Below are 121,896 nucleotides of genomic sequence, written 5' to 3' on the forward strand. Positions count from 1 at the left end.
TTATTTATTTACAATATCAGACTCAAGCTCGCTGGCTGGAAGATCAGAGCAGCCACTTTCAAAGCATTTCACACTAAACCACGCGTAGGCAAACTAAGGCCCGGGGGCCGGATGAGGCCCAATCACCTTCTAAACCAGTGTGTTTTAACATGAGTAGAATGTGTTCTTTTATTTAAAATGCATCTCTGGGTTATTTGTGGGGCATAGGAATTCGTTCATTCCCCCCCCCCAAAAAATATAGTCCGGCCCCCCCACAAGGTCTGAGGGACAGTGGACCGGCCCCCTGCTGGAAAAGTTTGCTGACCCCCGTACTAAACTGTTGACTGTGGACACTGACAGCTTTGGATTTTTGCACTCGGAGCTTCCCATCCTCATGAGGTTGGCCTTTGGCCTGATCTTCATATGTGGGGCCATGGAAAATGAGAGCAGGGTTTTCTCTGGGTCTTTACGGAGCTGGTGAGCAGGATGTGGCTGAGGTCTGAGTTGAAAAGAATATGGGCAAGATCCCCCTCTGAGTCCATCTCCTGGTGGAATTTGCTCACAAACTTTCTCCTGATTTGATTCCCAATATTCCCCATTAATGAAGCTGTTTTGGCGCGGGGGTGGGGGTGGGTGGGTGGATAATGAAAGTCCAACATCGTAGGTTCCAAATTCATTGAGATTATAATTTATCCTTGGTTTGGGCAAATAGCCTGAACACATTTCCTTTCCAAAGCTTGTTTGGTTCTGCTGTGTTATGAGTTCAGTGAATTTCAAACTCTGTTCTGGGAAGCCCTGGGGCATCCCTTGGAAGCTTGTCAGAGGCTCCGCGATGAGAAGATCAGTGTGAGCGACCAGGAATAAATGTCCCTGAAAGCCCCCCGTGACTCTTTCCTCCCTTATTCTGCTTTCTTCATGCCATGAATAATTTCATACACTTCTATCGCGTCAGCTCTTGGCTTGCCTGTTCAGTGGTTTCCATACTATTTTGGGCCACCAGCCCCTTGGCTCCAAAAACTCACCCCCCCCCAGTGCCCCCTACCCTACTCGGCAAAAAGCATTATTCAGAATAGCGGTTTGCAGGACCCACTAAGGAAGATAATACCACAATAAAATGCAAAACAGCGAAAACTGATTGCATATTCATTCAAAATCCATTTTAAACTATCCAGTTAAATTAATTCAACAAAACTGGTGAATTTGATCCAGTGGTATCAGTTTTTCAAAGCCCAATAGTCAGCTACATCTCCAGCCCACCTCCCCCTTCTGCTATCTGCTTGACACTTAGCACACACACACACCCTAGGTGATCCTGCCTTCCGGAGCAGTCCTGCCCCTTGGGGAACCCCTGCTCCAAACTAAAGAGCCCTTGGCTTTCCTCATAGGAGAGTTGCTCGATCCCTTTGCTCATTTTGATTACCCTTTCCTGAACCTTTTTCAGTACCCTTTTTGAGTTGAGGTAACCAGAACTATACACTGCATTCCAAGTGTGGTTACAGAACGGTGCAGCCATACCGAATGTTTTCAGTGCCTGCTAAAAACTTTATTTAAGGCAAGACTATCCAGGCATTAGGGATGCGGGTGGCGCTGTGGGTTAAACCCAATCAGAAGGTCGGTGGTTTGAATCCCTGCGATGGGGTGAGCTCCCGTTGCTCGGTCCCTGCTCCTGCCAACTTAGCAGTTTGAAAGCATGTCCAAGTGCAAGTAGATAAATAGGTACCGCTGCAGCGGGAAGGTAAACGGCATTTCCGTGTGCTGCTCTGGTTTGCCAGAAGCGAATTAGTCATGCTGGCCACATGACCCGGAAGCTGGATGCTGGCTCCCTCGGCCAATAAAGTGAGATGAGCGCCGCAACCCCAGAGTCAGCCACGACTGGACCTAATGGTCAGGGGTCCCTTTACCTTTTTATCCAGGCATTTGATTTTATAATGTACCTCTGCTTTAATACTGCTAATTTCATTTTGATACATGTTTACTTCTTTCTAATGCTGGATTTTATCAGTATTGTTTTAGGTACATTTCCCATTGTTTCATGCCAACTGCTTAGAAGCAGTATCGAAGTCTTCTTAGATAAAATGAGTCAATAGGAACAAACCTCGCTTGCTGTTTCAGTGGCCTTTTGCTTCTCACACCTTGATTGAATGCCCTTAAAACCCAGCTGCCTGTCTGCTTTCCTTCATCGCATCCCGGAGATCATCCTGGTTCTTTCTTAAAGCTCCCTCTGCCTATCGCCCCAGCCCAGATCACAGCTCCTGTGCTTGGTGTCTCACTGCGAGACATCGCACACCCAGGTGATTCGCCAGCGTCTGTGCAGTCACAGCATCCAAAGGCAGCCTTTGAAACTTGCAACAAGCTGTGAGTTTGCTGGGGAACCGGCATGAAATGTGCCTGCAAAATCTGCCTTCAGTAGCGTCTCTGATGAGCGAGTGGCCTTTGGTGCATGTTCCCCCTATTAAAGCGGATCCCTGAGGTTCCAGGAACGAGTCCCAGCATGGCTAGGCCCTGCCTCCGTCTTCTGCACTCGCAAAGGGTTTGGCTTCTTCACTCATTATCCCTGCAAGGTGGGGTGGAATCATTGCAAACAACCAGAAAAGTCTGGCAAGGGGAAATCGACTCTTTTAAACAGAAGATCAAGGCACCAGCAGGCAAGCAGGGAGCTTCTCCCAGTACTGGCTGCAAGGCTTGTAATTTACTGATTTATTTCCATTTGTTTGATCGCTTCCAATGTCTCAACGCAATTTAGCAGTGAAAACACCAGCTTTAATCAATAGATGATAAACAATATTCAATAGCCAGATAGATGGATTGTTGGTCTGTCTTGTTGCAAGGCATCTTCCTACGTTCCTGTCATGTTCATCGCCAGTGTTTTGCGTTGTTGGGAATTTTTCGTTCGTGAACATTTTTAGCATATTTGTTCCATTTTAATGCGTTTTGCACATAATTGCCCCTGTAAAGTCACTTTACAGTCACTCCAAGACTCCTCCTGGCAATGTGAAGCAAGATCTAATATATGATGACTTTAAATGTTGTCATGTTCACGTACTGTAATCAAATTGAGTTATTTGTTGGATTCCTCTGTTTCCCCCCCCCCCCAAATCATTTGCATTTTAGGATGATGCATAGATTTGCAGTTGCGTAGTTCCGCAGTGAGCTGCTTTGAGCGTATTTACATTGAAAAGCAGCATGAACAAATAGACAATAAATATAAACAGAATAGATTGGAAATTGGAGGGGGCAAGGTCATCTCTCACGTTCCTAACGCAACCCTTCTGTGGGTCAAGACTCAGGGACAATCACCCATGACTCTTTGCAGAAACAGGAAATATCTCTGGCCGAAACAAGAACATAAAAAGATCCCAATGGCCAGTGGTCCATCTACTGCAGTGTCCTGTTCTCACAGTGGCCGACCAGATGTCCCAAAGGGACTTTTCCTCCCAAAGCACCTCAAGTTTCGGGCTGTGGATGAATCCATTGGTTGGAGCAAAAGAAGATCATACGAGGAGAAGGGTATTGACCTTCCTCCCTGACAGGGAATATAATGTGGGCAATATTTGTCTTCTCAGATGAGAACTCTGCACCACGTGAGGCTGCTGTTGCCAGCACTTCACGGCGGGTGACGACTACCCATGAATCATATTAATGGCCCTTTTTATTAGACATTAGTCGCGTTTTTGACTGTACTGGGGGGACGTGGAAAGCTGTCGTGAAGGCAAGCGGTGCATGGCCGTACGGAGAGCAGAATCAAATAAAGATTAAACTGCGGAAACAGATCTTCCAGCGTCAAACATCACTCAAGGAAGGGCTTGTCATCTCCACGTTTCCTTTGAACGAGAGGAACGAAAATGCAACTTTCAAGCGGAAAAGTGCTCCAACGCTCTATTCAACTTAGCAGTGTTCACAGTGGATTCTAAAACACAGCCATCTTGCTTTCCATAAAATGGAGTCTCTCCTTCACTAGATTAGATACCTCCCGTGCGACCAATGTTAGCCAATCACATAAGGTCCACTAGAGAACTCTCTAGAATTCAGTTATGGGGTGGAGGGTACATCATGAAGTTTAGTGGTTAGAGTGTTGGACTAGGAATTGTTGGGTTCGAATTGCCACTCAGCCATGAAGAAGCCCACTGGGTTGGTCACTCCTAACCTACCTCACAGGGGTGTGGTTGGGATTAAATGAGGAGGGGGAGGACCATGCAGGTCACCTTGAGCTCCTTGGAGGAAAAGTTGGGATATGAATACAATCAACTAATAAATTCTCAAACCTTGCCTCAGGCTTTGGAATCCTTCTTACAGAATGTCTACTAGCCCAATATTAAAAACAAAGTGGAAAGGCGATCCACCTTCCAAGTCGGAAAATGGCCAAGAGGTTCATTGGACGAACCGTGATTTGCTGATACGCTAAAGGATATTAAAAGAACGAGGCACCTGCTCTGTTATGCACGGCACTGAGATCTCCACAACAAAGAAAATACTCTGATTAATTAAATGCTTCAATATGGGGCAGAAGCATATTCAAGATAAGAGGATTAAAGCAAGGGGTATGTTATAATTTCCAAGAGGAAGGGAGGGGTTTCAGATGTACCTGTCCTTGCCTGGTTTCCTGCCTGGTTTCCTGCCTTGACCCTGTCGAACTGACTCCCAGCGGAACCTTCAGATTCTGGACCAGTCCTGGACCAGAATTTCCCCGGGCCCAGCACAGGCATTGGTGGCCATCAGTGCCTCCTGTGGCAGGGAGTTCCCCAGGTTAACTCTGCACAGCATGAAGAAGGACTTTCCTTTATCTGTGCTGAATCTTCCAACCTTCGTCTTAACTGGAAGTCCGCAAGTTCTAGTAGAGAGAGTGAGAAACCCTTTTTCTATCCACTTTCTCTTTTACCGTGCGTAATTTTATAAACTTCTATCATGTCTCCTCTTGCTGTTATTTTCAGCTTGAAAATCAAAACTGAAGAATATTCAGGAGAACTGTGCTGTTTTCTCTGAATCTTCACCAAAAAACCCCACCATTTAAAAAACTATTTTATTTAATCTTATTGCGCCAATATAATTCATGAGGGGTTTTTCCCCCTAATCCTCTTTTAAAGCCATCCAAATGAGTTCCACAGTTTAACTATACTCTGTGTGAGAAAAGTGCTGTGTTTTATCTTTCCTGAATCTTCCAGCCTTCCGTTTAATTGGGTGTCCACAAATCCCAGTGCTAGTAGCGAGGGAGACGATCTTTTCTCTATCCCCTTTCTTCTTGCCATGAGTAGTTTCATAAACTTCTATCGTGTTTCCTCCTGCTGTTTGTTTCAACTTGAAAATCAAAACTGGAGAATATTCAACAGAACTTTGTTGATTTTCTCTTAATCTTCACCCCCCCCCAAATAACCTCTTTAAAAACTATTTTAGTTCATCTTATTGTGCCCATATAATTACCGTAATAGCGGAATGAGGATAGCAAAGCCCTTCCCCTTTCACGTACTATATAATTATTCCACCACAAATAAATTTGTCTGTAGTAGGAAAAGGAAGGCCATCATCTGAGAAACAGTCATTATTTCAGGTGAAGACGGAGAATCCTGCTGGGTTTTCGGTAGCTTTGCTAACTGGTATTCAGATTCAGAACATGTAGCAGAAAGCAGAAAGGGGGACTGGATGACGTTCTTCTCATTTCCTCTGTTCCTAATCACCCCCAATCCAACACCCCCAGGGAAATATGCTTGGAGAGGAATAAAGATGCATCAATTACTGATGAATTTGTGCTGATCAACCTAAGAAATTGCAAGAAACCAATTCAAACTGAAGAAGCCTGTTGAAGATTTTCAAACTACTGTAAAAACAATGGCCTTTTCTGTTTCATTTTCAAAGGAGTTGTTCTTTTGTCTTCCTTGAAAAGTTCTTAGCTTGGAGGTACACTCCCCCCCCCGGTGAACCCCCCATCCCCCCCCCACTGTGATGTTTTGGACTACAATTCCCACCAGCCCCAGCTTGACATTACCAGGTCGTGCTGGTTGGGGCTGGTGGGAATTGCAGCCCCCAGGGGCTAGGAGCCAACTACGCCATGTTGGCTACCCCTGCTAACCATTCCACTTTGAAGAAAAATAAGAAACGTTATTTGTGGAGCTTTGCCTGGTATGCCCTGCAGAGGACCTTAAGGTCCATAAATAGCAACACCCTAGAGGTCCTGGGCCCTAAGGAAGTCAGATTAGCCTCAACCAGAGCCAGGGCCTTTTCAACACTGGCTCCGACCTGGTGGAACGCTCTGTCTCATAAGACCAGGGCCCTGCGGGAACTGATTTCTTTCCGCAGGGCCTGTGTGATAGGAATTTTGAGGTCTTAGATATATGGAAATGTTCATAAATGTACTAACCAAGCATGTACATAGATCAGCACAGGAAGACCGACCTGGAACCATTTTGATTCCTAAACTGAGCAAATGTTTTCTCTGCAAGGTCAAAGTGGGAAACCTCCCCATTGTCTCTTTCCTCACAAATCCTGTCTTAAGGGCACATTTAAGATATGAATAGGGTGTGAGCCTGTGACATGGCCCAGGAACTAAGTACCGTATTTTTCGCCCCATAGGACGCACTTTTCCCCCTCCAAAAATGAAGGGGAAATGTGTGTGCGTCCTATGGGGCGAATGCAGGCTTTCGCTGAAGCCTGGTAAGCGAGAGGCATCGGTGCGCACCGGCCCCTCTCGCTCTCCAGGCTTCAGGAAGCTATCCGCAAGCCTTGCAAGCCCGGCGGGAGTTCCCGTGGGCTCACAAGGCTTGCGGGCAGCAGCCTGCAGCCCCGGTGAGTGTCCGCAAGTCTTGCGCGCCCGGCGGGAGGTCCTGCCGCCCGAAGCACGCGGAGCCCTCCGGAGGGCTCCCCGTGCTTCGGGCGAGTATCCGCAAGCCTCGCGCGCCCGGCGGGAAGTCCTGCTGGGCGCGTGAGGCTTGGGGTGGCAGCCGCGGCTGGGGAGTGAAATAATTTTTTTTTAATTCATTTCCCCCCCCGAAAAAAAAACCGAGGTGCGTCCTATGGGCCGGTGCACCCTATAGGACGAAAAATACGGTATTTATCATTATAAAAGACTGGCCAGGCTCCCCAGGCAATCCAATCAAGGTAACCTGCCAGACAGGAGATAAACAACGCACTCAAATTTCTGTTGTAGACCGCCTTTTCTGTGATGTAGGCATGATGTATCTGAGGGGTGGTCTTAGGTTACACCCCTTCTGTGATTTATGTATGATGTTTCTGGGGGTGGTCTTGATCTACAGGGTGGCAATTTCAAAAGTCCATATAAGGCCTTGCACGCCATTTTTCTGGGTTCCTCCTCTCTCCTGCGTGTGAGGGGAGCACCCTGTTGCAACAGATCAATAAAGAGCAGGCTTACTAGCTGCTTTGCTTCTCAATATTCCCTGGTTGGCCTCTGTTATTTTCGCCTACCAATAGGGAACCCACGTAAGGACTCTATATGGGCTCTTGGATACCCCATAAGGGAAAAGGGCAATTTTTGTTTACAACAGCTGTAAGACAGAGTTGTTCCGCCTGGCCTTTGGCTTGGAATCAACTTGATCCCCTCCCTCTCTTTCCTTTGTCCTTCTGCGATGGAACCCGTATTTGGGGACTTCCCTGGCTTTTCTGGCCCACGTAGGACCAGTCTAGATAGTTGGCCTTGGTGAAGATTTGACGTTTTCTCCCCCCAAACAGTTTTTGATCTGGGCTCCCACTAAAATGAGGCTGCATTTTAAGAAGTATTTTAATCTTGTTTTTATACCTGATGTTAGCCACCCTGAGCCCGATCTTGGCCAGGGAGGGCGGGGAATAGAATAGAATAGAATAGAATAGAATAGAATAGAATAGAATAGAATAGAATAGAATAGAATAGAATAAAATGTCTAGTCTAGTCTATGGCAGGAGAAGAGAACGTCAGGCCCCAGCACAGAATGTGACCCTTCCGTTTTCTCCAACTGGCCCCTAAAACTCTCTTCTTCTGCCTGGTTGGAACGCATCCTCTAATGTTAGTCAATGCCTTCTGCTTGCTTGGACGGAGGTCAGGGAGGGCTGTGCAAACATGTGCAGAAGCTAGCCTGCTCCACCCAAGCCATGTCATTGCCCAAATGCCCAGGGAGGCTGGAAGAATAAACATGTCTCCACCTGGCACCAGATGACAGTGTTGGCACCAGATCAGCTTCTCTGGGGAAAGCGTTCCACGGAGTGGGCAGGGGCGACTGCCACAGAGACCACTTGTGCCTCCAACGAGAGTGGTGGATCTTGATGTACCCCCAAGTTGGGGAGTGGGACCCCTCGAATCAGAACAGCCTGCTCCTTTACATATCTGGATGGAAAAACCACCAACTAACAGAGTCTCTTGCTTATCTGCATGGAGCTTCAGTTAGCACTTAATTGTACATTTATGAGCCTGTTGCAGGACTTGAAGTCCAGCCAGCCTAGAAGACTTGGAAGGAGGTGCTGGTGAGGACTCAGATGGGCAGTTTAAGGGCAAACAGAACAGCTTTCAGGAGCCATAGAATTATTTTTTTCAATTAAAAGAACGATTAAACCAAAGCAAGAGGCTCATTAAAAGACGCATTATGGAGGAGACCAGCCTGGCAATTTATGAGAATGCTTTTTCTAAATAATGTAGTTATTTCCTAAGTGAGAATGCTGTTTAGAAAAGTTGTTACGTAGCTGAACCACAGTTATTCAGACACTGAGAGGTGGCGTGTGTGCGATTGATTCAAATATCTGAAGGGATGCCACATGAAAGATGGAGCAAGGTTGCTGTCTGCTGCTCCAGAAGGTTGGGACTCAAACCAATGGATCCAAATTACCATAAAGGAGATTCTGACTTTACATTAGGAAGAACTTTCTGACAGTAGGAGCTGTTCAACAGTAGACCTCCCTCAAAAGGTCATGTATCAACAGCAGTAACCAGAGGAGGAATGACCACTGGGTGGAGCGCTGAGAGAAAAAACACCCTGGTGCATCCGCAGCAACACAACTGGACACCTTCATCTGCCCCAGCTGCAAGAAAACATGTTGCTGTTGTTGTTTAGTCGTTTAGTCGTGTCCGCCTCTTCGTGACCCCCTGGACCAGAGCACTCCAGGCACTCCTGTCTTCCATTGCCTCCCGCAGTTTGCTCAAACTCATGCTGGTAGCTTCGAGAACACTGTCCCACCATCTCGTCCTCTGTCGTCCCCTTCTCCTTGTGCCCTCCATCTTTCCCAACATCAGGGTCTTTTCCAGGGAGTCTTCTCTTCTCATGAGGTGGCCAAAGTCTTGGAGCCTCAGCTTCAGGATCTGTCCTTCCAGTGAGCACTCAGGGCTGATTTCCTTCAGAATGGAGAGGTTGGATCTTCTTGCAGTCCATGGGACTCTCAAGAGTCTCCTCCAGCACCAGAATTCAAAAGCATCAATTCTTCCCCCCAAGCCATGCATACTTTTACGAATTTCTATCGTGCCACCTCTTCCTTGACTTTTCTCTAAACTAAAAAGTCCCCAAACATTTCTTCATAGGGGAACCGCTAGGGGAACCTCAATCATTTCCGTACATTGCGTACGTTTCTGAGCACAATTCAAAGTGTTGGTGCTGACCTTTAAAGCCCTAAACGGCCTTGGTCCAGTATACCTGAAGGAGCATCTCCACCCCCATCGTCCAGCCCAGACACTGAGATCCAGCACCGAGGGCCTTCTGGTGGTTCCCTCCCTGCGGGAAGTGAGGTTACAGGGAACCAGACAGAGGGCCTTCTCGGTTGTGGCACCCACCCTGTAGAACGCCCTCCCAGCAGATGTCAAAGAGAAAAATAACTACCAAACTTTTAGAAGACATCTGAAGGCAGCCCTGTTTGGGGAAGCTTTTAATGTGTGACATTTTAATGTATTTTTAATCTTTGTTGGAAGCTGCCCAGAGTGGCTGGGGAAACCCAGCCAGATGGGTGGGGTACAAATAAATTATTATTATTATTATTATTATTATTATTATTATTATTATTATTACAGTGGTGCCCCACAAGACGAATGCCTCGCAAGACGAAAAACCCGCTAGACGAAAGGGTTTTCCGTTTTTCGAGGCGCTTTGCAAGACGAATTTCCCTATGAGTTTGCTTCGCAAGACGAAAACGTCTTGCGAGTCTTGCGAGTTTTTTCGCTCCCCCCCCTTTTTCTAAGCCGCTAAGCCGCTAATAGCCGCTTAGCCGCTAAGCCGCTAAGCCTTTAATAGCCGCTAAGCCGCTAATACCGCTAATCCGCTAAGCCGCTAATAGGGGTGCTTCGCAAGACGAAAAAACCACAAGACGAAGAGACTCGCAGAACGAATTAATTTCGTCTTGCGAGGCACCACTGTATTATTATTATTCTGTGATCACTGGAGGCTGCCACAGAACATCGCCAGGTGCTGCCTCTAGGCAGTGGCGTAGTGTGGGGGGTGCAGGGGGGGCCGGCCGCATCAGGCGCAACATCTGGGGGGGCGCGCTCGCCACCTCCGGAGTCGCCGAAGAGCCTGGGGCACAGGCTGTAGCAGAGCCCCATGTCTCGCGGAACTGACGAGCTGTGCGTGCGTCCGGGCTGAAGGCGTTCGGCAGGCAGCGGCTCTCAGCGCGGGCCGCGGAGGGCGCGCCAGGCAGCCCCTCCTCACAGTGCCGCCGTCGCTGCAGCTGCAGCTGCTGGGCCATGTTGCATTTTCCTCGCCTCTCTGCCCTCCTCCTCCCTCCGGGCAAGCGGCGTCGTTTGGGCGGCAGCGCCAGCGGCAACTCACCTCAGATCACCTGACATGGACCCGCCGCCGCCGCCATGGCTACCTTACCGTAAATACCCCAGCCCAGGCAGCAGCAAGAAGAAGCTGGCAGCGGCGGCAGGTTAGGGGTTAGGGGCGCAAATTACAACCCACGCTACGCCGCTGCCTCTAGGTCTGAGATTTGAACCCTGTAATCTCAGGGTTTGGGATGCTCCTGTCCTGTTCACCCTACGCCTCAGTCATGTGGCTATCTCCTCCTTGGTACCCTGAGGCCATAGGAATTGCTCTCTCTCTCTTCACCTTCCGACCTGGGCCAGCTGCCAGCTTGTCCTGTTCATTCTGTAACTCCGAAATTGGAAAGAGACGCACCGCGCCAAGGGTTGAGTGTTGAATGTCTTCACTAAGATTACAAAAGCACTGGCAGGAGAGACATCTGTTGTGCATAATTACCACTGATGTGTTTCTCCCGGCTGAGGGGGGGCTGGGGGCTGGCAGAGAATTGCCAAGTCTCAGAGAGATCGTTTTCAACGGTATGACGGGGCCTCCCCTGGCCCTGGCTTTATGGGCTAAATTAGCGCCTTGATATCCCTCTGCTATTTGGTTCTTCTCCCTCATTTCCGTCTGGGGGCTTACTTGGGTTTTTTTGCTCTTTTCATTTCCCCCAATGCTGCTCTAATTCTGTGCAGATTGCTTAAGCGCAATTAAAAGCCGATCGGCGGTGTGTAAGAACGGAGGGATGAATCGGCGGTGAAAAAGAGAGAGCCGGCAGGCTTGCGAGTTCTTTGGGGTTTTGACTGAGTCGTGGCAGGGGGACTCAGCTGCCTGCCCCCTCCTCCAGCCCAGTCCTGACTTGAATGCCAGCCAGAGCCAGGCCAATATGTTTCGCCGCCTGAGGCGAATCAGAAAATGGTGCCCCTTCCGGGAACCGTAATTTGCTAAGGGGGATTTTTTAATACCATATTTTTTGCTCTATAAGACACACCAGACCACAAGACGCACCTAGTTTTTGGAGGAGGAAAACAAGAAAAAATATATTCTGAATCTCAGAAGCCAGAGCAGCAAGAGGGATCGCTGCGCAGTGAAAGCAGCAATCCCTCTTGCTGTTCTGGCTTCTGGGATAGCTGCGCAGCCTGCATTCGCTCCATAAGACGCACACACATTTCCCCTTACTTTTTAGGAGAGAAAAAGTGAGTCTTATGGAGCAAAAAATATGGTATATGCGAAACACAGAAGAATCGCTTCCCTTCCCTTTCCTTGCAGCCCCACCAGCATCGAGCAGCAGCAGCGGCAGTGGCAGTGGCAGGCCAGCCCCTTGCCCAGCTCTGGGTGCGAATGACGCTGGGGACCGCTGCAGCCGTGCGAATCCTCCACTGGGAAGCTGCAGCCTGAGGCGACTGGAGGGAACCACTGGGCCCAGCTGACAGCCTTGTGTTTAATAATCATTTCTTCTCTTCCTCGCTTGCCTGCTCACTTGTTATTCCCATATCATGCATTGAGCGTAACGGTTTCTCCCCAGGTAGCTCTACAGAGGCAAGGCTTGGATGTGCTAATAAACCCCTTCATTATCTTTATTGGGCTCCTCTTCCTCCCTGATTACTTCTGTGGCACTTTTGCAATTGTTCCTAATGGGTTACCTAAAACGCGCCACTGAATTGGCCTGGTGGAATAAGCAGATGAACTTTCAGTTCCACAGAGTGATTAATTGTACAGTCTCCGTCACTTCCCACTCTGTGGAGTCAAAACATACACCGTCATGCGACTGACAAAAATCCCATGACTGCAATCACGGAGCAGGAATTCTAACACTCTCATGTTCTGTAGCGTCCGCCTTTCTGATATTTAGCCTGGAGAAAAGAACACTAAGGAGATATGATAGCCATCTGCAGTTGTCCCAAGGGCTGTCACGTCGAAGGGGAGCAAGCTTGTTTTCTCCTGCTCCAGAAGGGAGGACCTGGGCCAATGGATTCATAGAATTGTATACAGTGGTACCTTGGTTCTCGAACTTAATCCGTTCTGGGAGTCCGTTCGACTTCCAAAACAGTTCAAAAACCAAGGCGTGGCTTCCGATTGGCTGCAGGAGCTTCCTGCACTCAATCGGAAGCTGTGGAAGCTGTCTCGGACGTTCAGCTCCCCAAAAAGTTCGCAAACAGGAAAACTCACTTCAGGGTTTGCAGCGTTCGGGAGCCAATTTGTTCAGGAACCAAACCGTTCTAGTACCAAGGTACCACTGTAGTTTGAAGGGACTCCCAGAGTCATCTATTCCAACCCCCTGTAATACTGGAATCTCAGCTAAAGCATTCAAATGTCAAGAAAAGAAATTTCAACTAAACATTGGGAAGAACTTTCTGACAATAAGAGCCGTTTAAAAGCGGAACAGACTCCCTTGGGAAGTTGTAGGCTCTTCTTCCTTGGAGGTTTCTAAGCAGAGGTTGGGTTGCCATCTGTCAGGGATTCTTCAGCTTTCATTCCTGCATTGCAGGGGGTTGGAATAAATGATCATTGGGGTCCCTTCCAATTCTACAATTCTTTGATTCGATGAATCTATTGGTTCAGGAGAAAACAAGCTTGCTCCACCTTCCATGTGACAGCCTTTGGGATATCTGCAGATATAATAATAATAATAATAATAATAATAATAATAATAATAATAATAATTTATATCCTGCCTTCCCCAGCCGAAGCTGGGCTCAGAGCAGCTAACAACAATAAAGCATTCTAAAATCAATTCATTCTAAAATCAATTCAAAATCAAATTAATGGCAACCATTGGGCTAGAGTTCTATGAGGATTGCCAAAGGAGGGGGTCAGGCTGTGCCTTGGCCAAAGGCCTGGTGGAAGAGCTCTGTCTTGCAGGCCCTGCGGAAAGATGTCAAGTCCATCAGGGCCCTAGTCTCTTGTGATGGAGCATTCCACCAGATCGGGGCCACAGCCGAAAAAGCCCTGGCTCTGGTTGAGGCCAGCCTAACCTCCCTGTGGCCCGGGATCTCCAAGATGTTTTTGTTTGAAGACCGTAAGGTCCTCTGTGGGGCATACCAGGAGAGGCGGTCCCGTAGATATGAGGGTCCTAGGCCATATAGGGCTTTAAAGGTTAAAACCAGCACCTTAAACCTGATCCTGTACTCCACCGGGAGCCAGTGCAGCTGGTATAGCACCGGTTGAATGTGATCCCGCAGTGAGGACCCAGTAAGGAGCCTCACCATGGCATTCTGCACCCGATGGAGTTTCTGGGTCAGTCTCAAGGGCAGCCCCACGTAGAGTGAGGCTGGAGGTGACCGTCGCATGGATCACAGTGGCTAGGTCAGGGCGAGAGAGGTAAGGAGCCAACTGCTTTGCTATCATATCTACAACTCTACAGTTCCCTGGTGCTGCAGTGCTTTCATTTTCCTGCTTTGATTTCAAGACTTCCTTCCCCACAATTCACAACTCATGTGTGGGATTATTCCCCCACCCCACTCCAATTTGCACCGCCCCCATGCTTATTAACTTGTTGCCCTCTAACTGATGAAGTGCTACGGAGCAGTTTCACAGTAAATCATGTTCCGGTTTTATAAAACCAGACTTGTTCCTTTCTTTTTGGTGTTTATTTATTTAAAAGGCCAAAAACTTATAGTAAAGAGAGAGGAAAATAATATATGTTTTTTTCTGGCTCTCAGACAGCCTTTAACTATGAAAAGGCAATTTTCTCCGCTCACAGCCCAACAATTCTCTCTCTCCCATTGCCACCCTGCTATTGTGTCTCAAGGAAATCGCAGCCCCTTTAAGCTTCTGCTGAAGAAGTGGGCTGTGAAATTGACTAGGAGGAAAACCAAAACAGACCATGCCTACAAACCCAAGAGTACAAAACTGGGAATATGAAAGGCAAGGGGGGGGGAATGATGTGCCCTTGCCTTTCTTTAAAACTCTGCCTGCCATGGCTCATAAGCACGCACAGAGTGCTTCACATCAACACCCTCCAAGGGGGAAGAGCAGAGTCTACTCGCTGGTGCAAGTCTCCCCTTCTCTTCTCCGCTCCCCGATGGGCAGCTGCAGGGGGCTGATTTGGGGAAGTCAAAAGCTCCAGCTTTGCAAGCCACCCCAAGAGGTATTTTATTTATTTACTTCAGAAAATTCACACATCGCTTGATTGCAAAACTCACACACAGCCCTCCAAGCGATTTACAAAGAGAATAAAGCAATAAAATTTTAGTAAAACAAAAAACAAAAACCACACCAACTCTTCAAATTCAAATAACATTTAAATAAGAGCCAGTGTGGTGTAGTGGTTCAGAGTGTTGGATTTGGAGCTGGGGGAGCAGGGTTCGAATCCCCACTCAGTCATAAAACTCACTGGGTGACCTGGGGCCAGTCACCATCTATCAACCTAGCCTACCTCACAGGGTTGTTGTGAGGAGAAAATGAAGAGGAGGAAAACCATGTGCACACCTCGGGCTCCTTCGAAGAAAAGGTGCTCTGTGGATGTAATAAACACACATAAACACACACACAGACACACACAGGCTCTTACTAATACCTTTAAGAAATAATTTTTAAATAAAGTCTCGTTAATTGCGATGATTACTATGCCAAGGTTTTGGGTTTTTTTAAGCACATTTCACAGCATAGGGACGCGGGTGGCACTGTGTGTTAAACCACAGAGCCTAGGACTTGCTGATCAGAAGGTCGGCGGTTCGAATCCCCGCGACGGGGTGAGCTCCCGTTGCTCAGTCCCTGCTCCTGCCAACCTAGCAGTTCAAAAGCACATCCAAGTGCAAGTAGATAAATAGGTACCGCTCCAGCGGGAAGGTAAACAGCATTTCCGTGCACAGCTCTGGTTCGCCAGAAGCGGCTTAGTCCTGCTGGCCACATGACCCGGAAGCTGGATGCCGGCTTCCCTGGCCAGTAAAGCGAGATGAGCGCTGCAACCCCAGAATCGGTCACGACTGGACCTAACGGTCAGGGGTCCCTTTACCTTTTACTATGCCAAGGTTTGGGGTTTTTTAAGCACATTTCACAGCATAAGAAGAATAAATGCCACGGCAAAAGTCAAAAACACAAGACTTGCAGTAAAAAGGCATGAACTATATTACTGCATATATGAACCCCTTAAAAATACAAGGGAGAGTTTGGACCCTGAACACAGGGAGAAGTATGGTGGCACCATGAAGGCACAGGTGCTGTTGCACTGAACAAAATGTTTTTCAAAAAATCAAAACCACCTGATATAGTGCATTAATAGTCATTTTCCCATCCCATTTCCCCCTCCGCTTTGGCCTACTCTGCACCCATTGGCACATTTAAATGCAAAGTGCTCGTTCGGTTTCAGCAAACAAACATGGAAATCAGGAGGGTAACAAATGCAGGTTGAGGAGTGTTTGCTAGCAGCCGCTGGCTCTGAAAGAGGGTTGCCTTCCAGGAGATGGCATGCTCTGTCAAAATGTGCCCCCTGGTTCTGCAGGGCTGGAAATTATCATAAGGCAGATCCTCCGGGGGCACTTTCAGAGAAGAACAGAACAGCGTCTCTCCTCTCTGACTTCATGTAAGCAGAAGAGGGAAGTTTGGTAGAATATTAAAATGCTTCCCTGCCCCACCCCAGGGATGGCAATTAATATGAAGTTTGAAGAGATTTTTTATTTTATTTTATCCAGGGGGAGGGGAAGCAAGGAGCAGGCAAGCTCTGGCAGATTAATCGTGGCTTCAACTGTAGGTTAAAAGAGAGCCTTTTGTAAAGCCAAAAGAACTGAAACGATGATTATGGATGTGGTAGGTAAAGGTAAAGGGACCTCTGACCATCAGGTCCAGTCGTGACCGACTCTGGGGTTGCGGCACTCATCTCGCTTTATTGGCTGAGGGAGCCGGCATACAGCTTCCGGGTCATGTGGCCAGCATGACTAAGCCGGTTCTGGCAAACCACATGCACCTCTGCTCCTCCACATGCAGCTGCTGGGTGACCTTGGGCCAGTCCCACTTCTCTGAAGTCTCTCAGCCCCACTCACCTCGCAGAGTGTTTGTTGTGGGGGAGGAAGGGAAAGGAAATTGTTAGCCGCTTTGAGACTCCTTAAAGGGAGTGAAAGGCAGGATATCAAATCCAAACTCCCAGAGCAGCGCACGGAAACGCCGTTTACCTTCCCGCCGGAGTGGTACCTATTTATCTACTTGCACATTGACGTGCTTTCAAACTGCTAGGTTGGCAGGAGCAGGGACCGAGCAACAGGAGCTCACCCCATCGATGGGATTCGAACCGCCGACCTTCTGATCGTCCCTCCAGGGGTGTGGTAAAGCTGCATATATTATGGGTTGTAGTTATAGGACGATGAGATGTGGAGGTGATGACCCCTACTTTATATGGCTTTCTTTTTTCTTTTTTTAAAAAGGAGCGGACAAATTTGTAGAGGAAAAGTGCCTTATTAAGAGCTGTTGAATGGAGCTTCCCTGTTCAGAGGCACTCTACCTCAGAGCTCCAGCTGCAGGGACAATTGAAATACTTTATTGTACAACTTGTATACAGTGAGATTACACGAGCACCCGCCACTCAGCAATCTTAGTCTTAATTCCCCTCGTTTACTGACCCACACCCACCAAACCCGAAAGTCAGTTGCCCTGTTGTTATCTTTTCATTCAGCAGCCTAACAGCCCACGGATAGAAGCTGTTCTTTACCCTGTTGAGGCAACTAATCCTGCTTTTATATCTTCTGCCTGAGGGCAGGAGATCAAGAAAGTGCCGGCCAGGGTGTGGATAATCATCCCTGAGATTTTTCCTCACTCTCCTGAGGCAACATTCTTCCGCTATTTCATCCAGCGGATTCACGGGACAGCCCATAATATATTGTGCTGTATTCCCCACCCTCTGTAGGCACTTCCTATCAGTTGATGTCAAACCAGCGTACCACACCGTGATGCAGTATGAAAGGACACTTTCTATTGTGGACCGGTAGAAGAAGATCATCAAATGTTGATTGACATCGTTCTTTCGCAATACTCTGAGAAGATGGGGTCTCTGTTGGGCTTTCTTAACCACCTGGGTTGTATTGATTTTCCAAGTAAGGTCTTCACTGAGATAAACTCCTAGGAATTGAAAGGAAAAGACTCTCTCCACACAGCCCTCCCTGATGTACAGCGAGGATAGACAATCAGCTGATTAATAACAGGACTTAGGGTCTTAGTAGACCACAAGCTAAACATGAGTCTAAGGGACATGGGTGGCACTGTGGGTTAAACCACAGAGCCTAGGACTTGCCGATCAGAAGGTTGGTGGTTTGAATCCCCGCGACGGAGTGAGCTCCCATTGCTTGGTCCTTGCTCTTGCCAACCTAGCAGTTCAAAAGCACGTCAAAGTGCAAGTAGATAAATAGGTACCACTCCGGCAGGAAGGTAAACGGCGTTTCTGTGAGCTGCTCTGGTTCACCAGAAGCGGCTTAGTTATGCTGGCCACATGACCCGGAAGCCGTACGCCGGCTCCCTTGGCCAATAAAATGAGATGAGCGATGCAACCCCAGAGTCGGTCACAACTGGACCTAATGGTCAGGGGTCCCTTTACTTTTAAACATGAGTCCACAGTGTGATGCAGCAGCAAAGAAAGCAAATGCTATTCTAGGCTGCCTCAACAGAAACATACTGTGCAGATCAAGGGAAATAATAGAGCCCCACTCTTCTGCCTTGGTCAGACCATACCTGGAATACTGTGTCCAGTTCTGGACGTCAGAATTTTAGGAACATGTGCAGAGGGGAGTGACCAAGGTGATCAAGGGTCTGGAAACCCAGCCTGATAAGAAAGAGTTGAGGGAGTTGGGGATGTTTAGCCTGGAGAAGAGGAGACTGACGGGTGATCTGATAGCTGCCTTCAACCTCAGAAAGAACTTTCTGACAGTAAGAGACAGTGGAAAGGTCTCCCTCTGGAGGTTGTGGACTCTCCTTTCCTGGAGGTTTTTACGTGGAGGTTGGAAGGCTGTCTGTCATGGATGATTTAGTTGGGATTCTTGGATTGCAGGGGGTTGGGCTTAATAATAATAATAATAATAATAATAATAATAATAATAATACATTTTTATTTATACCCTGCCCTTCCTGATTCAGAAAACCGGACTCAGGGTGGCTAACAACAAATTTAAAACACTTAATTGATGCAACAAAAAACAGCATAAAAGACAGTATAAAATGTGAATAACAATAAATTCAGAATTCAAAAATTAATTTAGGGAGAAAATCCATCCAATAAACATTAGATGATCACCAGGGCTAGCTGGCTAAATTAGTCCTATTTGGGCCAGTGAGGAGACCAGGGGAAAATTAGCTGTGGGATCCCAGAGCGGGTAATCTTCATAAAAAGGGGAGGGGGAGGGAAGGAAGGGGAATAAAAGATCAGGCTGATTTCAAATTAAAGGCCAGGCGAAAGAGCTCTGTCTTACAGGCCCTGCGGAAGGAGGTTAAATCCTGCCGGGCCCTGGTCTCATGGGACAGAGCATTCCACCAGGTCGGAGCCTTCACTGAGAAGGCCCTGGCCCTGGTGGAGGAAAATCTGACTTTCTTAGGGCCCGGGACCTCTAAACTATGGTTATTCATGGACCTTAAGGTCCTCTGTGGGGCAGACCAGGAAAGGCGGTCCCGTAAATACCCTCAGAGTCCCACCCAACTCTACAATTCTATGAAAGCATAAAAAGATTGGTTTATTACACAGAAATGAAAGAAGGCAGAGCGTATGTGCGGTGCTTCGGACGGCAAAGTTATGCATATGCGGGCAGTGAACCATCACTAAGCATGCACACCTTAATGTTAATCCCATAAGCCTCAAGCTGCCATTTGCAACGGACTCCCAGGGAAAGGAGGAGAACAAGGGAGGGGTATACCAGATCTAATGGGACGCGGGTGGTGCTGTGGGTTAAACCACAGAGCCTAGGACTTGCCAATCAGAAGGTCGGTGGTTCAAATCCCCGCGACAGGGTGAGCTCCTGTTGCTCGGTCCCTGCTCCTGCCAACCTAGCAGTTCGAAAGCACGTCAAAGTGCAAGTAGATAAATAGATACCTGTTATGTACTGAAGTTCTCACCCTGGGCCAGCAGGGGGATACTGTAGATAGTTATGCAAATAAGGGATTGAAAGCGACGTTCAGTGATTGGATAGTTTTAGAAAATTGTTACAGTTACATTGTACTGGAGCTGTATATAAGCAGCCTGACTGAACCCTTCAGTTCAGTTCTGTCCTGGCCTGTGAATAAACAAGAGCTGCTAGTGTGATTTGTTGATTACAGTTGCTCTTCAAATAGATTAATGTGCTGAAGCATCTCCTCTATAAGAAATGTTTGCGACTTTCGGGGATTATTTAATTGGGGGCAAGAGGGGGCACGATTAGTGTTTATAAAAATTATGCATGCTTTGGAAAAAGTGGGTGCAGAAAGTTTTTCTCCTTCCTTCCTTCCTTCCTTCCTTCCTAATTACATTTCTCTCCCACCCTTCCTGCAAGCAGCTCAACGTACATGTTAAGTTGTAGGTGAACATATCAGACGACACAGCGATTCTTCAACAGTTCTTGTTTATTCACAGGCAGAACAGAACTGAACTGAAGGGTTCAGCCAGCCTGCTTATATAGAGCTCCAGTACAACGTAACTGTAACAACTTTCTGTAACTATCCAATCACTGAACGTCACTTTCGATCCCTTATTTGCATATGTGGACCTGAACTATCTACAGTATCCCCCTGCTGGCCCAGGGTGAGAACTTCAGTACATAACAGTATGTTTCATCCCTCCCCATCTCATCCAGACAACAACCTTGCGAAGTAGGTTGGGCTGAGAGACACTGACTACCCAAGGGCACCTCGTGAACTTCATTCCTGGGTAGTGAATTGAACTCAGGTCTCCCAGGCCCTACTCCAACCCTGCCTCCCACAGCCCACCAGGAAAGCCACGGCAAGGCTATTAATTACTGTGTTTATGTCTATTTAACAGTACTACTGCCAACAATGTCATCGGGCAAAAGTTAGGCCCCTGCCTCAGGGCGCATACAATCAAAAGAAGGCAGAGATTGGGCCGAGGAGGGAGAGGCATGGGTATCAAGCACACTAGGTGATCATCTACTTCCAGTGGTTTATAATTAATCTTCATTATCCTTTCCCAGAGACTAGTTGTTGATTTTGTAAGTCCACCAAATACATCTCCAATCCCCTGACTTCCAGAATTCAATTAATCTGGAACTTTTTCAAAGGCAGGCAAATGCGATACGCTCTGTATAATGATTCAATGAGCTTTCTAAAAAATAGTAATAATGGAGGAAGAGCCCATGAGAATTGCTGTTACTTTTTGCGCCTCCCCCTTTAAATCCCTGGTCTTCCTTCTGCTGAGAATGTTTCACCTCACAAAACTACCAATTGCCTTCCCTTGGTCCTTTTTCCAACAGAAGAGAATAAATCTTAGCCGACAGCCCTTTAATCTCCCCAAGGTTAATGTGAAATCTTCTCATTTGGTAATGGCCTGTAACAGCCTATTAAAAAGTAAAAAGGGGAACACAATCTGACTTCGACATCTTGAAGACCTGCAAGACCAACTCATATCACTTTTCAGCCCGGTCTCTTAACTTTCAGAAACCACCTTGAGTTTGTGGTCAAATTCCCAGTCTCAATGGTACTTTATAGGTGCAAACTGGTAACTCTCCTTTTATCATTCTTCAGCCTTGTATCATTCTGTACCCATTTCATGTGCAGAAGAACTGAGGCAGAGCTTCCATCCAAGTGTCTCAGGGCTGTGGCTAGGATCAAGTCTGTCTGTCTGTCTGTCTGGTTGGTTGGTTTGGTTGATAAAATTTATATACCGCTTGATTGTAGAAAGAACCTTGGAGCAGTTTCCAAAACGGATGAAACCAAAACATACTCACTGAATTTCATTTTTACAGCAATAATTTAAAACGTACAAAAAGTTAAAGCCACAATAGACGGAAAGAAATTAAAACTCACACCAGCTCTCTGTGTAGGCTTGTCTAAACCAGAATGTTTTTATCAGGTGCAGAAAAGAATACACTGAAGGCGCCTGATTGCTATCACGTGGCAGGGAGTTCCAAAGTGTAGCTGCTGTCACACTAAACAGTCAAGTTCCTACAAAGGTGGCATGGGTATTATGTGGCACCTGCAATATGGCAATTCTGCCAATCAAAGCAGTTGTGTTGGCATATGTGGAGTAAGACGGTCTCGTAGGTAAACTGGCCCCAAGTTGTTAAGGGCTTCATATACTAACACCTTGAACTCAGCGCAGTAGCAAATTTGCAACCAGTACAGATCTCTGAGCCACAGGTGTTCTATGCTGACAAAGCCCAGCTTTGCACACTGTCCCAGGGTACTGTTGGTTTCTGCTTTCTTCACTGTGCAGCGAAATGCTTGTCACAAGACAGTTGTTTACATTCCACAGTCAGAGTTGCTGTTGGGTTTCCCACGGGAATGGGAGACTGGATGTGACGTACACTGGTTTCCTGTTTTTCAGTTCTCTCGGTGGTTCTTTGTTTCCGAGAGGGCAGTTGCTTCTCTGCTCTCGCAGAGGCAAGATGCATGTTTGTAATCTCTCAGCATTGAAGTGTAAATAAAGTAAAGTAAAGTATGTGGCACGTACTCCTCATCCTTCCGCTGTGTAGAGGAGCCTGCAAACACAACAGGTACCACCTTCAGAGTGGCAAAAATAGCACACCAAAATGCAGTACAGTAGTGCCCCGCAAGACGAATGCCTCGCAAGACAAAAAACTCGCTAGACGAAAGGTTTTTTCGCCCGCGATTTGCCTCGCAAGACGAATTCCCCTATGGGCTTGCTTCGCAAAAAGAAAACGTCTCGCGACTTTGTTTCCTTTGTGTAAAAACCGTTAAAACCAAGGGTGCTTAGCTTGAGCAGCTGCAGTTGCGACTTGACTTCGAGGAGCAACTGTTAGCACGTGGTTTGGTAGCCTTTTCTCAGACTTTGCTCACTTTTGAAGATTTTCCAAAACTTTTCCAGAACTTTTCCAGAACTTCTCTTTCATCCATTTGGTAAGTTAAACTTTTAAAACTTTTTGGGGGGGTTTTGGATTTTGGGTTGGGGTGTTTGGGATTCAAGGACTTGGTGTTGGGAAGGGGTTTGCGATAATCTGGGGGCTTGTGGGCCTTTTTTGGGAATTTTTATGATTTTCTGTGACCACTGGGCCAGGTTGATTTTTTTTGAAAAATTTTCTGAGTTTGAATTTCTGAGTGCTGGCCATGTTGTTATTTTTTGAAATTTTTTTTTGTCTGGGTGGGGAAGCAGTTGGGGAGGGGTTTGCAGCAGTTGGGGAGGGGCTGGGGGAGCAGTTGGGGAGGGGTTTGCAATTTCTGTGTTGTGGGTGGGTTGGTGCGTGTCTGTGGGAGCAGTTGAGGTTTTTGAAGACATTGGTGATTTTTGAAGCTTTTCCTAAACTTATTTTGCAGCCATTTGAGGTTTCTGAGGACTTCGGTGGTTGATTGTTGAAGCTTTTCCAGAACTTCTCTTTCATCCATTTGGTAAGCTAAACTTTTAAAACTTTTTTGGGGGTTTTTGGATTTTGGATTTGGGGTTGGGGTGCTTGGGATTCAAGGCCTTGTGTGATGGCCTGGGATTCCGATTCAGAGGATGAACCAGAGGAATCCCAGCCTGCACAGGAGTCCCCGCCTCCAGGGCCGGCTGAACTGGGGCAAGGCCTAGATGCTGAAGAGCCTGCACCTGTGACAGAGCATCAGGAGCTGGCCCCAGGTGAAGCCCTTCTGGCCCCAGAGGGGCTTGACGACTCAGTGGCCACAGGTGAGCCTCCTCCAGGGCCCAGTAACCCTTCGGCCTCTCCTGATCTGCAGAGGCTTAGGGCAGAGAGGCGAAGGGAACTGGTTGCCCCCAGGAGGAGTGCTCACCTTAAGGCCAGAGGAGGCGGGGCTCCTGGGGGTCGGGACCGCCCCCGGCCTTAGAAGAGGATAAAAGCCCAGTCAGCCTGGCCCCAGGTTGCGGGAGCAACGTCATCGTTGGCTTTGGACCTTCCTGTGTTCCTGATCCCTGCTTGGCCTCCTGTTCCTGACCATCCGGTGCTCCTGTTCCCTGCTCGGCCTCCTGTTCCTGACTATCCGGTGTTCCAGTTCCCAGCTCGGCCTCCTGTTCCAGCGTACCTGTTCCCCGCCCGGCTCCCCGTCTTGGACCTCGCCCCTCTTCGTGTGGACTCTGCTTACACCCACGGTACCTTTCCCCGGGACCAGCACAGTTTGCTCCCGCCACACCCGCACTCCCCCTTCGTTGGGGTGCGTTCGGGAAGAGCCAGAGGCCATGGCTGACCAGGCGGCTGCGCTGGTGGCATTGGCCCAGGAAAACCAGGCCTTGACCCACACCGTTCAGCAGCTAAGCGATGTGGTTGCGGCGCTTCAGCAGCGGTTGGAAGCCTTTCCAGATCCTGGGGCCGACGCCCTAGCTCCAGGCAAGTACCCAGTGGCCTTGCCAGAGAAATTTGATGGGACCCAGGCCAGTTTTCCCATGTTCCTCGCCCAGGCCAAGTTGTACATTCAGGGGCGAGCCCGGAACTTCCCTGACGACCGCACCAAGGTGCATTTTTTAATCAGTTTGTTAAAGGACCAGGCGGCCAAGTGGGCTTTGCCACTGCTCCGGCAAGACTCTCTTTTGCTAACGGACTATGTGGGGTTTTGTAACCACTTAGAGACTGCGTTTGGTAACCCACTGAAGGAGAGCCAAGCCAATCGGGCGATTCGTCGGTTGAGACAGGACAAGTCCACAGCCGCCGCCTACGCCACAGAATTTCGGCTGTTGGCACAAGACTTGTCTTGGAATGACTCTGCACTACGGGACCAGTATCTTGAGGGACTGTCGGACGAGATACTGGACCAGTTGGCCATGATGGATCGTCCCACCACACTGGATACCCTCATTCAGCGGAGCCTGCAGATAGACGATCGGTTGGAGGACCGTCGCCAGACCCGGGACCGCCAGCACTCCCGACTCCTGGCGCCAGTCCTTCCCAGCAGGTCCACGCCCACAGCCGAGTTGCCAGTCAAGCCAACGCCGCTCGGGGCTGCGCGACCTCGGCTCTCCCCCTCGGAGAAGTCGCGGCGTCGGGAGGGGAACCTGTGCCTTTACTGCGGTGGGGGTGGACATTACGCCCGTTCCTGTCCCGAGAAGCTACCAGTCGCAGGGAAACCGCCAACCTCGGTAGCCGAAGGCCCTAGCAACGTGGGGTCCCAAACCATGCAAGAAGGGCCCTCACCAGTAGAATTGCGACATCTCATGGTACCGGTGCGTCTCTACCCTCCAGGTGGGCCCTGGATTCTTACCCACGCTTTGGTAGATTCGGGGGCAACCCGCTCCTATATGGACGCTGCCTTTGCCGCGCATCATCAGGTGCCACTTCAGAACAAACCAGAACCGGTACAGGTGGAGGCAATTGACGGACGGCTCCTGCGTTCGGGTGCCGTCACTCGGGAGACCCAGCCCTTGGTCCTGTGTCTCCAGCAGCACCGGGAGGTGCGAACCTTGGACATTGCCTCCATGCCCCGGTTCCCCCTGGTGCTCGGAATGGACTGGCTAGAGGCTCACAACGTTCAGATTGACTGGGTCAAACGGACCGTACACTTCCCAGATCCATGTTCCCATGCTCAGTCGCAGATGCTAGCGGCCGCACCCACGGAGGAGGCAGCACCCACGCTCCCAGCCGTGTACCGGGACTACCAAGACGTGTTCGAGGAACGGGGGGCAGACCAGCTGCCGCCGCATCGGTCTTTTGACTGCGGCATAGACCTCCAGCCCGGAGCGCCCCTACCGGTGAGTCGCTTATACTCTCTAACAGAGCCAGAGCGCGAGGCTTTGCAGGACTTCTTGCGCAAGAACCTGGAGCGTGGGTTCATTAGGCCTTCCACCTCGCCTACTGCGGCACCAGTGCTCTTTGTTAAGAAGAAATGTGGGGAACTCCGTCCTTGCCATGATTACCGAGCCCTGAACAAAATCACCATCCCAGACCGGTACCCCTTGCCCCTTATTTCGGAGTTGCTGGAGCGGGTGCAAGGGGCACAGGTGTTCACCAAGCTGGACCTCCGGGGGGCCTACAACTTGATTCGGATCCGAGCCGGGGATGAGTGGAAGACAGCGTTTGGGACCCGGTACGGGCAGTTCGAATACTTGGTTATGCCTTTTGGTTTATGCAACGCGCCTGCTGTGTTCCAACGCTACATCAACCACGTGTTCCAGGATTTGTTAGATAAGTACGTGGTGGTGTACTTGGATGACATACTGGTTTACTCCCGTGACCCGGCTCGCCATGAGGGACATGTCCGGACCGTGCTGCAGCGCTTGCGTGAGCACCGTTTGTACGCAAAGCTCAGCAAGTGCGAGTTCCATCAGCGGACTGTGGACTTCCTTGGTCACCGGCTCTCTCCAGATGGGGTGCAGATGGACCCTGGGAAGGTGGCAGCGGTTCGAGAATGGGCGGCACCCCGGAACCGCAAGGACCTACAGCGTTTCCTGGGGTTCGCCAACTACTACCGGACCTTCATCGCAGATTATGCTCATCGCACCACCCCGTTGACCCGGCTACTGCGCCCAAAGACGCCGTTTTCCTGGGACGAGGAGGCAGAGGAGGCGTTCCAGGGGTTGAAGGCCTGTTTCCAGAGGGCGCCGATCTTACAACATCCTGACCCCTCTCGACCCTTTGTGGTGGAGACCGACGCCTCCAGTACGGCTCTCGGTGCCGTCTTGTCTCAACAGAATGGACCTGAAGCGCCACTCTTGCCCTGTGCCTTCTATTCCCGCCAGCTCCTACCAGCGGAGCGTAACTATACTGTGTGGGAGCGGGAACTACTGGCCATCAAGGTGGCCTTTGAGGTCTGGCGCCACCATCTTGAGGGGGCACGACATCCGGTGGAGGTGAGAACCGACCACCGGAATCTGGAGTACCTCCAGACCACCCGCAAGCTGAACCAAAGACAGATCCGGTGGGCGTTGTTCTTTTCCCGGTTCCAGTTCCGGATCCGCTATATCCCTAGCTCTCAGAACCAGAAGGCAGATGCCCTGTCCCGGAAACCTGAAGACAACGCAGACACGGTACAGCAAGCAGAACCCACCACGATCCTACCTCCAGCTGCGTTCCTGGCCACCCAGGAGGCGGAACCACTGCAGGCTCGGGTGCGGGAACAGCAGCGGGTCGACGCTTGGGCCCAGGAACGACTCCGGGAGCTGGCTGAAGGGTCCAGCCCACAGTATCCGGGGCTGGTCCTGCATCAGGGCCTTCTGCTGCACCACGGCCGTCTGTACATCCCGCCAGGGCCACTGCGGCTGGAGGTTCTCCGGATGGCCCATGATGCCCCAGCAGCGGGGCACTTTGGACGGTATCGGACCACCCATCTGGTCAGTCGTGAGTTTTGGTGGCCCCGCCTGAAGGCCGACGTGGCTCGCTACGTTGCTGGTTGTGATGTCTGCCGGCGCGCCAAGGGTCCTACCGGGCGACCCCCCGGCCTACTTCAGCCATTGCCAGTTCCACCGCGCCCTTGGCACACGGTTTCGTTGGACTTTGTAGTGGACTTACCCCCGTCTCGTGGCTGTACCTGCCTTCTAGTGTTCTCCGACCATTTCACCAAGATGGTGCACTGCACCCCCTGCCCATCTGTACCCACAGCCAAGGAAACCGCTCAGCTGTACCTTCAGCATGTCTTCCGCCTGCATGGCCTACCAGAGCGCGTGGTGTCCGACCGGGGCGTTCAGTCCACATCCCGGTTCTGGCGAGCATTACACCAGACCCTCGGGACAGAGGTCTGCCTCTCGTCAGCCTACCACCCACAGACCGATGGCCAGACGGAACGGGCGAACGCGGTGCTGGAGCAGTACCTCCGGTGTTACTGCAGCTACCAGCAGGATGACTGGGTCGACCACCTGGCATTGGCGGAGTTCGCCTACAACAACGCGGTGAATGCATCCACCCAGCAAACCCCGTTCCAGGCCAGTTACGGTTATCATCCACGGCTGTTTCCAGATGTGCTGCCGGCATCCGCGGTCCCGGCGGTGACGGAGTGGCTTCAAGAGCTCCAGTCCCAGCAACAGCTTTTGGTGGAGCAACTGCACCAGGCCAAGGAAGCGTACAAAGCCCAGGCCGACCGCCACCGCCAGGTGGGGCCGGAACTTCGCGTCGGTGACCTGGTTTGGCTCTCCACTCGCCACCTCCACCCCTCTCGACCTTCGCGGAAGTTGGACGCCCGCTTCACCGGCCCGTTCCCTATCGTGGACCAAGTCTCTCCTGTAGCATTCCGTCTCCGGTTACCCGCAACCCTGAAGGTTCACCCGGTCTTCCACAGGTCCCTGCTGAGTCCGGTGGCCCCACCCGACGAGTTCCACCCGAACCGTCCCCGTCCGCAGCCAGTGTTGGTTCAGGGAGAGCCTGAGTATGAGGTGGAACGCATCCTGGACTCCCGATACCGCAGGGGAAAGCTGCAGTATCTCATTGACTGGAAGGGGTATGGACCGGAGGACCGTTCCTGGGAACCAGCGGCCAACGTCCACGCACCTGCCTGCCTCCGAGAGTTCCATGCGACGTACCCCGGCAAGCCGGGTCCGGACCCTCGGTTGAGGGGGGGGCCTGGGAGGGGGGATGGTGTGATGGCCTGGGATTCCGATTCAGAGGATGAACCAGAGGAATCCCAGCCTGCACAGGAGTCCCCGCCTCCAGGGCCGGCTGAACTGGGGCAAGGCCTAGATGCTGAAGAGCCTGCACCTGTGACAGAGCATCAGGAGCTGGCCCCAGGTGAAGCCCTTCTGGCCCCAGAGGGGCTTGACGACTCAGTGGCCACAGGTGAGCCTCCTCCAGGGCCCAGTAACCCTTCGGCCTCTCCTGATCTGCAGAGGCTTAGGGCAGAGAGGCGAAGGGAACTGGTTGCCCCCAGGAGGAGTGCTCGCCTTAAGGCCAGAGGAGGCGGGGCTCCTGGGGGTCGGGACCGCCCCCGGCCTTAGAAGAGGATAAAAGCCCAGTCAGCCTGGCCCCAGGTTGCGGGAGCAACGTCATTGTTGGCTTTGGACCTTCCTGTGTTCCTGATCCCTGCTTGGCCTCCTGTTCCTGACCATCCGGTGCTCCTGTTCCCTGCTCGGCCTCCTGTTCCTGACTATCCGGTGTTCCAGTTCCCAGCTCGGCCTCCTGTTCCAGCGTACCTGTTCCCCGCCCGGCTCCCCGTCTTGGACCTCGCCCCTCTTCGTGTGGACTCTGCTTACACCCACGGTACCTTTCCCCGGGACCAGCACACCTTGGTTCTGGGTTTTAATTTCTGTGTGGTGGGTGGCTGGCTGCTTTTGTATTTTTTGGGTTTGAAGCACATCACTGATTTTTTTTTTCTGTTTCTGAGTTTACGAAGGTAGGAGCTGTGCTGCCATGGGACCCAAGAAGACTGCTGCTGCGGTGGCCGGCGAGAGGAAGAAGGAGAAGGTGACGCTGGAAATGAAGAAGGAGATCATCTGGAAGCACGACGGCGGAATGTGTGTGACGGACATCGCCAGGGAGTACGGCAGGAACCCATCGACCATCGGGACCATCCTGAAGATGAGGGAGAAGATCCTGGCGACTGATGCAGCCAAGGGAGTCACCAGGATCGTGAAGAACCGCCCAGCTGTCCTGGAGGAGGTCGAGAAGTTGCTGCTCATCTGGATAGAAGAGAAGCAGCGTGCAGGGGACACAGTGTCTGAGGCCGTCATTTGTGAGAAGGCCAAGGCCTTGCACGCTGACCTCATCCGGGAAAAGCCAGGAACCTCAGCCGAGCCAGAAGTCTTCAAGGCTAGCAGAGGTTGGTTTGACCGGTTCAAGACAAGATCTGGCATCCACAGTGTGGTCAGGCATGGAGAGGCTGCCAGTTCTGATGTTCCTGCGGCTGAAGACTTTGCAGCGGAGTTCCTGGAGGTTGTGACGACGGAGGGCTACGTTCTGCAGGCAGAGACTGCGCAGGAGCAGGCCTCACTGGAAGAGGAGGAAGCAACTGAGGAACGGCTGTCCTCCGAAAGACTGAGGGACATTTGCCAGAAGTGGATGGAGGTGCAGACTTTTGCAGATCTACACCACCATGAGAAGCACGTGGCACATGACGCTGGGAACTTTTATGATACGAGGGTCATGTCGTCTTTCAGGGAGCTGCTGAAAAGGCGGATAAAGCAGCAGACTATGGACAGGTTCTTGACCAAGAAGCAAAGAGTGGAAGAGGAGCCTTCTTCGAGTGGTCCCCCAGAGTCTTAGAAAATGTACTGTACACTTTGTTGATTTTTAAATGTTTTTCTGTCATGTTTATAAAGTTAATTTATTTTCCCTTCAATTTTTGAACTGCTCTTTACAGTATGTGTGACTTTAAAGAGCAGTTAATAAACTGTTGTTGTACCAAATTTGGCTTTGTTTGGACTTTTTTTGACCATAGGAACGCATTAATTGATTTTCAATGCATTCCTATGGGATTTCGTGCTTCGCAAGACGAAAAATTCGCTAGACGACAAAAATTGCGGAACGAATTAATTTCGTCTTGCGGGGCACCACTGTAAATTAGGGAAATTTCCTTGAGAGAATGAGTATGTAAAGATAAATTTGCTCTAAAATGCTGGTTAATTATCTTCCCTTTTCAAATTGCAAACAGATGTTGCAAACTGAACAGAGAGGGAGTGCAAAATGGGCAGATCCATGCACCCATGGTGTAAGCAGAAAATTTATAGAACCCAATGACAGCAACACTCATAAAGTTTAGCATTATTCATGCCTGACTTTACCTTTGTGGAAACAGAAATAGAGACATGTAATGAATGGGGAACGGAATTCATAACACAGTGAAGCAGATGAAAAAAAAGCATTTTCTAAAGGGAGGTTAGAAAATACTCCCCCACCCCCCAGGTCAGATGAGAACATTAGTCCAACATCCTCTTTTCACAGTGGCCAACTAGATGCTTACAAGAAACCTGCAGCCAGGATCTGAGCGCATACAGAAACACACAACATTTGACTGCAGAGGGAGCCCAACATACGTTTCAATTGGATGTATTGCCATTGTGTTTCACTAGTTAATCCATACTTTACTTGCAAAGTCTTCTATTCCACAAATTTGTAATTTTCATCAATTAAGGGATTTAATGTCAAAATACCTTTTTTCATCCAATTTTGCCAAATTATTACTTGATTTCCATTTTTTTAATTTTGGGTTGGCCCATATTGTTAATTTCTCGTGCTGATAGGGGTCATCCTTATTATTTTTATTTATATGTTCATCCAAATTTTTATAGGTGCTTTAATAGTCTCCGGGATAATAGGATATTTCATAAAATTGGAGCCGAGTTTAGTCCACCCTACAAGAGGTTCAAAGAAACTATATTGGAGAGTAGCCCAATTGGGATTCCTGTTAACTCTCCAAAAATTAGTATTACTCAGCAGGTAGGCCTGGTGATATGGTTCCAGATTTGGGAGACCAAAACGACCTTTCTGGCTTTGTACACCACAGGCATGATCTAAATAGCTGATTTATTTTTTGGAAGTAAAATTTGGGAATATGTATTGGTAATCCTCTAAGAATGTATAAAAGCTTTGGAACGACATTCATTTTGAGGACATTAACCTTTCCCCAAAGGGAGAGGTTTAGAGGACCCCACCTTTCAATATCAAAAGAAATCTCAATTATAATTTGATTCAAATTTAATTTTACAATTTGGTCTATATCTGATGAAATCATTATACCCAGGTATTTAATAAAGTCTTTGTACATCTGAAATTGATGGTTTCTATACAATGTAGCCCTTGGCCCAATTGGTAAAATCTCTGATTTGTCCAATTTATAGAATATCCCGATATTCTGCCAAAGGTTTTTATTTTCTCCATAATTTTTGGAATTGTATCTTCTGGTTTTGTAATAAATAAAAGGATATCATCCACAAATAATACAATTTTGTAATTATCTTTGTTGTGTTTTACACCCAATCTCGTATTTGGTCTTCTTGCTATTAGCTACCACAAGACAAGGGACGTGGGTGGCACTGTGGGTTAAACCACAGAGCCTAGGACTTGCCAATCACGAGGTCGGCGGTTTGAATCCCCGCGACGGGGTGAGCTCCCGTTGCTCGGTCCCTGCTCCTGTCAACCTAGCAGTTCGAAAGCACGTCAAAGTGCAAGTAGATAAATAGGTACCACTCCGGCGGGAAGGTAAATGGCATTTCCGTGCGCTGCTCTGGTTCGCCAGAAGCGGCTTAGTCATGCTGGCCGCATGAGCTGTACGCCGGCTCCTTCGGCCAATAAAAGCGAGATGAGCGCCGCAACCCCAGAGTTGGCCATGACTGGACCTAATGATCAGGGTCCCTTTACCTTTACTTCCCACAAGACAAGAAATAGCCTCCCACTGGAAATCTCAAGAGTCAATGCCACAAGAGATTGTTGGAGGAAGAACTTAGGGACAGAGTTTGCTGCTCTCCAGCGGCACAGTGGTGATTGCTTCAAACATGTTAAAACTTGGTTAGATTTGCACCAGCCCTCATCCACGTTTAAACAAACGTTTCTCACTTAGGCAAGAACAAATCACAAGACACTTGTCTTTGCAAATAAGTGAATGCTTTATTCACAGGGTTTCCTGAAGTTACAGCAAACAAGTCTCCATCCGTCAACATGAAAATGAAGATGAAGTAGGTGCCTTACAAAAGGATTGTGCAATATTCAGGCTAGCAAAGATGCAGGCTTTAAAATCTCCCTTTTGGAGAGATTCAGTTCACTTGGTTTTTCTTCCAGCTGGGAGCCAATAGCTGCATGGCTCCTTGCTAGTTCCAGGAGGCATGAAGAGAAAAAAAACTGAGGAGGGGGGAGGGGGAGCAGAGGCTACTGAGTCCTGCTAAGCCACACCCACTTGCAACTTGAGCTCAGGGCTCAGGTTAACCCTTTTGTTAGAATCTACTATATTACAAAGAGATGTGGTATAACTCCATAAGGGATTATAGCTCTCTTGGAACCCCTAACAAACCACCTCCAAGTAATTCAAGGGAGACTAAACTCAATTCCTTTCACAAAGAATGGCTCCCCTTTTGAAAGTTTATTAAGGATGGGCGTGGATTTAGACAGCCTCCAGTGATTCAGTCATCTTCATGGCAGGGTTATTTGATGGAGTTTGGGCTTTTGGAGGTATAGATTGAGGTTGAATCCTGACAAGACAGAAGTACTGTTCTTGGGGGACAGGAGGGGGGCAGGTGTGGAGGACTCCCTGGTCCTGAATGGGGTAACTGTGCCCCTGAAGGACCAGGTGCACAGCCTGGGAGTCATTCTGGACTCACAGCTGTCCATGGAGGCGCAGGTCCATTCTGTGTCCAGGGCAGCTGTTTATCAGCTCCATCTGGTACACAGGCTGAGACCCTCCCTGCCCACGGACTGTCTTGTCAGAGTGGTGCATGCTCTAGTTATCTCCCGCTTGGACTACTGCAATGCGCTCTACGTGGGGCTACCTTTGAAGGTGACCCGGAAACTACAACTAATCCAGAATGTGGCAGCTAGACTGGTGACTGGGAGCAGCTGCCGAGACCACATAACGCCCGTCTTGAAAGACCTACATTGGCTCCCAGTATGTTTCTGAGCACAATTCAAAGTATTGGTGCTGACCTTTAAAGCCCTAAACGGCCTCGGTCCAGTATACCTGAAGGAGCGTCTCCACCCCCATCGTTCTGCCCGGACACTGAGGTCCAGCTCTGAGGACCTTCTGGCGGTTCCCTCGCTGCGAGAAGTCAAGATACAGGGAACCAGGCAGAGGGCCTTCTCGGTGGTGGCACCCGCCCTGTGGAACGCCCTCCCATCAGATGTCAAAGAGAACAACAACTACCAGACTTTTAGGAGACATCTGAAGGCAGCCCTGTTTAGGGAAGCTTTTCATGTTTGATGTATTACGGTATTTTGATATTTTGTTGGAAGCTGCCCAGAGTGGCTGGGGAAGCCCAGCTAGATGGGCAGGGTATAAATAATAAATTATTATTAATAATAATTAATAATGGAGCTGGTACACAGTTGCCCTGGACACGGATTTAACTTGTGCCTCCGTGGACAGTTGTGAATCCAAAATGACTCCCAGGCTGCGCACCTGGTCTTTCAGGGGCACAGTTACCCCATTCAGGACCAGGGAGTCCTCCACACCTGCCCGCCTCCTGTCCCCCAGAAACAGTACTTCTGTCTTGTCAGGATTCAATCTCAATCTGTTAGCCGCCATCCATCCTCCAACCGCCTCCAGACACTCACACAGGACCGTCACCGCCTTCACTGGTTCTGATTTGAAAGAGAGATAGAGCTGGGTATCATCCGCATACTGATGAACACCCAGCCCAAACCTCCTGATGATCTCTCCCAGCGGCTGCACGTAGATGTTGAAAAGCATGGGGGAGGGGACAGAACCCTGAGGCACCGCACAAGTGAGAGCCCAGGGGTCTGAACACTCATCCCCCACCACCACTTTCTGAACACGGCCCAGGAGGAAGGAGCGGAACCACTGTATGACAGTGCCCCCAGCTCCCAGCCACTCAAGACGGTCCAGATGGATGTTATGGTCGACTGTATCAAAGGCCGCTGAGAGATCCAGCAGAACTAGGAAACAGCTCTCACCTTTGTCCCTAGCCCACCGGAGATCATCAACCAGTGCGACCAAGGCAGTTTCAGTCCCGTGATGAGGCCTGAATCCCGACTGGAAGGGATCCAAATGGTCCGCTTCTTCCAGGCGTGCCTGGAGTTGTTCAGCAACCACTCGCTCAATCACCTTGCCCAAGAATGGAAGATTTGAGACTGGGCGATAGTTGGCCATCGTGGCCGCATCTAAACATGGTTTTTTAAGAAGCGGTTTAATAACCGCCTCTTTCAGCGGGTCTGGGAAGACTCCCTCACGGAGGGAAGCATTCACCACCCCACGAAGCCCATCGCCCAGTCCTTCCCGGCTAGCTTTTATAAGCCAGGATGGGCAAGGATCCAGGAGACAGGTGGTTGGCTTCACTCGTCCAAGCAGCCTGTCCACATCCTTGGAGGTAACAGATTGGAATTGATCCCACGCAATTTGACTAGACAGGTCTCTAGCACTCTCCCGCCCCGGCCGTGCTCCCACGGTGGCGTCTACCTCTTCCCGAATCTGAGTGACTTTATCTGCAAAAAACTTTGCAAAATCATTGCAGGAGATCATGTGGCCCATACTGGGCCCTGATGTAACAGGTGGTTCCGCTAAATTGCGGACCACCTGGAAAAGTCTCCTGCTTGCTGTTTTCTGCAGATGCAATAGAGGCGGTGAAGAAAGTCTTCTTTGCCGTCGCTACCGCCACTTGGTAGGCTCGACATTGAGCTCTAACCTGTGTCCGGTCAGCTTCAGAATGGGTCATCCGCCACCGGCGCTCTAGCTGTCTCAACGATTGTTTCATTGCCCTCAGATCCGTGGAAAACCATGGAGCTGTCCGGGCTCCATGCAATCGGAGAGGGCGCTTCAGAGCCAAACAGTCAATAGCCCTGGTTAACTCCACATTCCAGCGGGTCACCAGGGAATCAGCTGAAAGGCCATCAACATGGGATAAAGCATCCCCTACCACTCTCTGGAAACCATTTGGATCCATTAAGTGGCGGGGGCGGACCATCCGAATTGGTCCCACCTCCCTGCAGAGGGGAAGGGTCGCGGAGAAGTCTAGTTGCACCAGGAAGTGATCTGACCATGGCACTTCTTTCGTTTTGCTTTTACTTAGTGTCAGATCACCAACATCCATAGAGGTAAACACCAGGTCCAAGGCATGTCCGCGGCTATGGGTTGGGCCAGACTTATTCAGGGACAGCCCCATGGAGGCCATGCTTTCCACGAAGTCCCGAGCGGCCCCTTGTAAGGTCGTGTCGGCATGGATATTAAAATCCCCTAGGACGACCAAACTAGGTGTCTCCAGGAGAACATCCGCCACGACCTGAAGCAGCTCGGGCAGGGAATCCTTGGTGCAGCGGGGAGGTCGGTACATCAAAAGGAATCCTGTACTGCCCCTATTGCCCAACTTCCAGAACATGCACTCGGAAAACTGGGTTTTCCCAATAGGACGCCTGGTGCAAACTAATGACTTTCTAAAAATCACTGCAACCCCCCCTCCCCGCCCACAAGGCCTGGGTTGCTGTGCGTAAGAGAAACCTGGTGGACAAGCAGTGGCAAGAACAGGCCCATCTACTTCATCCAACCAAGTCTCTGTTGCACATGCCAGGTCAAATCCTCCATCCATGATCAAGTCATGGATGGCAATGGTCTTATGAATCATTGACCTGGCATTGCACAGCAGCACCTTCAGGTCATGTGGGTATCCCTTGCTGATTCTAGTATCCGTCCAGTCAGGACCAGACCCGGAGGCAGGGATAGTCCTCAGACGACTAAACCTGCCTCCTCTGTAATGACATGGTCTGGTCTTAGCATAACTCCTCCTCCTACCCTTGATCACTGAGATCGGTTGTCCCAGCGCATCCCCCTCTGTGGAACATGCCCCAGCCATTTTGTTGGCTGGGACCCACTCCCCAGCAGCCCTGACCCCTCCCCTTAAGAACAAAATAAGACCTTAAAACAATAAAAACAAAAAGAAACCCCAGAAAAAAAACCAAAAAAACCCAATACAAATAAAAACTGTAAAAATTACAAATCCATCAAAATCAAACAAATTCCCAACTAAACATCCATCCCACCCCCATCCCCGCATATACAAAAAAATAAAAAGGAAAAGGAAAATTTTAAAACATTTTAAAAAGAACTCTGCGCCCCTCCGGATCCCCCTGGGCCGCAGCAGCAGTGACAGCAACCGTCCCTGTGAGGCCTGTCAGGCCCCGCCCTGGGCCAGGTGGTGAGTGCCAGGAGCAGGGCCCTCAGGCACTCACACAGGGGAGTCCTCCTGGGCAGCAGAGCGCAGCCCAGGATAATTATTATTATTACTACTACTACTATCATTAGGGACACGGGTGGCGCTGTGGGTAAAAACCTCAGTGCCTTGGACTTGCTGATTGAAAGGTCGGCGGTTCGAATCCCCGCGACGGGGTGCGCTCCCGTCGTTCGGTACCAGCGCCTGCCAACCTACCAGTTCGAAAGCACCTCCGGGTGCAAGTAGATAAATAGGGACCGCTTACCAGCGGGAAGGTAAACGGCGTTCCGTGTGCTGCGCTGGCTCACCAGATGCAGCTTGTCACACTGGCCACATGACCCGGAAGTGTCTCCGGACAGCGCTGGCCCCCGGCCTCTTAAGTGAGATGGGCGCACAACCCTAGAGTCTGGCAAGACTGGCCCGTACGGGCAGGGGTACCTTTACCTCTTTACCTTACTACTATTATTAGACTTAATATTTTATGTAATTCTGTCATACTCCATTTTACCATAGTTGTCCATTATTTTTGTTATTTGTTGCTGTTGAAGAGAAGAATAAACAACAAATTGTAAAATAAATAAATGAAAGGAAGCCATCCGAATTGTTGGCCACCTCTGCTGCCTCCTGCGTCTCTTTCCATATTTTCACTTAGCATGAGGTTTTCCTCTGCCGGCTACTCTGTGTCCGTGTCGTTCATCCCCAGCTTGTGAATTTGCAAGCTGCTTTATAGAAGCCTCTGCGTTCTCTCCTCCCCAAAGCAGCTGAGAAGGCTCGCTGAGGACTTCTCGCCAGCCAGGGCAAGGAAATCGAAACCATACGTGACTGTGTCGCCATGGTGCCTGCCGTCGGGGTCACCTGCCGCTGCGCCAACCTGGTGCCTGAAAATGAATCCACCCCAAATCTGGCCACTTCCATGAAAAACAACTCATCATCTCGTTTCCACGTGCGTTTATGCCTTCAGAAATGGAGGCGTGAGCACACACAGCCTGCCACCCGGATGCTCTTTCACAGGGCTAATGAGCAAAGGCTATCAGGGAGACGAAAGGGCTGGAAAATGATCTATGGTATTAATAAAGCAAGAGGATGGATCTCCAACCGCAGGCCATGTGCCGTGATACTATTAATATTTCTGGTGCCTACACTCTCTTGCTCCCTGCTAAATAACCAGCGCTTTATGTTAGAGGGCTTTTGCATAAATTAGTGCGGGAATTATTTCAATAAACACACATACATGCAGCTTATTTGTGTTCAGTGACTGCAGTTCCTTTCAACAAGGCTTAAGAAACATTTGTATTCAGTTCTGGAAGGCTGAAATCTTGTATACCCTTCAACCATTTTCCGGTGAAAATAAATAATAATAATGATACTGTCATAGTAAAGGGACCCCTGACCATTAGGTCCAGTTGTGGCTGACTCTGGGGTTGCGGCGCTCATCTCGCTTTATTGCCCGAGGGAGCCGGTGTACAGCTTCCGGGTCATGTGGCCAGCATGACAAAGCCGCATCTGGCAAACCAGAGCAGCGCACGGAAACGCCATTTACCTTCCCGCCGGAGCGGTACCAATTTATCTACTTGCACTTTGACGTGCTTTCGAACTGCTAGGTTGGCAGGAGCAGGGACCAAGCAACGGGAGCTCACTCCGTCGTGGGGATTCGAACCACCAACCTTCTGATCGGCAAGTCCTAGGCTCTGTGGTTTAACCCACAGCGCCACCTGCAACCCTCGGACTCATGTTTAGCTTGTGGTCTACTAAGACCCTAAGTCCTGTTATTAAGTCCTGTTATTAAACTGCTAGGTTGGCAGGAGCAGGGACCGAGCAACGGGAGCTCACCCTGTCGCAGGGATTTGAACTGCTGACCTTCTGATCAGCAAGTCCTAGGCTTGTGGTTTAACCCACAGCGCCACCTGCGTCCCTTAATACAGTCATACCTCGGGATAAATACGCTTCCGGATAAGTATTTTCGGGTTGGGTTCCGCGGCGACCCAAAGTAACGGAGCACGTTACTTCTAGGTTTCGCCGCTCGTGCATGCGCAGACGGTCAAAATGATGTCACGTGTATGCGCAGAAGTGGCAAAACATGACCCACACATGTGCAGTCGCATCTTACATTCTGTTCAGGATGTGAACAGGGCTCCGGAACAGATCCCGTTTGCGTCCCGAGGTACCACTGTAGTAGTAGTAGTAATAATAATAATAATAATAATAATAATAATAATAATAATAATAATTTATTATTTATACCCCGCCCATCTGGCTGGGTTTCCCCAGCCACTCTGGGCGGCTTCCAACATATCTAGGGACGCAGGTGGCACTGTGGTCTAAACTACCTGAGCCTCTTGAGGTTTCTGATCAGAAGGTTGGCAGTTTGAATCCCCGCAATGGAGTGAGCTCACATTGTTCTGTCCCAGCTTCTGCCAACCTAGCAGTTTGAAAGCACACCAGTGCAAGTAGATAAATAGGTACCACTGCAGTGGGAAGGTAAACGGCGTTTCTCTGCGCTCTGGTTTCCGTCACGGTGTCCCATTGCGCCAGAAGCGGTTTAGTCATGCTAGCCACATGACCCAGAAAACTGTCTGTGGACAAACGCCGGCTCCCTCGGCCTGAAGTGAGATGAGTGCCACACCCCTTTGACTGGACTTAACCATCCAGGGGTCCTTTACCTTTTTACCTTATATAAACATAATAAAACATTAAACGTTTAAAAACTTCCCTATAGGGGATTGCCTTCAGATGTCTTCTAAAGGTTGTAGTGTTACTTATCTCCTTGGCTTAGGGGTTGAATAACCCCATACTCTCCAACATTTCTCTAATGAAAATAGGGACATCCTACAAAAATCAGGGGTTTCTGTCCTCACACACCTCTCCATCCTTCACCAAGCAAGCAAGAGGCACGATCACGGTCCTGTTCCACCGCCGTGGAGTAGTCCAATGGCAGGTGTGGCTTGTAGAGACTCCCGAGGGCCAGACAGAGAGGTCTGGAGGGATGCGTTTGGGCCCTGGGTCCTGACGCTTCTCACCTGATCTCTGAGCCATCAACCATCCTGATGAAATTGATAACATCTGGAAACTGAATCTCTCTCTGATGGCGGCAAAGGAAACAGCAGTGGAGCTATAGAAAGAGGGGGGGGCGGATCTATGGAGCACCAGCAGAAGAATATTGAGCGTATCAAAATACCAATTTATTTGAATCAAATCTGACCAGATTTATTGCAAGCCATTTAGGAGTCTCTTACAGAAAAGGATACATGATTTGATAAAGAAAGCGCACGTTAGGAGATATGGGCAATTGAGAGACGTCTTAAATTCCTTCACTCTTTTGAAAAATACAATAGAGAACATATATAATTATAATGAGATATCCGATTGGGTCGCTTACTTAATTGTGAAATATGATGAATGCCTAAAGGCTAAATATTTTTAACATCTCTGGTGCTTTTTCTTTTGGCCTCTGAACATATTGGTACTTCATCTAGGAATCAGTGAGTAATATCTCTTACTTAAAATATGGTTTTAAAAAAGGGCAGGGGCATTTCAGTTTTATGAGGCGCAAGCAAATGTCACAACACTTGTGATATTGTTTGTGATACAGTTAATGTACAAAAACTTAAGTGTGCACCTCCTAATTCACCCCAAACTCTGACTCCCTCCTTTGGCAATCTCCACAGAACTTTGGCCTAATGGTTGCTATCAATTTGAGTTGAATTAATTTTATAATGAAATGATTTTAGAATGTTGTACTATTTTATTGTTGTTAGCCGCCTTGAGCCCGGCTTCGGCTGGAGAGGGCGGGATATAAATAAAGTTTATTATTATTATTATTATTATTATTATTATTATTACTATTATTATTTCCTAGCAGTGGTTTTTAAGGCTGGACTCTGCTTTCAAATGTGCACCTTTCTCTTGGAGCACTGCTGGACTGTCTCTGTGTTCAGGAGGTATTCAATCCCACCCTGGAAAATTCATCTTATGCTACTACAATTGATCAGGAGGTATTGTGTAGCAAACAACCTTTCCCGAAAGATCAGACGTTTTGTGATAAGGAAAATGATGGGAAGATACACCGCAAAGTGTATGGCACAATTTTCTAACTTTCCGGCAAACAGATCAGAGTGAATGTTCATAGACTAGCCAACATTTTCTCCCTGCAAACAAATCAGGATGAATGCTCAATAAGCAGGTGGTCTGAAGGCACCCCGTGATGCTATGCATAATTCAGGTTGCCAAGTGTCCAGAAAAACACATGCCTGATGTGCTCCTCTAATTCTAACAGCAGCTCAGTCTGCATAAATGAACATGCAAAGCTTTTCGCATCAATGTTTTCGCCTGCAGACCAGGAGCCTTGCTAGAAAACCTGAAAGGAGCTGTGGGCAGGGGCCGGCCATGTAAATTTGCAGAAAAACAACCAAGCACAGAGAAGCCACGCTGGGTGAAAGAGAGGCAAATTGAACTAAAATAAAGATGAGCGGTGGCACCAGCTCAGCAGCCTAAGGACACATTCACAATTTCAAATCGCAGGCGAACCTCTATTTGAGAATGCTGTGCCGCCCTTCACGAGGAATGGAAAGGGAAAGTAGAGGATTTGTAATGCAAATGTGCTTTCTGGCTAATTTAGCATTTAAATTGCCTAAGCAATTTAGGCAGCAGCAGCAAAAATCCACATGCACACCTGCAAACTTCTGAGCATAAGGCACTTCGCTTCTGAACACCAGTTGCAAGGAATCTGGGGAGAGCTGCTGCCCTGCTCAGGTGCTGTTGCCAAGCCTCCCAGAGGCATCTGGTACCCCCCCAGAAGAAGATGCTAGGTTGTTGTTGTTTAGTCGTTTAGTCGTGTCCGCCTCTTTGTGACCCCCTGGACCAGAGCACGCCAGGCACTCCTGTCTTCCACTGCCTCCCGCAGTTTGGTCAAACTCATGCTGGTAGCTTCAAGAACACTGTCCAACCATCTCGTCCTCTGTCGTCCCCTTCTTCTTGTGCCCTCCATCTTTCCCAACATCAGGGTCTTTTCCAGGGAGTCTTCTCTTCTCTTTTTAAAAAAAATAGTATTTATTCAAATTTTAAAGATTACAAAGATAAAAATTAAAAAGACAAAAAAGACAGAAAAAATACAATTGACAAAAAAAGAAAAAGCAGATCAAACCTTTACATAACTTTCTTTCCTTTGCTTATTTCCTTGACCTCCTCACACCTCCCTTTTTTGTATTCTAGTTCAATTAGATGTTTCAGCAAATCCTTTCCAGCTTTGTTTTTATCCTCATAATTTATCTTACTATACTGTAATTATCGTCTTTCACCAATTAAAAAATCAATTTTAACCTAATCCTTTATATCATTTCTGCTAAAACCACATTACTTCATTCCAACAACCTTCTAACATTCCTTAATTTTGCAATGTTTCTGTAGATAAACTTTAAATTTTTTCCAATCTTCTTCCACCAACTCTTCACCTTGGTCTCGGATTCTGCCAGTCATTTCCGCCAGTTCCATATAGTCCATCACTTTCATCTGCCATTCTTCCCGGGTGGGTAAATCTTGTTTCTTCCAATACTTCGCGATGAGTATTCTTGCTGCCAGGGAGTCTTCTCTTCTCATGAGGTGGCCAAAGTATTGGAGCCTCAGCTTCAGGATCTGTCCTTCCTGTGAGCACCCAGGGCTGATTTCCTTCAGAATGGAGAGGTTTGATCTTCTTGCAGTCCATGGGACTCTCAGATCCAGCAGGGAAATTCGTAAGTCCAACTTTGGCAGGTGCTATGGGAACAAAGGACGGTTAATTCACTTGCTGCTTGTGCATTCCTAACAGACGGGCGCTTATTCTCTGTTGTCAAGACTTTCGAAACTTGGGATGGAATAAGAAAACAGCTTCACGTCCTGGTTAAGACACATTTCTGGCTCCCGATCCATTTGGAGAGGTCTCCAGGTCCCCGCAGAAAGCAGACGGCAGGTGCAAAGGCCAAGCACCCAATTGCAGCTGCTTTACCTCGGAGATCCACGCACAAAGGGGGTCGGCTAAGGTTAACTTGAGAGTTCATTCTGCCTGCAGTGATGGGAGGGGTGTGGTGCTGGCTCCTTTTGGATCTCAGCCCCCCCGCCTTTTCACATTTGTGCAAAGCTTGGAGGACATGGGAAAGCTCACTCAAGTAGTTGCTGAACCTCAGACTAGTGGGGTGTTCTCAAAATTAAGGGTGTTTGAGGAAACAGTAGTGATAGAGGGTGGTAGTCAACCACGTTTTTCTCAGAAATTAATGGACCTCACTGATTCATTTCAGTCTGTCTGCTCTGAGTCAAACACAGACGAATTCTTTTCCTTGATGGGCCATAGGTGCATGGTACCATCATGGAATTCTACTCAATACTGATCCAGAGCAGATTCCAATGTATAGTCAGCAGAGTAAAAGCTTAAACAGGATTCCCCCAAAATAGACCAGAGGCAATTGATATTTCATCTGGCAGAGCTTTACTGCTACTGGAGGCAAATGAGCATCATCGTCACAAATCCAATGCATTCAGGATTGGCCCCATCCATAAGAAATCCAGATGCAGCAGACTTAACTTAATCTTACAATAAGTCTAAACCTTAACACTATCTACGTACAGAACACTACACCAGCAGGAAGAGAGATAGAGTGTGAAACCCAGGCTCCTTTGGTCCTCTTATTATAGTCAGCATGACCTTGACAGAAAGAGATAACAGAGCCAGTTGAAACCAGCTGCGCTCAGCTTCTCCGAAGGAATAGCCCAAACATCATGAACCTCCTGCTTGCTTCTCTCACACAGAGAAGCTTCCAGAACCCCCCTGAATTAATTAGAATAGGAAAGATCAATCACACATCAGATCAATACTTTCTGCACTAAGAAGTGCAAACTGACAGGTACAGTCCCTGGTCTGAAACCCTGGAGAGCTGCTGCCAGTCCGTGTAGGCAATACTGAGTGGGATGGACCAGAAGGTCTGACCAGGGGCCTGGGGTGCCAGGGAGACTGTGGCCCCAGGCACACAAATTTTGAAGGCGCGTGAACCAGGCACACTTATGCAAGCGCCCCCCATGTGGTCTGGTCTACTTGCTCCTCTGCCCGCCAAGGGCTGTTCACGAAGAACGTGAGCCAGGAGTGGGCTTCCATTAATTTATTTCATACAATTTATACATCACTTGTTATTTTAAAAAACCCAAAACCCTCAGAAGTGATTTACCAAAAAGACAAAGCAATAAAATTATCAATAAGAAGAATTAATAACTATTTAAGACTTTTAGAAATATAAAATAGCAAAAGGCTGATTAAAACTCGCTTTGGAGTTCCTAAGTGCTGGGGCTGCCCTACACTTTTGTGTGACCAGAGAGTTCATTTCTGGCACTGAGAAGCAATTCATAGGCTCAGAATGTGCTCAGAGGCAGCTTTGCCCTTTCGCTCTGTCTTTCTGGGTGGAGGAGCTGGGTGGATTCTTCTAAGAGAAAGCGAAGAAGATGCAAGGAGTCCTGCTCTAAAATGCAGCCACAAAAGACTTCCCATATCTGCGAGTTCCTGGGCAGAGGGGATCCCTGAAGCTAAGAAATCTGAAAGCCACGGATGCAGAGATAAGACAGTTTTGCATAGGTGCATAGAAACATCCTTTTAAATCAGTCGGCCTTTTTTCCCACCGCCAGTTTCCCATATGTTTGACAGGTAAACTAATCAGGATTCCATTATCTGCTTGACTCACATGCCCCCCTCCTCTGCTCCACAAAGCCCACCTGCCTATCTGCTCCTATTGAAAAGCTTATTCAATTGATTTGCTTTTGTTTTTAAGTTTATTCAACTGATTTGCTTTTGTTTTCAGCACTCCTCCTCCTTCTCAAATAACCTGTTGCTTTCACAATACAACTTCCAACATCTCCTTCAGCAGAGTCTCTGAGCTAATGGTCATAATGCAGCCGCCTGTTGCCACCTAGTGGAAAAGAAGAATGAACACCTGGAAATCTAACCAAAGGAAGCGAAGAATCAAAGGCCTTCCGGTGTCTGACCAAGCATCCATCCCAGTTCTGGCTTTATTATGCCCCAAAGTGGCAGGCCTGATTAAACTCCTGGTGAGAGATTTAAATGGAATATTATGAAGGATTTCATCCATTCTTAAGGAAATCAGCCCTGAGTGCTCACTGGAAGGACAGATCCCGAAGCTGAGGCTCCAAGACTTTGGCCACCTCATGAGAAGACTCCCTGGAAAAGACCCTGAAAAGATGGAGGGCACAAGGAGAAGGGGACGACAGAGGACGAGATGGTTGGACAGTGTTCTCGAAGCTACCAGCATGAGTTTGACCAAACTGTGGGAGGCAGTGGAAGACAAGAGGGCCTGGCGTGCTCTGGTCCAGGGGGTCATGAAGAGTCGGACACGACTAAACAACTAAACACACACAGCCTTGGCCAACCTGGAGCCATCCAGGCGCTTTGGACTACAATTCCCATCAGCCCCAGCCAGCACAGAATGGATGCTCAAAGATTCATTGGGATGTCCCACACGTGCCTCTATTTATTTAGAGCAATTGTAGCCCACTCTTCAGGCAAAAAGGCTCCCAGAGTAGCTTTTTTGGGGGGGGAAACAATACTGTCCAGGGTTGAAAAGACTGTGGAGAGAAGAATTGGGTGCACTCTTCCCACCTTGGATCAAATGTATGCTTCCAGGTGCCATAAGAAAGCTGCAGAGATAGCGCAGGATAGTGCGCACCCCGGAAATGATCTCTTTCAGCTTCTGCCTTCTGGAAGAAGGTACAGGGTTATAAAGACTAGGACTAGCCACCTGAGAAACAGTTTCTATCCAAATGCGATTTTGGTTTTAAATGCAGTGTAAGGAGTATCTATGGGAGTATATTGTATTTAAAAATGGGGTATGAGTTTTTAGGGGGCTAACCAGGTTGGGATAGCTGGGCTAGCAGGCTTGTTGGCTTTTGAATGTCCTATGTAGATTTTTCAATTTCATTGTTCTGTATGGGACATAGACAATAAAGATTATCATATCATTCAGGCAGTAAATTAAAAAAACACTGTCCCTGCCTGCAGGCTATCTTTTTGAAACAATTACAGATAGGTAGCCGTGTTGGTCTGCCATGGTCAAAACAAAATAAAAAAATTCCTTCCAGTAGCACCTTAAAGACCAACTGAGTTAGTTCTAGGTATGAGCTTTCGTGTGCATGCACACTTCTTCAGATACACTGAAACAGAAGTCACCGGACCTTTCTATATAGTGAGAAGGTGGGGAGGGGTATTACTCAGAAGGGTGGTGGGAATGGGTGATTGGCAGATAGCTGCGATGAGCCTGTTGACGACTCTTAACGACTGCAATAGGTCTAACAGGAAAAAGCAAGGGGTGAGAAGGTGAAAAATGGCTTTGTCATGTATAATGAGATAAGAATCCAATGTCTTTGTTCAAACCAGGTCTCTCTATAGTTTTAAGTTTGGTGATAAGTTGCAATTCAGCAGCTTCTCTTTCCAGTCTATCCCTGTAGAAACAGCAGCATGACAAGGCATGGGAGACAGTTTCTACCTCCATCCATCTGCAGGGGGGACAGACTCATTTTGTGTATGATTTACCCTCAAATCTGCCCTGCAATAAGGCAGATGGCAACACATTGAATCTAGCAAGGGTAAATGACCGTCTGTATTTAGGTATTTGCAATTTTGACAGATAATTTGCTGGGGTAAATCCTCCCCCATTATCTTTTATTGCCGGGTGTTTATTCCTCTCGCTCACGTCGCATTGCAGTTCCACATCCCAAATTCATTGGCAGATTATTGCTCTAGCTCAAGAAAGATGGTCTTCCATGAACACAGTCTTAACAGCGAGTCTGTAGTGACAGCGGAGGCCTATTCTGGGTCCACACGTCCTTCCCCAGTGGGGACATAGTTTTAGCCATCATGGCTATTAGCTCCAACCTGGGCAAGGAGAGTTAGCCTCGGTTCTCCATCCCTGGTACAGTGGTGCCCCGCAAGACGAACGCCTCGCAAGACAGAAAACCCGCTAGACGAAAGGGTTTTCCGTTTTGGAGGCGCTTCGCAAAACGAATTTCCCTATGGGCTTGCTTTGCAAGACGAAATATCTTGCGAGTTCCTGCGGGTTTCCCCCCCTTTTTCTAAGCCGCTAAGCCGCTTATCAGCTGATCCGCTGATAAGCCGCTTATCAGCTGATCCGCTAAAAGCCGCTAATAGCGCTAATCCGCTAAGCTGTTAATGGGCTTGCTTCGCAAGACGAAAAAACCGCTGTACGAAGAGCCTCACGGAACGGATTAATTTCGTCTTGCAAGGCACCACTGTATAGTAAACTCCCTTTTTGACTACTAAAGTGCTTTGTGCATGGGGCTGCCCTTGAAAACATTATAGAAACCTCATGTATTACAGGCAACGGCTGCTAGTCAACTAACTGGGACTATACGGGCACATCACACCATTCTGCTTTCAGCCCAAGGCAAGGTACTGGCTTGACCCATTCACAGACTGGGAATACTTCTCCATAGTTACCCACCCAGTTTGTGGCGGCGTGTGGCTTTGAGCCAGAAGTCCTCACCAGCCTGCTTCTAATCACCCAGAGTTGACAGTCAATTCTCACCTGCCTTCTGCCCACTCCAGGAATAAATAATGTACAGTACTCTGTGTACAGAAGGTTCTAGGTTCAATATCTGGCATCTACAGCTAAAAGGAACAGGTAGCGGGTAAAGATAAATATATACATATACACATGTGCCTGCCTGGAAACGATCCACTTATAAGGAAGCATCAAATGGCCAAGCCTTGCCTGTTCTTAAGAACATGAATTACAATTTTACACATACAATCCTTTGAACTCTCTAATTATAGGATCAGCGCCGGATTTAGGTTTGATGAGGCCTAAGCTACTGGTGATAACGGAGCCCTTTATATGTGCAGCTGTCCTTTGTCAACAACAAATTGTCACTGCTTTTTGTGTTGAATATATGCTATATAGTAATTGATGGACTTAATAGGTATCTCAAGCCATTTGCACATAACAAAACATGTATTTTATTAAAGTAATTGTTGAAAAGTCCATGCAGAATGCAAAGTCCATGCAGAATGCAAAGTCCATGCAGAATGTAAAGTAAAGGGCCCCCTGATCATTAGGTCCAGTTGCAGACAACTCTGGGGTTCAGGCGCTCATCTCGCTTTACAGGCGTACAGTTTCCCGGGTCATGTGGCCAGCATGACTAAGCCGCTTCTGGTGAACCAGAGCAGCACACGGGAAACACCGTTTACCTTCCCGCTGCAGCGGTACCTACAGTGGTGCCTCGCAAGACGAAATTAATTCGTTCCGCAAGTCTCTTCGTCTTGCGAGTTTTTCGTCTTGCGATGCACGGTTTTCCATAGGAATGCATTGAAAATCAATTAATGCGTTCCTATGGAAACCGCCTTCCCCCGACCTCTTCTGGCGGGCGGCATTTTAAAATCGCCCGGGACAGCGGAGGACTTCTCCGCTGTCCGGGCGATTTAAAAGCCCCTGGGAAGGCAAGCAGGGGCGACAAAGACTTTTGCCCCCCGCCTGCCTTCAGAAGAGGTCCAGGACAGGCTTCGCGGACCTCTCCGCAAGCAGCGGGAGCGCTCCTTGCGGAGAGTTGCCAGCGCGCCCAGGCTTCGCGGCCCCGCCGCCCGGCTTCGGGACATTGTTCCGATGCCAGGCGGCGGGGGGAGGCTTTCTCGCCCCACCGCCCGGCATCGGGACGATGCCCCGAAGCCGGGCGGCGGGGGGAGGCTTTCCCGCCCCGAAGCCGGGCGGCGGGGGGAGACTTTCCCGCCCCGCCGCTCGGCTTCGGGACATCGTTCCGATGCCGGGCGGCGGGGGGAGACTTTCCCGCCTCGCCGCCCGGCATCGGGGCATCCTTCCGAAGCCCGGCGGTGGGAGGAGGTGTCCCCGCCCCGCCGCCAGGCTTCGGAGGAGGTCCGAGGACAGCGGGGAAGACGAGCTGCGCTTCCCCACTGTCCCGGAGATTTCCCTATGGGCTGTCGTCTTGCGAAGCAAGCCCATAGGGAAATTCGTCTTGCGAAGCGCCTCCAAAACGGAAAACCCTTTCGTCTAGCGGGTTTTCCGTCTTGCAAGGCGTTCGTCTTGCGGGGCACCACTGTATTTATCTACTTGCACTATGTGCTTTCGAACTGCTAGGTTGGCAGGAGCAGGGACCGAGCAACGGGAACTCACCCCGTCGCGGGGATTCGAACCGCCGACCTTCATGCAGAATGTAGGCACCCTAAACAGCGGTACCTCTGGTTAAGAACTTAATTCGTTCCAGAGGTCTGTTCTTAACCCACCACGATTTCTGTTCTCATCCTGAAGCAAAGTTCTTAACCCGAGGTACTATTTCTGGGTTAGCAGAGTCTGTAACCTGAAGCGTCTGTAACCCGAGGTACCACTGTATATAGAAATGAGCAAGCCAGTGATGTTTTAGGGAACAGGCTAGCAGGCGAGGCCCATTACTTACATCATAGGAGCCTACACCACACAAAACACTGTTGCTGTATGCAGGTTTTATTTGCTTTTTATCTTATATTTTGGAAATGTACATCCAGGTTTTGTGGGTTTTTTTGGAGTGGGGTTCTAAGCTTTAGCTTATATAGTACGTAAATCTGGCACTGAATAGGATACTGAAATAATAATTTCAGGGTCGTGTGTTCAAGCCCCACGTTGTGCAAAATATTCCTGCATTGACGGGGGCTGGACTTGATGGTCCCTTCCAATTATATGATTCTATTAAAATCACCCAACAACTTCTTTGCCTTGCTGAGGATTCCCCATGTGGATGGGGGAGGGGGGAAGGGCAGGGAAGCAACTTCAGATTCATTTTTAAAAGGGAACAGTAACCATCTCAATTTTGAAAGCTTCAGATGACGAGAGAAGAGTTGCAATTAAAAGACGACTGAAAATGAAACTTGTTGAAACATTTAAAACAATTCTGAAGTCGTATTATTTTACTTGCTGGGAGGAGGGAGAAAAGGTACACCGTCTGTTAGCAAAGCGAAATGTTTGCCTTGACAAATAGATTTCACAGTGTGGTCAGCTAAGCTGTGTAGAATTTCCAGCAGGCGGATTCTGCTTGTTTTCTACCCAGCATTCTTTAGCAGCAGCAGCAGCACACAGAATACATTCACCCTAGATATTTCCGATGAGCTGATGGCTTTGGAATATTTTCAGCACAGATCCAATTAAAGGTGCCCAGAACTCCATATTCCATCTAATGACTCAAAGAGGAAAAAGGAGATTGAAACTGAATTCCCAAATCCTATATGTTAATACAATCTCCAAATAAATTCACATTGCCTAAGCTGCATATTCACCACCCACCACCCCCAAAGGCTCCCAGGAACTATAGTTTACCCCTCACTGCACTACAATTCCCAGCACCCTTAACAAACTACCATTCCAATGACTCTTTGGGGAGGGGGGGATGTGCTTTAAATGTATGGCGTGTACACAGCCTTAAATACACAATATTTCCCCAACATGTTGGAATAAAGGAAGCAGTCTTATGAAAAGTCAGATCATGGTCTACGTATCTAACTCAGTGCCATCTATGCTGACTGGCAGTATTTCAAACAGGGGATTTCTCCAGCCCTACCTGGAAGCGCTTGGCATCAAACCTGGAACTTTTTACATGCAAAGCACATGGTCTACCACATGGTCTTCCCCCAAAGCTGCTTCCTTTCCAAGAAAGGATCACCCATTATGGAGAAGGCATATTTTTTGTCGCACGTGCCTGAATACTTTGTCTAGGATACAATACAATTCCTTCTGATCCCCCAGGGCTTAGGCATGGTATCTACTACACACACACACACACACACCCCGTTTATTCCTGCCCCTGGCCAACTACCCTAGACCAACCTCTTCAGTCCGGATCACTGTGTGCTAGAACCATACTAGAACCGTGCAGCAGATAGCTACAGAATAAATACTGATTGCCTGTCTCCGGGCTTGACCTAACTTCTCCTTCGGTTTTGACTCTCCAGCCGAGGATGAGGAACGCACACGCGTCCCTCAACCCAGCGGGTCCCTAACCCCCCCTCCAGCCTCCCCAAATCTCTGCTTCACCTAGATGCTTGCAAGGACGCGCGTACTTTCCGGGAAGTCAACCCCACTGAACCCAGTTAATAGCCATGCATAGATGAAGCCCAATTCCTAAAGCACCCGCTTCTCCACCAACACATCTTTACAGCGCTGTGATCTAGGGCTAGGCTTACTGCCAGGTAAGTCTGCAGAGTGCTGGATCCTTGTCTCCCACCTCGCTAGGCAGTTTCCCAACCCCCCCCCCCCCCGAGAAACCAGCACACAAAATGGGCAGCCCCACATGGTTGAAGACAGACCAGCGCCACGTGCTCCTCTTCCTTCACTCCGCCACTTCCGCCCGTCAGCGCAGGCCTATCGCAGCTCTCGCACTTACCAGCGCTGCCGCCCTATTGGCTGCGTCCCTTCGACCCGCCTTCGAATTAGGCGCGGTTTCTGATTGGGCGGGGCGGGCCTTGCTTGCTCTCGGCTCCCCCCGCCTACTCCGAAAGAGCCCGAGGAGTGGCTCCTCACCTCGGCGAGGGGGCGGGCGGTGGGCTCCGCGAGCGCCGATTGGCTAAGGCAGCGCCGCGGGGCGGGAGAAAGAGTTAAGCTAGTCCTCGACCTCACTCTTTTCGGTTCGGGCCGAGACTCGAGCGAGGCGCCAGGAGCGAGCGGAGGCTTCTTTCGACGCTCTACACATCCGGACAACCCCGCCGCCATTATGGTGAAGCTCGCCAAGGTGAGCGCCGCGGCCTACATGGCGGGAAGGGAGAGAAAGAGACACAACATGGAGGCCCCTTTCTTTGGCCCGCGCGGAATTCTGAGGGAGGGGGAAACGAGGGCGGCGTGACGGCGGCCTGGCGCGCGCGCGCGGCGGTTTCGAGGCCTCCCGCAGGTTTCACTGAGGGGGAATTAAGCGGCGGGTGGGAGAGAGGAGAAGAAGATGCTGCGGTTTCAAGGCCCCCCCCCGCAAAACCAACGGCCTCTCAAAGCGGCGCGCGCACGCCGCGGTAGTAGAACGTCGGGCGGTTTCTAGAGGCCCATCGCCCTTTCTCTTCCAACGGGATCGAGAGGGAAAGAGCGGGCGCGCGCGAGGAGTTTCTAGGCGCCCTCCGCCCCGCCTCAGCCGGAATCTTTTAAAGGCGCTCGACGTGCGGGGCGGGGGGGGCGCGGCGCGCATACGCGGGTCAGCCGAGCTTAGCTTAGCGCAGCCTAGCTTGGCGGGCGCGCGAGCGAGCGGTTTTCGGGGGGGGGGCGTTGGGAGCGGGCGCCGCGCGCGCTTCGGCGTCGCCGCGCCGTGGCCACGTGATCCCGGCCGTGCGTAGCGGAGCACGTGGGAGGGGTGCAGGAAGCCGCTCTCCAGGGGGGTTCCACGTGGTGCGGCATCGCGGGCCTTGCGGCCGCCGCCGCCGCCGCCTCCTGGCTCTGGTCCCTCCGGCCACGCGGCTGCGGAGGGAAGCCTCACGCGAGGTATCTTTAGGAAAGGAACCGAGCGACGGGTCAGCCGACGACGGGTGGCGGGGCAAGCGGAGCTGGGGCTGCTTTTGGCGCCCACGGGGCTCCCGGGGGAAGCAGCCGCTGAGGGTTGGTTTTTCGCCGGTCTTCGTACCTCGGAGGGCTCCTCACGGGAATCCTGAGGCAGCCGACCAGTTTGCAGCCCCGTCTCTCTTAGGGATCTTCCGCCAGGCGCAAAAACACGTCCTCCCTCGAGGGAGTAAAGCTGTAAAACGGGCGGGAGCAAATAACATTTTTATAATTGCTGAATAGCCTAGAGAGTGAATCCCACATGCCGTCTGAAGTGCTTGTACGTGATGCTTCAGAGGTGGTGGGGATTTGCTCCTGTAGCACAGTGAGCTTGCATATGGTTGGGCAGAATGTGTCTGTATTAATGGAGGCCTGCTGGTGTTTGTAATATAACTAAGCACATGGTGTTAAGTTCCAGTGGGATCAGTGGGACTTAGCTGCCATGTGCTAGTGATCAGTGGGGCTTTGCATTGCCTGCCTGTGGTTGGATTGTGGTAGTAAGAGGGAAGCAAGGCTAGAATGTTTCCTGTTAATTAGTTAAGCATTCCCATTCAGATGGGAAGATCTCCTGTATGAAAAAGAGGAAGGTATAAGGTATGGGTGTTTAAGCAATTGCGCTTCACTGTGAACTATTAAAAGGAGTAGCACGCTTTTCAGTAAGTAAGGAGACTTACTATAAGTGTATCCTGATAGCAGCAATTTTGAGCATTGGGAAAAACAGACTTCTAACTCTTACTCTGTCTCCCACCAGAACGTTAAAAGCCAGCCTAAACAGAAGAAAATGGCTCCTCCTCCAAAGGATGTGGACGACAGTGAAGAGGAAGAATCTTCAGAAGAGGAGGAGAGCAGTGAGGAAGAGGTAAGAATTTGGCCTTTGGTGCTTGAAGCCGGTTAGTGTAACCTTAAATCCAATGTCTTAAGGTGCTTGTCAATATTTAGCCTGAAGTTGAGCCAAATCTTGCTTTTCTGCCTAAATCCTTACACTTCAGATGTCAAGGAAATAAACAAACTATCTGACTTTTAGAAGAATGCAGACCTGTATCTGGAAGTTTTTAATGTTTTATGTTTCTACCCAGAGTGGCTGGGGAAACCAAGCCAGATGGACAGGGTACAAATAATACATATTTTATATATTATATTACTATTACTAGGGTTAAAGTAGCTCATTGGCTGAAAAATCAAGTTTTGGGCAGAGAAAAAAAGATTGCATGAAATGGAAGGCACTCCTAGGGGCAAAGGTCAAAGTCTTAAGTTAATTTCTCTTCCTAAGTCCCATCTATATATGTTACCTTATAGTAGTCCTTAGTGGTAATTCCTAAGGAGATCCAACTGTGTTAATTTGTGGAGCAAACTAGTGGTTAGAGATTGTTGTACCATGCAGTCCTTTGCATGTTGACTTGGAAACAAACCTTGCTGTGTTCAGGTGGGCTTACTCCCAAGTAAGGAAGCATGAATCATAACAATATTCTCAGTTTTGCATCCATCTTAGATTGCATGGTGTCTTGTTGACTGGAATATTTCTCTTCCCGCAGATGCTTCCCCAGAAGAAAGCAGTTACCCCAGCAAAAGCAGCCGCCGTAGCCACTCCCAACAAAAAAGCAGCAACTCCTGGTAAGAAGATAGGGGCTACCCCAGCCAAAAAAGTTGTGGCTACCCCAGCAAAGAAAGCCGCTACTCCACTGAAGAAGACACCGGTTCCTGCCAAAGGAGCAAAAAATGGGAAGAACGCCAAGAAAGAAGAGAGTGAAGAGGAGGAAGATGAGGAGGAGGATAGCGAGGAGGATGAAGGTGAATTTGGTGGGGTAAATTACTTTAGTAAACTGAAATTGCTATTGCCAGATTCAGAAAAGTTTCTGGCTTTTACAGCAAAGCAGTAAAGCATTCAAAACAAGCAAAAACACACGAGAACAGCATGATTTTTCTTGCAATATATATATATATATATATATATATATATATGTATGTATTTGCTTTCGTAGATTTTCACGGGTACAGGAATGCAGGTTTTGGTGTCCTCGGGTGTCTTCCCGTGTAAAAGTTGGGGTGTCTAGGCGACGTTTCGACGAGGTCTCACTCGTCATCTTGAAGGTCTCACTCGTCATCTTGAGGTCTCACTCGTCATCTTGAGACCTCGTCGAAACGTCGCCTAGACACCCCAACTTTTACACGGGAAGACACCCGAGGACACCAAAACCTGCATATATATGTATGTACGCACACACACACACACACACACACATAATGTGTGTGTGTGTTACTAAGTTTTGTAGTACAAGATGGTCACCATTTGGAGTCTGCTGCCTTGCATGCACCATATGATTCGTTTCAATCCTTTAGGTAGTTAGGTCTTGAATTATGGTTTCTGGTTCCCATCATGCAGTTAGAGGTTCAGTAGGCCTTTATAAATGTTCCAGTATTGATCTTTCAACAACTGCTGATAAATTGCTTCATGCAGATGAATCTGAGGAGGAGCCTGCAGTGCCAGTAAGGAAAGCCGTGCAGGCGGCAGGGAAAAAGCCTGTAGCTGCTGTAGCTGCCATATCAGCCAAACAGGAGTCTGAGGATGATGAAGACGACGAAGATGAGGAGGAAGACGGTAAGGCTCTTTCATTTATGAGAAGCATATGCAGGGATTATTCTGAGTCATCCAGTTTCAGAATAAATAGTTGGTTGGAAAAAGCAGAATAGGTTGAGATAACTTGCTGCCTTGATTGAGTCTAGATACCAGCACAGATGATGATTATTGGGACTTAATACTGATCTTGTGATGTCTCTAGTATGAGCTGATGTGTTGGATGTATAAACAGCGCCCATAGCGGGGGCATACGAATCCTGCTTCCCAGCTGAATCAAGACACAATAAACTTAAATCTGGACACACTGGCACATCAAAATGGCAGGCTTGACTCACATTCCAAACTGTGGTTTGCACAGTTCTTGCTTTTTGAGTTGTCTGATTCTGTGACGTTGCACAGTGACATCACCGAGGCTCGTGACTCTCATGTTCATAAGCATAGTTTTGTAGTAACAACCATAATTTTTTTAAGGAGTCAAAGTGAGCAAGAGGATTTGTTCTTGAGTGCATCTCTTTGATACAGTGGCTATGCACTGAGTGTGTTACCTAAAAGAGCTCCCTGTGGTTCTAGAATCTGAAGATGAGCCCATGGAGATCACCCCAGCAAAAGGGAAAAAAGCTGCACTGGCAAAAACGGCACCAGTAAAAGTCACACCTGCTAAAGCCGCCAAAGAAGATTCTGAGGATGAGGAAGATGATGACGAGGAGGAGGATGACGACGACGAAGAGGACGATGAAGAGGAGGAAGGTGAGTTGGCCATCTCTGAAGTCCCTCAGAGCTCTCAAAACACTGCAGTTGTCTTGCCGTCTGCTTTGGTCCTAGAGCTGGAAATGATGAATTCTCGCTGAGCTGATGTGGTACCAATCACATATGAACACAACCTAAAGATAGTCAAGTCCTGATCCAGCTGCCCCCTTCTGGTGTGCTCCGTGCACCCTCTGGGATCTTTCTGACACCTCCTTTGCTTCTCTTCCCACTACAGAGAATGTGCAAGAAATGTCTGGAAAAAGAAAGAAGGAAATGGCCAAGCAGAAAGGAGCCCCAGATGCCAAGAAAAAGAAAATGGAAGGTGAGAAATCCACCATGTTTTCACTTGTTCTTTTGATTGGCCCTTGAAAAAGCATGGTAACCTATCCCATAATGCCTCTGTGCAGAGTAAGGCCAATCAGCACCTAACCTAAAAGTTAAATCCAAGGATATGCCTCTTCAAGTAGGAGTGGGTTTGATTCTTGGGGTGCTGAAGCCAAGTGTAGCGCCCACATACTGTTTGTGTCACATCTCAGGGATCCTATAGTGGCCTTTTTTCAAGGATCCTTTTACTTATTAGCACGCTGCCTGTTAAAATGGACATCTGTGAGGCTTTAAAAGGGTGCTATGGAGCATGAGAATTAAGAGAAAAAGAGACTAGAAGAGGTGGGTAAAGGAAGAATAAGGGCTACTTCTTTTGGTATGTGTTAGGGAGAGTGGAAGGTCCTTGTTGCACTGCTCCAGTGAGTGTGCAGTATACTCTTAGTGTAACACAGTTACCAGTGGAAATGACAGCTAATGTTGAGAGATTCCCAGGCTTGGTGCATTAAGAGTTTTGCACAGGTGGCTCCACCAGCCCTTCCTGTAGTCATTTCCTAGAAGTGTTTGCATAACTCATGTAATCTCCCATTAACTTTTTAGAAGCTGCCTTCTCCATCTTCATGGGCAACCTGAATGGAAACAAAGACTTTGAGGAACTGAAAGTTGCCGTCAAGGATTTCTTTGCCAAAAAGGATCTTGAAGTGCAAGAAGTCAGAATTGGAAACTCAAAGTAAGAACAAAGTGTATATTACGAAATCTTAAGAATTCTTTAAAAGTAAAAACTTCACTTTAAAATATCCTTCTGTTGTGGCAAGGAGGAAGTGAATGCTTCTTCGGTCTAGGGATGAAGAGCATATTTTGTTGGACAGCAACTCCTATCATCTCTGGCAACTGGGGGGGGGGGACACATGTTCTCCATCCCTGAATTAGACACTTGTGCAAAAAGATCTCCTTATCTCCGGAGAGAAGGAGACTGCTGCATCTTACAGTCGTTCTTCCAGGAGAAGAGTGGGTAGCAGAAGGATAATACTTTAAAAGGATTTTGAATGAGACTGCTGTAAAGCATGTTAACTTTTAAAGCTCTGCAAGCAGTCATCACCTTAAATGTGACAAGGTTAGAATCATAGCATAGAATCCTAGAGTTGGAAGAGACCACAAGGGCCATCGAGTCCAACCCCCTGCCAAGCAAGTTTCTGTGTCCCCTTGCAAATACTACACATGTTCAGCCTAGTCATGTTCATTGGGTAGACCTGCTAGTTTTTAGATGCCACATTAAGGCTGTTGTTTACTTTGGTTACCTTGTGGATATTTGGGTTGAACACTGAAAATAAACCTTCTGTTCTGCAGGAGGTTTGGCTATGTGGATTTCTCATCGGAAGCTGATGTGGATAAAGCTCTTAAGCTAAATGGAAAGAAATTATTGGGCTTGGAAATAAAACTGGAAAAAGCAAAGACCAGGGAGTGCATCCAAGAGAACAAGAAAGGTAAGCTCTCTTGGTATTCTTGGACCCTCTTACTGTTCTCATGGACGAAGGACTTTGAAGCAGCCTTTGCCTGCGCATGTTCCTGCGACTCTCCTCCAAATAGATGCCACAGAGTGTGAGTGTTCAAAGTACTTTTCTCTGGGTCTATAACCTCTTGTGGTGTTTGCTTTTTAGAGAGAGATGCGAGGACTATCTTTGTGAAGAACCTTTCTTACAGTATAACCCAAGAAGACCTGCAAGAAGTCTTTGACAATGCCCTGGAAGTCAGGCTGGTGTCCAAGGATGGAAATAGCAAAGGGTATGTAGCTCCATTAGCACAAGGTTGTGGGCCGCATTGTTGTGAACCCTGCCATTCAGCAGCAGAATTCCCCAGCTACTCTGCATATGCTTTTCTATCCAGGAAATCCTAAAAGTTCTGACCCTCCTTCTCTACCCAACACGATTTCAAATTTGTTGTACTACAACAGGGCTGTATCTGTCTGTCGGAGTTTTTTCACTCCCCTGCAAGGTTCAATATCATTGCTAGCTATTTTCATCTAGAGAATTTTCTCCCCAAGACTTTCAGAACAAACTTGCCATTTTTGTGTTCTCCCCATCCCTCAGGATTGCCTACATTGAGTTTAAATCCGAGGCAGACGCAGAGAAAGCGATGGAGGAAAAACAAGGGATGGAGATTGAGGGCCGTGCCATCATGCTTGACTACACTGGTGAGAAGAGCCAGGTGGATGGCAGAAAATTCAGTAAAGGAGGACAGCCAGGTAATCTGCTTTGGTACATTCAGTTGTTATCTGGTGTTGGAATTGGCTTGGCATGACAAAACACTGAAAGGTGACTGCAGAGAAGCTGCGGTCATTACAGTGACATACAGTGGTACCTCGGGTTAAGTACTTAGTTCGTTCCGGAGGTTTGTTCTTAACCTGAAGCACCACTTTAGCTAATGGGGCCTCCTGCTGCAGGTGCACCACCAGAGCACGGTTTCTGTTCTCAACCTGAAGCAAAGTTCTTAACCCGAGGTACTATTTCTGGGTTAGCGGAGTCTAACCTGCAGCGTATGTAACCCGGGGTACCACTGTACTCCCAATTCTCAAAAGGCATCTTGCCTTGAAAAAAGAGGCTTAGTTGGTTTCTGCTTCCTTCTGATGACCTTTTAGAATTTTGGTTGCTGTGGGGCTTCAGCTTACCTTATGTATGTGTGGCTGGGTGTTTGTGTTTTCCTTTCCTGGAAACATTTCTTTAGCCTTCTGCAGCCTCAGCCACCAGCGCTTTCTGAACCGTACATAACGTTCCACGAGAGCCATTGCATCATAGTATGGGCAACCAGGAAAGGTAACAACAAACACCTGCACCCCATCTGCAACTAGTCTAACCAAAATGTTCTTTCTTCTTTGACAGTTTGTCAAAGGCAGTTCTGTTTCTTGTTAATAGATGGAGGAGAATGATAATAAGAATCAGTGGAAAATATTGGAGTGACCCTACAATGAACCTTTTTTTTCTGCAGGTGGAGAGTCAAAGACCCTTGTTGTGAACAACCTCTCATATGATGCGACAGAAGAATCTCTCCAGGAAGTCTTTGAGAAAGCAGCAGCAATCAGGATCCCACAGAACAACCAGGGGAGGCCAAAAGGGTATGTAGGAGCAGGCGTGTGGCGACTTGATGATTAAATCCTCTCTCTTGACTAGGCAACCCCTCAGAACATTAAATGTCATTTCCCTAGGAAGTTAGAACTCCTTAAGACTTGCCTGGCTGAAGTGTGTCTTTGGATTCAGATAATGATTAATGCTTGTTTAGCTGGAGGACAGAGTGGGTGGTTTAGAAGCTAGGCTGCTAAACAAAGGAAATAACATGCATTGTTGGGCTCACTTTTGCCCCTGGCTGCACCCACCACTGGCTTGGGCTGAAGCTGTTTCCCCATCCACCCCTGTGACTCAGTTTCTTAACTTGACTCTGGCTTCTCTTTCTGCAGGTACGCATTTATAGACTTCCCCACAACCGAGGATGCAAAAGAAGCAATGAATTCTTTCAACAACACAGACATTGAAGGCCGGACAATCAGGCTGGAATTCAGCACACCAGGGGGACAAAACAGGAATTTCAATGCTAGAGGAGGATTTGGACGTAAGTCTTTCTCCGTGCCCTAACTTAAAATCATTTGAGGGTGGGGGTGGTGTTTTAATTAGCCCTTGCTGTATCAACAGGGCTAAAATTTTATGTTTGTTTTTTATTCAGAGCAAAGCAAAACATTGTTTGTCAAAGGCTTGTCTGAGGAAACAACAGAAGAAACCTTGAAAGAGTCGTTTGAAGGCTCCGTTACTGCAAGAATAGTCACTGACAGAGATACTGGCTCATCCAAAGGGTAGGTATAAAGCTCCCTCTGCCCCAGAGTTTTTGACATGATGGCAGGCACAAAAGTCTCACTGCTGCTGACCTCCCCTTGATCCCACCCTCCACTAGGCCTCTGCTTTGAGCTTCTCTGTTGTAAACTCAGGAGCCTTCCTGCCTTCTCAATGAGCTCCTTCCTGCTGATAATCCAGTGGCAGGCTATGGATTCGCACGAGAAGAAGAGTAAAACTGCAGCCTGACCTTGGGTGCCTTGTCTGCTTCAGATGAGCAACAGTCATTGCTGTGGGACAACCCTGCAACTTGCCTGCCTGCAGATTCATAGCATGCAGTGCAGCCTGCAGTTAAGTTTGTGGATATCTATGCCTAGGACGGGCAAAATCCCCATCTATGTGGCTTTCAGAAGTGTAGTCAGAAGCTTAGAGAGTAGAGCAGGAGACCCTTAGTCTCACGTTGTTTGTAGCCATGCAGAAATCAGAACTACCACACCAGCATTAAATGTAATATTTATTGTAGTTCAATTGACTTTGAACATAACTTTAGCTGGCGCTTAAAAGTAAAGGGACCCCTGACCATTAGGTCCAGTCGTGACCGACTCTGGGGTTGCAGCGCTCATCCCGCCCTATAGGCCAAGGGTGCCGGCATTTGTCCGCAGACAGCTTCTGGGTCACGTGGCCAGCATGACTAAGCCTGACGAACCAGAGCAGCGCATGGAAACACGGTACCTATTTATCTACTTGCACTTTGACGCGCAAGTCCTAGGCTCTGTGGTTTAACCCACAGCGCCACACGCATCCCTATTAGCTGGTGCTTACCTGCATTTCAAAACAAATCTGGCCATCCTCTACAGGAGAGACCTGCCTTTTGTATGCATTTCCTTAGACAGCAGAAAGTTAGCTGATATGTGGCTTTTTTGCTGCTGCTCTTTCAGGCTAAGTACTTCAGGAGTGCAGAGCAGCTGTTCTGTTGAAACCTAGTTGACACCCTTTGAGTCCCTTTAGCAGGAAGGTGGGCTAGGAAATTAGATGCCTCGGGTGTATTGTAGATAACTTGGGACAGTCTGAGTTTGTCCTCTTTCTACCCAGAAGGGCACCTGCTGTGTCTGTGCTTGTATTGCTCCCAGTTTTTTTTTGTGAAGCACTGCTTGGTTGTGTCTCATTTGGCCCTATAATTCCTCCAAAGGGAGCTGTAATGATTGCAGGTATTAAAGATCCCTCCATCTGTTGTTGTTCTTCAGCAACAGGGTAGAGTGTTGAAACTGTCCCCTGCTCTTTCCTAGATTTGGCTTTGTGGACTTCAGCTCCCCAGAAGAAGCCAAAGCAGCCAAGGAAGCCATGGAGGATGGAGAGATCGATGGAAACAAAGTGACCCTCGACTTTGCGAAGCCCAAGGGTGATGGATCGCGTGGCGGCGGCGGCTTCGGTCGTGGCGGCAGAGGAGGCCGGGGTGGCAGAGGAGGCTTTGGCGGACGGGGTGGCGGCAGAGGATTTGGAGGTACTTGCGCTGATGCTGTTTTACCTTCCATATTTGAATGGCAGTGTGTGAAGAGCTGGGATTTTTAAAAAATGCTCTTTTTCCCTCCCCCCTCTTTATCTCTTTTAGGCAGAGGCGGCGGCTTCAGGGGAGGCAGAGGAGGAGGTGGCGACCACAAACCACAAGGGAAAAAGATAAAATTTGATGACTGAGTGGCTTGTCCCTATATCTGAAAGGACTCTGGGGTTTTTAATTCTGTCACTACCAGTATGACGGAGCCTTCTGAGGACATTCCAAGATGCGTTGCAGTCCCTCTTAAGAGCTACTTGGAAAAATTCCTTTCAATGAAGAAACAGCCATCTGACTGCCTGGCCACGCATATGAACTTTTAAAAAGCAACAAGAAATGTGGGAGTTGACCTGTGTCAGTGCATTTGTCCTGAATTTATAACGTTTTACCCCATGTACAAAATTAACTTCCTTATACATTTCTGTAGGGTTTCTCCTTTTTTTGTTTTTTGTTTATTTGCTGTAAAAATGCAAAAATGTTTTATCATTTGTGTCTTGGCACACTGTCTTGGACAGATTAAAGGGCCTAAACAGATTTCTTGTGTGTTTCTCAGCAAAGTTCCAGGGGAATCCACAAACTAGCCAGGCAAATGGGGTTTTACACAAAGCTTTGAAGGATTGCTGGGAACGGGGAGAGAAAGTGGCTGTGTACCTTCACCTGCTCCATACCTTTGTACCCCCAACACCTGAAATTGTGCTTAAGCTGCCATCACAGGCAGAGATGCCATCAGTGATTCTTTAGTACACCTAATTCATTTTTCGAAGCGGGCACATAATTTTATGCTGTGAATTTCTCAGGTGGCAGAGGTCTCAGAAATATTCTCAAAAGTGGTGCAACATGCACAAATGGGTGGAAACCAGCTTTAAGCAGGACCAGATAGGGGTCGAATGTTCTGTTGTAAGTTTGGTGCCTTCAAAGTGAGACATAATTGTGTTGTCTCAACTGAAATGGGAAACTTCCGGCTATGAATTTCTACCTTGCTCTTTGCCTAACAATATTTCTCTAGAACCAAAGTGTTGCCCTCTAATGATGTAGCTGTGTGCTAGAGCCTTTCAAGTAGGAGTTTTCTAAGATGGGGCTTATAAATCCTGGTTGGCTGCTCCTATTAAAACCTAATGTTATGGGCATTTTTTTGTCTCTTGTGAGTATGAAGAAAGTATAATATGACCTTGGGCCAGTCCCATTTTCCCGGGATTGTTTGGGGCAGGGGGAGCTTGAGGAAGTGCAGCTGCAAAAGGCAGGATAAAAATCACACTTACATAATAAATTGAACTCCAGTGTACGTTGAAAGCTTGTGGACTCCTGCACAAAGACCTATTGAGGACTGTGTGTGTTCAGTTACGCTCTGGTTGCCCTGCAAAGCTGAGAATCTATATTCCCAATTTCTTCAGAGGCAAAATAGTAAGGGGGTTGCTTGCTTTGTGCAGGTATCTCCTTGGACTCTGCATTAGTAGCAGCTAAAGAAATGTGCTTTGGGCTTTTAGCACGTTAAATTCTGCTAGTCTGCCTCAATGCAGCAGGCCATCTCTGCCCTTCAGATGGACTGATAATTTTAGGTGTTTTCTTTGTAGTCCATGGCATCAGACAAAGCAACAAGGAAGGCTTTAGCAGGCAGAAACAAATAAAATGGGTCTTGTGACCATCTTGGGGGGGGGGGAGAGGGAGCAGGGAGGAAGTCTGGACTGCTGGTGGTTTTTCTCCAGAAAGAGAAGAGGCTAATGTCTTTAAAACTTGGAATTAAGAGGGAAAGGGAAGCTTACAGGTGCAAAAAGTGGATGCAATAAGGGAAGAGGAGGGACTGAAAGGGACGAGGGAGGTGTAGAGTCCAAGTTAGAAAAGCCAGAGCAGTGTGTCTTCAAGTCCCACCAGACCTGCTTCTTGGCCAGACTTGCTGAGGCTGATGGGAGTTGTAGTTCAACATCTGGCGACTCTAAACCAGCTGCTGAATGGCCCTCCAGGGTTTCAGGCAGGATGTTCCCAGCCCTTCTCTGGAGATGCCAGGGATTAAACGTGACGTGACGTGACCTTGGAGGCAGCCCTCTCCTCTACCGCCTTATGAGAAAAAACAGCTGCCAATCCATTAATAGTATGAATGATAACGAAGCAAATGACCCAACTAGCTCTGATCCACACCGCACATTGGTGGATGGACACAAAGCACTCAGCCATTTTGGAAGTTGTTACCAGAGACCCTCTTGAAATGGTAGGAAAGGTGTTGTTCTATGGGCTGAGCACTAGGTGGCAGCAGTACCCAACGGAACTGGTTTGCTGGCAGTACCCTGGGGTAGGCAACCTAAAGCCTGGGGGCCAGATGTGGCCCAATAGCCTCAATCCAGCCCGCGGGCGGTCCGGGAATCAGCGTGTTTTTACATGAGTAGAATGTGTCCTTTTATTTAAAATGCAAAAATTTTACACATCACTTGGGAAGACAGGCAAACTAATAGTGTACTGGAAGAATCAAAGATCACTAGTGCTGAAGCAATGATTTTTCAACATCAACTTCGCTGAACTGGTCATGTTGTGTGGATGCCTGATGATCGTCTTCCAAAGCAACTATTCTATTCCGAACTTAATGGAAAGTGTAATGCCAGTGGTCAACAAAAGAGGTTTAAAGACTGTCTCAGGACAAATTTTTTAAAATGTGGTATAAACACCGACAATTGGGAAATGCTGTGAGTGCTCCAGTTGGAAAACAACCTTGACGAAAGGTGTCATGGGTTTTGAAGACACTCGAACTCAGGACGCAAGGGAGAAAAGTGCTAAGAGGAAGGCACGCTTGGCAAATCCACACCGTGATCAACTCCCACCCGGAAACCTCTGTCCCCACTGTGGAAGGACGTGTGGATCCTGAACTGGCCTCCACAGTCACTTACGGACTCATTGTTAAAACCGTGTTCATGGAAGACAATCTTACTCAGAGATACAAAGAGATATCTTACAAGGAGCTCATGGTTCTTCCCCACCCACCTCGTCTCCATGCCATCTTCACAAGAACCTGGCGAGGCAGGTTAAGCTGAAAGGCTGTGACTGGCCCAATATCACCCAGTGGGCTGAACAACTGCAAAATTATTCAAGGCAGAGCTCAAAATGCAGACACCGCTTGTGGGAGTGCTTCGAGGTAGGTTTGTGTACGCAAGCCCTAGAGCTTTCATGTGGTTCAATATTTATTCCTGGATGGAGGTCAAATTCCAGTTGATTAACGTACTCTTGGCATGTATCTGGGAAAACTTTTACACCTACATCACTGCTGAAAAAAACACATGGTTTTTTCATGTCCAGGAATCCAGCAAGTGATTCCTGCAGCACCTCGTTCACTAGGACTGTTGGGTTACAGCCAGGCATGTCCAACTGGTAGATCACAAGGTGTTCCTGGTAGATCCTGGTCAATCTCTGGCCCTTCAGCAATCTCCTTACAAAAGAGCAAAAAACAAACAAACCCCAAACTTTGGTTTCCTAAAAAAAACTCCATAACTTTGGGTAGATCACTGCTAGTCTTTTTACAACAATGTGTAGATCACTGCCAGTTTTTTTATACTGTGAGTAGATCGCAGTCTATTGGGACTTGGGACGCCCCTGGATTACACCAATCCAGTGTGCAGTCCGTGCATTCTGCTTTCCTATTCGGGGATGGAGTGATTGTCTCAGTTCAATTCATGTAGAACCACAGAACAGATTCCTCAGGGGACACCCTCCCAGCAGATGCCAAGGCAATAAACAACTATTTTACTTTTAAAAGACAACTGAAGGCGGCCCTGTTTAGGGAAGTTTTTAATGTCTGGTACTGTATTGTTTTTAATATTCGGTTGGAAGCTGCCCAGAGTGGCTGGGGAAACCCAGCCAGATGGGCGGGGTATAAATAATAAATTATTATTATAATAGGGACGCGGGTGGCACTGTGGGTTAAACCACAGAGCCTAGGGCTTGCTGATCAGAAGGTCAGCGGTTCGAATCCCCGCAATGATGGGGTGAACTCCTGTTGTTCGGTCCCTACTCCTGCCAACCTAGCAGTTCGAAAGCACGTCAAAGTGCAAGTAGATAAATAGGTACCGCTCCGGCGGGAAGGTAAACAGCGTTTCCGTGCGCTGCTCTGGTTCGCCAGAAGCGGCTTAGTCATGCTGGCCACATGACCCGGAAACTGTATGCCGGCTCCCTCGGCCAGTAAAGCGAGAAGAGCGCTGCAACCCCAGAGTCGTCCGTGACAGGACCTAATGGTCAGGGGTACCTTTACCTTTATTATTATTATTATTATTATTATTATTATTATTATTATTATTATTATAGTCCAGCTCCCTGCAATGCAGGAATCTTGGCTAAAGCATTCCTGAGAGATGGCCACCCCACCTCAGCTTAAAGACCTCTAAGGAAAAACCTCCCACTTCCCGAGGGAGACCGTTCCACTGTCAGTTCTGTCAGAAAGTTCAGCGGGAATCTCCTTTCTTGAAATCCGAATCCATTGGTTCGGTCGGGTCCTGCCCTTTGGAGCAGCAGAAAACCAGCTTACTCCCTGCCTCCATCTTCCACCTGAAGTTATTTGATCAGCATCATCAACAGGTCATGTGCCCGGAACAGGTGTAGTTAGTCAGTTACCTTACCTGCCCTGTCCTTTTCCAGTTGACGTTCTTCCCTGTTGGGTTTCTAGTCTTATCTGTTTCATGTAAGTGTCAAGCAAGACTGTTAAGAGGCTATAAAGCTGCCATTCATGACTCAGCTCAGTGATGGAGCATCTCTTTTGCATGCAGAAGAGACCCATTCTGAAGTCTTTGACAGCTACGCCCAGTCAGGGCAGACAAGATCAGGGTGGTCCAATCCTATTTTGGAGGCCCTCGGCAGCATTCAAGAAAAAAACATCTTAAAAACCATTTAAAATCAAGGTCCGTGTCCTGCGTTTAACAAGCATACATCTGTTTGTGCCTTAGTTTAATCATTAAATCTCTTAAATGTGTATTTCACTATATACAAGGTGTGACTGGAAAGTTTGGTGAATGGCCACAGAAATCGGAAAGCAAGAAATATTCAAACATACACACCTTACCGGCCTTCAAAGTGGGGCCCCTCTGATACAATGCACTGTTGACAACGTTAGTAGAACTGTTGGAAACTTCTGAAGTCCCTCTTTTCATACGCTTTCAGTTCCCTCGGACATGTGAAACGTTGGAAAATCTGTGCCCTTTCAGTGCAGATTTCCGTTTCGGAAAAAGAAAAAAATCTGATTGGAACAGATCAGGTGAATATGGACGGTAGGACAATTCAGTAACCTCAGTAACGATTTATGCAATTCTTCCGCCATCATTCAGATGGACAAACGCCGATCCACAAACTCATGGACTCTGTCGACATTTGCCGCCGTTCTGCTCGTCGACGGTCTGCCAGACTGAGGGTCATCTTCAGTGGTTTGCCACCCTTCACGGAAACATTTAAACCATTCACACACCGTCTTTCGAGTTACATTTCGTGGGTTTGCGACGCCAAGTGTATGTTTGAATATTTCTCGCTGTCCTGTTTCTGTGACCATTCACCGAACTTTCTGGTCACACCTTGTATTTAATTAAATATACTGTGTATATTAAATGTACTGTGAACACTTTATGACACGGAAATTTAATTCAGGATGTGGTCTGCGGCTTCTGTGCCCAAATCCTATTGCAGTTCACTTGGTCTGAGTCCGCCCTGCGATAGACAAATGGGCAGGCTGAACAGAAGGCAACATCTCATGTTCCTGACCTGTAGATGAAGTCGAAGGAGATGTTGCCACTTTGAACTGTCCCCCCCCCCTCCCAGCTAAATAACTATGCCCTGTTGGCAGTATCTCCTCAAACTGCTGCCCAGTTGCCACTGACCCCCTGACGGGGCTTTCTCGGTGGTGTCTCCCCATTTGTGGGATGCCCTCTCTGGTGAGACACGTTCTTTTCTTTCTCTACTGATTTTTGGGAGAAATTTCAATACCTTCCTGTTCATACCAAACACTTGACAGCTGCCCACCGCAACCTTGAAATTAGCAACTGGGAAGGAAGGCATGTGATTTTTTTTTAAAAAAAATGTCTCAGATGGTTTCCATGCCCTTAAACAGGTTTTGTTTTATTTTCAGTTGCACTGTTTTAGCCTTTTGATGTTTGCTAGCCTGGGCTCCTTTGTATTTGATATACAAATTATACACCAGGTGTATAATTGATATATCATTATACACCAGGTGAAAATGCTCCTCTTTAACCAGGCCTTTGGCTGATTGACATCCATGCCCTTTGTGTTGTGGAACATGGAATTATTGGGTTGTTCTTATTTTGATTATATATTTTGTGTTTTTTATGTTGTGATTTTGTGTTGTGAATCACCCTGAGATCTACGTGCATAGGGCAGTATACAATTTTAGATGATGATGATGATGATGATTATTATTATTATTATTGAATTGCAAAGTTAGAAATAACTCCAAAATTCCTCTAGCCCAACTCCTTGCAATGCAGGAATCCCAACTAAATAATCCCTGACAGGTGGCCATAAAATCTCTGCTTAAAACCTGCAAGAAGGGGGTGTCCACCACTTTCTGAAGGGAGTCCATTCCACAGTCAAACAGCTCTTACCGTCAGAAAGTTCTGGCAGATCATAATCATACAGGCTCTCTCTCACTGACACACTAGTTTTCTACTTGCGGGGTAGGGCAGGGGTGTGGGTGGGTGTCCATTTACTTAATGCTGGGGGAGCATTCAACCAGGTCTACTGACTGACTGGCTGCAGTCCTAAGTGCTGCGCATGGTTTTATTTGCCTCATTCTGCTACATGCGTCTTATGAGATCCAATGGGTTTTCTTGTTACACGAACACAGAATTGCGGCGTAAAACCTGCAGGGAACTTTTGGCTATGAATAAACAACCCCCCTTTCCAAACACCCAGCGGAATCATGCTTGCTTTGCATTTCCACGCCGGCGCTCTCACATTTGCAACCAATCTCCTTTCTTCTTTTTAGCACAAACCTTTATTTAGAAACCCCAAAAATATCCAAAAATCTTATGGCAATCATATGTACAACTCCACTATGTCGAAGCAACACACACACAGAGAGAGAGAGAGATCTGCAAGCATCCACACTGTTTCTGAGTGTGCAACGGAACCTGCTATAAATAATAGACATTCAGAGACACTGCAGACACATATAAATTATAGCACGTGTGTCTTCTCATAAATAGAGATTGCAGAAGGATTTCCACCACAGGCGATGGTCGTCAGGCGCAGCCCGGGATGAGATACCGTGCCAGCCGCTCCCACTGGAAGTGAAACTGAGCAGGAATAAAAAAAATCTGTTGCTTCTTGGAGGGAGGGGCAAGTGTCCCTCCTCCCCTCCCCCTTGGGAAAAAAATCATCATCATAAATTAAAAGTTTCACAGTAATAAGCGTCACTCAAAAGTCTGACCGGAGTCTTTGTCGTTGGAACGACCCACAGCACAAGGAGCCATTTCCTGGAGCCAGCTCTGTCGTTGGGGAGTGTGAACAACTTTTCTATGCAACTGCTACACTAAGGAAAGAAGGAAACATCATGCAGGTGGCTACAGAGAACAGCCAATGAGCAAAACTCATCTCACCCCAGCTGTACCTGTTGTTTTGTTCCTGGCTGTGGCATCGCTCAATATTAAGTCCCCAATCACGCTGTGGGCTGGTTGACACATGTTCAAGCTCCTCTTTGAAACATTCTGCCTTCCACCTGTTCAAGCAACCGGCCACATCCTAAAGCTTTCCAACTCTTCTCCAATCAACATGAAGGGATGTGGGTCAGAATTGCCCCATGCCTCTCCCAACACATCCAAGCCCCCTTTGCATCGCAGCAAATCGCGCCCAAAGGATCTCTTTGCACTCCTTCCAAATAAAATGAAGATTCCTGAATTTTAGCACTTCAGGGGCACTTTTAATTAAAATCAAGTGAAATTGGATGACGCTTTGAAGATGTCTTAAGGACCGGCTTGCCAAATGTATATTATTTACTTATTGGATAAGGACATTCTTAAAACGAAGACAGCCAACTCTGCCACAGCAGGAACAAAACCTCTGGTACAGCTGGGGTGAGATGGGACAGGACAGGAGAGGCGGAATCTTTTGCCCAATTTACCACTTGTAGGGGACCAAGCAAGATGAGGTGGTTCCCCAACATCAGAGCCGGGAGGAAGCGCCTGCCTCAGGCGGTACAAGTGCGAGAGGCGGCGCTCTGCCAGCGAGGGAGCTGTTCTGGCGCACGGCATTGCCACTCATCTTTTCTGTCCCCAGGGGAGCACCGCGGCTCCCACCAGGGTGCGGTGGTGGCAGCAGAAGTGGTGGGATGCAAAAGGGAGCAGGGCAGGAGCTGCCAATTCCCATTTTGCCGCAGGTGGCAAAATAGGATGGGCCGCCCCTGCCCGACATCAAGGGGAGTGAAGTAGGTGAGAGTCAATTACAGCAAAATTCGAGGTAGCGTTTAATTGGAGATTGTAGTTTCAACAGCAAGAGGTTGGCTGATTAGGGCCTAGTCAATACTGGGCGCGAAATGGCAATGGCTAAGTTACAATTGGCAGGCAATCAAAAACACCTCATGGCTTTTCCCTTATCTAAATAATCTTCCTTTGTTGAATTTTGGAGTTTCTTATAATTTGTCAGAAGCGTTTGTCCCCTGCCTATCGTTGGATCAATCTTATTTTATTACTCTGGATTCTGCCTGTTCCTTTTTATTTTATTTTAAGTATGGACTTAAAATATGGGATTGGGATAGGACTAAAGGGTGGGTGGGTGGCCAGGGGCTGGAACAGCGTACAAATGTACCTGTGTGTGCAAAACTTGCCCGGTTTCACACCAGGGCGTTGGGAGGAAGCAGTTTCTCACCTCGTAACTTCTATGAAAGAGGCACATGGTGCCCGATGTACGTTCCGCCCAATAATAGAGCCGGCTCGAGGTCGTGGCATTGGCTGTTGCCCAGACAGGTCACAAGGATAAAAATGCATCTGGAACACACAGACAGATCCCTGCTTTACAGGGAAAACTCTAGGTAAGAAATGCATTCTTATTCAACCATAACTTATCTTTTAAAAGTTAAATATACCCCCCATGTGATACAGTCAGCCAAGAGGGGGGGGGGGGACTTGCTTTTGCCCCTCAACTGGAAGACAATTGTTGGATGGGTTTTCTTCCTTTCAATTTTGGATGCGTTTCTTGTTTTAAGTTACCACACAGAGAGAAAACACACACACAAAAATCCCTCTCCCCTCATGGTGACACTTTTTTCCCCCTTTAAAACAAAACTGGCCTCGGTTTATAGATGGTGTCGTTTTGATAGATGTTTTGGACTACAATTTCTGTCAGCCGCAGCCAGTGCCGCTGGGAGTTATAGTGCCAACACATCGGGGCACCAGGTTGGCAAAGATGGCAGTCGAGTGTTACACAGCTTAGAGAGGGCTGGTCTTTCCCTCGTGAAGGAATTTCTCTGAGAAAGACGCACAGGCACCTCTGCAGCCAGCCATGCCCGAAGGAGATGCACGCTGGCCTGTTAGCAACATCACCTCCCACCCCAAGCAGAGCAATTTCCAAACCGTTCTTTCTCTGAAATTCCCCGCGACAAACAGCAAGGAAGGGAGAGGAAGAGTTTAAACTTCAAGTGTCGTTTCGAAAACTCGTTCCACTCTCTTTTGAACGGTCCGCTCTTTCGCACATACGCAAACGCACACACAGAGTTGTGTCTTAGCTTCGGGACCAGCCCTCAGCTGAAAAGTATGCCGCAAAACGAACGGCAACAAAAGGGGCATCTCTGCCCTACTTTGGTCTGGTCACCACAGAGAACCTTCCGGTATCTCTGCAAGAAAGCTGGTAGAAGAACCTCCAGGCCTGAGCAGCCCGTCTTTGTCAAACTCTCTTCCGAGGCATCCAAAAAAAACCCACCAAAAGGGGAATAAAATACCCCCAAAATAAACTTTTCATAGCTTCCAGTCCCCCTTCAAACACCCCCTTCCCAAAAATATATGGTTCCTTCTTCAACACCATTGGAAAAGACAGTGTTGGGTGTTGGCTCACGGCTCTGAGCAACAAATGTCTTCCCCTTAAGCGTTTCCCCCTCAGACAGAGATAACAGGGAGAGCTAAAGGATCTGGAGCTTTCTGGAGCACGTCAAGTTACTGTGGACCAGATCCCACATGGCCAGCAGCTCTGAAGGGAGGAGTTTATGAACCACCAGCATGCTCTGGTAGAAGCATGGCTCCTTGTTCATCTTGCTGTTCTTGTTTTTCACGATGCCAAATGTCTTGAAGCCGGCGTGGGCCACGGGCATCACCTTGAGGACCTCCAAGCACATGCCCAAGAAGACGTCATCGATGGGGTAGAGCTCCAGGCTCTCCGAGACTCTGTGGAGCTTCTTGGCTAGAGGGCCATCCATGACAAAGCCACCACCGCCTGCATAAGGCGGGTAGGTGTTCTTGTTGTACAAGGCATTGGGGATGTAGTACTTATTCTCCTTCTTGCGAATGGGCCGGGCCTTGAAGAGGACATCCCCCACAAACAGGTTGTCCGCCTTCTGGTCCTGCAGGAACTCCAGGATGTTGCTGGGGCTCACGTAGACGTCGTCGTCGCCCTTGAAGATGAACCTCACGTGGTCGCAATAGATGCTGAACCACTTGAGGAAATGGACTTCCTTGAGGGTAAGGTTGAAGAAGCTGTCCAGGAAGTCCCACTGCAAGATGTCCCCGTAGATGCGGTCCTCGTAGTCGAGGAGCTTCTGGTAATTGGCCCGCTCCTCTTCCTTGGAGGCCACGCCCAGGAGGAAGAGGGTTCTCACCTTCCTGCCCTCCATCTCTCTCTCCTGGCCCCACGTCCTACGGATGGCCTCTCGCCGGTCGTGCTGGGTGATGATGGACTTCACCACGATCAGCAGGTGGATGTCTCCACGGCACTTCTCCGCGTGGTTGATGAGCATGGGGAAATAGCGGCAGTGGCGGTACAGCATGAACTGCCGGAAGTTGGGCTCCAGGCCTTTGAACCAGTCCTCTTTGCTGAAGTTCTGGTTGGCAGAGCAGTTGACGGAGGTGACGTCCCAAGACCGCACCGCCTTCTCCGTCGCTTCCACGGCCTTGAGAGCCGGGCCCTGCTTCTTCCAGAAGTCGCTGGCAACGGGGAGCACGCCGTCCCGTTTCTGAGCTTTCACGGACTCCTGGGCCACGAGTTCTTTTTGTGGCTGGCCCTGGAGCAACTGGCTGGGCGCCATTCCCCGCTGCAAAACCGTCACCGTCACCACCAGCAGGAAGGAGAGGAAGACGCTTCTGTAGAGGGTTTTCTTCCTATGGTAAAAACAAAGCAAGGGGTCAAAGCTGGGGGCAACACAATAATAATAATAATTTATTATTTATACCCCGCCCATCTGGCTGGGTTTCCCCAGTCACTCTGGGTGGCCCCCAACAGAATATTAAAAACACCAAACATTAAAAACTTCCCCAAACAGGGCTGCCTTTAGATGTCTTCTAAAAGTCAGATAGTTGTTAATTTCCTTGACATCTGATGGGAGGGCGTTCCACAGGGCGGGTGCCACCACCGAGAAGGCCCTCTGCCTGGTTCCCTGTAACTTCGCTTCTCGCAGGGAGGGAACCACCAGAAGGCACTTGGCACTAACAATACTAACACACTCTAGTCATTTTCTTGGAGAAAGGATATGATTAGATAATAATAATAATAATAATTTATTTATTATTTATTATTTATATCCCACCCATCTGGCTGGGCTTCCCCAGCCACTCTGGGTGGCTTCCCAAAAAATATAAAAATACTGTAACTGACTGCTGAATACATATAGATGGCAAACTTTGGCTATTCTCCTACATAACGTTGGTGTCAGAAGCCCTGATTTGTTCTGTTCTTTTTAACAACCTCACAGGTACATTCATTTGAATGACAACTTTCAAAAAGAGGTGTGGGGGGGAAGCAAGTTAAAAACTTTACTCAGAAAAGATATTAATGGAGATTAGATAGCCCAGACAGGTTTCCAAAAACTATTACTTGTTTAGTGTTGCATCAAAATTATCCTGTTGCATCAAAATTATTCCTTAACTTATAACTATGGTTTTATCTGCTCTTATAAGAGTTTCCGCAACCCCGCACTGCTGATCTTTATTCTGTGAGCTCCTGATAGGTGCTTTGATTTAATTTTACCCTAAATCTCTTTGTGAAGTTGCTTACGCCTGGGAAGCAGGCTATAAAAATCCTTGGAATAAGAAAATGGTGACGTCGTATTGGTCTAATTATTTACGAGCCCTGCTCACACTGATGTACATTGATATCCTTTTCCAGGTGTTCTGGGCAGACATGTGTGGCTACAGTAAGTTGGAAGGGATGTGCCGGTCCTATTGTTGGGCAAAGTGAGGAGTTTGCTTCAGGCAGCAGGTGCTGAGAGCAGACACAGCACGCACCCACCCCTGGCTGTTTCTCCCAAGCCGATCCCTTCAACTAGAAGACAAGAGTTCTGTTTGCCACCTTGCTCATCCTGGACCTCCTAAACTGCTGCCCCAAGTATAGGACTTTCTTTTATGTCTTCTGAATCTTCCTACAGAAAGCTTCAGGGGATGTGCCTGTGTTCTAGGCGTTATGAGAGAGGGAGGAAAGCTTTTCTCATAAACTTCTGTCATGTCATTTCTCACTTACCTTTTCTCTAAAGAGTGTTTCCCAAACTTGAGTCTCCAGATTTTATTTTTTCTGCACTACACTTCCCATCATCCCTGACCACTGGTCCTGCTAGCTAGGGATGATGGGAGTTGTAGTCCAAAAACAACTGAAGACCCAAATTTGGGAAACATGGCTCAAAACCAAACAAACCGAAATGTTGCAAAGCTTTTTAGGAAGACCCCAAAATTGTTGCGCTTTTCTTAGACAACCCCCAAAGTTATTGAGCTTCTTTTTACAAAAACACGAATTTTCGATTGAGATCCAGGACAAAGCAACACATTTCAAAAATCCCCCCAGACGTCAATTCTGCCTTTGAAATCCAGGTAATGTCTGGCAAAACCCTAGGTAAAGGTAAAGGGACCCCTGACCATTAGGTCGAGTCGTGACCGACTCTGGGGTTGCGGCGCTCATCTCGCTTTACTGGCCGAGGGAGCCGGCGTACAGCTTCCGGGTCATGTGGCCAGCAGGACTAAGCTGCTTCTGGCGAACCAGAGCAGCACACGGAAACGCTGTTTACCTTTCCGCCGGAGCGGTACCTATTTATCTACTTGCACTTTGATGTCCTTTCGAACTGCTAGGTTGGCAGGAGCAGGGACCGAACAACGGGAGCTCACCCCGTCACGGGGATTCAAACCGCCGACCTTCTGATCGGCAAGTTCAAGGCTCTGTGGTTTAACCCACAGCGCCAAACCCTAGCTTTAGCCAAAAAGGCTTACAGAGATCAGGAGTGAAAAGCCAAGAGGAGCCACAGATAGGTTTGATCAGTCATTTCCACGCAGGTTTGAAGAAATTTAAGTTTAGCTATGAAAACCAAGGAGGAGAAAATAACAGGAAAGGACCGACAACCTAAGTGCGATTTTGCCGATGGAACAAAATGGTCCCCAAGTGCTGGGGAATCGTTGCAAGTTTTCAGTACTTTCCACCCGACCTGAGACATCCCACCAGAGACGTCAGCAGCCAAAATTTATTCCATTAGCAAAAAACTGAACTTCTACCCAGGGCAGTGTCCAATTTCCGCAGGCTTACACACACACATCCCTCCCTGTGTTTCTAAATCCCTCACATTCCAGTCACCTGGGCTCTCTCCATCAGTTTGCTACCGGCAAAGGGAGGGGGGGAAAGGCAGCAGTCAAGTTTCTGTTTGCGGAATGGGGCCTTCCCTGAATAGAAGGAGGTCTGTTTGCCGGCCTCGGGGGTCTACAGAGGACATTCTTCGCCCTCAAAGCAAGACCGAAGCGGGGAAGGGCCGGGGGGGGGAGAAACACGGAGTTCATCATTAGGGCTCTTTGATGCTTGTTGCATCGAATAAGTGCGCAATGTTCAGAGAGGCACACGCCTCCCATCACTTCGGCCAGACAGGAACTGGAGGTTTTCCCTCTACAACTGCCATACGCTCCCCTGCTCCTCTCTCGTCTGCCCGCTATCTTAATGAAAGCATCGCCTGGCAAGGAGGAGGGGGAGGCTGGCTGCTGCAGAGTGTTGTGAACAAAATCTGCCCTTCTTCCCTTATGGGGTATCCAAGCACTCGTATAGAGTCCTTAAGTGGGTTCCCTATCGGTAGGCAAAAATAACAGAGGCCAACCAGAGAATATTGAGAAGCAAAGCAGCTAGTAAGCCTGATTTTGATTGAACTGTTGCAACAGGGTGCTCCCCTCACACGCAGGAAAGGAGGAAGACCCGGAACCAAGGTGTGCCCGTCCTTATATAGACATTTTAAATTCCCTGCCCTGGAGCTCCAGACCACCCCTCCATACATCACAGAAGGGGTGTAACCCAAGACCACCCCCCACAAACATCATACCTACATCACAGAAAAGGCGGTCTACAACAGAAATTTGAATGTTTTTTTCCTGTCTGCCAAGTTATCTGATGGTGACTTATCTGATAATGCCTTTCCTGGCAGTCTGGCCATTCCTTTGAGATGGTGATTTCCCAATTCCTGAGACAATGGGGAGGTTCCCTCACCCCCTCCCTCCTTGCAGAGAAAACATTTGGTCAGTTTAGGGGTCAAAATGGTTTCAGGTTGGTCTTCCTGAGCTGCTCCAGACATGTGGTCCATATATCTATACATGCACTTGGTTAGTACATTTATGAACATTTATTGTATATATAAGACCTTAAATTTGTTATTACAAGAGTCAATCTGATAGAAAATAGAAGCATTGCCACCTGACCCCACCCCACCCACCATTCCCCCTCCACCTCTTTCCCCCTTTTCTTCCTAATGTAACACTAACATCTCAACAAATGAAACTGATCTGTAGAATATGTAACTTGAAAAAGAGAGACATTGCGCATACTATTGTAAACCAATAAATCTTTAATATACAGTCATATGTCTTGTTACGTTCGGTTCAGGTTACGTCTTTTCAGGTTGTGTTCCGCGGCGACCCAGAAGTACTGGAAAGGGTTACTTCCGGGTTTCGCCGCTCGCGCAGACGCTCAAAAATGAGGTCACGCGCATGCGCAGACGCGGGTTGCATTCTGCTCATGTTGCAAACGGGGCTCCGGAACAGATCCCGTTCGCAACTAAAGTGGTACCTCGGGTTACATACGCTTCAGGTTACATATGCTTCAGGTTACAGACTCCGCTAACCCAGAAATAGTACCTCGGGTTAAGAACTTTGCTTCAGGATGAGAACAGAAATCGTGCTCCGGCGGCAGCAGGAGGCCCCATTAGCTAAAGTGGTGCTGCGGGTTAAGAACAGTTTCAGTTTAAGAACAGACCTCCGGAACGAATTAAGTACTTAACCCAAAGTTGCAACAACGGCAGCAAGGATACTCATCGCTAAAAACTGGAAAACTCAAGATCTACCCACACTGGAAGAGTGGCAGATGCAGCTGATGGACTATATGCAACTGGCCGAGATGACTGGCAGAATCCGAGACCTGGGAGAAGAGAGGATTGAGGAAGACTGGAAGAAATTTAAGACGTATTTACAAAAACATTGTAATTTGGTTGAATGTTAAGAAGGATGCTAGATTATAAAAAATTGGCCACCACTAAATCAGATTTGAATTTGATGATAAGTGAGATTAAAGAAAACATAATTTTTTTGGAGAATTGCTAGATTATATTTAAATGAGTGGATATAAGATCGTAAACAAGTTGATAATTTGCTTGGAAAAACCTTTTAACGATGTAAATGGGAGCGGGAGACGTGAGGGAGTCCAAAGAAGTGATGAAATCACGTTATGATATAAGTAAGGTTGTTTATTATTTGTGCATTTGTATTCAAAAACTTTAATAAATATTTATATATAAAAAAATAAGTACTTAACCCAAAGTACCACTGTATTATAACACACACACACACACACACACACACACACACACACACACACACACACATCTTTCCATATATTAGACAAGGTTTTCTTGACTCAAAAACCATGTCAAAAAACTGGGATCATCCTATACACGGATAGTGGCGTTTGGGGGGGGGGTAAGTTGCACGCCGCCAGCCAGCTGGTTGGCGGTCCATGGTCTAGGGAGCTTCCCGTCCTCAGTGGGGGGGGGGAGAGGGTGCCCACTTTGCCAACCCCCAGCAATGGCCCTGCTGGGGTGATGGCATGCGTGCAATTCCCCCTTTTAAAAAAGCCCAACAACTTTGGGCCATCTCCCCTCATTTTCTTTAAAAATTAGTCCCCAAAAATAGGGAGCGTCTTATACATGGGGACATCTTATACACAGAAAAATACAGTATGTGTGTGTAAGCTTTTCTGCCTCTCTTAATGGACATCCAATCCTAGAATTGTAGAGTTGGGACCCAGAGGGTCGTCTAGTCCAACCCCCGCAATGCAGGAATCGCAACTAAAGCATGGAAAAAGAGTCCACCACCTTATGAGGAAGTCCGTTCCCCTGTCTAACAGCTCATGCTGTCAGAAAGGTCTTCCTGTTGTTTAGTCAGAACCTCCTTTCTTGTAAAAGAGAGTTGTTCTTGCAGTGCACAGTTTAAACCGTGGAACTCCCTGCCACATGAGGCAGGGATGATCACCAACATGGGCAGCTTGAAAAGAGGATTAGACAAATTCATGGAGGAGGAGAGGGCTATCAACAGCTACTAGCCAGGATGGCTGTTGCTCTGCCTCCACAGTCGGGAGGCAGCAATGCTTCTGTATTGCAGGAGGGGAGTTTGAATCCTGCTCTTGTGTTCGAATCCTGCTTGCTGATTTTTCACAGTCATCTGAGTGGCTACTGTGAGAACAGGATGTTAGCAGTTCCAGCAATTCGATTGTTATAATAAAGGGAGAAAATGTTTTCTCTTTCCACTTTTACCATGCTATGGATTATTTCATATCCTTCTTCTATCAAGTCACCACTTGCATTTTCTCTGAACTTAAGAGTCCCAAGCCCTGCAAATACTTCCTCATGCAGAGGGTCACTCCATCCCCTCAATAATTTTGGTGGCCCTTTTCTGAACCTTATCCGGCTCTGCAATATCCTTTTTTGGGTGTGGTGACCAGAACTGTGCAACTCTCTTTCAAATGCGGTCGTACCATAGCTCTGTATAATGGTACAGTGGTACCTCAGGTTATAGACACTTCAGGTTACAGACGCTTCAGGTTACAGACTCCGCAAACCCAGAAATAGTACCTCAGGTTAAGAACTTTGCTTCAGGATGAGAACAGAAATCGTGTGGTGGCAGTGGGAGGCCCCATTAGCTAAAGTGGTGCTTCAGGTTAAGAACAGACCTTCGGAACGAATTAAGTTCTTAACCCAAGGTACCACTGTATTATGATTCTTCATTCACTGCCAGACATCCCAGCTCCTCTCCTGCACAATATGCTCCCTCCACAATGTGTTGCTCAAAGCAACTTGCAGATGTCAATGACAACACAAAAACACAACCAAGAGGACACAAAACTACCAGACTAAAAACACCAGCAAGAAAATGACAACGCCAGGAAGGGTGACACCCATAACAGCACCCTAAGCAGCAACAGCGGCAGAAACTGGCTTAAACCGGAACGCCTGCAATTGCTAGCAGAACACAAACAAAGAAAGGGAAGACTAGAATCTGGGGCTCATGCTTCACTCTGCATTTCTAGACAGCGGGCCAGGCTTTCCAGGTCTGGGTTAGAGCACTTTTCTTCTTATTTCGGTTCTGCCTGGCGCTTTCCATGCGAAAAACAGCTCATTCCCGCCGAACAGGGCAATCTGCAGAAAACCCGAATTGCTGTTGGTTCCGATTCAGCGTTAAAGAGCAGGTTTTCCTGGGGAAAGGGGCAGGGGTTAGGAGGAGCACCCAGCCCAGGCCGGGGCAGCGTGGATCTGTGCCTTAGAAAGCACAGGGCAAGCCTTTTTCCTCCATATTGCTGCACTGGCATCATGGTGCGCATGAATGTTCTGGCAGATGCTCTTAAAAGCATCAACAATGTTGAGAAGCATGGAAAACATCAAGTTCTCATCAGACCGTGCTCCAAAGTTATCATCCGGTTCTTAACCGTGATGATGAAGCATGGTGACATAGGTGAATTTGAGATCCTTGATGATCACAGAGCTGGGAAGATTGTTGTTAATCTCACAGGCAGACTCAACAAGTGTGGTGAGATCAGCCCCAGATCTGATGTCCAACTGAAGGATTTGGAAAAGTGGCAGAACAACCTGCTACCTTCATGCCAGTTTGGGTACATTGTGCTGACAATTTCAGCTGGCATCATGGACCACGAGGAAGCTAGGCTAAGACACACGGGAGGAAACATCCTGGGATTCTTTTTCTAAACTTGTAAAAACAGGCAAACTAATAAATTGTCCAAATAGGGGAAGAAAGGGGGGCGAGAAAGCACAGGGCAAAAGGGAAGCAGGGAGGAGTCCCTAATTTCTTGGAGCAATGGTATCCCAGCAGTGTTTGGAATTAGCCAGGCACCAGTTGCATTTGGTTTTGAATTATGGTGTTGGAGGAGACTCTTGAGAGTCCCATGGACTGCAAAATCATACCTCTCCATTCTGAAGGAAATCAGCCCTGAGTGCTCACTGGAAGGACAGATCCTGAAGCTGAGGCTCCAAGACTTTGGCCACCTCATGAGAAGAGAAGACTCCCTGGAAAAGACCCTGATGCTGGGAAAGATGGAGGGCACAAGGAGAAGGGGATAACAGAGGAGAGATGGTGGGACAGTGTTATTGAAGCTACCAGCATGAGTTTGACCAAACTGCAGGTGGCAGTGGAAGACAGGAGTACCTGGTGTGCTCTGGTCCAGGGGGTCACGAAGAGACGGACACGACTAAACGACTAAACGAAAAGTTGCATTTGGCCCCTGGCTTCCGGCCACTTGCGACCAAGTGAAGATGCCCGGGTGTCAGCATAGCACTTGACATCTCCGCCATCCAGGGATCATTGGATCTGGACTGTTTTTGCACACTAATACCACATCCCGTAGAATTCTATCCATTATATTTTATCAGCACGATCAGAACCAATTTCGGGAACCGAAATGCTTTTTCTGTGAACCTCAGCAGGTGCAGTGAACAACGTTAATTGTTGTCGCTTGTCTCCACACCCCCCACCGCACTGCCCTGCTCCCAGCTGTGAAGAATATTGTTACATTATGAATGGTACCTTAAGAAAAAGAGGTAGGAATAATCCAGTATATACATGGGCTGTCCCTGGATCAAGGGACTTTTCTTCTTTACGTTCTCAAAGTTCTTGACTGAGCTCAAGGTTGTCATCTGAATTAGTCAAATGTTTAACTGTGGATCAGTCACAATCAGTCCATCATTTGAAAGATGAGACTATGGGTAGGCAAACTAAGGCCTGGGGGCCGGATCCGGCCCAAACACCTTTGCAATCCGGACCGCGGACGGTCCGGGAATCATGAGTAGTTTTTACATGAGTAGAATGTGTCCTTTTATTTAAAATGCATCTCTGGGTTATTTGTGGGGCACAGGAATTTGTTCAACCCCCCCCAAATATAGTCCAGCCCCCCCCCCCAAGGTCTGAGGGAAGGTGGACTGGTTCACAGCTGGAAAAGGTTGCTGACCCCTGTTTTTATGCCTTCTCCATCTCTCCAACTCTTTCTCTCATAGAATCATATAATTCTAGCCTTAGAAGGGACACCCGAAATGTCATCTAGTCCAACTCCCTGAGATGCAGGGGTCGCAGCTGGGAACTCGGTCAGCAATGGGGGTGACTCCAGCTGCAGCTGGTATACAACACTTTCCAGATAACTCATGCTGAACCTCAAAGAATTCAGGTGTTTTTTGGACCTGTATACTCTGGAAATCACAGCTGGCTCATCCCTACCAGAGCAAAAAACACTGTTGAGAGTTGGCAGAAATGAATCCGAGACTTGGGAGAAGAATCGGTGGAAGAGGGCTGGAAGAAGTTTAAAGACTATCTGCAGAAACACTGCAAAGGTTATGAATGTTAAAATGATGTTGGATATGAAAATAATATGGCATTAGTGATACAGTTTAAAAAAAATATGCAAAAATGTAATAGAAAAAGGGTAAAAGACCAAAGTTATATTATGTCAAAAGTAAACATGTTAAGGGTATCTAAATATAAGGAGGAAAGATTGGAGACATAATAGAGTGACTCTAATAATTAGAAATGAGTTTTGAAAGAGGGTAAGGATTTGCTGTATCTGATTGGGTAAAGAGGAACACAAAAAAGGGAGGCGTGAGGAAGTCAAGAAAGAAAGTTAATTAAGTATGATTTTAAAAGCTGGAGTTTTTATTTTTCCTTTTGTTGGGTGGAATTTTATTTTTCCTGTATTTTGTTTCTCTCATCTGTTCTATGTGTATTTTTGATTATGTTTTGTTTTTTCTTCTATAAAAGCCTAATAAATATTTTTTTAAAAAAAAACAAAAACACTGTTGAGGTTACATAAACCATAGCTGGTGTTTGGGTGACCTGTCAGTTCCCACCATAACAGGATACAGTACCCTCCAACACTCCTCAGACCCTTCTCAAGCCCCCATTTTTTGTATCCCCCCTGCTGGACTGGCCCCCTGCTGAAAAAGTTTGCTGACCCCTGGGTAAGACGTATGGGATGCTGGACGGATCCGGCAAGCTGCTCTGATATTCTTCTTTTATTGTTAGTGTGGGATAGCAGCCGTCAGCCTCTCTGAAAGCCACGTTTCCCAGGATCCTTTAGGCAAAGCTGTTAACACTCAGAAACACATTAAATGTGCAAATGTTTGCAGTAGAAGAACAGGGACCATTTTATCAGGCTGGTTCTCTTGGTTGGGACGGGACAGACCAGTTTGGCTTGATTCACATTTCCAGGTAAAGCAAAGGCGAAGCATTTTTCCTCTAGATTTCAAGTGCCCAGAGGGCATCAGCCTAGTGTCAGATCTTATCAAGCACTGAAATCACTCCTGCCCAGTGGCTGGTGCAATTCAGAAGGGCAGTTTCCACCCGTTGGGCCTGGGAACTACAAGAGCAGTTGCACGTTCCCAAGAGTCACCTTTTTTATAATAATGCTTTATTCTTTTTTCCAGACAGAAAGTTACATTTGTTACTCAACAACTCTATTTCAATTCAACAAAACTAGTGACTTTTGTCTGCTCACCCAACACTGGTGTTTATAACCCAAATTACATACAATTGCATTTCAAGCTTCCATCTTATCTAATTACATCCTCTCTAACATGTTTCTGAATATGCTCTGCTATTTTCTGACACTTCAATTTCCAGTCTTCTTTAAAAGATTCTATCTTTTATCAAGGCCATCAGTTTTGCCACCTCTGCGAATTCCAAGAGTCGCCTTTTAAGAGGATCACTAAATCAATTCAGATAGTGCAAGACACTTCAAGGATGGGGAATCTATGACTCTTCAGGTGTTGCTAGACTCTGACTCTCAACAGCCCCAGTGAACATGGCCAATTGTCAGGAGTGGTGGTGGGGGTACAATCCTGCAACATCTGGAGAGCCACAGATTCCCCACCTGTGCTGTAAACGGCCTCGGTCCAGTATACCTGAAGGAGCGTCTCCACCCCCATCGTTCTGCCCGGACGCTGAGGTCCAGCGCCGAAGGCCTTCTGGCGGTTCCCTCATTACGAGAAGCAAAGCTACAGGGAACCAGGCAGAGGGCCTTCTCGGTAGTGGCGCCCGCCCTGTGGAACGCCCTCCCATCAGATGTCAAAGCGATAAATAACTGCCTGACATTCAGAAGACATCTTAAGGCAGCCCTGTTTAGGGAAGTTTTTAACATGTGATATTTTACTGTATTTTTTGTTTTTATGGAAGCCGCCCAGAGTGGCTGGAGAGGCCCAGCCAGATGGGCAGGGTACAAATAATAAATTATTATTATTATTATTATTATTATTATTATTATTATTATTATTACAAAACTGTTGGGCATTGTCAATGGGCTTTGGGCTTTGTGCATCTTCTTTTTCTTCAGATTCCTTCCTTCCACAGTTTGAGGGAACCAGAGTTTAGTGTGACCTCCATATGAAGTAAACTATGGTTTGATAGACCTGGTGAAAAAAAGGAAGGAGGAAGAAGAAGAAGAGTATATCAGGCCAAGAAACCATTGCATCTCACCTGGGCCACTGCGCTCAGGGAAACTTCTACAGCATGTGTTCAGAGGGCAGTGGCGTAGCGTGGGTTGTCAGCACCCGGGGCAAGGCAAGTAATTTGCGCCCCCTAACCCGGGGATTTGCGCCCCCTAACCCTAACCCCCAGATGTTGCGCCCGGTGCGGCCGCCCCCCCCCTGCACCCCCCACGCTACGCCACTGTCAGGGGGGAAGGTCTAGTCTTAGCAAACAAATTTAATACGTAATTTAATTCAGGGGAAAGGTCTGGTCTTAGCAAACAAATTTAATACGTAATTCAGCACTTGACGTGCATTCTGCTACTAATCTTGGCAAACAACCACATGCTTCAGACATTTTATGGCGCTTACCGTAATTTTATTTAAACAATTTTATTTTTTTATTACTGAAGCCTTTTCCACCCTGGGCTCCTTTGGAAGGCAGGGCAGGAAATAAATAAAGGTGTGTCCCTATCGTTCTCCTCCTCGATATGATGTGGGGCTGAAACAAGAGCTGATGGCCTACTCAGACTTTGTAAACCTCCACAAGGCCAGCCGCCTCACAGATCTGTAGACTGAGTCAAGGGACATATAACCCTTTTCTCCTCTGCTAGGTGCTCTCCTGAAGTAGAGTATTTGCTGGGGGTGCATGGGATTCCTCCACTAGCAGCTTCAGGGAAGAGATAATTCCCCAGGACTTCAGCAGGAGAGAAAAGGGTTAAATTTCTCACCTGCTTTGATTCAAGGATTCCCCAAACAGCTGCTGCAATTTGCATTTCTCAAATACCTGCAGGTTTCAAATACCCAGTACTTTTTTCTGAGGGGGACACTACCCCTAAACATTTTGTGAATCAAAGTTTGGCCTCATTGAGGGACAGTATTTCAATATGAGTAGGAAAATGAGAGTACCCCATAAGATTTATTTTTTTAGAACAAAAGCACTGCAAATACCTAAATGCAAAGATCAAGTTTGGCACTTACTCAAACTTGGATCAATATAGACCAGGTTTATTTTTGTTGAGCTCTTTTTTTTACTTTTTACAAAAACACCCAAGAAAAGTGATTATTCAGTTGGCTTCTCTAAGATCCAGGACAAAGACCCGCCTCTAGGGGGAAACCCTTTGCCCATCAACTCCACCTTTGAAATTCCAAAATCCAGACTTAGGACTGCAGGTAGGTCTTTTCAGTGTTGAAGAGATATCTCTAAACGTGTGAACAAAAAAGCCTTACATGGCTCAGGACCTCAATATCTTAAGGACCGCCTCTCCCCATATAAACCGACCCGGACCTTGCGCTTGCCATCTGAGACCCTTCTCTTATGTCCCCCATCCCAGAGAGGTTTGGAGGGTGGCCTTTTCTGTAGTGGCTCCCCGACTGCTATCCTTTTCCTTATCAATATTTGAATCGCAGAAAAAGGGAGGGCGGAATCAAAATGATGCTGGGCCATCACAACCCCTTTATTTAATAATAATAGTAATAATAATAATAATAATAATAATAATAATAATAATAATAATAATTTATTTATACCCCGCCCATCTGGCTGGGCTTCCGCAGCCACTCTGGGCGGCTTCCAAAAAAACACCAAAATACTGGAATGCATCAAACATTAAAAGTTTCCCTAAACAGGGCTGCCTTCAGATGTCTTCTAAAAGTCTGGTAGTTGTTGTTCTCTTTGACATCTGGTGGGAGGGCGTTCCACAGGGCAGGCGCCACCACCGAGAAGGCCCTCTGCCTGGTTCCCTGTAACTTGGCTTCTCGCAGTGAGGGAACCGCCAGAAGGCCCTCAGAGCCGGACCTCAGTGTCCGGGTAGAACGATGGGGGTGGAGACGCTCCTTCAGATATACTGGACCGAGGCCGTTTAGGGCTTTAAAGGTCAGCACCCGCACTGTGAATTGTGCTCGGAAACGTACTGGGAACCATTTTGGGACACGCTTGACATTTTATCTCGCCACTCTCCCCACACCTCTAAAGGTAACACTTGCAAACTCAAAACGGAACATTTTCAGCCTGTGTGTGAGTTCTCCATTGCTATGTGACCAGTCTTCTGCTGGTCTGCACTGGGCTACTGTGAGTAGCAGACTCTTGAGGCTGGCTGGACCCTTGTTCTGAACCAGCAAGACTCCCCTTTTCAAGAGCCTCTGCAAACTGAGAATTCAACAATCAGAAAAGAGGCAGCTGGAATGAGAAATAAAACTGCACACAGCAGAGACAAAAAAGAGAAGCAGATTCACTCCATCAGCTCAGCTGATACCATATTTTTCGCCCAATAGGACACACTTTTTCCCCTCCAAAAACGAAGGGGAAATGTTGTGTGTGTCCTATGGGGCGAATACAGGCTTTCGCTGAAGCCTCGAGAGCGAGAGGGGTCGGTGCGCACCGACCTCTCTCGTGCTCCAGGCTTCAGGAAGCTCTGCGCAACCCCAGGCTTCCCGCAGCTCTGCGCAACCCTAGGGAGCCCAGTGGGAAGTCGCGCCGGTCTCCCAAGGGTTGCGCAGAGCTGCCTGCATTCTGAAGCCTGGGGCGCACAGAAGAGCATGCCCGGGCTTCGCGCAACTCTCCGCAAGCCTGGGGAGACCGGTGTGGCTCCCTAGGCTTGCGGATAGCAGCCTATTCTGGGGGCTGGGGTCAGGGGAAGCTTGGGCTTCCCCCGCGCCAGCCCAGTGCTTGGGGGGGGGGGAATATTTTTTTTTCTTTATTCCCCCCCCAAAAAAAAACACCTAGGTGCGTCTTATAGGGCGGTGCGTCCTATGGGGCGAAAAATACGGTAAATCAGCAGCTTCTGATTTCTCCTCTCCTTGGTCTGTTTGAATTCCAGCTGGTCATTTCTAAGAACTTCGGATCCAAGACCTAATGTCTGAGTTTGCTTTTTTCTTCCTCCCTCCCAACCTCTTTTCATCTTGTGCTGTACTTTTTAGAATGTGAGCCTGAGAGCACCTACTCTAGCATCCTGTTTCCTACAGTAGCCAACGAGGTGCTCCCAAAAAGCCCAGAAGCAAAGCAGGAAAGCAATGACCCTCCCCGTTGCTTTGTCCTGCAGGAATCGGTATCTGGAGATACACCATGTCTGAACATGGAGGCTTCATTTAGCTGTCATGGCTAGCTACTCTTCTCACTGAACATTACTTGGGAAGAAACAAGAAGAGGTCAGGGATAGCAGCAGCAGACATCTGAGCATAAGTCGTTTATCTTCTAGGGGGTCTTAGCAGATCACAAACTTGAGTCCACATTGTGATGCAGCTGCAAAAAAAGCTAATACTATTCTAGGCTACTTCAACAGAAGTCAAGTGTCCAGATTAAGGGAAGTAATTGTCCCACTCTGTTCTGCCTTGGTCAGACCACGTCTGGAATACCGTGTCCAGTTCTGGGCACTACAATATAGTTAGTGTTGACAAGCTGGAACCTGTGCAGAAGAGTGAGACCAAGATTAACAAGGGTCTGGAAACCCAAGCCATATGAGGAATGGTTGAAGGAGCTGGATATGTTTAGCCTGGAGAAGAGGAAACTAACAGAAGATACAGTGGTGCCTCGCAAGACAAAATTAATTCGTTCCGCGAGTCTCTTCGTCTTGCGGTTTTTTCGTCTTGCGAAGCACGGCCATTAGCGGCTTAGCGGATTAGTGCTATTAGCGGCTTAGCGGCTATTAGCGTCTTAGCGGCTTAGGAAAAGGGGGGGGGAGGGAAAAAACTCGCAAGAACTCGCAAGATGTGTTCATCTTGCGAAGCAAGCCCATAGGGAAATTCGTCTTGCAAAGCACCTTGAAAACGGAAAACTCTTTCGTCTAGCGAGTTTTTCGTCTTGCGGGGCACCACTGTATGAGAGCCATCATCAAGTATCTGAAGGGTTGTCACATAGTATTTCATTCTGTTAACCACCCTGAGATCTTTTCATGAAGATCAGCATATAAATTTAATAAATAAAATGTTTTTTTTTAAAATTGAAGATAGAGTAAGTTTGATTCTAGGTCGTTCTTGTGGCATTTTGGGAGGCCTCTGGCCAGTCTAGGAGCCCTCCAAATATGTGCATTTATGCCACACATGACCTTGTTTTCAATTTTTTTTGCACTTGCAGAAGTTTCAGGGTAGACATACGGCAACTTCCTGCTGAAATCCTGTAACTTTTCTTACAGCAAACATTCAGGGATTACAGTGGTACCTCGGGTTATGTACTTAATTCATTCTGGAAGTCCGTACTTAACCTGAAACTGTTCTTAACCTGAAGCACCACTTTAACTAATGGGGCCTCCTGCTGCCGCCGCGCCGCCGGAGCACAATTTCTGTTCTCATCCTGAAGCAGAGTTCTTAACCTGAAGCACTATTTTTGGGTTAGTGAAGTCTGTAACCTGAAGCATGTGTTACCTGAGGTACCACTGTATTCTTAATTTTTGTCCTGCTTCTGTTGCTCTATCATGTGAGAGCTCCCCCCCAGACGGCAGTCGTGCATCGCGGAACAACTGACAAAGCAGATTGACTTGTGGACGGTCCAGCATAGATCCACCGCTAATAAACTACCATTGCATCAATGACGCAATGCAGAATGCTCCTGTAAAAAATGCTCCTGTAAAAAAAGGAAAACCCACCCTACTGGCCTGAAGGGGCCCTTGATTCAGCAGGAGGGCTCTTCACACAATCTGAACTTTTTCTCATTGAGTGAGCAATCCCTGCTTGGGAGAAGACTCTGTGAGCCAGGCGCAAGAGTTTAAAACAGAGGGACTCTTGTACGCTGCAGCACGTCAAATACAAGATGAATAGGGAAGGCACAACTTTAGACTAGCAAGCTTTGTGCCAACATTTTTTTTAAAAAAATATTTTTTTGAAAAAACAGCAACATACCACTATGTTTCATCCACTGAAGAAAATTACAGAGGTTGCAGAGACACGGTCTGTGATGTAGCCAAAGTCAAGCACAGTTGGTTTTCAGCAAGACTTGGGGCTTCATTGTGGCTGGATGAGGCCATCGCCCTGTGTTACGCTAGGCTGCAGCCTGGCAAAATGAGAAGGAATGGGAAAGGAAAACTACAAGCCCAGGAAAATCTGCCCTAAAGCATAAGGGAAGTACTATCCATTTTTTCTCCCCCACCCCCACTCTGAAGATTTATAATGTGCAAACAATAAGATGTGAAAAACAATAAAAATAAGATAAACTGCAAAAGGTGATGCACTCAGAAAATGAAAAGCAATAAAGCCGTATCTACAGTTGTACAATATTACTTAAAATGTCTGTGGCTGTAACCAGGAGAGCTGTTTGCTTGGCATTCATCCTGCTCTGCTTCAAGGGAAGATAAGACAGTGTTGCGTTAAGCAAATGTTATATTACACTTTCCAGTGAATTTTTCTGGTAGTTGCTTCTGGGGAGATTAGATGGGTGTTGCGTCAGGCCAAGTGTCACTCTGATTCTTCCCACACTGGCAATTTCCCCGACCACTTTCCTTATCGCAAAACGTATTATCTTGTCGGAGAAGCGGGTTCCTTGCGCAAGACCTCTCTGTCACCCACAGTTGTGCAGCCTGGATTTGCCGATATGGGAATAGCGACAGTCTGGAAGCGCCCTGGGCCATCCTTCAGGGATCACCTTCTTAAACAAAAGTGACTGTCCCAAATACCAAGGTGCTCAGCTCTTGTCTAATTAAGTTGGCAACTTATTCCAGAGAACCTTTGTGTAGTGCATTTCCGGGGATTTAAAAACGCGGCGCGTTCCATTATCCCTATAAAGAGCTTCGAGGTTTTTTCTTCTTCTTACAATGGAGCAGTATTTAAATTGCATGAAATAAATAAATACTCTTTACAACATCCTTGTAAGGTAGGCCAATGCTGTAATCCCCATGTTTCGGAAGACAAGCTGAGGGCAAGAAAATACGGTACTTTTTGCTCTATAAGACTCACTTTTTCCCTTCTAAAAAGTAAGGGGAAATGTGTGTGCGTCTTATGGAGCGAATGCAGGCTGCGCAGCTATCCCAGAAGCCAGAACAGCAAGAGGGATTACTGCTTTCACTGCACAGTGATCCCTCTTGCTGTTCTGGCTTCTGAGATTCAGAATATATTTTTTCTTGTTTTCCTCCTCCAAAAACTATGTGCGTTTTGTGGTCTGGTGCGTCTTATAGAGCGAAAAATACGGTAGATCACCAGCACCCAGTCGGTTTGCGGCAGAACAGAGAACACTCTTTGTACCCCTGCCACTCTCTCCAGCAGCACCAAGAGCTCTTTTGCCAACTATGACTAGTGTCCTGCAGCAACAGATTTTTAATTTTAAAAAGGGGGGAGCAGCTGCCAGCATTTGAGCATGCCGCAAAACTGGGAACCCTGACCTGAAGCCCAACATCTGGATGTGGAAGCATACTCTGCAGAGATGAAAAAAAAACATTTTGTGCATGGTCAGAGGCATCCTCCACGTCACACAGTCTAAAGCCTGGCATTTGGAAACAAGGTAAGAATGCCAATTTATTTTAAACCAGCGCAGGAGTCACCACCGCCATGCTCTTGATAGTTCTAAAAACTGGACTCAGCTTTGGTTTATCTATTAAATCTGTGGCATGTGACTCCTTGTCCAGTCTTAATGCAAACCCTGTCCGCGGTCATTTTTTACTGGTATGCTAAGCTAACCAACTTTTTTTCAAAGACAAGTTAGTCTTGTTTTCAATGCGTCATTTAAGTGACCCTATGAAATCCAACCTGCCATTATTTGTACTTATTGCTGTAGCTGATCAAGTGGAGAATTTGGGAGGTCAGTTCTGTATATTTATCTACTTTTATTTACTGCGTCTATATCTCTCCTTCATTTCCCAGGTTCTCCCCCTCTTCATTTAATCCCCACAACAATCCTGTGAGGTACGTTAGGCTGACAGAGGCAGCCCAAGGGCACCCCATGTGACCCCAGCTTCACAGAATCACAGTTGGAACAAGGGTCATCTAGTCCAACCCCCTGCAATCTCAGTGTGGGATTCGAACCCACAACCCTGGGATTAAGTGTCTCATGCTCTGCCGACTGAGCTATCCCCACAGGCTGAGTGGGCATTTGAACCCTGGTCTCCCAGATCCTAGTCCAATGCTCTAACCACAACACCACACAGGCTCTGACGACACAAAAGATAAATTATTTTTATTTTTATTTCGGTGGGGAAATCCACCTTTCCAGCACGTTACTAGATTACTCTTCTGAATGCTGCCAATCCTGGAAATTACACGAGAGGAACAGGCAGCTAAATAGCTAGAGCTTACTCATAGGCTGCTGCCCTGACCCAGCTGCAGGTGTGTGGCTTTCTCCCCAGTTGTGAAATTAACACTTTCTTTCCATCAAAAGTGAAATTGAGACCCTCAGGCCTAATGCGTTACGGCTGATGCTTGGAACGAAATAAATGAAACTTCAGCCTGGAAAGATGAAATGAAACCTAAAAAGGTTAAAGCTTGTGCAAGGGGAAGATAAGGGAAAGCTCTTCATAAGGGGAATTTCCTCCATATGTGGTGGACTTGTACTAAGGTGAAAGCCTTCTGGGATGTTATATATAATGAATTGAAAAAGGTATTTAAGTAGAATTTGAGTAAAAAAAACCAGAGGTTTTTTTGTTGGGGTTAATTGGTGAGGATTTTTTTTAAAAAAGATGTAAATTTGTTCATGTATGCCACAAGGGCTGCAAGAATACTTCTGGCCCAGAAATGGAAGCAGCAGGAACTTCCTATATTGGAAGACTGGCAGATAAAGATGGTTGAATACGTGGAGTTGGCAAAGCTGATGGGGAAGATTCGGAATCAGCGTGACAAACTGTTACAAAAGGACTGGAGCAAATTTATATCTTATATTAAAGAAAACTAAACGTTTGAAAATGTTTGTAGGTCTGAGTTGAAATGTTTGGTAATGTGAAAATAAGGAGCTGATTTGCATATAAGGAGGTGAATGTCAAAAGAAGATATAAGGTAAAAAAGTGGCTATGGAAATGTGAAGAATTGGTAAAAGAGTTTGGAAGTCAGAAAGAGGGAGGGAAGGATTGCTTTGTGTGAGCAATGCTTTAAGTCATGGATTTGTGTAATGAAAATGTAATGGAATATGGAAAACTTAATAAAAATTAAGATAAAAAAGGAGAAGCCCTTCGTAGAACCATAGAATTGTAGAGTTAGGGGGTACCCAAGGGGTCATCTAGTCCAACCCCCTGCAAGCAGGAATCTCGGCTAAAGCATCCATGGCGGATGGCCCTCCAACCTCTGCTTTCAGCTAGCAGTTTAGATCCCAATGCACAAAATCTCCCCTGTGGCAGATCTGTCATTTCCTGTTGCTCTATGCAAAAAGAACAAAAGAAAACAGAAAAAACCTAAGTCACCCGCTCAGAAGCTTTCAGCTATAAAACAGGCTGTGGATTCTCATCCGTGGAAGCAGCAGCGGTCCGAATTAAGTGACAGCAGATCTTTAGAGGAGATATTTAGGAGGGACAGTGTGGTGTAGTGGTCAGAGCATCAGACTAAGACCTGGGACATGAAGGTTCAAATCCCCACTTGGCCATGAAGGTCTCGCCTTTGGCCAGTTCCTGCCTCTCAGCCTAACCTTCCTCAAGGGTTAACCCTGAACACCTTGGAGGAAAAGGTGGGATAAAAATGAAGTAAAATAATTAAATAGGAGGTGTCAAAAGACACATCCAGACAACCTAATTACTGAGCACCCAACTTCATTTGTTGCAGGGAGATTGGACTGTGTGTTCTATTTGATGAGCAGTTGCACTGTGGGTTAAACCACAGAGCCTAGGACTTGCCAATCAGAAGGTCGGCGGTTCGAATCCCCGCGACGGGGTGAGCTCCTGTTGCTCGGTCCCTGCTTCTGCCCACCTAGCAGTTTGAAAGCACGTCAAAGTGCAAGTAGATAAATAGGTACCACTCTGGCCGGAAGGTAAACGGCGTTTCCGTGCACTGCTCTGGTTCGCCAGAACCGGCTTAGTCATGCTGGCCACATGACCCAGAAGCTGTACGCCGGCTCCCTCGGCCAGTAAAGCAAGATGAGCACCGCAACCCCAGAGTCGGTCATGACTGGACCTAATGGTCAGGGGTCCCTTTACCTTAATTCTTATATCTATATAACCTATCAATTGTGAAGGAAATCAGCCCTGAGTGCTCACTGGAAGGACAGATCCTGAAGCTGAGGCTCCAAGACTTTGGCCACCTCATGAGAAGAGAAGACTCCCTGGAAAAGACCCTGATGTTGGGAAAGATGGAGGACAGAAGGAGAAGGGGACGACAGAGGACGAGATGGTTGGACAGTGTTCTTGAAGCTTCCAGCATGAGTTTGACCCAACTGCAGGAGGCAGTGGAAGACAGGAGTGCCTGGTGTGCTCTGGTCCAGGGGGTCACGAAGAGTCGGACACGACTAAACGACTCAACAGCAACAATTCTTATATGTTTGTGGGGAGGTTAGAGGGATGATGTGTCAAAAGCAAGTGTTCCAAAAGCAAGCGTTCCCTCCGCACTGCCCTTTCCCTTATCCTTTTCACATCTTCACTTTCCTTATCACAAAAAGTCTGATCTTCCGGGGAAGCAGGTTTGTTGCACAAGACACTCCCAACCAGCTATTTAATGATGCAACAGCAGCAAGAACGTTGGTAGCCAGTCATTGGAAAGGAAATTATTTCCCAACAAAAGGGGAATGGCCAAGTAAACTATGTGAGTACCTGGAGTTAGCAAAACGGACGTATTCAATAAGGTATAAATCAAAAATTATAATTCAGAAACAATGGGAATGCTTAAACGAATATTTATACAAGCAGGGCTCAAATATGGAAGTTTGGTTGTGCCTAGACTAACCTTGTGAAGAATATAGAGAACATAAATATTTGACTGATTATGAAAGAATCTAAGGAAGGGAAATGATTGAAGAACAGATGTAAAGGCGAAGAAGATAACTAAGAGACGTGTGCTGAAAGTCTTTTATAATATTTTAACTAAGAATTATATATTGTAATGCTTGAAGCATGAATTTGGTAATATTATTGGTTATAAAAAGTATTTTCTTTGTTAGTTTGCATTTTGGAAAACATGTATATAAATGTGTTTACAGTGCTATGTATTGTTTTTTGTTTCTTTTTCCTTTTCTTTTCTTGTAAAATTCAATAAAAAATAATGATGATGATGCAACTTGACTGTGCGGCAGGTGACCGAACCCCCCCCCCCAAAAAAAATAGCCACCAACTTCTCCGGAGCGCCATACAGAGATGGTGCAGAAAAGGGGATCGTCTTCCTCTCCGCTCTCAATCCTTCCGATTTCTGGAGGTTGTGCGAACTTGTCCCAAATCAACTCGCCACTTTGTTACAAGAGGAAGATACAGATTTTGCTGCAAATTCACCTAGAGCTAAACCCCCCCCCCCCAGGAGCCAAGATACAGCAGCAGCCTGACATCTAAGGCAGCTTCCATCTTTCCCAACAGATAACACAAGATGGTGAGTCCCTGGCATTTCCTGGTAGGACTTGGGATGCCCCCTGTCTATAAACCCTGGAGAGTTAGCAGTCAATGTACAATACTGAATAAACAAATAAACCCCAGTGTTGCAAAATATGAGCCAGCAATAGCAAAAGCAACACCATGGCCAGAAACAATTACAGTGTGAAAAACTTTATGAAATAATTCAAAACATTGTAATTGTTTCTGGCCATCGTGTTGCTTTTGATATTGCTAACGTACAATACTGAACTTGATGGACCAAACTTATCCTGTGCAAGGGAACTTGCAAAAAGGTTGGTGCCAGTGGTCTCTTCTTCTCTTTAGCCAGGATGAACAGAAGGTCTGTTGTAGTTCATGAACAGACCACTGGCCAGTGTTCTAGCACAGGCTTCCTCAACCTCAGCCCTCCAAATGTTTTGAGACTACAGTTCCCATCATCCCTGACCACTGGTCCTGCTAGCTAGGAATCATGGGAGTTGTAGGCCAAAAACATCTGGAGGGCCGAGGTTGAGGAAGCCTGTTCTAGCAGACCCCCTAAATGGTCCTTGATTTGATCCAGCAAGCAATTGCTCGTGTTTCAAAGCAAGAGTTTCATACTCTGGATCGCCAAGCAGAAAATCAGCTCAGTTGTTAAACTGGATCCACACTCCTGGCTCTGCAGATGTGCAACACGCCAGTGGACTAGTATCCTATTCTCTCTTTTAAATAATAATAATAATAATAATAATAATAATAATAATAATAATGATAATGAAGGAATAAATAAGTTTGACCACTTGTCCTTCACTCCAACCACCACCATCAGCATCATATTTTGATTTGCAAGTTGCTCAAGGGATGGGCTATCCTTACGACGACTCTGCGAGGCAGGTTGGGTTGAAAGTGTGTGGCGCTCAGCACCAAGTCATCCACGGAGCCCTATGGGTGAAAAGAGGCTTGAACACAAGCCCCCCACACACACACACCTGTGATCCAATTACTCGGGAGTAAGCCCCACTAAATATAGGAAGACTTCTGCATAATCATCATACACAGGATCACACCATAAGTCGTAGGTCTCGGTAATCTTTTGATTTCAGGATGAAAACCTCAAACCGAGAAAATGCAAGACTGGAATGGAAAGATAGGGTTGTTTCTGAGAAGGATCCGTTACAGGAAGCTACAGTTGGCAGGCATCTTTGGCCACCAACTTCTCTCTCTCTCTCAGCTGCAGATCTGCATTTCCTAACTTCCTAAATGCATTCAAAGTCCAACCCATTGATATACTGTCAGCTAATAAGAGAAAATATGAAGAACTTTGCCGGAGCAATGCAACTCATATGCAATGCATAGGACTCTCAGATCTGCATTTCCTAACTCCCTAAATGCATTGAAAGTCCTATCCATTGATATACAGTGGTACCTCGGGTTACATACGCCTCAGGTTACATATGCTTCAGGTTACAGACTCCGCTAACCCAGAAATAGTACCTCGGGTTAAGAACTTTGCTTCAGGATGAGAACAGAAATCGCGCGGCAGCAGCAGGAGGCCCCATTAGCTAAAGTGGTGCTTCAGGTTAAAAACAGTTTCAAGCTAAGAATGGACATCCAGAACGAATTAAGTACTTAACCCGAGGTACCACTGTACTGCCAGCTAGATATATTGTCAGCTAATAAGAGAAAATATGAAGAACTTTGCCGGAGCAATGCAACTCATATGCAATGCATATGACTCTCAGAACTGCATTTCCTAACTTCCTAAATGCATTCAAAGTCCTACCCATTGATATACTGTCAGCCAGTAAAAGAAAATATGAACTTTGCCAGAGCAATGCAAGGGCCAATCGAGTCCAGCAGCCTGTGCTCCCAGTGGCCAAGCAGACAGACAAGACAGCACAGGGAACCTGCAAGCGGGATCCAGTCGCAAGAACACCTCTCCCCTCCCGTGGCTTCCAAAAACTGGCATTCAGAGGCGCACTGCCTGAACATCGCCACTGTGGCCAGCAAGCCACTGGAAAACTGCCTTTGTTTCTGTCCTGAATCTCCTACCCTTCAGCCTCACTGTCCATTTTCTAGACACCATCTCAGACATCTCTACCATTATCAAAACAAAATAAAAAAATTCCTTCCAGTAGCACCTTAAAGACCAACTGAGTTAGTTCTAGGTATGAGCTTTCGTGTGCATGCACACTTCTTCAGATACACTGAAACAGAAGTCACCGGACCTTTCTATATAGTGAGAAGGTGGGGAGGGGTATTACTCAGAAGGGTGGTGGGAATGGGTGATTGGCAGATAGCTGCGATGAGCCTGTTGACGACTCTTAACGACTGCAATAGGTCTAACAGGAAAAAGCAAGGGGTGAGAAGGTGAAAAATGGCTTTGTCATGTATAATGAGATAAGAATCCAATGGAATCCAACTTGCAAATCAAAATATGATGCTGATGGTGGTGGTTGGAGTGAAGGACAAGTGGTCAAACTTAGACATTGGATTCTTATCTCATTATACATGACAAAGCCATTTTTCACCTTCTCACCCCTTGCTTTTTCCTGTTAGACCTATTGCAGTCGTTAAGAGTCGTCAACAGGCTCATCGCAGCTATCTGCCAATCACCCAACCCCACCACCCTTCTGAGTAATACCCCTCCCCACCTTCTCACTATATAGAAAGGTCCGGTGACTTCTGTTTCAGTGTATCTGAAGAAGTGTGCATGCACACGAAAGCTCATACCTAGAACTAACTCAGTTGGTCTTTAAGGTGCTACTGGAAGGAATTTTTTTATTTTGTTTTGACCATGGCAGACCAACACGGCTACCTATCTGTAACTATCTCTACCATTGTTCCCCCCAACCCTTTAATTCGCTTTTTCTCTGAACTAAGAAATCCCAAACGCTGCAACCTTTCCGGAGAGGGTGTCCTCGCCCTTTTCTGAACATTTTCCCAACTCCACAATAGCCTTTTCGAGGTCCAAGAACCAGAAATGCACACAGAATTCCGAGCCGGGTCTCGCCACTAGAGCAGCCTTAAAATATTGCCAGTTTTGATTCGGATCTCTCTCCTCTTAACAAATCCCCTAGTATGGAATTTGAACTTTACACCCTGCAGAGTTTCAACATCTTCATCCAGCCCCCCCCCCAGGCCCACATAACTTGTCGCCTTTTGTTTTTTACAAGAACACTGAAGCCCGAGCATAAAAAAATAAAATTAAATGAGATGGGGGCGAGTGAAGCAAAGCACAGAAAAGATGAATACAGTGGTACCTCGGGTTACAGATGCTTCAGGTTACAGACTCTGCTAACCCAGAAATAGTACCTTGGGTTAATAACTTTGCTTCAGGATGAGAACAGAAATCGTGCTCCGGCGGCACAGCAGCAGCAGGAGGCTCCATTAGCTAAAGTGGTGCTTCAGGTTAAGAACAGTTTCAGGTAAAGAACCGACCTCCGGAACGAATTAAGTACTTAACCCGAGGTACCACTGTACTGGGGTGGGTTACTCTGAAAGCAAGAGCTGGAGTTGAAGAAAACCACTCTGCTCCACGCTCTGAATCACAACCCCTAGGATGGTGTTTTAGCAGGAAAGGCAAAGGAAGGAGGGAGGATGAGAAAAACTCACGCTGAAAAAGAAGGAAGGAAGGAGCCTTGAACTGGGATGCTCAACTTCGCCAGCGAAAGATGGGAAGGAAAGAGGCGATTCTTTAAACGCGCGTCTTGGAGAGCCCAAAAAGGGACCCTCGGAGTTGGAGCGACGCACAGCTGGGAAAGATGCAAATCGAAGAGGTTTCTTTGGAGAAGGAGCTTCACTCACCACTGGAACATGCTGGACGCCTCGGAGCCGGGAGAAGCTTCTCTGGGTTGGAGGAGCACAAAGAGAGGCGTCTCGGGGTCCCCACACGGAGCGGAGCGCAGGCAGCAGCGGCGGCGGCTGGGGATGGATGGCACCAGCTTCTGAGCCGGAGGAGAAGCGCCTCGCCGCCGCCGCCGCCGCCGGACCCTCCTCTCGCTCGGCCGAAAGGTGGAGCCAGCAAGGAGCGCGCCTCTCGCCCGCAGGTGCTTAACCCTTCCGCCGCTGCGGGGCTCCACGTGCGCGCGCGCGCGCGCCCATCCACCCGGCGGCTGCTAGAGCGAGCGAGCGCATCTCGGGGAAGGAACTTCCAGGCAGTGCCGGATTGACGTACAGTAATAATAATAATAATAATAATAATAATAATAATAATAATAATAATAATAATAATTTATTATTTATACCCCGCCCATCTGGCTGGGCCTCCCCAGCCACTCTGGGCGGCTTCCATAAAAACCAAAAATACAGTAAAATATACAGTATAATTACAGTAATTAATTAATACTGTACGTCAATCCGGCACTGCCTGGAAGCTCCTTCCCCACTGCCTGGAAGCTCCTTAATTAATTATAATAATTTATTATTTGTACCCCGCCCATCTGGCTGGGTTTCCCCAGCCACTCTGGGTGGCTTCCAACAAAGATAAAAAATACATTAAAATGTCACACATTAAAAACTTCCCTGAACAAGCTCTAGTTTAGGGCCCCAGGCTCTTGGGGCCACCCCAAAAATGTAAAAGAAACAAAAACTGGATGTACGTTTCCAAAAGATAAAACAAAAAACAAATAAAATAAAACCTGTGTTTGCATTATTAGGTTTGTTGTGAATAAATAATCATTTTAAGTTGTTGTTGTTCTTTAGCTGTTTAGTCGTGTCCGACTCTTCGTGACCCCCTGGACCAGAGCACGCCAGGCACTCCTGTCTTCCACTGCCTCCCGCAGTTTGGTCAGACTCATGTTTGTAGCTTCGAGAACACTGTCCCACCATCTCGTCCTCTGTCGTCCCCTTCTCCTTGCGCCCTCCGTCTTTCCCAACATCAGGGTCTTTTCCAGGGAGTCTTCTCTTCTCATGAGGTGGCCAAAGTCTTGGAGCCTCAGCTTCAGGATCTGTCCTTCCAGGGAGCACTCAGGGCTGATTTCCTTCAGAATGGAGAGGTTTGATCTTCTTGCAGTCCAGGGGACTCTCAAGAGTCTCCTCCAGCACCATAATTCAAAAGCATCCATTCTTTGGCGATCAGCCTTCTTGATGGTCCAGCTCTCACAGTTAAAATAAATACGTATGTGTAAAAATAGTTAATGCATGGGAAAGCTGGCCCCTGTCACAACAGAATGCTGCACTAGATGGGGCTTTGGGTCTGATCCAGCCAGCAACGTATCCAAGCAAACATTTTTACAGATGACCCAACCTGTTCTTCCAGGTTAATGAAAGCAAGGTGCAGCACCAAAAGCTCGGGGTGAACGGGGTGCATTTCCTGCAATATTATGCCAAAATTTGCAAGTTCTAAAAAGAGGGCAGTTTTTAAAAGGTACTGTCAGAAATAGACTTGTTCCTTGGAGGTGATTGACATGCTGTCAAATCAGCATATGCATATACAGTTGGAATTGTGAACAAGTCATTTGACTCATTAGCATTTGAAACTTCCCTCTTCCCACCCGGAGTCCTCATAATAGATTTAATTACAGAGAGACAGTGACAAGGCCAGATTCCAAGGTCAAAATATGCAGGAACCCGAAATTGGATTCCAGTCTTGAGCTTGGAGGTCGCTTGAGCTATGAATACTTTCTGCGTAGAATTTAGTTCCTGCAAGAGACAAAATATTATTTATTTATTTTTAAAAGTGGTTCTGTTTATGAATCGCATTGCATGGAGCGTCAACAGTCAAAACAACTTAAAACAATTCCATATATTGAAAGCCATTTCATATGTGAAAACAAGGTCTGATCTGATGCAAATATGGATTGGGACAAATAAAAATATCCAACTTCAAAGGGGTTGTTGAAAAAAGGAAGGTCTTCAACAAACACATATAAATGACAATAGAGAGATATGGGAGGGAGTTCCACACTAAAGGCTTGATTCCTATATTGTATGGAACAGACTTTTTGATAAAGATGATATCTGCAGCGGTTTCCTGGTCTCATGGATGAGAGATAAGAGCCAAGGCCAAGAGTTTCAGTAGGTCAACGTCATCTTCTTAGTCCCAGGGATACACAGAAATTGAAATTATACATGTATAAAGGACCAGTCTAGCTTGGTGTGCACATTTTTTTTGATCCTCGGAAATCTGAATCAGGCAAAACTGAAATGCAGCAGTTATACATGACTCAAAATAACTTTGTTATTTTAGCCAGAATCTCCCTTGGACTTTTAAAGCACTGGTTCCCAGAGTGAGAGGTACAACCCCCTGGGCAGCAGTGAGATTACCTGGAGATATAAATGAGTATCAGACTTTGAGAAGCTGGTATTCCTGGATCAAGTTCATCCGTTTTGTTGGATTAAACTAACTAGTTTTGATTGGAATTCAATCAATGTGCAATTAATTATTTCTGTTTTGAATTTTATGGTGTTATCATCTTCCTTCATGCAAACCGCTATTCTGAATAATGCGTTTTATAGGGTTGGGCAGGGGGCTCTGTGGATGAATTTTTGGAACCATGGGGTCAGAGGCACGAAAAACTTTGGGAACTACTGGTTTGAACAGACCTTTAGCCTGATGGGCTCATTTGCCTGTTGTTGTTTAATGATCTGCGTTTTCACAGGCCGAGGATTGTGTGTGTGTGTGTGTGTGTGTGTGTGTGTGTGTGTGTGTGTTGTATGTATGTGTTTTGTGTTTTCATTGTGTTAGCTACCTTGGCCAGTGTGGAAAGGCAGAAAGAAAATGGAAATAAGCAAAGCCTGACATGCAGCCAGATAATTACCGGATTCTGTGGAAAAGTTCTAATGACATCCTTAATGAGAGAGCGAGAGAGATCATAGAAACCTGGTCTCTCAGTTTGTTTAAAATGGTCTCTGATCAATCTAGCTTTAACTGTGGTCTTATTACTCAAACCAGGAAACATTGCTTAAAGATTAGTTATTGACCAGGATTTATATGTGTTGTATGATGCAATGAGCAAACATTGTGTTGGGAATCAGAAATTTGGGTGGGGATTTAGCTTTCTTTATCTGTGGACTTTTGTAATAAATTAACCTCAGGGTTTTTTCCTGGAAGAGTTCCTGTATTTAAAGCCTCAGACCTCGGTCCGATTGCTGATAGAACTTCTACAGCAGAGCTTCCCAAACTGTGTGTCGCGATACATTAGTGTGTCGGCTATAGTGTGTGGTTGTGTCGTGTGAACACTCCACGAGTTCCTCTCGGGGCCGGAAAAGGGTTAGTTTAACCTCCCCCTTGCTGTAAAACAGAATTGCTGTGTCATGAAATGATGCATGTCTAAAAAGTGTGTCGCCAGCATGAAAAGTTTGGAAAGCTCTGTTCTACAGAGTTCGCCTAATTCAGGACCAGGGTAGACAGTAAAGGGAAAGGGAAAGGGACCCCTGACCATTAGGTCCAGTCGTGACCAACTCTGGGGTTGCGGCGCTCATCTCGCTTTATTGGCTGAGGAAGCCGGCGTACAGCTTCTGGATCATGTGGCCAGCATGATTAAGCCGCTTCTGGCAAACCAGAGCAGCGCATGGAAACACCGTTTACCTTCCCGCTGGAGCGGTACCTATTTATCTACTTGCACTGGTGTGCTTTCGAACTGCTAGGTTGGCAGGAGCAGGGATTGAGCAACGGGAGCTCACCCCGTCACGGGGATTCAAACCGCCAACCTTCTGATCGGCAAGTCCTAGGCTCTATGGTTTGTATATGCAGATAAATAATTCTGACAGACCTCCTGCTCCTCTGGGAAAAGTTCTTCAAATGACTGGGTGCCGAAAATTGTTTTGTTTTTGCTCTGTGCAGTAATAGTAGAAAGTGTTTCTCTGTGGCTGTGCAGAGTGCCTTTCTTTCCCAGCGCATCCCCACCCCACACAAATGCAGAGGGCAATTGCAAAGTGATTAAATGTGTTTCAAGTACCAGATTATTCCAAGTTTTGTGCAGGAGACCAGATTTAGCAAAGTGCAGAGCTGCCACTTTTGCAAGTAGAATGTAAAATGCGTAGAATGTTTTTTTCACACATGATAAAAATCAGTATTTTAGTGTGGCAGCGCCTGTACTCTGCAAACTCCCTGCTTTTGCTGTATTGTTCTCAGCACCTGCTGAATATATTTCTGTTAAAGAAAGCCGACTCAGACATACTGTTTTATTTCATTATGTATATTTGTTTTTTAAGTATCTATCCTCTTACCCCCTTCCTGTAGCCCTGGCATCTTAAGCATCTAGACTGGGTAATCTCTCACACTGGGCAACATTTTAATTCTAGACTGCTGACCAGATTTATTCGTAAATTATGATTTTCACTTTCGCAGGCTTAGCTTGCATGGCTGGTTACTCAGAAGTAAGTCCCGCTCACTCCCAGGTAAGTGGGTGCAGGACTGCTGCCTAAATTCTGCAGAAAACACTGACCTGAAACCCCACAGTTAACACAAGAGCACAGCATAAAATGAAATGATCCTTATCAAACCAGAAATCCATTTTGCTTAATACTTAATTCTGTGAGGAATGTTAGGGGCTGCTGGGTGTCATTTTAATCAGATACTCTGGATTATTGCTTTCAAAGCATGCATAGTTTCAAAATGTGCATCGGAAACTAGGAGGCAGTTGAGCTGCCAACCTTTTTTCGGGCAAGGCTCCTGTCCTGTGCCTTTAATAGAAAGGTGAAAGGTGAAACTCAGCGGACCTTACTTTCTTTAGCAGGCAAAATGCACCATACCTGCTTGAAAGTTGGCTTTTGAGGCCAATGGGAAGCACAAAGGATCTTTACTATTTTTATTTATTTTTTAAAGCATCATCTCTACCTTCCCTGAAATTTCAGGGAAAGGCCCATGTTCCATTTGAAGCAGATTGCTTTGCTCCAGGGAACTTGGAGTTGGCCTGAAATATACTCGGAGTCGCAAAGTGATTTCATGCTCTTTATTCAGCTCATAGTGGTGAGGAGGAATGAATGAATGTCCCCTCAAAGTATCTGCTTTATATACATTATTTACACAATGGGCTGCACATGATTGGCTAATTCCAGGATTCTACTGTAGGCCAATCAGGTTGTGGATTCACTTCTATCTGGAGCATGATTGGGTGGTTCCTGCTAACCAATCATACTGCTGCATTGTTCTAGGACCAATCAGACTGCTGCATTCTGAATCCTATTGTTCTAGGACCAATCAGACTGCTGCCTTTTGGAGCCTATTGTTCTAGGACCAATCAGACTGCTGCAGTTTGGATCCTATTCAACTCAGTACATAACACCCCTCCCCTCTAAGTTCCAGTCCTGCCCGGAAGGTCGCATTCATAGTCCTCAAGGTACGCCGGTGGCCTACGTGTGCGTTGCGGCCTGGGGTGTTCCCTGGTCCGGGGTTCAGGTTCTGGCTCGTGTTCCAAGGATGGGGCTGTTTGGTCTGGCGCAACCGGCTCGCTCAGTCGTGGTTCTGGTTCCGGTGTCCTTTCGGCCTCGCGGGTCCTCTCTGTATTTACTGATTCTGCCTCTCCTGCTTGCCCCTGCTGCTCTATGGGCCTCACTGCCCCACTGTTCCCTTGGGACTCCTCTGACCTGTCCTCCTCCTCCTGGTTTTCTCCCGGGAATCGTCGCCGTATCTGGTCGCAGTGGCGGCGCCAGCATTGCCCCCCATCTGTTAGCACCTCGTACGACACGGGGCCCGTGACCCTGGTGACTGTGGCAGGTACCCATGCAGGGCCTGCCCCAAAATTCTTTGCGTACACTGGGTCCTGGGCCTCGAAGGTCCGGGGGTTCCTGCCTTCCCCCACCACTACCTCATCCTGAGCTCTATCAGGGTGAAGGCGGTCCAATCTGATTGCAAGGCACCGACCCATTAGTAGTTCAGCGGGGCTCCGGCCAGTCGTTGAGCTGGGGGTGCTGTGCTGTGCTAGAAGGAATGTGGCAAGGCGGTACTCCCAATCCCCTTGCGTCATGCGGCGAAGGGTGTCCTTGGTGGTCCGCACCATGCGTTCTGCTTGGCCATTGGTGGCAGGGTGGAATGGCGCCGAACGGATGTGGCGGATGGCGTTCTGCACTGTGAAGGTTTGAAATTCTCCTGATGTAAATGCAGTCCCGTTGTCTGAGACGAGAGTGTCAGGGAGCCCGTGGGTTGCAAACAGCCTGCGTAGTACCCGGATGGCTGCGGACGTAGAAGTGGATGGTACCAGTGCGACTTCCAGCCATTTGGTGTAGGAGTCCACCACTATGAAGAATGTTTTCCCCTGAAAGGGGCCAGCGAAGTCCACATGCAGGCGTGACCATGGTGCTCGGGCGGACTCCCAGGACTGGACTGGGGCCCTTGGGGGATCTGGGCGGGATTCCTGGCAGGCCTGGCAGTGTTTGACCCAGGCCTCTATCTCTCCGTCGATCCCCGGCCACCACACATAACTCCTGGCAAGGGCCTTCATTCTTACTACCCCTGGGTGTGTCTCGTGTAGGGCTGTGAGGACCCTTTTGCGGAGGGGCTGGGGAACAACGACCCTGCTTCCCCATAACAGGCACCCCTTGTGGGCTGACAGTTCATGTTTGCGGGTTGTGTAGCCGGCGAATTCTGGCCCGGGGCTGCGGCTGGGCCATCCCCTCCACACCCAGTCCAGGACCCGGGAGATGACCCTATCTTTCTTGGAATGGTGTGCAACTTCTTGTGCCTGAATGGGGCGGTCAGGAAGCAGCTCCAGGCTCATAACCTCTTGTGCAGGTGCTGGGTCGGGGCCTGTTTCCGGTAGTGGTAGCCTGCTGAGGGCGTCTGCATGGCCCATTGCCTTTCCAGGGCGGTGAATCAGTGCATACTGGTAGCTGGCAAGGAAAATTGACCACCTGAGGACGCGAGGAGACAGCACTTGGGGGGTCTGCTTTTCGGGGGCAAACAAGCCAAGCAACGGCTTGTGGTCAGTCACCACGGTGAAGGGCCGCCCGTACAAGAAATCATGGAATTTTTTTACTCCCTTCACGATTGCCAGACCCTCCTTGTCGATTTGCGAGTAGTTCCGCTCGGTTTCGTTGAGTGTCTGGGAAAAGTATGCTACCGGTACCTCTCTTCCATCCGGGAGTTGGTGTCCCAGGACAGCGCCGATGCCATAGGGCGAGGCGTCGCATGCTAGCACCACCGGCAGCCTCTCGTCGAAGTGTGCCAAGACCGAGTTTGAGACAAGCAAGTCCTTGACTGCCTGGAATGCGGCCTCCTGGCGCTGGCCCCACACCCAAGGGGCCCGCTTGTCCAGGAGTCTGTGTAGGGGCTCCGCTACCGCCGCCTTGTGGGGAAGGAAGGAATGGTAAAAGTTCAATAATCCCAAGAAGGCCTGAAGTTCAGTCTTGTTCTTGGGCGCTGGGGCATCACAAATGGCCCGTACCTTGTCCCCAGTCGGGTGAACCCCTTCTGCATCCACCATAAATCCCAGAAAGTCCACTTGAGGCACTCCTAGTAGACATTTTTCCCGCTTCACCTTGAGACCCGCCATCTGGAAACGGTGCAGAACAGTGCGGAGGCGGTCCTCAAACTCCTCTGGTGTGGGCCCGGCAATCAACACATCATCAAAGAAGGGGGTGACACCAGGAATCCCTTTAAGGAGAGAGTCCATTAGATTCTGGAATATGCCTGGTGCCACGCTGACCCCGAATTGCAGCCGCTTTACCCTGAACGCTCCTCTGTGCGTCACAATCGTCTGTGCCTCTGCTGTGGCCTCATCTACTGGCAGCTGTTGATATGCTTGGGCCAAGTCCAGCTTGCCAAAAATTTTCGACCCAGCCAGGGTGGCAAGGACATGGCTGACCACTGGCACTGGGTATGCATGGGCCATGAGGGCCTTGTTTATGGTACATTTGTAGTCTGCGCAGATGCGGACCGAACCATTAGGCTTGACGGGTGTGACGATTGGGGTTTCCCAGGGGGCATTAGGCACCGGCTCCAGCACTCCTTGCTCCACGAGTCGGTCCAATTCCTCGTCTATACGGGGTTTCAGGGCGAATGGGACCCGGCGGGCCTTGAGCCTGACTGGTCGTACTGCGGGGTCAAGCTGTAGAGCAATGGGGGGGCCCGTATACTGTCCCAATTTCCCATCGAAAACCCCCGGAAACTCCTTGCATACGGCGTCCACGTCCACTTGTAAGCTCATGTGGTTCACCCCGGTGATGGCTAGTCCCAGTGGTCCAAACCATGCCAACCCCAGTAAGCTAATGTAGGGGCCCTTGACCACAAGCAAGTCCAGTTGCCGCGTCCACCCTCGGTATTGCACCCTGAAGGTCCCCACCCCCATTGTGGGGACCTTACGTTTCTGGAAGTCCCGGAGGGTGAATGGGGCCGGCCTGAGTTTGGGACCCCCAGTAGGACACAGTTTCCTTAAGGTCCTTGCCGAGATTATGGATAGAGTTGAACCCGTGTCAAGCTCCATGCGGCATGGGGCCCCCTCTATCTGTACCTCTACATAAATTTTCTCTACGTTGGGGTGGGGCAACTGGTATACCTGGAAGTCTGTGAGCTCCGTCGAGTTGCCTTGGTGCGTTGGGCCCCGGGACCTGGGGCTCTTGGATTGGTCATCTGATGCCTGGCTTCGGGTGGGCCGAGCCCGACACACCCGGGCGATGTGTCCCAATTTTCTGCACTGCCTGCACTCTGCGTTGCGGAAACGGCAGGTCCTCCTCTCGTGACTTTCTCCACAGCTTGCGCAGTTCCCTCCTTCTCGTCGAGGCAGCTGTGGTATGTGGGCTGCTTGAGTGCGCTGCTGTACTCGGTGCACCTCCTCCCTGTCGGATCCCGAGTCGTTGGTGAGGTCTTCGTGGTGGACCCTCGGTTGGGACGGCTGGCTCAGCCGTGCCTCTTGCGTCGACCTCTCAGCAGCTTCCGTTGCCAGGGCCTCCTCCAGAGCGACCTGGAACGTTAGGTTCTTCTTAGCGTAGAGGCGTCGTTGCAGCTTCTCATCCTTCAGGCCACCGACGAGGCGGTCACGAAGCATGTTCTCCAGCTCTGAGAAGTTGCAGAACCGGGCAGCTTGGCGGAGAGAGGTCACAAACCCAGTTATGGTTTCCCCAGGGGCTTGCCGCTTTGCGTAGAAGGCATTTCGACGAGCCACCACTGAGGGCTGTGGCGAAAAGTGCCCCTTCAGCTGTTCCATTATTGTTTTGTATGGAACAGTAGCGACGTCTTCAGGCGCAAGGAGAGCCCGGGCGATTTCAAATGTCTCCTCTCCGCAGACGCTGAAGAATATTGCCCTCTTCTTGGCGTCTTCTTCATCGGTGACCCCTTTGGCTTCTAGGAGGAAGGTGAAACGGGAGGCGTACGCTTCCCAGTCTCCAGATGCTGGGTTGAATGGCGAGAAGCTGCTGTCAGTTGCCATTCTGAGTTCCTTGTGTCCCGGAGCTGAAGCCTGGATACACGGTGCGAGGCAGCGGTGCGGCAGGTGGCGGTGCTGCGGTGCTGTGTGTGGCAGTCAGCTCAGCGGGATCCCATCCTCGTCGCCAGTGAAATATACTCGGAGTCGCAAAGTGATTTCATGCTCTTTATTCAGCTCATAGTGGTGAGGAGGAATGAATGAATGTCCCCTCAAAGTATCTGCTTTATATACATTATTTACACAATGGGCTGCACATGATTGGCTAATTCCAGGATTCTACTGTAGGCCAATCAGGTTGTGGATTCACTTCTATCTGGAGCATGATTGGGTGGTTCCTGCTAACCAATCATACTGCTGCATTGTTCTAGGACCAATCAGACTGCTGCATTCTGAATCCTATTGTTCTAGGACCAATCAGACTGCTGCCTTTTGGAGCCTATTGTTCTAGGACCAATCAGACTGCTGCAGTTTGGATCCTATTCAACTCAGTACATAACATGGCCCCTGTTGTAAACAAAAATTGCCCTTTTCCCCTATGGGGTATCCAAGAGCCCACAGAGAGTCCTTACATAGGTTCCCTATTGGTAGGAGAGAATAACAGAGCCCAACCAGAGAATATTGAGAAGCAAAGCAGCTAGTTAGCCTGATCTTTAATGAACTGTTGCAACAGGGTGCTCCCCTCACCCGCAGGAGAGAGGAGGAACCCAGAAAAATGGTGCGCAAGGCCTTATAAAGACTTTTGAAATTGCCACCCTGTAGATCAAGACCACCCCCAGAAACATCATACATACATCACAGAAGGGGTGTAACCTAAGACCACCCCTCAGATACATCATACCTACATCACAGAAAAGGTGGTCTACAACAGAAATTTGAGTGTGTTGTTTATCTCCTGTCTGGCAGGTTACCTTGATTGGATTGCCTAGGGAGCCTGGCTAGTCTTTTGTAATGATAAATAGTTAGTTCCTGGGCCAGGTCACAGGCTCACACCCTATTCATATCATAAATGTGCCCTTAAGACACGATTTGTGAGGAAAGAGACAATGGGGAGGTTTCCCACTTAGACCTTGCAGAGAAAACATTTGCTCAGTTTAGGAATCAAAATGGTTCCACGTCGGTCTTCTTGCTCTGATCTATGTAGGTGCTTGGTTGGTACGCTTATGAACATTACCATATATCTAAGACCTCAAAATTCCTATCACAGAGGTGAATGTAACCTCAGCCGTACTGAAAGAAGCAGCTCATCATTTTGGTTCAGAGTGTGACAAGCCCAACAAGTTCATGCTTTGCCGCTGAGAAGAAAAGGACCCAGGGAAATGTTTAAAGGAAGGCAAGGAAGTGAACAAGTGTGCAATGGACTTCTTCAGGCAGCTTAAGCTACACTGTGAGGAGCCATTTCCCCAATACTGGACTTGCATTGACTATAATAACCTGCTAGAGCTTCGCCAGTGGCGCAAGCAGCAGCAGCAGCAGCAGCAGGTCCTGGATGAGTGCGTCCTGGATAAGTTGGGCTGGGTGAGACGTGATCTGGGACAGCTGTCAAAGGTCACTAAAGTGAAGACTGACCGGCCACTGCCTGAGAATCCCTATCATTCTAGGCAAAGTCCACAACCAAACCCACCAACTGAAGGCGAGTTGCGGACGTCCAAATATGGAAGCAAGTTGTCCTTCCTTAACTACTAAACTGGCTATCTTGGCTCCTTCAAAACAATGCCAGACTTCTTGATGGCTGTAAATAACTCTTTCCCGTTGTGTTTTGAATGCCCTCTGTATTTGGTAGTCATTATGGTGCTGGAGGAGACTCTTGAGAGTCCCATGGACTGCAAGAAGATCAAACCTCTCCATTCTGAAGGAAATCAGCCCTGAGTGCTCACTGGAAGGACAGATCCTGAAGCTGAGGCGCCAATACTTTGGCCACCTCATGAGAAGAGAAGACTCCCTGGAAAAGACCCTGATGTTGGGGAAGATGGAGGGCACAAGGAGAAGGGGACGACAGGGGACGAGATGGTTGGATGGTGTTCTCGGAACTACCAGCATGAGTTTGACCAAACTGCGGGAGGCAGTGGAAGACAGGAGTGTGTGGCGTGCTCTGGTCCATGGGGTCACGAAGAGTCTGACACGACTAAACGACTAAACGACAACAACAAAGGATAATAAACTTCAAATGGTAAAAAAATTAAAAATAAAAATACTTCTTGACATAGTGCACTGTTGAACTATGGAACTCACTGCCACATGACATGTGATGGCCACCAACCTAGATGGCTTCAGAACAGGATTAGACAAATTCACGGAGGAGAATGCTCCTGATGGCTCCTAGCCAAGATGGCTCTGCCCTGCTTCTCCAGACAGAGGCAGCAGCGCTTTGGAATGCCAGTCGCTTTGCGTGTGTCCCATGGGCATCCAGTTTTCCACTGTGAGAAGGGGGTGCTGCGCTAGATGGGGCCACTGGCCTGATCTGCTGGGCTCTCCTGATGCCCTTAGGAAGACGGGCGTTGTCAACATCTGCAAACAGAGCTGCTTTTTGGGGCTCTGGGAGCAGTAGAGCTGTCCGGGAGACTCAGTGCCCCAGCGGTGCAGTAAAAATCGTGGTTATCATTTCCTGTTGCAGTAAATATAAAAGGGCCTGCACTTATTAAGAAATTCTTTCCACGAGTACTAGTGGTTTCCAGGCTCTGTGAGCTTATGACAGCTGCGTCCTGAATGCAGCTACTTCAGGAGATGGTGATGAGGAGGGGAGGGGGGGGGGTCCATGCACGCCCAGCCCCTCGTAGATGAGGAGGAATGTGGAGGATCTTTGCAGCAAAATGGCAAGCGGGAGAGGCACACACAGCTGCAGCAAAAATATTAAAAGTCTAAAGAAGTGGTTCGCAAGGTTTGTGGTGCTACCCCCCAGGGATGACCTAGGGGGGGCGCTAAGAAGCAAGGGGGTGTTGAGCTGGGATCAATGACTACCAGATTTTGAAAATCTCATTTCCCTGGATCAAGTCCACCAGCTTTGCTGAACTGATGAGACTAAATACAGTGGTACCTCGGGTTAAGTACTTAATTCGTTCGGGAGGCATAGCTGTCAAGCGTCCCTTATTTGGCGGGACAGTCCCTTATTCCAGCGCCATGTCCCGCTGCTGTCCCTTATGTCCCTTAAATAAGCTACTGAAGTTAATGGGGCCCTTTCTATGTCCAGCTGTCCTTTGTCAACAACAAATTATTGCTGTTTTTTTTGCGTTGAATATATGCTATATGGTAATTTATGGACCTAATAGGTATCTAAAGCCATTTGCACACAACAAAATATGTATTTTATCAAAGTAATTGTTGATCCCTTATTTTGGCTGCTGATCCCTTATTTTTGAGGCTGCAGGTCCCTTATTTTTGAGGCTGCTGGTCCCTTATTTTTTTTTTTTTTTTTTTTTTTGCTATTTCCTGATTTTATTTTATTTATTTTTTAAAAATAATTTTTTATTAATTTTCCAATTTTTAACACTAAACAACAACAACACACAAACATCAACAAATACGAACACACACAAAAAATATCATTTCTTAACCTCATTTTCATACGCCTCGTTTCTCGGACTTCCCCATACCTCACCCTTTTTGCATCCTTATTTTACAGTTTTTCAACAACCCTTTTTGCCAATTAAATTTAAACTCATTGTCATTCTCAATTTCACCTTAAATCATCAAACAGTTTTAGCTGCAATTCTGCATCTTCCTTCCCCTTGACATTTTATCACTCCTCTATTTTACAACAGTTCTTAAAATATAGTTTAAACTTTTTCCAATCTTCCTCCACTGTCTCTTTCTCTTGGTCGCGGATTCTGCCGGTCATTTCTGCCAGTCCCATAAAGTCAATCACTTTCGTCTGCCATTCTTCCAGTGTGGATAATTCTTGTGTCTTCCAATACTTTGCTAGAAGAATCCTTGCTGCTGTAGTGGCGTACATAAAGAAAATCTTATCCCTCTTTGAAACCAATTGGCCAACCATGCCCAGGAGAAATGCCTCCGGTTTCTTTTGAAAAGTACATTTAAGTACCTTCTTAATTTCATTATAAATCATTTCCCAGAAGGCCTTAATCCTTGGGCAGGTCCACCAAAGGTGAAAGAAGGTACCTTCGGCTTCATTACATTTCCAGCATTTATTATTGGGCAAATGGTAAATCTTCGCGAGCTTGACTGGGGTCATGTACCACCTGTAAATCATTTTCATAATATTTTCTTTTAAGGCATTACATGCCGTAAATTTAGTACCGGTGGTCCATAACTGTTCCCAGTCCGCAAGCATAATGTCATGACCTATGTCCTGTGCCCATCTGACCATTGCTGATTTAACAGTTTCATCAATTGTATTCCACTTCAGCAATAGGTTATACATTCTTGATAAATTCTTAGTATTGGGTTCTAACAATTCTGTCTCTAGTTTCGATTTCTCCACCTGGAAACCAATTTTCCTGTCTTGTTTAAAAGTCTCCATTATTTGGTAATAATGGAGCCAATCTCGTACTTTAGACTTTATTTTCTCATAGCTCTGTAGTTTAAATTTACCACTTTCTTGTTCTAAAATTTCAAAATATTTTGGCCATTTAGGTTCCATGTTAAGTTTCTTCACCTCCTTAGCTTCCGTAGGTGATAGCCACCTAGGAGTTTTATTTTCTAGCAAATCCTTATATCGAATCCAAACGTTATATAATGCTTTTCTGACAATATGGTTTTTAAAACCCTTATGAACTTTAACCTTGTCATACCATATATATGCATGCCAACCAAACCTATTGTCAAATCCTTCCAAATCCAACGTGTCTGCATTCTCAAGAAGTAGCCAGTCTTTCAGCCAGCAGAAAGCTGCCGATTCATAGTACAGTCTTAAGTCCGGCAGGGCAAACCCCCCTCTTTCTTTTGCATCAGTAAGTATCTTAAATTTTATTCTGAGCTTTTTGCCCTGCCAGACAAATTTAGATATATCTTTCTGCCACTTCTTGAAGCAATCTAGTTTATCCACAATTTGTAGTGTCTGAAACAAAAATAACATTCTAGGCAATACATTCATTTTGATCACTGCAATTCGGCCTAACAAGGAAAGCTTCAAGTTCGACCATATTTCTAGATCTTTCTTTACCTCTGTCCAACATTTGTCATAGTTGTCTTTAAATAAATTCACGTTTTTGGATGTCATATTAATCCCCAAATATTTTACTTTCTTTGCCACCCTTAATCCAGTTTCATTTTGAAAACTCTCTCTTTCAGCATTTGTTAATTTTTTTTCCAAAACTTTAGTTTTTTGTTTATTCAACTTAAATCCTGCCACCTGACCAAAGACTTGAATTAACTCTAAAACTCTCTTTTTACTAGTGTCCGGCTCTTGCAAAGTCAATACTAAGTCATCTGCGAATGCCTTCAGTTTGTACTGTCTGGCTCCGACCTGAACTCCTTTTACCAGCTGGTCCCCCCTAATCATATTCAACAAAACCTCCAGGACAGATATAAAAAGTAATGGGGATATTGGGCACCCTTGCCGTGTCCCTTTTTCTATGGAAAGTTCATCAGTTACCACATTATTTACAATTAACTTTGCCTTTTGTTCAGAATATATTGCACCTATACCATTTTCGAACTTTTGGCCTACCCCCATCCCGTGGAGATTCTTTTTCATAAAGTTCCAAGAAATATTGTCAAAGGCTTTCTCCGCGTCCACAAAAATCAACACCGCTTTTGTATTAATATTTACAGTTAACAGCTCCATAATGTCAATTATATTCCTTACTGTCAGAGCTGCCTCTAGGTCCCAGCTCACAGAGGACCAACGCCCGGTTGATGTAATGTACAAAAGTCTTTATTGAAGTTTAGTTTCCATTTCAAACCCCAGAGCGTGCAGCCCTACGTCTTGGCTCTAGATCGGCGAAGTCCCCTCTGAGTCACTACCCCTTCCGCACCAGCTCAAGATCCTAGCCCGGCTCCACCTCCTGCGCTGTTCCTTCCTCCTCTGGGTCCTTCTGCCCCCTGGGGTTTCCTCCTTCCTGGACTCTTCTGACGCTGACCCCCCCTGAGTCTTGCCCTTCCTTCCGGCGGGCTTTAGGACCTGGCTCCCTATCCGGGCTGCCTGCTGTGCCGCTTGCCTGTACATTTGAACTTGGCGCGCGCGCCCAGCCGGTGACTTTCCTCTTGACCGTTTCCCCGCTCTCCGATGGAGGCGTGGTCAATCCTGACTCATCTCCTCTCTCTGGTGGTGAGAACACTGGTCCCGATGCCTGGGACTCCTCCCCCCCACTGCGCTCTGGTGGGGAAGCTGGTCCTGATTTCCAACTGCTGCTCAGGGAGTCCCCGCTGGCCCCTTCCTTCTGGGGTTTCCCCCTTGGCACCCCCCTTGCCCTGGCCATCGGCGCTCCTTTCTGTGAATCTTCCGACTCGCTGGAGAGACTCGTGGAATCTCTCTGACCACTGTCACTGCCTACACCCCCCCTCGTATTCCTCCTCCTCGCTCTCCATTTGCTCCATATCCTGTGTCTCTGCTCCTGAACCGCTGACACTTACGTTCTCTGATAAATGTCTTCCTGGGAGAAAGCCTGCCTGATCTTTGTGAATCTCCTCCACTAACACTCTCTTCAGTCTTTTTGCCAAAATATCAGCAAATATTTTGTAATCCACATTTAGTAATGATATAGGGCGGTAGTTCTTAATCTGATTTTTTTCAGCTTCAGTCTTTGGTATTAATGTGATAAAAGCTTCTTTCCACGATTCAGGTGCCTTTTTCCCCTCTAGTATTTCGTTACAAACCTCCTTAAGCGGCTGTATTAGCCAGTCCTTCAATGTTTTATAGTATCTGGAGGTTAGTCCATCTGGCCCTGGAGATTTCCCTAATTGCATATTTTGAATGGCACCCTCTATTTCTTTATCTGTTATTTTCTCGTTTAAAATCAACATACTTTGCTGCGAAATTTTTTGTAATCCATATTTCTTAAGAAAGTCCTCTATATCCTTCATTTTCAGGCCCTTGTGCATATAACCTTCTGAAATAACTCTGAAAACAATTGCTAATCTCGTTTGGTTTGAAAATGTTTTTTCCATCCACCTCCAAGCTTGTGACTGTGTTCAGTTTCTGTCTTTTCTTCAATTGCCATGCTAAAAGTTTCCCACATTTGTCCGCTGATTCAAATGTCCTCTGTCTCATTTGCTTGATTTTCCATTCTATCTCCTGGTTCATCAATTCCATATACTGCGTCTGGTAAAACTTGATTTCTCTCAAAATTTCATGAGACTTTGGTTTAGACCTCAGTTTCTTTTCTCCTTCTTTTATTTTTTCCAAAATCTTGTCCTTCTTCTCATTTTGTTTCCTTCTCTTTAAAGAATTCTGTTGTATAAAGAAACCTCGCATCACAGCCTTACTTGCGTCCCAAATCACTCTTTTCTCCACCTCTGTCCTCAGATTTATCTCAAAATAGTCCTTCAAAGTTTTTTGGGCCTTTTTATAAATCTCAGCATCTCTGAATAGGGTGTCATTCATTCTCCATCTGAAGGAGCCAGCTGTTGTCAGTTTCATTTCCATCTTCACTGCGTTATGGTCGGAGCGTGTTTTTGGGCAGATTTCCACTTTTTTTATCCTTGGAGCCATTCCACTAGTAATCCAAATTTGATCTATTCTTGTCCATGTCATCTGTGCCTCTGAAAAGAATGCTCCCTCTCTTTCAAGAGGGTTTCTTGTTCTCCAGATGTCAATCAAGTCCATATTTTCAGTCATTTCAAAAAAGGTCTTAGGTAGTCTCGCCTCTTTAGAGACCACCTGTCTTTGTGCTTTGTCCATGTTAGTAGAAACGACGCCGTTCATATCTCCCAACAAAATCACCTTGTAATCCAGATAGTCCATTAATGTCTCATGCAATTTCTTATAAAATTCTGCCTTCCCTTCGTTTGGTGCATAAATGTCAACTATCAAAAAATTTTCTCCTTGGATTTGTATCTCAATTGCCAAAATCCTTCCATGTTCATCCTTAAAGATCAATTTTGGGGTCAACTTCTCCTTTACATAGATCACCACTCCTCTTTTTTTAACTTTGTCCGACGAAATAAATTCCTGTCCTAATCTTTTATTTATAAGCAATCTTCTATGTGCCCTTGTAACATGGGTTTCTTGTAAGCATATCAAATCCAATTGTTCTCTTTTCAAAATATGAAAAACCTCACGCCTTTTTCTGGGAAGGTTCAGTCCATTACAGTTCCAAGTTAGAAATTGCAGAGACATTGTTATTTAGTTGCCTCCAGTCGCTCCCTGCGGCTGGTCTTCTTCCGTTGGTGACTTGAGTCCAAAAGTCAAGTTTCCAAGATCTGTTTCCGACGTTGATTCTAACACTCCTTTCAAAAGGTCCTCCTCGTTTCTGTCCAGGAATTGTTCTTTATCTTGCACTGTTCTTATTTTGACTTTATTTCCTTTGAAGTTAAAAGACAAACCTTGTGGAAATTCCCACCTAAAAGGTATGTTGTTCCTCTTCAGCAGGTCAACCAAGTTCTTAAAGTATGTTCTTACCTCCAGAATGTATTTAGGGATGTCCTTGTAAATCTGCACAGAGGCATTTTGAATCGGAAGAGTTCTCTGGTAATGCAAGTTTAGTATCTTATCTCTTTCCTCTTTAGATCTCAAAGTTATCAGGCAATCCCTTAGGATCTTCCTACCTTGCCTTCTACCCAATCTGAAGGCGGTTGTTATCTTAAATTCTTCTTCCTCTAAGTTTACCTGCCAAAAATCTGGTCCCTTATTTTCAAATCTGTAAGTTGACAGCTATGTCCGGAGGTCCGTTCTTAACCTGAAACTGTTCTTAACCTGAAGCACTTTAGCTAATGGGGCCTCCTGCTGCCGCCGGGCAATTTCTGTCCTCATCCTGAAGCAAAATTCTTAACCCGAGGTACTATTTCTGGGTTAGCGGAGTCTGTAACCTGAAACGTATGCAACCTGAAGCGAATGTAACCCGAGGCACTGTGATAGGAATTTTATGGTTTTAGATATATGGCAACATTTATAACCACACGTACATAGATCAGCACAGGAAAGCCAACCTGGAACCATTTTGATTCCTAAACTGACCAAATGTTTTATCTGCGAGGTCAAACTGGAAAAGTCTCCCCATTGTCTCTTTCCTCACAAATCCTGTCTTAAGGACACATTTAAGATATGAATAAGGTGTGAGCCTGTGACCTGGCCCAGGAAATAAGTATTTTACCACTACAAAAGAATGGCTAGGCTCCCCAGGAAATCCAATCAAGTAACCTGCCAGACAGGAGATAAAAGTTTTAACTGGGTTTTGAACCAATGTGCAATTAATGGTTACAGTTTTGAATTTTATTTTATCTTCCTTTGGGGGGGTTGTGCAAACCGCTCTTCTGAATACTGCTTTTTATAGGGTCAGGTAGGGGGCACCAGAAAAGTTGGGAGCCACGGGCGTGAAGTCTGTTTAGTGGCAGCCAAGCAAGCGTTATGGTGGTGGCATTTTGTGAAAGAAGATTATTTTAGTTGGCTTCTCTGGGCAAACCACTGGAGATTCAGCATGATAAAATTAATTAAAACATACCTGGGATCTCTTCGGCGAGAGGGATGATCAAACATGGTGATCTTTTGGGTCAAAAACGACATTAGAATATTTGCTGAGAATGTGGTATTTGCTGAGAAGGTCCACTGCAATGTTAATCAATAGCTTTCTCCTTGCAAGTTCTGTCTCTTTTATTGCTCCCTGTTCAGCACCGCTGGGGGAGCTTTATGCAGAAAGGCTTCTAAGCATCTCACAAAATATAAAAACCAATGACACAACATTACAGCTTAAACCTCCACAATTAAAAACACAATAATACGCGTTCCACAGTTCTAATAAATAATTATTTCAGTGTGGCAGCACTCCTGCCTATTGACACCAGGCTGAGTCCTTCACTGCTATAGATATTTTTGTTTAGGCATACATTCAGAATGTTTAAATGTCTTTTATACTGGTTTTTACCTCATTGTTGATTTTCACGTTTTATGTTTTGAATAGTTTTTTAACTGGTTTTAATTCATTGTATTCTTTTTGCAAATCCCTTCAAGGCTGATGGTTTTGTTTTTACACACAAGCATCATATAAAGACCAGGCTTACTAGCTGCTTTGCTTCTCAATATTCTCTGCTTGGCCTCTGTTATCTTCTCCCACCAATAGGGAACCTACACAAGGACTCTATATGGGCTCTTGGATTCCCCATAAGGGAAAAGGGCAGATTTTTGTTTGCAACAGTGGTGATGCAGTAAAAGTGTCAGATCAGGATGGGGCAGGGGGCAGGCGGAGAGAGACCCACGTTCATGCCGACAGAAGAAGAGCCTGTTGCAGGATCAGGCCTCCCCTCCTGTGGTTTCCATCAACTGGGATTCAGAAGTGCCAGAGCCATCCTGCCTAGCAACCATCGATAACCCTCTCCTCCTCCACAAATTTGTCTAATCCTCTTCAAAAGCCGTCTAGGTTGGTGGCCTCCTGTGGCAGGGAGTTCCACAGTCTAACTGTGCGCTGCATGAAGTACAGGCGCCAACCATGCTGCACAACTGCCAATTGATGTGCCAATGCCAATGCCCGGGCTGATTTCAGCCACACAAGAGGGCAGAATGGGGCTCAAGCACAACAACTGACACACGCAATGACCCCAAACAAAAGACTCGTGTGAACGGGGAGTTGCCTATACTTTCTCTCATCTGTCCTAAACCTTCCAACCTTTCATTGGATGTCCACTAGTTCTAGCATTACAGTGGTACCTCGGGTTAAGAACTTAATTCATTCTGGAGGTCTGTTCTTAACCTGAAACTGTTCTTAACCTGAAGCACCACTTTAGCTAATGGGGCCTCCCGCTGCCGCCATGCTGCCAGAGCACGATTTCTGTTCTCATCCTGAAGCAAAGTTCTTAACCCGAGGTACTATTTCTGGGTTAGCAGAGTCTGTAACCTGAAGCGTATGTAACCTGAAGCGTATGTAACCCGAGGTACCACTGTATAGGAGAGAGGGGAAAAAAATTTGCTCTCCTCTTTTTCTATGCCACGGATAACTTTCTAAACGTCTATCGTGTCGTCTCTCCCTTGCCTTTTCTCTAAGAAGTCCCCAACTCTCCAACTTTTCTTCATTGCTCCTTGCTCCTTTGAGTTGCCTTTTTCTAAACGTCTTCCAAATCTACAATATCCTTTTTCAGGTGAGGCAGCCAGAACGGCACACAATATCCCAAAACTGCAGTTGTACCATAGATTTGTCTTTTATTTTAAAAAAAATATTTTTATTGATTTCCCAATAAAAACAGCCCATCAACATATCCACTTCATGATCCAATTAAAAACAATAAACTAAAATTAAAAAAACCAACCAAATTACAGTCCAAATTGTTAATTACTAATTTTTCCGGGCGCCCCATAGTCTGGACCTCTGAAGAATATCTCCAATATTCCTGCCTCTTCTTGTTGCTTTCATATTTTCCACATTCTGATCTTAACGCTTTAAAGCTCTCCGTCCCTGGCTGCACCACAGATTTGTCTAATGGCGTTATGATGCTGGCAGTTTTCTTTTAAATTCTCCACTCAGAGGGTGACCCTGGATCCCCCAACCCCTTCCTCTCAGCCTAGGGTTGTTGTGAAGCCGAGACGGAGGGTGGGGAGAACCACACTGAAAAGGGGGTTGGATATTTTTGGGGGAAGCCAAATGACTGATGAAACTGTAGAACAAAGCCCAGTTTTTTTCTGATTATGGGCCAGCGCCCTTTTCTTTCTCCATCTCTGCTCCGACCTGGGATAAATCAGTTCCCAAAAGTAAGATATTCCTCCAAGACTAATTAGGTATTCCGGGCTGCACCCAAGATAAAGGGGGGGGGAAGGGGATGGTGGGAAATTCCACAGGATTCCCCCCCCCCCCATGCTAAAGCCAGTCCCTGATATAGAGGAACAAAGGGATTCCTTTTGCAGGAAGGGCATGCATACAGATGAGGCCAGGGCTTGGGACATCTGGAAGAGCCTTTCTCCTGAAGGTGAAGACCACAATATGCATCTTCTCAAGGAGGATTAAATGAAGCTTCAGATAATGCTAATTATTTTTACAAGCCTGAGATGCAAAGCTGTCATGCAGATCCACATATTGCCCAAGGTGATCTATTTTACTTTTGCAATGCTCTTTCAGTTCACTGTTGCTGTTTTTCAGAAAGGGGGAGGTGAGCTTTGCAACATCCTGGTTTTTTTAATTTTTCATAGTTTTTTAAGGTTTCCACCTTATTACTGTTACGGCTAAAATCTGGGTGCGAGGCTGCTCTGCCACCCAGCTCATCGGACTAAGTCCGTGGGTCCCTGCGGAGGAAAATGAGCTCAGCCGGAGACAGGAGCAAACTGCAGAAGATCCAAGTTTATTGCGCAACAGGTTCAAGGCGAGATTGAACAGCGAGAAAGGGGTGACATGAGTTTTTGAAACTCCCTCCATGTCCCAGAATACAGTGCAAAACACGTCATGAATACATTAAAGAGAGGTTTGGTTACACAGATTACATCATGAATATATTAAAGGGAGGTTGGGTTACACAGATTAACATATGGAGGAGGGAGGGGGAATATGCAGGGCTGGAGATATGCACAGATAAACACTTCCTGGGGATGAGAAAACAATGGTCCCAAATATGCATAGCCTGCCACCTGACATTGCCTGGGGGAAAGGCTGATCAGAGCGATTTGACAGGATTAGGGTCTTAACACCTTGCTTGAGGGATTATGCTAGACAGGGGAGGTGTGATGGAGTCCTAGAGAAATTGAGCAAACTGGCACGTTGATTTTCTATGAATTTTATAGATTTTAGTCCCTTTTGACATTGACAATTGGAAATAAATTGATATATTGCAGCAAAGAAGAAGGTGAAGAAGACATGCCCCCCTCCCATTCCGTATCATTACAAACAGAGTTTTGCCGTGTTGGAAGGATCCCCAAGGGAATCACAGGTAAAAATCCTTGACAGGTGACCATTCAGGTAAAGGTAAAGGACCCCTGGACGGGTTAAGTCCAGTCAAAGGCAACTATAGGGTTGCAGCACTCATCTTGCTTTCAGACTGAGGGAGACGGTGTTTGTCCAGAGACAGCTTTCCAGGTCATGTGGCCAGCAGGACTAAACTTCTTCTGGGGCAACGGGACACCATGACAAAAAACAGAGCGCACGGAAACGCTGTTTACCTTCCCGCTGCAGTGGTACCTATTTATCTACTCACACTGGTGTGCTTTTGAACTGACAGGTTGGCAGAAGCTGGGACAGAGCAATGGGAGCTCACTCCATCGCAGGGATTTGAACCGCCAACCTTCTGATCAGCAAGCCCAAGAGGCTCAGTGGTTTAGACCACAGCGCCATCCATGTCCCTTTGACCACCCAACCTCTGCTTCAAAACTACTTCTTCTTCTTCTTCTTCTTCTTCTTCTTCTTCTTCTTCTTCTTCTTCTTCTTATTATTATTATTATCCCACTTCATGGAGGCTCAGGTCGTTCTCCTCCTCCCCATTTTATCCCCTGCAAAGTAGGTTAGGCGGTGTGATAGGAATTTTGAGGTCTTAGATATATCTTAAGTGTTCATAAATGTACCAAGCAAGCATGTACATAGATCAGCACAGGAAGACAGACCTGAAACCATTTTGATTTCCAAACTGAGCAAATGTTTTCTCTGCAAGGTCAAAGGAAAATGGAAAAGCCTCCCCATTGTCTTTTCCTTCACAAATCCTGTCTTAAAGACACATTTAAGATATGAATAGGGTGTGAGCTGTGACCTGGCTCAGGAACTAAGTATTTATCATTACAAAAGACTGGCCAGGCTCCCCAGGCAATCCAATCAAGTGACCATTAAACAGGTAACCTGGCAGACAGGAGGTAAACAAAGCACTCAGATTTCTGCTGTAGACCACCCTTTCTGTGATGTAGGTATGATGTATCGGGGGGGGGGGGTGGTGGTCTTGAGTTCCAGGGTAGGGAATTTAAAATGTCTATATAAGGCCTTGCACGCCATTGTTCTGGGTTCCTCCTCCCCCCTGCGTGTGGTGAGTGAGGACCCTGTTGCAACAGATCAATAAAGACCAGGCTTACGAGCTGCTTTGCTTCTCAATATTCTCTGGTTGGCCTCTGTTATTTTCTCCTACCGATAGGGAACCTATGTAAGGACTCTATATGGGCTCTTGGATACCCCATAAGGGAAGGGGGGCAGATTTTTGCTTACAACAGAGGAAAAGCACCCAAGGTCACCCGGTGAGCTTCCTGGCTGAGTGGGGATTCGAACCTTGGCAGTGGCGTAGCGTGGGGGGTGCAGGGGGGCCGGCCGCACCGGGCGCAACATCTGGGGGTTAGGGTTAGGGGGCGCAAATCCACGGGTTAGGGGGCGCAAATCCATGGGTTAGGGGGCGCAAATTACTTGCCTTGCCCCGGGTGCTGACAACCCACGCTACGCCACTGAACCTTGGTCTCCCAGGTCCTGCTCTGACACCCTAACCACTACACTAGCTCTCTTATGTTCCCATGCAGAAGGGACAAAGCAATGTTACCCTCATTGTGCAGATAGAAGATGAGAAGGAGGGAAACGGCAAGTGATTCAAGGCTGGATTGCTGCGATGTGCTCTTTGCAGAGCTTGCCTTGTAGTTGGTTCGGAAGCTGTATTTGTGAAGGATGCTGCAGCGCTGTTGAGGCCAATAGTGAGACCCTGGCAGGTTACTACTAGTACACGAAAACCTTCAAAGGTTGGGACCTGTTTATCACCCCATACGCACCCACTCAGCTGCTTTGATTGGTGGAACTAGCACTCTAACGGGTGCCGCACAATTCTGCCGCACAATTCTCGTTTGTATTTGTAAGAATTCAAATTTTTAGCTTGGCAGCACCCATCCTGTGGAACTCCCTGCCTCTTGACACCAGGCAAACTTCTTCTTCACTGTATGCTTGTCAACATTTTTTGTTTAGGTAAGCCTCTCCAGACATGTAGAATGATGGCAGGCGTTTTAATCTGGTCTTAGCTTATAGCTAATTTTAATTATTTTCTTAATGTTTTAGATAGTTGCTTTTAACTTTTTGTTGTTGTTACTGATACA

At 47.3% G+C, this 121,896-nt stretch overlaps 3 protein-coding genes, 2 long non-coding RNA genes and 2 pseudogenes across 7 annotated transcripts; 4 read left to right on the forward strand and 3 right to left on the reverse strand.

The window, feature by feature from the left end:
• Nucleotides 1–29,005: 29,005 nt before the first annotated feature.
• TIGD1 (tigger transposable element derived 1) lies at nt 29,006–29,861 on the forward strand (the record flags this gene model as incomplete). The annotated part of the gene is made up of 2 exons (XM_081862842.1): nt 29,006–29,488; nt 29,564–29,861. 2 exons carry the CDS (start codon nt 29,006–29,008, stop codon nt 29,855–29,857), a joined length of 777 nt encoding a protein of 258 aa, XP_081718968.1. The 3' UTR covers nt 29,858–29,861.
• A 21,185-nt stretch (nt 29,862–51,046) lies between these two features.
• NCL (nucleolin) lies at nt 51,047–61,533 on the forward strand. Its single transcript, XM_081862455.1, has 15 exons — nt 51,047–51,207; nt 52,744–52,851; nt 53,525–53,780; nt 54,448–54,588; nt 55,138–55,314; nt 55,550–55,636; nt 56,236–56,365; nt 56,983–57,119; nt 57,294–57,417; nt 57,723–57,877; nt 58,618–58,744; nt 59,084–59,235; nt 59,347–59,473; nt 60,737–60,951; nt 61,060–61,533. Exons 1-15 carry the CDS (start codon nt 51,190–51,192, stop codon nt 61,140–61,142), a joined length of 2,037 nt encoding a protein of 678 aa, XP_081718581.1. The 5' UTR covers nt 51,047–51,189; the 3' UTR covers nt 61,143–61,533.
• On the reverse strand, nt 61,159–61,824 carry LOC309342391. The gene is made up of 2 exons (XR_014156766.1): nt 61,657–61,824; nt 61,159–61,576 (listed from the first exon to the last, which is right to left on the reverse strand). It is a non-coding gene; the product is annotated as an uncharacterized lncRNA (long non-coding RNA).
• A 6,122-nt stretch (nt 61,825–67,946) lies between these two features.
• LOC309342386 lies at nt 67,947–70,908 on the reverse strand. Its single transcript, XR_014156760.1, has 2 exons — nt 69,838–70,908; nt 67,947–68,506 (listed from the first exon to the last, which is right to left on the reverse strand). It is a non-coding gene; the product is annotated as an uncharacterized lncRNA (long non-coding RNA).
• A 32-nt stretch (nt 70,909–70,940) lies between these two features.
• On the reverse strand, nt 70,941–97,440 carry B3GNT7 (UDP-GlcNAc:betaGal beta-1,3-N-acetylglucosaminyltransferase 7). Its single transcript, XM_081862719.1, has 2 exons — nt 97,330–97,440; nt 70,941–72,275 (listed from the first exon to the last, which is right to left on the reverse strand). Exons 1-2 carry the CDS (start codon nt 97,338–97,340, stop codon nt 71,084–71,086), a joined length of 1,203 nt encoding a protein of 400 aa, XP_081718845.1. The 5' UTR covers nt 97,341–97,440; the 3' UTR covers nt 70,941–71,083.
• On the forward strand, nt 78,954–79,414 carry LOC309341532 (small ribosomal subunit protein uS8 pseudogene; annotated as a pseudogene). The gene has a single exon. The product of its transcript is annotated as a small ribosomal subunit protein uS8 pseudogene (transcript).
• Nucleotides 97,441–97,456: 16 nt separating the features above from the next.
• Nucleotides 97,457–108,591, forward strand: LOC309342749 (NADH dehydrogenase [ubiquinone] 1 alpha subcomplex subunit 8 pseudogene; annotated as a pseudogene). Its single transcript has 2 exons — nt 97,457–97,571; nt 108,010–108,591. The product of its transcript is annotated as an NADH dehydrogenase [ubiquinone] 1 alpha subcomplex subunit 8 pseudogene (transcript).
• The last annotated feature ends 13,305 nt before the right edge of the window (nt 108,592–121,896 follow it).

This window comes from Podarcis erhardii (assembly GCF_964252035.2).
Source record: "Podarcis erhardii genome assembly, chromosome: 5".
NCBI classification, from domain to species: domain Eukaryota; kingdom Metazoa; phylum Chordata; class Lepidosauria; order Squamata; family Lacertidae; genus Podarcis; species Podarcis erhardii.

Excerpts from the sequence above, each read along its gene's own strand:
- NCL (XM_081862455.1), top strand. Across the intron at positions 57,418-57,722 it reads AAGGATGGAAATAGCAAAGG|GATTGCCTACATTGAGTTTA; the intron begins GTATGTAGCTCC and ends CCCATCCCTCAG. Across the intron at positions 59,474-60,736 it reads GATACTGGCTCATCCAAAGG|ATTTGGCTTTGTGGACTTCA; the intron begins GTAGGTATAAAG and ends GCTCTTTCCTAG.